General features: G+C 37.7%; 1 protein-coding gene across 2 annotated transcripts; it reads right to left on the bottom strand.

The window, feature by feature from the left end:
- Positions 1-1,003: 1,003 nt before the first annotated feature.
- Positions 1,004-100,024, bottom strand: VPS41 (VPS41 subunit of HOPS complex). 2 transcript variants are annotated; one of them, XM_015854992.3, is made up of 29 exons: positions 99,980-100,024; positions 96,204-96,242; positions 79,375-79,482; positions 76,473-76,550; positions 61,210-61,284; positions 55,252-55,314; positions 54,126-54,191; positions 44,304-44,423; positions 41,271-41,417; positions 40,020-40,086; positions 31,499-31,596; positions 29,170-29,299; positions 27,350-27,465; positions 26,029-26,085; positions 24,767-24,828; positions 23,973-24,054; positions 18,625-18,717; positions 18,013-18,140; positions 17,045-17,189; positions 15,736-15,777; positions 15,560-15,610; positions 13,760-13,897; positions 11,323-11,377; positions 9,920-10,060; positions 7,842-7,978; positions 4,045-4,144; positions 3,306-3,350; positions 1,883-1,962; positions 1,004-1,369 (listed from the first exon to the last, which is right to left on the bottom strand). In XM_015854992.3, the coding sequence occupies exons 1-29, from the start codon at positions 99,998-100,000 to the stop codon at positions 1,289-1,291; spliced, it is 2,565 nt and encodes an 854-aa protein (XP_015710478.2). In that variant the 5' UTR covers positions 100,001-100,024; the 3' UTR covers positions 1,004-1,288. The 2 variants fall into 2 exon arrangements, with proteins under 2 accessions (XP_015710478.2, XP_015710480.2); XM_015854994.2 differs by lacking the exon at positions 99,980-100,024 and adding an exon at positions 98,600-98,879.
- Between the last annotated feature and the right edge of the window lie 21,872 nt (positions 100,025-121,896).

Below are 121,896 nucleotides of genomic sequence, written 5' to 3'. Positions count from 1 at the left end.
TAGAATCATAGGATTGCTCAGGTTAGAAATGACCTTAAAGATCATCGAGTCCAACTCCAACCTAGTCGTACTACCCCAACTCTAACAACCCTCTGCTAAATCCTGTCTCTGAGCACCACATCCAAATGGTTTTTAAACACATCCAGGGATGGTGACTCAACCACCTCCCTGGGGAGCCTATTCCAGTACTTAACTACCCCTTCTGTAAAGAAGTTTCTCCTGATATTGAACCTAAGCTTCCCCTGGTGCAACTTGCCATTTCCCCTCGTCCTGTCACCTGTTGCCAGTAAGAAGAGACCAGCCCTTCTCTCACTGCAATCACCTTTCACATATTGGAAGAGAGAAATAAGGTCTCCCCTCAGCCGCCTCTTCCCCAGACTAAACAGTTCCTTCAGTTGCTCCTTGTAGGGCATATTCTTCAAGCCCTTCACAAGCCTTGTTGCCCTTCTTTGGGCAACAATTTCATCTACTGCATGTTCATAAATAGTCTGCACCATTTTTCCTCCACTAAGTCCAAAGATCATTGAGTCCAACCCCAACCTAACCATAGTACCCCAACTCTAACAAGCCTCTGCTAAATCATGTCCCTGAGCACCACGTCCAACAGAAGTACAACACAACTACACTTATAAGTGTTAATGTCTACTAGTGACCCTTAAAATTCTCTGTTTGGGTTCAATATGACAAAAACCTAGCTGCAAAAACAACTGCGCTGTGAAGACTGAGAAAGTAACCATTTTCTAACAAACTATGAATGCGTAGCCACACAAGCAATGTATGATCCAGAAGTACAGAATTAAAACTTAACAAGTTTGTTAATTTAATATCTAATTCAAAACACAAGCACCTTCAGGTCCTGAAGCAATTCTGTCTAAAGAAGTCGGATTCCTCATGGATCTCAAGTCAAACAGTTCACTAATAAGAATTCACAATAATTAATTTTTCTTTACACAGTGGTGACTCCAATCTATGAAACACTTATACTGATATCAAGCACAAAATCTTCAGACTGTTTTCCTCTCTTTTTATTATCCTTTTCAGTTCCAGAGTTAAGTAAAGAACAAAAGCTGGGCACAGGAACAGTGAAACACGGATTATGTAACAAAGAGTTACTAAGCAAAGATTTGCACATTTTCTGTTTGCAGAAAGCACTGGGTAATCAGGATAACTTACAGAAACCACTTTTCAGTCACATTCAGAATTATTTACAGAAATGATGACTAACAGAAACTACAGTGGCTCCTAACAGACTTGGTGTCACAAACTGATATGGACAACTAGGGGACTGCTATTTCTTCATCTCCAAGATTGCGCTCCCTGGTCCTCTGTGTTTGGCACTGCATATGTTGCAGAACTGGACAGAAGATACCTGGAAATTAATAAGAAAACAAGCGTCTAAGACAAATATATTCAAGTTAGAACATGAGAAGATAAATGAAAATTGCTAATGCTCATTCCAGTGTTACTATTCACATTCAGGCTGTTGCCTATAGACAAAGCCATGGATAGGTTTAGGAATGTGATGTTGCTGAACAGAATAATACAGGTTGTTCTGGAGTCAAAGGGCAGAATTAAGAAAATTCAAACAGGTCGTATCCCCCCTATTATTCAGAGTTGCTTCGTATACTGAAAATTTAGACTGAAAAAGGTAATAAAATACTTCTCAAACAGCAATTTCTTTCAAAACTGGATATATTTTGCTTGCAGCAGTCTGAAATATCCTTTCCCAAGTCATATACTATTACAAAGTACTATAAAAAATAATAACTTAATCACAAATTAATCCCTGATAGGACCACTCCCTTCCCCAAAGATGAGATAAAGAAATTATTTGTCTGTTTGTCTTTTGGCAGAAGTGGCAGAGATTAAGTTAGTTCCTTACTGTATTAGATACTGGGAGACATTCCTTGTGAAACATGTGTCTGCAGTGGAACACTACCACATTGAAGGACTTGGATGCATCTGGGAAAGAGAAAGGTAAATCCATTACAAAAGAATAATGGAACAAAGGATTCGGTGGCCACAGTAGTAGCCCTGTTTAATTATACACAAAGAAACATTAAGTCATGCGCTTATCATATTAAGTTTATAAGTTATTCCATCTTATTTATAGAAATCACACAGAATGAAGCTATCAAATAATGTGTCCTGGTGGTGAAGTAACAAGATAATTTTATCTTGAGCCCTAAATGATTTTCAGCTGAAATTTTTAGATCAGTATGTGCCACATGCTAAATCTAGGGAGGGCAGAGAATAACCTACCTCCAAATAATTCAGGCATTTTGAAGAAACATTAACAAAAACCACTCTTGCATTAGTGAAGGGGAAACCAAAATACTGAGACTAGAGTCTACACTCCTAGGACATAAGCTTTAAATGTGGCAATAAGCTGCATAAGTGCTTCTTGACTCATGAATATTTAGCCCAATTAGAAACTTCCATACAGTATTCACATAATCAAAGTACAATCACCTCACTCATCAGCATATACCCATCTCTCAGGGCATAGCATGTCCAGCTCTGCCAGGCTTTCTAGTGCCAAGTGTCTGTCCTGGTCTGTATGTTGGTGCATTCAATCACAGTACAGCTGTGTTTACTATTTTTTTCCTTTTTCTTTTTAAAGCAAAAGATGGTAGAAACAAGATTAAACAACTGGAAAATATTTTATTTGGCTATGCACAACTGGCAAAAAAAAACAGTTGTAACCAGATACTTTGCCTTACATGTTCTTGTTTGAGGATGCCACAACAGATACTCTCCTGGTCAAACTACTATTTCTCAAGATGCCTAGCATCTATATTGGTATTTCTTATCCTTAGCAGAATGTACATCTTCAAAAATGATATATTGAATTTCTAGTTTCAAGACTAACTTCAGAAATGTTCTTAAAGTGTTGTAAAAAGCATATCACATAGAAGCTTATAGCCTGAAAGTTCAGTCTAAATCGCAATACAAATTTAAACAAAATTTGATGGGATCTGCTTTGATTCATGATTCTGACAATCTTTGAGGATATGCATGTTGACTAATTAAAGTTGCTTTCCATTCCACATACCTCAATACAGGAAATAAAATAATCAAACATGAGTAAAGAAGAAGAAAGTAAGTCTGGGTTTACTACAATCAAAAGGTTCAGATTAGACTCCATTCCCAAATAAGAGTTCATAAGCAAGCTTTGCACAAGAGACTACAATTTATACAGCAATTATCAAGGGAGAGTATTACACGTTTCTATGAATAGCAGCAAACAGTGGATCCTCTAAAAATAAAAAATAGCCTCTTTTTCTTCCAGAAAAGCATCCTACCTGAGGGAAGTATTGGAGACAGGCATGATTCACAGATATTTTCCTCTGGAAAAAAAAAAAAGAGAGAGAAAAAAAAAAACTGAAGTAAAAACTAAAACAGGCATTTACACATTGCAATTACAGAAATGGATCCTACAGTATTTACTTGAGATACTCACCACAGACCATGGGAAATTAGAGAGAAACTCTAAAGCAGCATTTCTGTTAACAGCAGGAAAAATGTACAGATTCTCTGACTTTGGTGCAGGAAGAACTGCAGGAGCTAGACCAATATCAGAGCAGTAGACACATAAGGCAAACTCAAATAAAAAAGGAAGCATAAGATGGGTTCCTGACTTCTCTGCTGTATTTTTCCAGCAGAAGCTCTGATCTTCTGTCTTTCTATCAGCTCCTGGTATTAACTTGTGTAAATCACAGAACTCCTCATGCACGTCAGTAGAGCCTCACAAAATATTTTCAACCATTTTTAAAAACTATCTTGTTGCAGAATACTTGACTATCTGTTTTGGCACCAAAAAGCATTTTCCATCTTTACAGACAAATTGCAGGATGCAATATGTAATATATTGAGCAAACACAAAGCTACATGATGAATCTTGTCTCTACAAATAAGATCTACAGTCTACAAAAGAAAAAGTAATACTCAGGTTTTCCAGCAGCTTTCTAAATGGACTGTGACATGGCTTAGGTTTATAACCACAGAAAAGACTTCGAGTCACCACATTTCCCCTGTACCCACCATCTACCAGAACACCCTTCATTTGAGTTCGATGCATTTTCTTTAGCAAAGAAAGAGAGTCAGCAACAAGAATCTTCTTGCAGCCTTCCCGCAGCAAGATCTGTTATGCAAAGAACACAAAGTACAGAAAATGTTAAACAGGTAACACTTTCCTTGATTTTTTGGTTTGTTCTCACTCCTGCTACCTGAAATGTAAAGCAGAACAACATGCATTGGATAGGAAAAATGATAGGAGTTTACACATGATTGATGAAAGACAGGCTGGGCATCATAGGAGAAAACATTCCCACACAGTCAAACATTTTACTATTGCTGAAGAGTACTGGAACTTCCCCAGGTTCAGAACTGATTTTTTTCTTGTCCCTCCAGTGAAGAAGATGCTCTTGTACAGGAGCTCCAGTTAAATACCGTTCGCTTCCAGAAAAAAATTAAAAAAAGATTTTATTCCAACTGAATCCTAACTTTCAGCAGAAAAAAAACCATCTTGTAGCTTTCAGAATTTAAAAGGACTGTTGGACAAAATAAAGGCAATATAGCTGGTGGTTGCTCTTATCTATGTAAATACAAGATCAGTTTGTAAAGTCACATTGACAACAACTTTTCAGTTACAAAGAGCTATGTTTTGATTCTGTGTTTTTGGAAGCACTTTTAAATGCAAGCAGTAGAGCTGGAAATCACTAAGCTTTTCTCAGGATATCAATACGACTTAGGCCAATTTGGTTAGCTGGCCATAGTTTGAATGATAATTAGTTACACTGAAAATGCTGACTGGAGAAAGGTGATTTATTTGCTGTTAAATAGAAAATGCGCTAGAAACATGCCACATCAATAAACTACAGGTTCCTTTTTAAGACAGCCTATATTCAAGAGTTTACAAACCCAAACTAAGCAGCTTGTGGTCTATTTCATCTATAAATTTATGGCACTGAAGAATTAGATTTTGGGAGTTAGAAATAAAAAAAATAAGTTAGACTACACTTGATAAACACTGTTAAAATGCAAACAATTCTAACTTTATCTTTACTGTCCACGTAATCATAACTTTGTTGATGAACGTTACTATACATAAACACTAAAATTGCTATTACAGCTCTGTTATGGTATTAATATATTAACTTCAATAATGACTAGCAGAAAATTATCAAAATGTTTCTCAGGAAGGGAAGAAAAACAAAAAAAGGCAATAACCACTTGCAGTTTTAACCCAATTCAGAAAAGCACTTACATGAGAGCTCACATCTTATACCGTTTAGGAAAATTCTGAAGTCTGTATTCAGCTACAGGTCATGCAAAATTGCATTTCCAGAAATGGGAAAATAAGAACAACCTAAAAATGGATATTCTTATAAGAGTAATAAAGAAGCTGAATAGATTCCTAACTGTAAAGTATGGCTGTAAAACCATGCAGAAATAAATCAGTAATACTTATTTGAATGGACTGCCTAAGAGATAATTTTCACATTATCTGCATTTTCTTTCTACCCTATAGAATACCTAATACCTCTTTTAGTGTCATGTTTGTTTGGTGTTGGAGGCAAATCCCTTCACAAAGCTGTAGACTATTCACTTTAAACCTGTGGTGAACTTAGGGTAGCACGTACAATGATTGTAGCGTTCATCTAATGGATGGTAATTAGTCAAAATGAAGCAATCAACCTACCATGTCTCAGCTTTGATGAAAACCGATATTATTCAGGGAAGATTAAAAATTAAAACAAATTTTATTACTTTAATAGACTTATTTGCTGGATTCACTAACACACACTGCAAACTACATATGGTCACTAACACACACTGCAAACTACATATGGCATGCTTTGGCAGCCATTCTGTTTAATTCACTTGATTTTGTTGGGATGTAAAGTATTTTTTTCGAAGAGAAGAAGTCTAAGAAGACCTTCTTTTCACTTCTGGACATATGTAAAATCACACCTGAAGAAAAGTTTACTACAAAGGAAATTCAGGAATATAGTAAAAAAAATCTATACCTGTGTAAGTACTATCTTGCACAAAACAATCTTACCAAGGCTTGCAAATGAGGTCACAATCAAATAATATAAAGGCCCAGGTGTAATACCTTTTGAGGAGCTGATGTTATAAAAAGATCAGCGTGGTTTTCTTATTTGGCAGTGACTTGCAAGCAAAGCAATGGGTTGTAAGTTCATGTATGCTCAGCCTTTGTGGATATCAAAACAAGATTTACTTTTTTATCTTTGAAAATGGGAATAGCAAAACTTATGCACATACAGAGCTGGTGATCTGAAAAGATGAAATCACAAAGTCCAAGCCAAAGAAATCTGGATTGCCGTACGAGTTTGAAGTGTCTGGTACATTATGTGATACAAACCAGGAAGTTTTTAGCAAAACAAAAGTTGTCCCAGGCCAGAATAGAGAACATGGATTTCAAACCACAAAGGTACACAATGTGAAGAAAAGGCATGGCCAGGCATCATTCAAACAGACTGGAGAATAGCTTTTAAGAGGTTAATGATGAAGCTAAGACAGAACTGCCCTCAACTAGGAATGGCCTCTTAAAACATCTACTAGTCCTAGCTGAATCCTGAAGTATGTGCTGAGTACAGAAACAGTTCTGCTAACAAAACTGACCACGCCAAATTAAAGCTAAATTAGGTGAGTGTGTGCACAAGAGCCATGATCACATCTCAGAATTTCAGTGCAGAGACACCATCTGTTTATAATGGTGCAATTAACATTCCCTGTAAGACTTTAGGAGCAACCTTATTTTAAGCTATAGCTCATAATTCTCAAAGAAAAAAAAAAAACAAAAAAACCAAACCCACAAAAAAAGGTCCCTTAAGTAGTCCCCTTTATTTCTTTTTATTTTCTTTTCTTATGTTGTTGTGCTATAGTACCAGCAAGCCAAACACAAGTTACATTACATTTCCTAATTTATATTACTCCTCAGAGATATAAATTGTAGTCCTTTTGCTATCCAAATCTACTTCAAAATGAATTAACTTAAAATCCATGAAGCATTTCAATGATAAGCACAAAAAAAATTCAGATACCTGTCTAGAAACAAAGTACATCCTTTTAATACCAAAATAATTTTGTTAAAAGCTACCTGAGGACAAGATGATACTTATGTCCACAAAATGTGACCAAATGATTTTGTCAGCTTTTTCAGAATCCACCAACACACACCGCATATATGTGAACAGCACTTTATCACTCTCTGTGCAGACGTACAAAATGTTCCATTTTGATTTCAACAGAATGCAAGAACAGAGGGATCAGCAGTTCAAGCAGCAGGGAACTGACAGCAACAAGATCAACATGCAACTGTTAAAAAGATGCACGCTATTTCCACTAGCATTATTTTGGAAAGATAGTAACATCTAATGAAGTCAATTAAAAACTTGCAAGAAATGCTACAACGAAATGCAAATACAATGCAAACATGTACCAGTCTGTCAGGAGTAGTGCCTTGCACAAAATAGAGGTATGCAGGAACAAGACACCTATTCTCTTTGAAATCCTGAAAGTCATGATCTAAAAGAAATACGTAAATCATCCAAGTCTTTCAAAAATTCTACTTACTCACCAGACTTATGACAGTATGGGAGAGATTCAGAAGAGGCAGATGCTACTTAGAGAAAAGAGTATTCATCTGGACAAATTTCTACCCTTTCTGCCAAGTTTTTATCCCAAGTCACTGTGATAATTGTGTCCTAACAAGATGAGCAAGCCTACGTGACAGGCATTTCTTGTGCTACTCACTGAAATGGTCTTTGATGTCTTTCTGAAAATCTTCACCGGAAGAACACAACATTTACCTGCAAGTTGTAGTCCTGAAGAATTTTCACTAGCGAGTCTCTCAAATTAGGAATCTCCATGCCTTCCTTAATACGATGAATCAAAAGAATGGGGTCAACATGAGTTCCAATATTGTTCAACAAGCCAGTAATAAAAGCTGTGAAAAACAAGAAACAAGTCAATTAAGAAAAAAAAAAAATCATCCATGTTATTAAAGAATGCTTCAGTGGCAGACAGGCTTTGGCTGTTTCCATGACAGCTCTTAAAAGAGAGAACTAAACCACTTTACATAGCCTTCATATCTTTCTTACAAAGTTACATATGTTTGAAAATAGGCCTTTAGGGAAGATAAAGATACACTCTGCCTATTCACAGAACTCCAGGGGTATCTGGAAAATGGATACCAGAGTAGCAGACCAAGTCATAGAATATGGCCTGGGTTGAAAAGCACCACAAAGATCATCTAGTTTCAACCCCTCTGCTATATGCGGGGTTGCCAACTGCTAGACCAGACTGCCCAGAGACACATCCAGCTTGGCCTTGAATGCCTCCAGGGATGGGGCATCCACAATCTCCTTGGGCAACCTGCTCCAGTGCATCATCACCTGTGTGAAAAACTTCGTAACAATATCTAACCCAAACCTCCCCCGTCTCAGTTTAAAACCACTCCCCTTTGTCCTATCACTAACCACCCTTGTAAACAGCTATTCCCACTCCTGTTTATATGCTCTCTTCAATTACTGGAAGGTCATCAAAACCACAAGAACATAACACATTTCAATTCAATCGAAAGATACTTGTTCAAACAGAAGTAGAAAATTCACTTCATTATTTGAATATCCTATTCTAAATGGTAGGATTAAGAAGCGCATTTGCAAGCACTTAACTTCAAGGAAACATGTTTCTCAACAGTGACAAGATGGACACAAATGTCCAACTTCCTGAAATGTATGTAATTGGCTAAATGAAACAGAAGGATGAACTTCAAATAAGACTAAGAGCTGACCTCACAGTTCAATAACATGCTTTAACTTGGTCATCATTGAAGTTACCAGGAAGTTATCAGGAAGTTGGACTCGATGATCTTTGAAGGTCCCTTCCAACTGAACTATTCTGAATGCTTTTTTTCAGTGCCCAAAAATAAGGAACACCACCAGAGTCACTCTGCATAATGGCAGATGGAATGGAGATAACTGTATATGCTTTGAGATCCTTTTCCTCTAAAGTTGTCAATAACTGTAGCACTGCTTTTAGCTGTGAATAACATTTAGATATGGATTTCTGTTGGTAAGGTAACTTGATAACATCATAATTCCAAATTAATAACAGATTTTGGTTGCTGCTGCTTGTCAGAATTAGTGGATAAGTGATGAAAATACATTTATTCTGGCGTTAATTCTATGAGACATTCAATCCCTTGGAAAAAGAGATCTCTGCAGAGATTTTAGAGTCTTGATTTAAAGCACCAGAAGAGATTGCAAAACTAACAGAATTTGTAGTTAAAATAATTCTGTATTTTTCCAGTCATATGAAGTCCTCTGAGTTTGCTTCCAGAAAAAACAGATGCTGTTAAGGAGATTCTGACAGCTTTTGAGTCTGTCTGAACTTTAAACTTGAGCAGATGTTCATATCATGGATGAAAAGCAAAAATGGTCTTATTATTATAGATCTTGCATTGATGACATAGAAAAAAAATTGAAGGTCAGACAGGTGAAGACTTGCCATTTTCAAAACCTGCAGGGGAAGCAGCTGCAACAAACATCAGGGTTTACTTTGGGGGTACCTAAAAATAAAGCTTCACACACTTCCAAATTAAAATTACTGTTCTGTCCTTACTTTGTCATTAAGGACATAACTGCACAGAGCTTTCTCAAGCGTTAAATCTCTATGTACTCAACCTGTAGCATGCCCACATGTTGCCTTGTGTGAATCTTCTGTGCACTGCAGGAGGAGATATGGCATGTTCTACAAACCAGAACATCTCCCTGGTGATCCAAAAATGCCTTTGCTCCGCACGCATGTGGATAATTCAATCCTTTACCTTCAACAGCATTCCACAAAAAATACACAGGAAAGGCTAAGAAACTATCCTGCTTACGTGGTTTGTCAATAGAATATAAAATGAGGTCTTCCCAAAGTTCTCCATCATCTTGTTCCTTGGCAAATTCAATAGCTTTATCTACATCTTGCAATTCTTCCATTATCATCTTCAACGCACTGCGGCTGTTACCCATTCTGCCTGGAAGGATAAAATAAGTAAAGAGTTTATAAAACCTAAAGCACTGAGTACTGATAAGCATTTAAGAAGCTCTTGTTACTTTTTCCTTATGAATTTTCTAAGTGATGAGTTCCCCCATATGAAAGATCTAATCTAATCAACCTGATGAAAGGAAAGCTTATTCCAGAGCTATCAGTATCACCTGAACATGTGCTCATAGTTCTCTGCTGAACCGGAACCCAGACTCATACTTACAGATGTGGTGGGTCATACTGAAGCAACATCTGACACAAGTTGAAGTGCGTTCATGTGCGTGTATGTTTGCATGCATATAAACTTTAAGATGATTTATCCCTTGTTAAGAACCTGTACGAACATACTTAACTTGCTCTATGTACAGTGCAGCTTACACCCATGGAAAATAAGAGGAGGAAGGAGGAAGCAGTAGCTCTGAACTGTTCTTTAAGTAAATCCATGAGTAAATTCTACTCTGCTCTCAAATGGTCAACAAAATGTCCTTATTAAAAAAAAAAAAAAAAAATCAATTATGTCATAGAACCATAGAATCAACAGGGTTGGAAAAGACCCAGAGGATCACCCAGTCCAACCATCCACCTATCACCAACAGTCCAAATGTTCCTTGAACATCTCCTGGGTTGGTTATTCCACCACCTCCCTGGGCATCCTATTCCAGTGCCTAATATCAGCAATAAACATTTTCCATTCTGATTACAATTAATACATGAACACACATAAAAATCTTGGAGTCATACAACAGCACCCATTCACATGTGGGGAAGTTAATTTATGTTTGAATCAGTTAATTTTTTTCTTTTTAATAAGACAGAAACAGCATTAGCCAACCTTCCACATAAGCAAAATGTACTACTAAGCTCCTGAGATGCGCTCAGAGTAAAACTTCTGTTTTATTTCTCCCCTGTCCTCAGAGAGAATTACTTTTCTCTTGGAGGTACTCTCAAAAACAAACAATTTCCTCCATCCAAAATCTCTCCCTTTAACTTCTCAAAACAAAAACTTCAAAAAGCACCAGAAAAACACAAACCAAAAGGACAATATGATACTATATCAAGGCAAGACATCATATGAATAATTGATTCCTTTATTTTCCAAATCATGTTATTTGGTTTTACTGACTGCATACCAACTTTGTCTTTGGGAAGTGTATTAACAGACAGAAGACAATATATCATATATTTCTGCAGCGTAAAGTTCATGACAAGATTAAAAGCATGTTATAATTTATCACAGGGAGAGTTACTTACTTAGAAGATAAACTGTCTCTTCTACAAAGTTTCTCTGTTGGCAGATCTCTAGAGCCTTGAATTAAGACAAGAGAAAAAAGAAAGAGAATACAGGGAACCATGTAACAAGATATTTTATTGATCAGAAATGCTACGAGAAACTAAAGGATGCTCTTCCATGAAGTTGCATTACTCATTTTGACAGGAATACAGCTTCCTTAACATACACTGTCAGGTCCTCTGGCATTAATTAAAAGGAGAAATTCCATGGCATTTTTTGCTTTTTTCTCTAAGGTTAAATAATTTCAGTATCTGGGATGTTTTTCAACTATAAACAGATTCTTTAACTGCTCATGACATTAGCTCTCAGCAGTTAAAGAACCTGTGCGCTGCTGAAAAACACCCCAGTTACTAGAATTACCAAACTGATAACTAATAAGTTCTTAACAGTGCTAAACTGACAGGATTGGGTTATGTCATAAATGATGCCATGTCTGTTTACAACCTAGAAGCAGGAAGCAAACTCAACACTTATGGAATATTTTCATATTTTCATATTTGGAAATCAAAACTGTATCTTCATAAGATATAGCTACAACTGAAGATATAGGTAGGAATTAATTCTTCCTTCTATTCTCAGATTGTTTCAGATAGGTTACTATGAAGTCTAAAGATAAACACAATGAATTCCAGAGGCAGGGTAGTGATTTCGCAACCAGATACTTAGGGTGCCTGATGGTATAAATAATTAGTAATGAATATAAAAACAGAGCTGATGGCCTTTTTTCTCTCCATTTTGAAGTTAAAGTACAAACTACCACGTATTCAGTATTTCTGTAAGTTGCACATTTAGTGACTGCCATGCTCCCTCTAGAGGAAAAGAGGGAACAATCATATTTTTTTTTGTTTTATATAAGCTTTGCTAAACTGCACTTGAAAACTTAAACTGCTTACTTTTAGAGAAACAGAATGACTTCTTGCATTGTTTATCATTTATTTATGGCAATGGTAAGTATGAGCTTGTTCAAATTGATTTTTTTCTTTCAATTTTCACACAGCACTGGAATCAACTTAACAGAAACTGAAGACTTGGGAAATTATGATCCTTCTTTTTATCTCCTTGGAGCAAATATATGTATGTAGAAAAAATCATTATTATGTGGCATTCATGGTAAAAATTAAAAAGGCTGCTCTGAAGGTAATGCTCTCTATATTTTTATGTTGACCCATGACAACAGAGGCAGAGAATGGTGGTGGTACAGCAGTAGGGGTTGAAATTTCCCGCCAATATTCCATTACATTTTGTGGTTGTGCAACAGATGGAAGCAGAGGGGCAGTCTGACCAAACGGTGCCTGACATGGAAGTGCATATGAAGCAGAGAGGTGGAATGGGTCTCTCACATGTTCTTGTTCAGAGCTTAAAGTAGTGCCAACAGTGTGGTTGCACCATTTACGCACGTTTTTCTGCACAAGCAATCACTGAATATAGGGAGCTTGATCTGAAATAACTACAGTCATTTTGCATCAAAATTAAAAAAATATGCACGTAAGGTTTGACACATAAAACCCTGATAATGCAAATAATACATACGGCAAAATACAAGATTTTGAGAGATAATAAATAAAAATTAATAGATTTTAGGGAATCACAGTCAAAAAAGTAAACATTGTTGATTAAAGTCTCTGTATGGCAGCCCTATCAAGCTTACTTGCCTAAAAACACTACTGAAATAGTGTAGTTTTTGGAACAATTGGGACAATTTTAACAAAGACCAAGGCTGCAGTCCTAACATGGTTTTATTTTCCTGTGTTGCACCAAGAAGTTGACTGACAATTGAAAAAATCAAGCAAAATAAAAGACGTGCTATGAATGGTTCTGTTTAGAGTGTCAACCACATAAACTACAGTATTTGATATTACATTTAAACTATTCTACAAGTGCCATCACTACATCTGCATACGGAGAGGCAAATTTACTTCATAAAATTCTGGCTCTGTTAGTTTAGTGACTGTTAAATTGTGTAAGTTATTTGAAAACAACTCAGGACATTAGAATATAAAGCTAGGAAAAGTACAGTTAAAGTTATCTAGATTTCAAGATCCAGCACTGACTATGCTTAGATTTTTTCAAAGCAACTGTTTATTTCTTGCAACCACAACCCACTGCCTCAGTCAGGTCACACACTGATGAATAAAGATGCTTCAGGCATGCATCAAGTGTGAATTTTGGACTCCTGCCTTAAAAATCATCACAGATTCCTCCATTCTGAGCTACAAGAGAAAGGTCTTAGCTATCAGCCAAGAGAAGGCGCATCACTTCTGCGGGTAATGATCACAAAGCCAAAGGATTCCTCCTTTTGGCAGTAGAGGGCAGTACCAGACACGTTTAGAAATGTACAATTCTACAAGTATCAGATGTAAAAATCCATGAGTTGTGTTTATGCCTGCTGGGGCTTACCTTCTCCAGCGGACAGTGTGTGCTGTCTCTGAGAAATGGTAGTAAATTTGGACGATCATATTCAGCATAAAGACTGATTTGTTTTTCATGATACCGTTGTCCTTTATGGTGGTCTCTTTTGAAAAGCTTGTGCAAATACTAAGAATTGAAAAAAGAAATGGAATTCAGAAACTCTTTCGTAACATATTTGGACTGTATCAAAAACTCTTTGTAATTTCCTCAGGAATAAACCAACACATACTAAAAGGCACAAAGATTAAATCCTGATTCAAAAAACTGATTTTTTTTTTTTTCCTCCAAAGTACTCTCGTCACAGCATTTTCCATTATTAACTCTGTAAACAAAAAGGTTTTTAGGAACATTTGAGTAAATGTCCTTCAGTCTTCACGGATTTTGAATTTTATGGTAAACTTTGGAGAAATGAGTCAAACAAAACATTTATTTATCTAGATATGCTTGACCAATATGGATAAGTTCAGACTATGAACATTTTAACTGAAGTACTGGTACTATAAATAGAGGGATGAAAGCCATTCTTCCTCTATGAGCAAAAATAAATAAATAAAATAAAAGACTTAAGAATAATCTGGAGGGTTACTCATATCCAAAGGGAAGCAGGCTCCACGCTTTGAAACAAATGCATGCCCTCCATAAACTGAGGGCATCTTCTTCGAAAAGCTCTTGGGCTGCAGGCTGTGCACTTCATAGAGTTGTTTGCTATAATCAGATCTTGAACTCATAAACTCACTCTCTCCAGCAGATCGATCGATGCCTTGAGCCCCAACCAGCACACAGCAGCAAGTTAAAACTTCCCTCCCTAATACAGCCCAAGATCACAGTTACATGTTAAGCATTCTACCAACAGCACGCTCCAACTGAAGAGCTGCTCTCAGAATAGCAATTTGGAGCCACAGTTGTTCTGATGTATTGTAATTCTGCGCAAAGCAGAACAGTCCTGCAGAGTATGGAAGTTACTGCTCTAGAAAGATAAGCAGCTTGCTGCCTTTATGGAAGAGAAAAATGTGTTTCAGGGCTGCATCCAATATCCAACCCCACTTCTATGTATGGAAAGAGGAAGAGAGAAGCAAGCAAGAAGGAAATGACCAGAGAGAACAATCATCTGCAATGCAAACAAGGAATGCCTTAGAGGATGTTAACTGAAAAGCAGTACATTACCTAGTTCTCACAAGTATACACTCTTTAAGATTATTTAACTACTGTAAAAATGCTATCACTATGGAAGAAAGTGGATGAGCAGAAACTGCCACTTTGGTTGTGATGACTTATGAAATTTCATTACTGTGTGCACACTGACAGCATACACACAAAGGATCATAGAATCCTTAAGAGTTGTTAGGGACCTCTGAAGGTCGTCTAGTCCAAATCCCCTACACTGAACATGTGCATCACAGACAGATCAGGTTGCCCAGAGCCTTAACCAGCCTCACACTGAAAGTTTCCAGGGACAGGGCATCAACCACATCTCTGGGCAACCTGCTCCAGTGCCACACCACTCTCACTGTAAAATACTTTTTCCTTACATCTAACTTAAATCTTTGAGCTTGAAACCATCTCCCCTTGTTCTACCACCACAGACCCTGCTAAAGGGTCTGTCTCCTTCTCTCCCGCAACTCGCCTTTAGATACCAAAAGGCCACTATCAGGTCACCTCGTGGACTTCTCACTGAACAGCCCCAGCACTCTCAGGCTGTCCTCAAAGGAGAGGTAATCTACCAGAGATGTGTCCTGCAGATATCTTATTTGGCTTAAAGTGAAACTAGTAGGATACAGAAGTCTTTACCACATGCTGTAGTTCAGGTCTATTTTCTAGCTCTTCAACAACTCTGTCAATCTGCAAGAAAACACGTAAAAACCAAGAGATAAGCAAACCTCTGTGAACATCACATTCACAATATTAAAGGAGGATGAAAAATGCAAGCAGCACTGGATCACCTATCATGAACTTGTCATACTCACAGAAATTTTATCTTCATTATCCAAAAGCATGTCTACTGCTTTCTAAAGTAAAGAAAGAAAATCCAGGTAAGAAATAGGTATGCACATTTTGTCACTCTTGATTACAGCATTATGCTTGTTCACTGATGGGTATCAGATAGACACTGCAGACTTACTCTCTTCAGCAGCATTAATTCAGAAAGCAGCTTGCATAACAACAGCTTTCTCCAACAGCAGAGCATTATAGGTAAACAAACACATAATGTAGTCTTCCAGAATACCTCTCCAAAGTTTACACACTAGCAGTAATCAACACCATGCACTTACACTGCAGATAAATTATGCCCATTGAACCATGAGTCACAGAAGGCCATTGGCAAATGCTGAAGAAATACTATTTATCCCAATGCAAAAGTCAGTTGCAGGGTGATGGCTATATAGGGAACATGCATCTCAACCTGCCTTAAAATTTGATTCCTTCAGCCTATCTGCACGTTGCTACTGTAACAGGAGCAGCCAAGATCATTTAAGAAGAGTAAGCACCAGGGTGCCTGTTCTTCCACTTATAAGATCAAATTTTGGTTCAATAAAATAAAATAAACTCACAGATGCTTGATATAATTCATTATGTTTATTAAAAAAACCCACTATTTTTCATACACTTTTTAAAAGGGGCATACCAAAGATAGTGATTTTTGGTAAAGATGGCTCCATATTTTAGTTCCAGTGCTGAAACAATAGCTACACAGAAACAGATGATCTATTTGTTTTCTCCCAAGGATCATAGAGATTGTTTCCCCAAGGACCAAACAGATTCTTTTCCTAGCACTCATACCAAATCTCATTTGCTGAGGTTTTAGACAACTGGGAAGAAGACTGAATTCAGCACCACATGCACACTTCTTGATTTTAGAGATTTAAGTTAATAACTTCAGAAACTTCCAGAAACAGTAAAATTTACAACGAAAAAAAGTGTAAAATACATTCAAAATATGTCTCACAACAAATTAAATGCTTACTTTATTTGGCTCATTAGCAGTGCGAATTGATGAGAAATGCAGGAAAATATAATTGTGAAAGTCTACCTACAAAAATGACCTCAGAACTGGTACTCTTCTCACTGTGAGTGATACTCAAATGGAAATATGAAAGAAAAATTTCATCCTTGGATCAATTACTATGCAGTCTAGGTAAACATCTCCTTATCTCAGAATGTATCCAGACACAGTAAAAAACTCTATGCTCACTGCTATCTTCAAACTAATTTATTCCTAATTTGTTAAGATATCTCTACTGAAACTGAATATAAAAACATTAAAAGTCACCATACCTCCGAATCAAAATCCATGAGCAGAACAATTTTATCTTTGATGGAACTGAACAGATTGTGCTTGTGGATCAACTGGAAGACATCTTTGTGCCTCAAAGTTAGGTAAATTTCTAGGGCTCTGCCATAGCGCTGATCGTAAGTATACCTGCCAAAAAGCACTGTTATAATTTACTTGACCTAAGTGCAAGAAAATCACCTCTGAGAGGAACGAAAAAATCTATATATATGTAGATGTATATAATGTAACAGTATGTAAAACTTATTACGATGCTACTTGATTTTATGAATATTTGAATAGTTGTTGATTTTTCACAATGAGAAATACCACTGTGAAACTCCATTTAAATAACGGTCACAGTGTTCATGTTCTGTGATTCCTGCATTTTCACTACCCCCTGTTTTCAAATCACATGGAAAGTGACACAAAACATTAGCTTTTCTAACTTTGGAAGCTACCAGAAACTCACTTCAGAGCAAAATAAAATTAAACAACAACAACAAAAAAGCCATGCAAACAAAACCAGCCCATATTGTTCTCTTAAAACTTTATGACAGACAGTAACAGAGCAGCAGAGAGTAGCTCTGCCTTCTGTGAAGAGGGTTTATGAAGATAACTTAATACAGGTGGGCATCAGGCTGAGAAAACTGAACAACTGTGTCCATGTAAGAAGTACTTTAGAACCAGATCAGTTTTAACACATTTTCTAGTCACATATTTCCAGCCATGCAGTAAACTTAAATATACTATTTTTTAAATAGAGGAAGAAAAATAAGAGATTATTTTCCTGTTATTTTCCTCTGTTCTGGATAGAGAAGTAGCAAATCCAATACTAAACTCTTTGCCTTCATACACTGCAACACTGCAGCGCAGCAAGTATTTCTGTTAAGAGAGTTAGACAAATATTTATAACCTACTGTATCCTATCTCAAGCACACTTTCTGTAATAGGAGTTTTAAATTGTACTTACAGTTCTGCAAGTGTTCTTAGCAATGTCCTGTTTTGTGGATCTTTCTTCAGGTGATCTACTACAGCTTGAACTATGATTGTGTTGTTGTAGAGATCTCCAGGCCACTCTTTTATCAGGGTTGCAAACCCCTAAAAATATAAGAGATTGTAACAGAAACAGAAAGAAGTGCCTAAGGAACATTTCAAAACATCAAAGCCCCAGCTAAGCCTCTGAGATGATACATGCTGTGCTTCACCTCTAAGCCACTTTTACATGCCCACAAACATGCACAGTGTATAGATTTTCCTTCTCAGGGCAATGTTAGCAAGATTCATGAAGCTGGGTCTCTTGCAGGTGTTGCTTGCTTTGTGAAGCAGGTAGACTACTTTCTTTACATTAAACAACTAAAAATAATAGTATCCCTAATAAGTAAACAATCCTAAAAGATTAGAGCTCTCTGAAAAACATTTTATTTATTCTTCTGAAAACAAAGTGTGATGTTTTTTGCTATCATGGAATTGTTCATTGACAACCTGCTTGAACATGATGGAGAATTTGTTATTGGAATTCTACATTGCTCAGTGTCTTTTGCTTGCAACTGCTACCACATGTGGACATGTTTGGCTGCAGTACCTCATAGTCACTCTCCAAAAACTCGTGCAGGACCATCTCATATATAAGAGGTTTCAAAACTGGATCTCGTCTGGGCAAGTAACGACTAATTGCCTGTAGGAACAAATAGAACAAGGAGTAAGAAAGAGTATGACATATAACATCCCACTATTTTAATGACAGAAAAAAGAATTGCTTGGAAACAAACAGCAAAGTCATGCACAAAACGTGGCTGTTAGTAAACACTGGAAAAACTTTATGCTCTGATTTGTAAGCAGTATCCTAGTATTACTTGCTTTAAGATGGCACGTGTTGGAATCACATAACTTACCTGAAATGCATTTCATTAGACTGTGGTAAGATACTACTTGCAATGGGAAAATGAGCCACTGGACTTACCAAGATGTGACTACTAACTGGCAGTCATTAGAGAATAACACACACACACAAAAGACCCCTCAGAAGAAGAAAGTTCTCAATATTAATTTTGTCTAGTCTTTATGTTGTAAAAAAGTATGAGCATTCATTAGTTGAAAAATGCTTACTTTTAATTTGTGACTTACTATGAAGCCATTACAGTTTTGAAGAGTTCTGTTTCACAAACTATTTTCACATATCCAAATAAAAATTTGAGAACATACCTCTCCGATGAAATTCTGAATGAATGTGATCTGTTGCTTTATAGCAGGTGTTAAGAAACTGCATGCTGACAGTTAGGAGACAGGAGTCTGCCTGAATTAATCAGCTCATGCCATGGAATTTCAGCACAGCTTCTTATTTACCACTACTATTCTACACAAAAGGAGGCCAAGGTTATTACAGCCTTCTTAAACAAACCCTACCACTACTAGCACTACTAGCCATGCTGGGACTCTGGCGCTTATAGCTGAAAGCCCAGCACCAATGAAATTCCTCCAAGCACTCAGAGACACTGCCTGCTGCCCACTAACATAACATGTTGAGGAACATGTCAGTACTGAGGCTGCTTGAACAAAGCAGAAAAAGAACGTTACACATCAAGACAGGTTGGTGTGGTTTTACAAACAATGACTATTCAGAACCAACTCTCCCAGTATATGACTTTGAAGCGCAGGATGCTGCCAATGCCAGCTCTCATCATCTGTTACAGAATTTAACAGCTACCTTGGGACACAGCCCTGCCAGCTGCCCCAGGGAGCCAAACCACAAAGAAAGCAGGCTGGATGTCAGCTGGAGATTCAAAGAAGAAAAGATCCCCAAACTGCTTCTTCTCATATCCCCTTTCTACTTTACTGTCCCCTCCTAAGCAAACAGCTTCAGTGAAAAAGCTTTGCTTTGCTAGCACCACTCACTGAGGAGCAGAGGAGATGCCTCTTCATGTGGGCCCAGAGTAATGCAGAAAGGAAATCACTGTGGCCCCAAGTCCCACTGCTTCAGAGGGAAACTGCAACCACCTCCTGTAGCTTGGCTCTTGCACCCAGAGAAGACAGAATAGCATCCAAATAATTTTTGAGCCAAGGCACAAAGCTGAACTAAAACCTGTGCTGGAGGTTACAAACTCTCCCTATTTTATCTTTAAGCAGTAGCTAAAGAGTGAAGTCAGACAGACAAAAAAGCTACAGAATTGGGATGCCTTTATATCAATTCCTGAGCCACACAGGGAAACTGACTTTAAATGAGAAGAAGATACTACATACAGAAGCACTTTTGTTCTTCTTTTTTCTTCACACATGCTTTCAGACTTCTGATCAATAAAAGCTGGATATACACACATATCAAATATAGAAGGTGACATGAGATAGCCTAAAACATCTCACCAATAAGCCCAAACCACAGATACGTATTCCTCTGAGGATACTTCTGAGATGAAATAGGCTGTCTGGATAACGCTGCTCAGTGCTAAGCCCACCAAGTCAGGTGAAGACTTTGAAGTGTCCCCTAGCCAACATTTTGGTCATTAAAACACCCCTGCTGCCACCTGATCATCCCGCACCCCTGCTGAAAGTCACTGCTGCCACAGCAGAACTAACAGCATGGAGCATATCCCCCATGCCACAATCAACAGCACTCACAGTTTGACTTCCTCCATCAAATCCACCTTCCGCAGCTGCTCAAGTTGGAACCCTGGACCTAATGCTGCTGTGATTCATGCACAAGCTCAAGACTCCATCAGGGTTAACACCGCTAGAGGAGCAGATTTCCTCAAGGCTCTAAAATTCTGAAACTACTGTTTAAAATTCAGGTGCAGAATTGCAAATCACAAAGATACCAAAATGCAGCCTTGATAGCCAAGTAGGACTTTTTTATACAGTACATTCAAAAAACCCTAAACCCACAGATGATACTGCAACCATCAGGTTTCAGGCAATGGCTTGAAGATGAAGGGAAAAATCTTTACGAGAAGCTTCCTTTTGAAATGCACAAATAATTCCAGAGAATGACAAAGTAATACAACCATTCCAAAGCAAAGGACTGTACTTCAAAAGTTCATGTGATTTTATTTCTTGGTCCTAGAAAACACTTTGTCTTCTCATCAAGGCTAAAAGCCTTTAGAACCTGATTACATTACTGTGTTTCATAGCTGCTGGTTGGATAAATATGTAGAAATTTCAAATAACATAAGAAATGGCAAACATTACAAGAACTCAGACCCAGCTAAACTTACTTCAGGTAAGTAACCTTAGTAACCTGGGAAAACTTGTATGAAACTGCAATAGTAAAATAAGAAAGGCAACTTCTAGGTCTGCAACCTGGAGCTGAATGATCTAACATACTGTACCTTATGTTTTCCCAAGTCCATTTCCAATGGATCTGAAAACAACCAACCGTTTAGAAAGGTAATAATTTAGTAGAGATTTTTTTTTGCAGCAAACGTGTGAATATTTTTATATTTTACAGTCTGTTGGATGACATAAGTGGAATCAAGAAAAACATCCATTCCAGACGCTCGTATCTACAGATAAAATAAAACCAAGAGAACTGAGAAGCAGTGTATCAAAATTTCACTGCTACCTGCACTCAAGTCCTTTACTGGATTGAAATAAAAAGACAGAAGCATGTGATTTCGTCTTCCAATGTGGCAAAGAGTGCACCGAACCACTAAGAACTCATATAAAAGGCAAGGCTGTTCTTGCACTAGTGTGACTAACACAAAAGCCATGCATTTCTAAAAAGCATAACGCTGAAACACTTTCACTCTTTGAACAGAATTAAACAGTTTAAAACCAGCAAGGGACTGCACACTGTGACATCTTAATAATATGTCCTTTTTGGCTCATTGAGTTTGAATAGGAAGCCATCAAATTCAGAAATAAGCGTACGTTTGGCAGTGACAGCAGCATACAGCCTTATATCCCAAGGCAATTTATTAACTGAGAATCTCACATTAAGCGTATACCATCGTGGTAGCTGGCTTCCTACCAGGAAAAACACGAGACAGAGCAGACTGCTCCTCTTTTGTGACCACTTCTAGCAAAGAGGAAATTGAGATCATCTGGTACCATGTTAGAATAGTCACAGCAAGTCACCACCAGACACAGGAATGCAACTAACTTAAAACTTAGTTCAACAGTCTGTTGATTCTCTTGGTGCATGATTTATAATTTAGACACTTTACAGGAAACAAACACCTTCTTTTTCTCTTCACCTGATAGTAGGATCTGAATATTTCCACGCTGCTTGAGATACATGGGGGTCAACTGGTAAGGGACAGCCACCTGCACATCTGTATCTACCTGCACACCTGTATCCTGACCCTAAGCTTCCTAAGACCCAAAATCCAGAAACTGCAGAGACTGAATCTGTCCAAACTACATCTACAGGCATGACTGATAACCAGCTATCCTTTGTGCACTGTAATGGAGGGCCTAGCTTCACCTTCAATCACCCACTCAGTAGCCATGGAAAGCGCAGGCTGAGGACTGCAATCTCCTTCAATCCTGCAATCAGCCTTCTCATCCACAGGCCAATTCTCAGGCCAAGACCAGATCCGAGAGACCTCACAGGCCCTCAAGCAGACACCTCTTCTGTCTCAGTACAATTGCCCAGAGGATGCCAGACCCTCTTCTCCCCACCTCTCTCCTCTGGGATCAGGGCAGAAGAGGTGCCACCTTCTCATACTCCTGGGGTAGAGGAAAAGGACAGCTGATGCAACCCTTGAAACTTAACAGTTTTAAATGATTATGTCTCCCTTGGCTGCCTGTGGGTTACCAGTATGCTCTGCCTCCTCTCTGCTGCTGTCTATCACAGACAGATAGCTACAAGGTGCTCAAGAAGCCCTCAAAGGACCTTTATTGAGAAAAATCAGCTAGCAGCTGTGTAAGGAATCAAGGTTTTAATTCTGCAGCAGGATACATGTATCTTCCTTTAACTCACATATTCCTCCAGAATGAAACTGGTAACCTATTTCCTTCAGCTATTTTAGTTAAAACCTAAGCCAAAACACTAATACATAAAGGAATATATTTTAAATGGGAAACATTTTGCAAAGAAAAAGAGAAAGGGAAAGAGGAAAAAAGAGGAAAAGAGGAAATGAAAAGCCTGGAGAAGGAAACCTCATTGCTGATTTTCAGAACTTACAGGGAGTTTAAAGAGGAGGGAAATCAACTTTTTACAAGGGTAGATAGAGATAGGACAAGAAGGAATGATTTAAAATGAATGGAGGGGATATCAGATTAGATGTCAGGGGGAAACTGTTCACTGTGAGGTCGGTGAGGTGCTGGAAAAGGCTGCTCAGAGGAGCTGTGGATGTCCCATCCCTGGAGGCATTCCAGGCCAGACTGAATTGGGCCCCGGGTGACTTGATCTAGTGCCTGATTTAGTGGTTGGCAACCCTGCCCACAGCAGATGGCTGGAACTAGATGATCTCTGAGGTCCCTTCCAACTCAAGCCATTCTATGATTCTATAGTTTTTCCCAAAATTACTTTGCTATTTAACTATTTTTTGACAATTAAAGCTCTGCTGTAAGGGACCTGGATTTTCAGGAAAGACTGGCACAGAAGCTTTTCTGTGTAAAAGCTGAGGCAAGATTTTTGAGGGCATACTTGAAAGAAGTGAAAACTAAATGGGAATGATGTATTTAACTGTAAGCATCTGTGAAAGTAAAGGCCCTGGGGGTGGGTCTTCTACTTGTGGGCTGTCAACAAGTTAAAAATAAGTAGTTGAGTACCTGGGGTATGCTTTGCCTCCAACCCTGTTTGGAGGCTTGTTAACATATACCTATCAACCTGAGCGACAACTGTACTACTCAGGATCTGGTGCAGGAATTTCAAAGGCAGTGTCTTGTGCTACCACATTAGTCATTAAATGTCAATTCTTTAGATACTTGCACAAAGCATGAAGGAAATAGAGCATGCCAATTACTTCACCTGAGAGATAGAAATAAACTTACCTTAAGTTGACCTATTTCTTTAAACTTGTAAACTTCAAATTCCCAGAGTTCTGTGTTTTTGCCAAGAATTTTCTGGCACTTTCTGTGAAGAAAATGAAAGGGTATAGAACAAAAAATTCATACACAGAATAATACAAATGTGACAGCATTATTGCACGGATTCCTTTATTTTCTCTACCAGACTCATTCAAATTTAACTAATTTTGGCAAGAATTGCTTCAAGCAATTTCATCACATTCAAAAGAACATGACAGCTTACTATGCATTCATCCTTATCAATTAGGGTTGCATAACAAATTCAAAAATTTCACTCACAAAGTAAAATAGCACTTAAAAAGCACTTAAAGACATACATACACATACATACATATTAAAATACAAATCTTAGGCAATTCCTTATCTTTTAGGTAACCAAATCTGTCTTTTTGGTTCCACCCACGGAACCACAAACTATCTTCTGATAGTCTTACATGCAATTGAAACACTAATAAGATAATCAGCATCTAAAGGAAACCTCAATGTTGAAAATTTAGTGTAATTTTGAAAAAAAATCACAGATTACTTTCTAAAAAATACATCTCAATTTCAATTAAATTTATGAAAGATTCCACTAACTTTCTGGTCTCTATAGGCAAGAAAATAAAGGACACAATAATATGTGTCTATGTTTTGAAACTTCAGAGACTCCAGAACACATTGAAAATGATGGCACAAAACACTTCAGAATCAGTAATTGCTCTCACTATTTCTCACAGATACACTTCAGCCAGCAAAGAAAATCTTTAATATGTTACCGAGCAGCCAGGTCATGCTCTCCTTTCTCCACTAGGTGATTTATATAGGCTAAGCCTATGTCCTAAAGGGAATAAAAATAAGTAATTAGTTATAAAAGTTTGGAAGTCAAGTACTTTACTGCTACAGTAAGTACCATTTCAGCTGCAGTCACTCTCATTATGTCAAGCACCAGCACCTACATGGAAACTCAGTTCTACTTTAGATGCAGGGCCCACAGAACAGAACAGTCAATACAAAATATTTGCCTAAATACCCCAAGAAGTTAAACTGAGATGCTCTTTTACATTATTTTCATAATCTTGTTGACACTAGGAAGACTGTACCATCTCTATATGCTAAAGATGGTTGAAAACACACAGCTGATCATTCAGTGCTTGCATCAAAATAAGACTGCTTGCTAAGAACATAGCCACCATATGAAGAATCTTCTCTGTCAACATGAAGTTTGCAACAGACAAAAATCTTGGTTGAGAATATAAGCCCTAGGAATGCTTCATAAAGTAAAGGGATTACCGATAACTTTTCAAGAGTATGAAATATAATTGCACATTAATTTCAACTTCTCAATAGTTTATCAGACACTTCAGCAGGAAAATAATTTGGTAGGTACTTAATACTAGAATTCTGTCAAACAGCTTGCCTTCTGTTGTAACCCCAACTGTTACATTACTGCTGTTACATTATCTACCTCCCATTTTTGTTTTTAACATCAGTACACTTTGTCGCTCTTTGAAGAAACTTGAAATAACTATACTAGAGAAAAGGAACTTAACTATGTAAAATAATGAGAAATGCAAAGCAACATGAGAACTAGATGTGAAACAGCAACAGAATTTCAGCAGTATTTAAAAGGTCGTCCAATTGCACCTTTGATACTCCTGCCAAAACCCTGTCACACGAACAGGGTAGAAGTTAGAGAAATGTGTCACCTCATGCTCTATCTGTAATATTGTAATAATGTGTCTTTCTTGAACAGCAGTAAATCTAACACAAAAGTAAAAGCAAACAAAAATCCTATCAGCAGCCAGAGAAGTGAAATACTTTTTAATGTCAATAGCACCTTTATAAAATCCACATCCTTTCATGTTTCATGCACTAACATTCCTGTTCTGCAGCTGAAACCAGGAAATCGAATGCTAGTCAGAGAGTGCCTAACAGCTATTGTCCAGTGCGACACAGAACAGGGAATGCATTTGTAGCATCACATAGTGCTCTTAAAGAAATCAGATATTTTGTTTTGAATGGAAGTTTTCAGACTTACCAAAATCTTGTGCTTTTTTATGGTTTTCTGACTGATCTCAGCTGCCATCAAAGCCTCCTGTATTCAAAGAAAGGAGAGATACTAGCCATATACATAAACTTTCAATACAGAAAGCTCTAGAACTGCATAAATCAACTTTTTTTTTCTTTTTTTTTTTTTTTTTTCTCATAGTAGGGTGTTTGAAGCAGTAGAATTTTTAATGCCATGGTTGAATGAGCAGCTTTGAATTCATACTCAAACAAAAGCAGTCAACCAAAGAGAAAACTACTTTTGTTTCCATCTGGGTTCACTCCACATTACTGTATTAGGATCAGATCTCAAGATTACAACAAGAAAGACAATGCAATCCCATTGGATCATTTTCAAATGAGAACTCTTCCCTACCAAACATGAAAAAAATCATCAGTATGGCAGTGGGGGATGGGTATACTTCTCTCTACCACAAAAGCCTTCTCCAGTCTGTATGTTTTATATTTAAGTGTCATTTTTGGTTCCTTCCCCTACTTCAAATGCACAGAAACAAAGCTGGCACTTTTACAAACAAAACAAAACCTTTAACATGCATCCTAAAACACATGCTATCTACTACCTTGAATAACATTCATAAGGGCACATGCACAGCTATCACTTGCAAATTGCTGGAGTCTTCAGGGACTAGATGCTGTGATTTACATAAACAGCAAAACTGCATATGAGTGTGTTCTACAGACACAAAAGCATCTGCAAAGATTTAAACAACCCTGCATGAGGACTACCTTGACTGCATTAATGAAAAGAGTTACGTGTTGAATGGCACTTCTTTTTTCTTATAAAGGGCATCCAACAAACAGCATATAAACAAGCACCTGCAAGCCACTTCACATATGGGAACACGTGTTCTAAATCACTGACTGGAGGAAATCAGAGTCCAGAACAGTGGGTGCATGCTGAGATTGTGTTTAAGCATTTAGTATTGATATAGATGTTGAGATACACATACACAGATCAGTAGTTAACTCTTCTGCAGATTTAGAGCCAAGAAACAGCTATAATGACTTTTAGTGACAGCTAACACATTTTATATCTGATGCTGATGGCAGTATTCACAGCGTTTAATTCATCCATCTCATTTGAGTGCCATTCAGATGAGTTGCTCCAGTAAGAAGTCTAACTCTCAAGAGAGATGACGCAGAGATGCACGGTCAACACCTGCCCTCACAGTCATGTAGATAATGACTTAAGGAACAGAAACTATTCAGTTCAAATGATCTAGCTAAGTTCACTACACCACTACAACTTCAAAATCAGAAAAATCTGAAGGAAAGAATGTTGTAAAAATTACTTCATATTTCTTCTTTTCAAGAAGCCAGTCAATGTGGTCATCTTGGTCCCGTTCTTTAGCTACAACCACGTCTCTTGGGCTAATGATATAAAACAGCGATTCACCTTCCGAATACTCTGCAAATGCATACACAATTTTATTATTATTATATTTTCCTTAAGTAAAGCTTTTTAGTACACCCTAGAGGGGAATTTGCAGAGGAGATGCAAGGAAGGAAGCAAGGCTATTCCTGCAGAACATGCTTGTTCAGAAAGCTATATTCTCCAATGAATTAAAACTGGCTTAAATGGTAAAACAGCTTTCAAAATAAATAAATAAATAAATAAATAAAAAATCACTACAGCTTATTGCAAATTCTGATTCATTCACTATGTGTAAACTTTATGACGGTTTAGAACACATTATGGTACTTTTAGAGGACTATTACACTCCGTAGCCTGCAATAAACTTATCCTTCCCATCAAGGTCAAGGCCATCAAAAGCATAAATGATAGATGCCATAACCCCTGGGGACACAGCACATCATTACAGCAATGCATGTGCAACACTATAAGTTAAGGTTATATGTATAATGCATTTGCTTATACCATAAGCCTTTATTTTTGAGTAAGCTCAAAGTAAAAATGTACTTAAAGGTAAAATCAACCACAGAAGATGACTGCTCAGAATAAATATTATTTGCAGAGAACCCATGAAAAATCATTATCAATATTTAGTGGGTATTCCATCCCATATATGGAATATCTGGGGTATTACATATCACCTCTGAGCCTATAAGCAATCCATAAAATACTGCTTGCTTTAAAGCCATCCAAAAATTTTAGACTTGTCAGGTTAAGTAGAATATTTATTAAGCATAAAAGTACAACTGTGGGCATCAGTGTTCTGCTTAGGGACAGGTATAAAGCAATCCCAATTCTGCTGATAGCTGCAGAGATGTTCTGGAGATCAGGAAAAGATATAGTTTATTTCTTTCTAGTGGCTTAAGGGCATTGATGAACACAAAGTGGCCTGCCAAGCCTATGATTTGAAATGTGGTGCCAGGGAAGGTGTTTAAAAATCAGATTCATGGATTTTAAAAGCCAGAAGGAATGTTTCTGTTTAATGTTCCCTATATAATCTTCACCACAGAATTCTGCATCAGCTTTGCCATGTGTCTTCTTGAATTACAACACGTACATCAGAAAATCCCACCATCTTAATTAAAAGAAAGTATATACTATGCTAGAGTTTTCTTTTTCTCCCTGCCTGTTACATAATTAAATCCATCTTCAAGGCTGAAGTTGTCAAACTCCAGTTCCTACTCATTTTAACACTCTGAGGTCTGTTGCATGCTGACAGCTTTGTCAGTACAGGGAAGCTAAGTAGTAATGTGCCCCTTTTAATTTGATCCAGGGGCATCTTACTGTTGAAATTACATCTATTCCATCTTTGGCTCTAAACAACTTGTCCAGATGCTGTATCATTCATTCATCACTATTCTTGAAGCCCTTCTACCCAAAGATACATAGGAACTTCTACAGATCATGAACAGATCTCTATCAAAGATACTTTTCCCCAGGATACTGGGCATTATGCGAGATCTAGACTTATCTATCTCCCAGCAAATCCAACTTGTAAATGGCATTGCAAATCATAACATTTAATTATGCCCATCTTTGCAAGTAATGTACATTTGTGTTATTTCATCTGACTGGTTCTTACACTTCAGTGTCTTACGTAGTAACAGAGATTAGAGAAATTAAGAAGGCTCTGAGCATTTTCAAATTAAATAAATTTTAATCCATTTAGAAAAACAAAACAATATTAGGAAAACGTACCTAAATGGTAATCTCTACATTCATTCTCCTGAAATCCTCGTACTGTCAGTGCATCAGAAGAGATCTCCTCACAAGACTCAGGCAGGGGTTGTACGATGTCCAGTCTGGGCCTGGCACAACACTCCACCTCCTAGAAAAATGCAGACATCTTAGCTGCATCCCGCACAGCTTCCTCAGCAATGTCATCTGACAGTCATCTGCAGGTAAAGTCAATACCCAGCAACTATAGCACTGGATGCAGAACCAGAATTGACTTTGCAGTGGGTATTCAGCTATCAACCACACAGGGAAGGAGAAGCAGAGATGACACAAGCCTAACCTGCTTGGGAGTATGGTCATTATTTTTCTGCTCTTGGTCACAGTAGTTTTCAGAGCTGTAACAGATGATGATCAACCACTGCTACCAAAAAGTAATGCAACAATTTCAGACACATTCTCAGCTGAGCTCAGGCCCCAGAGGACTAAGTTCTACAAATCAATGTTATTCTGGTACTAAGATCAACTTCTTCTAAGCTAGTGTTTATGTTTGCACTTCTAAGCATCCAGCAGCATTAGAAATAAAATTAAACTAAGAGTAACCTAAAACATTTACTGTGCTGGTGCTCTTCAGGAAGGTGAACTCAGGCAGTGAAATGCAGATGTTTATTTTAAGATGACATCACGGAGAAAACATTGGCTCAACTAGCTTATTTTAATTAAGAAAAGGCTCAAGACAATGCATTATATTATACTTTAGACTGTCAATTTTAACAAAATACAGAATGAAAGAATATTGTGATGTAAGAAGTGGATTTTCACATCTCCAGCCTACCTAGTCAGTAGCAGAACCACTGAAGTCTTTTCCTGATCTAACTGTTTCAGCAGAAGTGAAAAATGAAGCACAGCCATGAGTTCAATTCCAATGCAATTTATAATAAGTAAGAAGTTGTCATCTGAAAGCTGTGAAATGAAGCGTAGGAAGAACAGCATTCCTCACTACCCAACAGCATCTGCAGCAAGCCATGAGCTCAGGGAGAGGGGCTCTGAGATGCTGGCACAGGCCTCCCACCAGGCCAGAGCACAGTCACAGCAACAGGATGGGAGTCCTTCTGTTTCCTTCCCAGAGATCCCAGGCACCCAGAGAACTATGAATATCTAGCTTGCAGAGATTTTATTGTCTGTTTACATAGAATGGTAATTAAAAGCAAATACAAGTGAAATCTCTTTCTTGTGTTTTATTAAAACTGTACTACCAGTGTTTTTTTTTTTCATCTTTCTTCCCTGCAGCAGACAGAATGAGTTTCACCTCAGTTTCTACTTGCTTTCCATAGCTTCCTTCTTCATTAACATCTGCTTCCTAATTTCCTTGCTCCCCTGAATTCCAGTTCACCTTTTCCTCCCCCTTCCCGTCCAATTTGTTTGCTGTCTTTTCTTTCATCTGCTCTCATGCACTGGAGGACTACCGCACTGGCTCTCTTGGGAACCGATGCTGTGACATTATTTTTTTCCTCCATATAAATAAAGAAATAATAATCTGACATCCTGCAGCAGAGCTGGAAGCTAACCCTATTGATTTCAGCCAGCTCGAGCATTCATTTGAACCTACAGTGTTGCATTGCCTAGCAACTTGTGCACCCAGTTGCTTAAGGTTTCTATGGTGATGCTTGGCTAATGCAGACCTACTATCAAAGAGATGATCAAGAGCATCTGCCACTCGCACACTGCAACTTCAAGGATTTCCTCCACTACCTAGCCTTTTATTTGGCAATATGAAATAAATGCTGGAGACAGACACCATACGTGCCTGCTTGCAGTAGAAGCAGCTGACACGAATTCTGATTTCTAGCAATCTACACACATATCTTGGTGCACACAACCAAGGCCTGGGGAACGGCAATGCCATGTACTTGCAACAATGCATCCCATCCCTGCTACAGTGACTGATCAACTTCACAGATCTCTTTTCTTCTAAGACATAGATTCAGCTAGAGAGATCCTCTAGCTAGAGAGATCCTTCACTTTTTCTGGTACAGAAATAGTCAAAATAATGAGAGAAAAGGAGAGAAACAGTAAGAGGGAGGGGTAAAAGGAAGAAATAAGAGAAAGACTACCTGGAGACCTTCTCTGCTTCCTGCAGGAAACAAAGGACAGAGCTTTTAAAAGGTAAATCCATTAGTCTTCAGCATTATCCTTGCTGCCCTTATTTGCTAGGTCAGAGAAGTCTCAGGCTCTGCTCACTACAAGCTGGTTGCACCTCTTTCACAGGTAATCAGATCTGCCTGACTAGTTTAAATTTGAACTCCCAGGACATTTTGGTGCTGTGGTGAGATTGTAACAGAAACATCATTACCGTCTTTTCTGAAATCTCCTTTACGTATGAAAGTATAACAAGCTGGTCACAGAGAGGTGCGAGCCCACTGATATAGAACTCTGTATCAAACTGGAAAACTGAAACACAGGGAAGGAAAGAGGTTATTAAGCAAATAAATATATGAACTACTTCCTAAGAAAAACATACAGCTTATTTTAAGGGGGCAACCAAAAACACAGAGTACCAGTTCAGAGAAAAGTAGGCTCAATACACATAGCAAACCTACAGACTTCCCAGTTGGATCAGCAAGATGATGAAAAATTACATTTAACAGATTCAATTCCATTAAGACTTGCAAGAAGAAATGTTTGTGCTCCAGGACATGCTAGAGATGAAACATTTGAAATGAATGGTCAGCTAGACTTCCAGTAATCAAACTGGAGAGGGGAGGAAAAAAAAAAAGGAAAAAAAAAAAAAAAAAAAAAAAAAGGAAAAAAGCCAAGCTCAGTAAAATAGGTGGTGTAGAAAAGAAAGATCTCTGTAGGTTTGCATATTTGCAGAAGTCTTGTAACCTTAAAAGAATCACACCTGATACATCTATTGGTATGGTATATGAAAACACAAAGGTCATTATTAATTTATTATCACAAGAAGATTTACAGATATACTCATCTCTAAGAAAAGATACAGCCAAATAGTGGCTCTTGACACTGAAAATGTAATTTCCTAATCAGTCTTGCTTTCAAGACCAATTTAAGTGTTGACTATTTTGAGAGAAAAACAAATCAAAATAAAAAGAGAACTGAACTGTAGTTATAGAAGGGCTCACTGTACCTGATTTCTTACACAGAAATAATTATTTAGTTTTTTACTCCTGGGTTTACAGCACAGGCATTAAACATCTACAAATCTTAGTGCTTGTATTAGCAAACTAATTTTTGTTAAATGAAGTATATTAGATCCATCATAATTTTCTCTCAAGACAGTTTCAGGAAAATACAAGTAGAAAATAAATGTTTCCTTGTTTCCAGTCAGCAAGCTACACTACTATTATCTTCTGTTTACTGAAATAGGTAATTATTTCAGTACAGCAAAAAGAAAATGCAGCACAAATATAATTTTCTTTAGCTAAGGCAGTAAGAAGAAACAGGATAAATAATTGTCCTCTTGATAAAGGAGGAAAAAAAATACTGCCAAATAAAATATGTATTTGACATCTGTCTCTCACTGAATAAGCAAATGCTGTTTTTCTCTTAATGACGGCTGACACTTTGACATCACTGGGAGGCCAAAGCACGGCACAAGGGTAAAACAATCTATTCTAGGAGACAACAGGTTCACACTGGTAATCCTGTATGTCATTATTTTGTTGTATACTGCAAGACTGATGAGATTACTTGGATTGTGTCATATATTGCTCTGAATGATGACTTTAAAACCAACCATGTTAATAACGTCTACATAACAAATCTTATTACTAATTTACAATTTAGTATTTGGCATTTTAAGAGAATGTGAAAGACGGGAGCAAGTACATGGAAAAGAAAAAAATCAAATATGGAGCACAGGGTAGAAGGACAGCAAAGAAACTTCTGTTGACAGCTTAAAAAGTGACAAGCGAAGGCTCTTGGAGGCATATAAAATACTGTCATAAGAATTTGGAAAGGAAAACGGAGTGATGAATGGTATCTTTATAAAGATTATGGGGACAGTTTTGAAAAATCACGTGTTTGGCCTACACTAGAACTTCATTTCCTTAGTCAGTGAGGCAGTCCTAAAGTTGTTTGTAACACCCACAGAATGTATTTTGGATAAGGCAGTACTGCTGCTTAGAAAGATATAAAAGGAAATCACTTTGAGCTTTGTTTCTAAATAGAGTTCAGCTTCCTTGGTTTCATTTCCAGCTTTCTCTCAGCTCTTCTTCCTCAAGAGACCTTGTGGAAACACAATGCACTGCTGTGACAGCCTTGAACAAAGGCTGCCTGGCACAGGCCACGCTCTGTGACCTGACAGAAACCTCTGATACAGTCCATCAGCAAAAGTTTTACAGAAGAACTGCAACACTTATTAGAGCTCAGAGCACTAAGAGGTTAATCTGACTTACTCTGGGTAGTATGTTGTAATTAAGGGGGAAAAACCTACAAGGAGGTATTCCAGAAATGCTGTTAATTTGAAAAGGATTCAAAACAATGAAACCAAACACAGCACCGAAGTAAATGGGAATGATCATGGTGTGACCGTGTGTCATACATGTTCATGCCTATCATACAAGAGGGCTGTCAGTCAAATTACCAATGAAGCAGAGATTAAACCTGTAAATCATCTTGTTCATGAAGTGAAATGTATGAAATATACTACATAAATAAAACAACATATGTTACATTATTTACCCAAACTCTATAAAAACAACTTTCCCACAGGCAGTGCACTGATTTTTATTTTTTTTAAAGCCTGTTTTGTTGAATAAAATCTCAAAAACCAGTTAACTGCAAATTTAAAGTGCGAAACTGCGTTTACAGTGATAACACTGTGTTGACACACATTTCAACAAGGTCAAGATTTTGACATCACTTTTGGGTAAGTGAGCAGAGAACAGATCTGAAACTTAATATCTAGATGAAGAGAAGAATTTTGTTGATACTTTTTGGATTTTAATTCCATACGGTGTACAAAAGAAACAGAGTCACTCTGGCTAGTTTGTAGTTAGCTCATTCCTATTACAACAGCAGGACAGCCACAAAGGTGAGCCTGCCCAGCCCAGTGAATTCTGGTAGCTGATGGGGTGATGTAGCTACCTTTTCACTATCTACTTAAGGAACACCTACAAAATCTGCAGTTATTGTAAGCTGTAGGATAGCATCCCTGAGGTGTTCTCAAGATCTTTATATATGAACGCCTGCCTCAGCATTTAAATATTTTCATACTTACAAATTATTTCTATCTCCCGTTAAACTCCACAACTCGGATTTCCAGGGCAGACCTGCTTCTGACTAGAAATCTGAGCAGGAAGCTCAAGATGTGCTCACTTAAAGAAATGACAACTGCAACACAAAAGGAACTGGAAATTTCTGAGGAGGACACTGAAGTAATCCACTTGAGCATAACTTATTGGTGCTTGAGTATCCTTGCAATTCTCCTCTTAATATAGTACATAAAATTAAGCAACTATTTACTTAGTCATGTCCATGCTGTGATAGCATTTTTACGGACTATCTGTTTCCTTCAATTTCAATAGGAAGAGCAACAAGGTAAGACTCAAATAGGTCCCCATATAATAGTGATTAGGAAAACAGAATTTATTTCATGCTTCTGAAAATCAGAATTCATAACCTCCATGTTTATTTACAAAGCAAATGATTGGAAAAGTCATCTTCAAATTTATTTTTGTTTGAATGCTGAAAGTTTAGAAAGGCTTTAAGAAAACACTTAACAATGATTGGTCAATCACTCTTAATATAACCTCAAATGCCACATAGCAGATGACAAGCATTTTCAATGAAATAAAGCAGAGGAATGTTAATACTGTTGATTTAATATCACAGAAAATAAATAAATAAAAGCTTGAAATCAGTCAAAGCTCTGTAAAGCTTCTATACTCTGAAGTTGTTGTCATGCTTGCTACCAGCACAAAATGGAAATAAAAATTTTGCTACTAAAAATGATTTCTCTCAATTATAAAAATACACTCATCAGAAACATCAGGAAAAGGCAACAACTGCTTAGTCATGCCAGCAAGCATCTTCCTGGTGCACTCTAAAATTAGGACATGCTTTGTGTACCATAAACATTGTCACAACCTACTGCCTTATTCACAGTCATGCTTTACAAATGAAGTGTACAGTAACACTAAAATCTTCTTCCTCTCATTCTCTCCCATACAGCAAGAAAATAATCTTTAAGAATAAGACAATTATCTGTACAGTCTTCCGGATACAGACAAATCAAATCGTCAGAAGTTTAAGTTTTGAAGCTTACAAGCTAATTTTCTGAAAATTTCTCTAAAATATGATCAACCAACAGGGCAAATACTCAGTAGTTTGTCAGTCTGGGTTAATTTTTATTGTGGAATTTATGAATGATTCATTAATTTGTCTTGTGACAGACACGATGAGCAGTAGTCTGAGGGGATTTCTCTTTCTTTTGGAAATTTCCTTTTCCTGAAGTAGACAGACTTGCTGCAATTAAATAGTTGCATAAATTAGCATAAAATTGATGACATTTATTCGCTTCTAATTTACTGTTCACTGTACTTGTTAGGAAGCTTTAAGCTCTCTTTATATAAGGAATAATATGCTGCTACAGTAGATCACATTATCTTGCTTTACAAAGCAAAAAATAAATAGTCCTACATTTTCTTTCAGCCAAAAATGTGGTGTTCTCAGTATTTGGTGATAACTTTCTATGTGGTGATACAGCTATTCCTCCTCAAAACACAAGGATGTGTTGTTACAGTCATATCCACATGCAATTCTGATATCAGAAGTCTGCTTTGTGGGGAAAGAGGGGGAATGCCCAGGGGAAACACATGCTTGAGGCATTGCTGGCAGGCTGGCACCTGGAATTAAGCTGAGATTCCTCAAATAAAGTCCGGGCTAAAATGAATTGAATGAGAAACCTCTAATCAACTTACAGTCTTTTACTGACTTTCAAGTAAAATACTTCATGAGCTACTTGACTAGGGCACTCAAAGATTATTTCCCGCTATTACCCAGTTTCACTTTGAAAAGGCACTGCATTATCTGCAAAGTGCTAATTAGTTCCTTAGTAAGCAACCTACTAGCAGACCACAGCTGAGGAAGGGCTTCCTGTTCAGAAGCTGTCTAGCATTACAGCTTTTGTACATGCATCAGAAGTGAGCACAGGGGTCAAGCACTCTTTAAGAAGAATCACAATGGCATTTAGTCCATGTTAAGCCTGTAATTCAATACCAATACTTTCTAATCAATACACTACTTCACCGTGGTAGCTGACAGCTATAAACTGATAGGATCTGCTCAGCTAACATACATTTAAACCTAAATAGAAACATTTTGCTAGACTTTATCTTTGACAGTGACTGAAGTCTCACGTACGCAATGAAGCAGGACACAGTAACCACAAACAACAGGAAAGATTAAGGAGGAAAAGCACCATTAATATACTGAGAAATGTAAATAAAATCAGTGATGCCATGCAGACCTTACTGAATGGGAACAATATATTTTGTGTTATTTCTCCTGCATGTAGCCACAGTATTATCTTCATTGAAACAGAATATCCAAAACAGTTCAGTGGACCTGAGCAAGGCCTTTGACATGGTCCCCCATCACATCCTCATCTCCAAATTGGAGGGAGGTGGATTTGATGGGTGGACAACTAGATGGATAAGCAATTGGTTGAAAGGCTGCAGACAGAGGGTGGTGGTCAATGGCTCTATGTCCAGGTGGAGGCCGGTAACGAGCGGTGTCCCTCAAGGGTCTGTCTTGGGACCGGTGCTCTTTAACATCTTTATTAATGACATCGATGAGGGAATGGAGTGCACCCTCAGCAAGTTTGCTGATGACACCAAGCTGAGTGGTGCAGTCGATACGGTGGAGGGAAGGGATGCCATTCAGAGGGACCTTGACAGGCTGGAAAGCTGGGCTCGGGTGAACCTAATGAGGTTCAACACGGCAAAGTGCAAGGTTTTGCACTTGGGCCGGAAGAACCCCAGGCACCTGTACAGGCTGGGAGGAGTTGTCCTTGAGAGCAGCTCGGCAGAAAAAGACCTGGGGGTCCTGATAGATGAGAAACTTAACATGAGCCAGCAGTGCGCTCTGGCAGCCTGGAAAGCAAATGGGATCCTGGGCTCCATCAGGAGAGGGGTGGTCAGCAGGGATAGGGAGGTGATCGTCCCTCTCTACTCTGCTCTTGTGAGGCCCCATCTGGAGTACTGTGTCCAGGTGTGGAGCCCTCAGTACAAAAAAGATATAGAGATTTTGGAAAGGGTCCAGAGGAGGGCCACAAAGATGATCAGGGGGCTGGAGCACCTCCCCTATGAGGACAGGCTGAGGGAGTTGGGTTTGTTCAGCCTGGAGAAGAGAAGGTTGCGGGGTGACCTCATTGCAGCCTTTCAATACCTGAAGGGAACTTACTCCCAGGAAGGGAGTAAACTCTTCGAAAGGGCTGATAATAGCAGGACTAGGGGAAATGGTTTTAAGTTGAAGGAGGGAAGATTTAGGTTGGATGTTAGGGGAAAGTTCTTTACTAGAAGAGTGGTTAGGTCCTGGAACAGGCTGCCCAGTGAGGTTGTGGATGCCCCGTCCTTGGAGGTGTTCAAGGCCAGGTTGGACGGGGCCCTGGGCAACCTGATCTAGTAAAGGTGTATGTTTGGTGGCCCTGCTAGGCAGGGGGGTTGGAACTGCATGATCCTTGAGGTCCCTTCCAACCCGGGTAATTCTGTGATTCTGTGATTACCTTACTACTACAACACAGGCCACCTGATTTAGAATCAGGTTAGATACCATATTCATTCCCTTCCATACATCAAGCATGTCTGTGCATCAAGGTAAAATCCTTGTTGTGCAGGATCCTATGTACCTAACTTACTAGGCAGGAAATTCTGTTTCCTGGGCTGCAAGCCACCAAAAAAAACATTTACTCTCTACTGATGACACCATGGTATGCTATGATGTTGTGGAACTTTAAGGCCTTCTGAACGGCTCTAAAAAGCATAGATCTGAAACTGCTGAGATATAGAGCCTATGACAATACAGTGTTTTCTTACATGTATTATCCCAATGAGACAATGCCATAAAAGCTATAAGCCAAAAGAATATCTCAAGGTTATTAAGCTATCACTGAACTATATTCTTGTCTTGTATAAATTCTTTACATTAGAGGAGTATATCAACCTACGCATCCATTTAGAATATGGATTCTCTTGCCAAAAACGTATTGGTTGCTGGTCAGTCTGTCCATTAATAACATCAATTTTCCAGCTATGCACCTGAAAAGTGAAGTTTAAACTACAATTAAATTGAAATAGATGCTGTGGCAGGACACACAACTCTCAAAGACCTTCCATGTGATTAAATCAAAAGCTACTGTAATTTTTGTTCAGACTTGAACAAATAACATCACCTTCTTTTCCCTCTCAGTCTAATACCCACATTCCAATGAGTGCTGCTGACAGCCTGTGGCAGAGGTGTTTCAGTGCTTTGACGTGAAACCACTAAAAAAAAAAACGTCAAGCACATCATTAACAGGTTAAGTGAGACAAAATAGCAGCCCTCATGAATACAGAGAAGATTTTAAGCTCAAGTTTGAAATACAAGCAAGTTACTTCCTCAAAACTCTCTAACCCTCAGATTTGCAGCTAAACAGTTTTATGACAGCTTTTTGTTATTTTTAAATGAAATTCCAATACCCAGGTTAGCTCCCACAACAAAGACATACTATAACTGAAGTTGCAGAGTATGCTTTTGTTCGCCTGCTACTATGAAAAATCACCCTGCTTAATTATTTCCTAAAAGGTACTTAGAAAAGAAACTTACAGGTATAGAATATAAAAAAATATAAATCTTATATAAGAGATTGGAAGGCAAAATTCAAGACAATTTTGTCTTGGTATAATTCTCTCAAAAATCCTAGAATCTCATGTGTACTTATTCTTTTGAGAATATACAATATCAACCAACAAATGGTATTCAAATCTCAATTAAGAGTCAAGCATGATTTCTCTTAGTATCTAGAATTCCTACAATGTTTAACATCCATTTCTTAGTTGATTTTGAGAAGCTATTTTAAAATTGTGTTTTCTCACATCTATGACATGTATCTCCCTGGTCAGTATACTGACATGAGTCGGGATTTTGTTTAAACAGTCTTGTTTACAATCTCATCTCATCACAGGCAAGACAAAGAAGCATAAAACTCCATAGTTGTCCACTCTGAACTAATGAGTCACTGTTTATCTTATCAGAAGCTTCTTCTGAGAACAGCTGAGCTTTTGTTTACCACTCTCCATCAACCACTGTCAAATTTCATTTGAATTCCCCTTTGTGCTGTACTTCATACACGTTGTCAACACCATTTCCATTAATCAGCAATAATGAAATTATTCACATTACATACAGAAATATTAAAGCAAAGAGAAAAAAAAAAGGGGGGGGGGGGGATGATGATCAAAAAGAAATTCCAATCAATTTTCTAAAGCTATTCCAAACTCAGAATAAGCAGTGTAGTTAAACAATAATAATTAATTAAGCTAGAGTCTGTTTATTCCTTATTAGTATGCTGATCATCATTTAAGAAAGACAAAAAGCCAAAATCTCTGTAAAAATCTGCACAAAAGGCAAGTTAAGACATACATTTTTCTCTCACACAATACTCTGATTTTAGAAAAGCGCAGAATTTAAGACTGAGATTGCAAAAAACTATGCAGGACATCATAACAACCTCATCAGGTAAGAGTGAGGAGACATTTATGTTAAGACTAAAAGTTGCCTCTAAACTGTATCAATTCATCCAGGCTCAATATAAAAACGGACCTCTCAAAGCTTATCTAATTCCAAGAAGGCACACATTTTTATGATCATACCTATTTCAACATAGCGGTTTGGAAGGTCACGCATTTCACTGGCATGCCGCTCCTTCACTGAGCAAATCTAGGAAAAAAGATATATTTAGATCATTATGATGAACAAACTGTGATTCTTAAAACAATGCTAACTTTTCCCAGAAATTCTTCTTCTCACTGAGGTGTTCTTGAAAATGCACTTCTGGACTTTGAAAAATACAGGCAGTGAAACAGTGATGATGCATCGTTGAGGAAGAAAATCCAAAAGGAAAGTTCTGACTGCAGTCCTCAGCCTTATAAATATAGTGAAAGAGGAGAAGGCAGATGGACCACCAGAAACATCTGAAAGCATCTTCTCACTATGATTTCTTCATAGTAGCATATGGGAGCTTGATTTTGGTATATTCTTATGCTTAATTTCTCTTTACCTCATTATTTCATTACGCATATGCTACTGCAACTCCAAATAACCGGAAAGTACATACATATAAAGAAATGACAATACCCAAATGTCAGGAAGCGCACACAACACAATGGGAACATCAAGTGCCAAACTTAAGACAAACATCTTCAACTGTAAAATTCTAAGCTTAATGCTCCAAAAGCTTTTTGTGCTTCACCTACATTACTGTACTTTCCCTCACTAACTACTCCCACAAAGTGCTTTTAATTTCCCACTGCACAATGATGTAGCAAGCTCTTGTAAGAAAACATCTAGCAGGCTCTAACAACTCCTTTCAGGTACCGGTCTGCACAAATCACAGTACATGAGTTCAAAATGCCAATTCCCTAGTGAAAGGAAAGCAAAAGTCTAAATAGCCAGCCCTCCATCCCACCTCTTTTGTTTCTTTTCTTCACCCCATGGCTCATAATACATGTCTGCCTTAGCAGTCAAAGTCCTCAGACCCCAGAATAAGTCTCTCCAAAAATAAGTCATGGTAAGTTATTCTTCCTTAATGCTAATAAAAATAAATTAATTCAAAAGTCCCTCTGAAAGCTTTCAAAAGATGAAATCTCTCGAAGGCACAGAGAAGTGTCCCTGAGGATTACACTCGCTGCATGCTCACACACAGAAATCTGTCTGACTGCTGGGTGTCTATCAATCCTCCTCCTCATGAGGGTCAGTCCAATGACATTTCTATGGCAGCGGGAGTTCTGCAGACTGTAGTCAAGCCAAACTCTATTTTTTTCGATTCTCTTTGCTTTTCAGAAATAATCCTCTGTTTGTCTGTGATAACAGCAAGCATTTATTACAAAGACAGGTAATTGCACCTTTACTGAATTTCCCCAGCCAATAATCAGTGTTAAATTATCCTTCCAGCAAAGGCTACAGGGATACATGTCTGGGCGAAGGCTTATGTCATCTCGAGGCACATTGGTAATTCTTTGCTTGGAGATCATGTCAAGTATCTTCACACCCTGAAAGTTTAAACAGAAGAGGACTTTATTCAGTACGACAAACTCCTAACCACCAGAGCCCACACTGTTTTGCACAGTTTGACAGTCGTAGCAGTTCATGGCATAAGTTGCAGCGTACAGATGAAAATGCTGGCAGGAAAACTGTTGATACAAAGACCAATCCAACCCAGGAAGTAACAGGAGGAATGGTATAATCAGAATAAACTAAAGGCTTAAACTTCACACGTCAAATAAAAAGTCATAAGGAATGAATGAGGAGCAGATTAGTAGCTCAATCCAGGAACAATTCCCGATTGTTTGGGCTGGTGCTATTGAAGAAACAAAACCATCCCATGCACTTCCATAACACTCCTTATAGAGAAACAAAAATTTTTATCTCAGAAAAAAGGAAAAGATGTGAAACAACAACTCATTAATATAAACAATGTCAATCTGTACTTCTCTAAAAATGCATTTATACTCTTACACTGAAAGGGAAAAATAAGCATATTTAAATGTTGTTTGGTTTTATACAGTGTGATTTTTCACTGCCTCCTCAGGAAAAATCCCAAACTAGCAGAACAAAAAGTTTAAAGAAAGGAAGATTAAAGTCATTTTAGAGGGAGAAAGAGCACTGAAGAGCTATTAATCAGATTTTTCCATACCATTTAGAAAAGGCTAGCTATAACCTTTCCAGTAGCAAAATAGAGATTAATTCACATTAAGTAATAACTTGCTTCTTTGTGATTTAATAGCAAACGTTGCCAAAAAAAAAACCACAAAGCATTTTAGCAGATATTTCCCTTAAGCTCAGTTATCAGAAAAACAAGTCTTATGATCACAGAAAAGGGGATGGAAGAGACCTTGGAAGATCATCATCCAGGATGCCAATCCGTGTTAGGATTCTTCTAGTGACAAAACTGATTTAAAAGATTCCCCTGCCAGTTTCTGTTCCCCCTTACTGCGAGCTTCTGAGTTCCTGGCTGTACCAGTTCAAGTGTTTGTAAGTCAAAGAATCTCAATATGAGGGTCATGGCCCAAACGAAGTTTAGTCTCCCTAACCCTCACCTCCCCTTTTTGTTTTTTCAAACTCAAAATTCAAGAAGCAATAAGTGGTATAGAAGGGAACAGAAACACTCCTGTTGGCATCTCTTAGGCTAAAAAAAACTCAACCCAACAAAACAACAACAAAAACCAACCAACAAACAAGAAACACTTAAACAGAACAGAAACTACATAATTTCTACGCTGCATTTACAGAGACATACAGAAGAATCTCATTCTTTATGTTTTCTAAGCTCATTTTATAAAGTCTGTAATCTTGCTTGAACTGTTTTTTAATAAATGTGTCTTTTATTAATCTCAGCACTTTGTCTTCCAGGATTATTTTCAAACAAGTGACCCAGATCACAACTGTGTTTCTACAAGGAAAGTAAATCCTACACCGGGTAGACTAGCCTACATTTAAAGTGGCTCTCAAACCAGCAGGATAGAATCCTCTGTAGTTAAAGTATGTCACTTGCACTGTAACTGTGAAAGGACTTCCTGAGTCAATTTCCTATTGTGATGGAGACTAAGACCCGTTTCTGTGAGAGTGAGGCATGCTAATGCCTCTAATGATTGATTTTGTCCTCAGATGCCTGTCTGTAAAACTTACTACACTCTTGGTCATGGAGGAAGAAGAGGGCACAGTGGCAAGCATGTTATGTGAACACCTGAAAACAGAATTAGTCCTTGCTAAAATAACCTGAAGCCCATCTCAAAATACCCAGTGTCTCACAAGGTCACACTCACTGCATAACTAAATAATAATAAAAAAACCAAAAAGAACAAGAAAATAATAGCTAGAGAGAAAGTAAGCAGCAAGGCTATAAAAGATTTTACCTAACTTAGTTTGGAAAGGAAAAAAAGGAACAAAAACCTTGCTACAGGATGGAGAAATTTTTAAAAAGGTAAAGGGAGAAGGGAAAAAGCCAATAACCAAATATATTAATCTTTCGGAGGGCAAGTGTCATTTCATTTTTCATTGAAAGATAGGCCCTGACCATGGCTTTTTGTCTCTGACAGATGGCTCTCAACATTTTATTAGTATTCCGTGTTCTGATGTGGCACATCATCTCTAGGGATAGCTCTCCTCAACTGTCCTATCTATTCCCTGCGGATTCACCCAGAGTATATATTTTAATTGTATGGCTCTGAAAAGAACAAAACCTTTCAGTTGTAACCTATAGTTATAACGATCAAGCACTTGCTTAAGTTGAAGGAATTAAAGGGAAGCAACTAAACAAAAAGTCTACCTTTAACAACTTCATATCAAATTGCTTTTTAAAAAGAATAAAACAACAGCATTAAAATATTTTAATAAATGCTTCCTTCAGTAGGGGAAAAAGAAGAAGAAATAAAAAGAACGTTTTTACAAGTACCCTCATCACATTTCAAAACAAAAACCTGGAATTTAGACACAATACATTACTTAAAAACCTATCTCTCATTGTTGAGCTTTAAAACACAGACCTTGACCCATCAATTACACATACAGAGTTAGGTGAAATGCAACACTCAGCATGAAAGGAATGTTTCCCTTTAAAATATGAATTACACTGTGAGCAAAAAGGGCCCGTTTTCTCTTAAGCCTACCCTTTTGAGTAGTCTAACAAAATGAAGAAATATTACTATCCTTTTTTTACACCTGCATCATTAGCAATACTTATTATGTTGTCAGCTCAGTACAAATTTCAAAACTTAGACTTTTGGAGGGGGGAGGATGAGAAGGAGAAAATATACTTTTTATAAGGAAGAGTTCACACTGGTATTATTTCTTCAATAATTTGCTTCACTGGAACATTTCAAATAACAGTGTAACGCAGAGGTGTTTTTGCTCTTTTAAGAGAGGTAGCAAACACTTACCATGTTATTGGCCCAAGCAATTAAGTGTCCTCTCCATTTTACACTTCTTATGTTTCCTTCCCCTTCATGTAAAACGGAAGGCTTCCATCTATTCATCCAGCCTCTCTCATATAGCAGTAACTACAAAGAAGCACAACAAGAAATATTTCTGTGACACAGTGCCGTATGTAAATAAAACAAGTGTGTTTTTGTTTCCTTAGCTCTTATTCCGATTGAATTTAATGATAGGGAGAAATACATACCTACCATAAAAGAAAACACAATCAAATGTTTTCATGAAGTACATTAACATCGAGAATCTTACATACTACAAAAATCAAGTTACTTTCATAGCAATATTAATCAGCAGCCCTCCTAACAAGCTTTTTCCAAAGAATGGTAAGTATGATTATTTCTGTTTTAAAGATAAAGCAACAAAGACATGTGAGAACCTGAGCACTTGTGGTAGCACTGAAGAAAGCTGGAAAGAAACCAGGCTCTCTCACACCTATTCACTGATGAGGTGATAGGCTCTTTCTTCCCTCCAAAAAGCAGAAGATAGTTAAAAAAACCCATCCCTTGTACTTATGAGGTAGTCAAGATGATCAAAGACCTCCAAGCCTGCAGCCTTGTGCTTGGCTCTGTGTGGGACCACACAGCCTTCAACAGGACTCAAGAGATGCTGCACAGTCCCAAACATGCAAACCACACTGTACAACCAGCACTGCTGAAGGTGTGTTTGGGCATAGCAAGGTCTGCAAATAAAGAAGGAATTTATCATGTCTAGAAGCACAGAGTATATATATATTTTTTTAATACTTTGTAGAGCAAAGAAAAACTACATTCCCATAGTCTGCCTGACAGTTTAACTACTTCCTAGCTTCTGTGTGATTTCAGGAAGTTATTCAATAAAAACATAACATGGAATCACTTAAAGCAATGCAAAGTGCAGTGCTTGGAGAGACAAATAAGGGAGATACCAATATGTCCAACATTTGCCTCAGTACAAACACAGGCAAAACCTGAACACTGTCTGAGAAAGTGCAGGAGGACCATTAAGAAGTATAAAACTGCAACCTCATGGATCTAAATCAAATGACTAAGATATTACTGCTCATATTTAAGATCCAGTTGTAAATGCTTTTTATGCAAGGCTTCTCTCTGCCGCCCCTATTTGCATAAATAAGTCAAACGATAAGACAGTAATTGCTTAAAATAACATATTTTTAAAACTTTTTTTTTTTTTTTTTTAAAAAGGTAATTACACAAACTGCTTATCTCTCCTAATGCCACAAGATGGCACCAGAATACAAATATTTTCTCCAAAAGTTTGACATAGTCACAATGCAGGATGTTCCTCAAACTTTTACACAAATACACTGCTGACATCAAGCTTCTCACCTGAGCACAACAGCCCACTTTGAGCCCTCCTGAAATGACCCACTTCAAATGCCTGTCCCACAGCTCATGTGAAGTACTCTGCATCAGAAAGCCTCAGGGATTTTTCCATCCACAAAAAGGCCAGGCAACAAAACTCTCACAGAATATGCTATTTTATGGAAACCACAGTAAAAGCACTGAAATCAGGATAACATCTATGTTCACAGCAAAGCTGTGGCATGCAGAGAAGTGTGCCTGAGCAATCTGGTAGGTAGACATGAAGCAGGAGCACTACTCAGTGAAATGAAATAGTTGCTATAAGAAGCTGAGGACGTTATTTACATTTATAGGTGTCCTGCTGATCTAGACTTGGAAACTTCTTTTTTTTTTCTAGTTCACAAGCTCCCAAAGAAAAAGAACAACTGCCCAGATGCTGCTTTCAATTCAGTTCAATTAAGAGGTTAGCAAATATATGGCATTTCCATTCGGACTTACTGGACATGGCTGCAAAAACTGATGCAGATGATGTGAGGTAAAACTGGTTGATACTGGTTATATTGCCTGAAGTTTCTTGTGATAATGACTGACCTGTGATTTAAGTTAACCCACTGAACACAGAATCCAGCTGTTTCATGGAATGATGCTTAGAATGATCTTTTCTAGCTATTTTGTTACTTTTCATGGCTTGTGAACACCATGTTTTTTCATGCCTCTCTACCTGAGTAAAAGCTGTAAGAGAACTATTCACCTGATAAAGAAGTCGTAAGGAGAAAAGAAAAACAAAATCCTGCTTCAGCTTGTGCTTAACACTATGCCTACTTAATTAAATTCCCAAAAGAAGGGCTGTAGAAGACATCAACTTGATACCACTTGTAATAAACAGAAAGTGAAACCGAACCACTGCAGCACTCCAAACTCCCCATTTCACATCAGGAAGTGCAATAGCTATTGGACACTCAATAGAATGACTTCAAAACAAACATATTTTCATCTCAAAATGTGCTTTACTACTGTATCCGCAGTGGAATTACCTCCACTTCACTGAAACTTAATGTGTTTTATTTATTATTATTTACAACAATTACACCCAAATACTGAGATACTGAACACACAACTTGGTGTTCTTGAACTGAATACAGCTCTCTCAAAATAAGCAGCCTAATTTATTTCTTGGTCCTCCTTTCTGTCTTTGTAATGAAATATTTATTACACCAGAAAGCCATTTAAAGCTTCAATAGCAGCTAGACACATAACAAAAACCCGCCATTCCTGGAGGGGTTCCTTTTCTTTTTTTGTAGGGGAAAAATATTTTAGGGCTTTATTTCTCATAAATCCCATATTTTGGCAGTCAGCATTCACAGTACTTATATTTCAACAGCAGACACAAAATCACTTTCTTGCATTCTCCACAATAGAGTCTATACTTTCCTTTTTTTTTTTTTTTTTTATTTGCCCTGGTAAATCTTGCTAGCTCTTTGTTACAATACAGTAGTGCTTAGAATGCATTTCCAGCACCTCTCACGTGTACTGCAACATGGTAACACTGCTACCACAAAAGAAAACAAACTTTGACTGTAAGGGTCCCCCATCCACATTCCTTCACAGTACAATGTAATTTCCTTATAGCTCACCACTAATTATTCTGCAGGCCTTCTTAACTGCTTACGCTTGTCTACCAGATCACTGGGAAAAAAGATCCATTGAAATGTATGAGACAAGAAGGGTGCAAGACACTTTTTGCTTTTAAGTTAAAATAATTCTCTTGGATTAGTGAATACATCTCTCCGTATCTTTCACTACCAGGAGATTAAACTCCTCTGAGAGCATAACATTCTATTTGCGGAGTGCATCCACTAAAGAGAATAGTGCTTGAATTTAATGGAGCTTATCATGCAATTAGCATTAACACTAATTGCATGTAATCCCAGCCTTTAAACTGTGTATAGGAATTCTCAGTTCTCTGAATAAAGAGACCAATGACCGCAACTTCAGTAGCATCAATACACAGACACAATTCAATTTAATTTCACCTCTCTTCTCCACACAATTACTTTGTTTCAAAACAGTGTCTTTGCTGTAAAGATCTGGAGGACTTTCACTGACGCCAAGGGCTGAGATTTCAATTTGTAACTGAAGAGCCACCCTTCCTTTCCCTATGGCAGCACTGTTAGATTAGTTTTCACATTCAGTAATGTAATAATAGGAGAAATATTTTCTTTATCTTGTTCTTTGTTTGCCCAGGTGTGAAGATGTACCTACCTGTGGCAATTTTCTGTATTTCGGCACCTGTACTCACATCTCAGCCAGGCCAGATCACAAAAATGCTACTACCATATTTACAACTGATCACAATAGATTTTTATTGTTCTAAGCATAAAAGCAACATTTACAGGCATAGCCAAAATTAACAGATATTTGAGAATAACACAGAACAGCATGCCACATGAAGACGTACTGTTTAATCATGCATCACTTTTATGAGGCTATACCTTTAATAACTCAGCTTAGGTTCCAGCTGTCACCTATTCACAAACAGCTACAGAATTAACACCTTCAAAAGCAAGTTCTGCAGACTTGCAGACAGAAGCACAAGCCCTCACACATTCCATGTGTTTAGATCATCTTTGCTTGCCACCTCAGGCAATGAAACAAGTTTTCTACACAGACTCCAGCAAAAGACACAACATGTATGCAGGCCTACAATCCATTTTCTCTTCACACAAACCACATTTGTGCATTACAGCACAAGATGAATGCATTTTTTCCTTCTTTACTGTGAAAATCAAGCCTCATTTAAACACAGCCAAGTAAGCTCCTTATTAAGGAAATAAGAGATATTAACCTCCCTATTGATGTCGTCGGTTGAATAATACAGGATACACCTGGGTATCATACATTACTGCACACAAATGTCAGACCTGCACTGTTGTGGCTAGCTTCCTTGCTGCTACAGCTTGCTTCATGTTTATGGTATATTATCCAATGCATGGACAGAAATTGCCATAGTATTTACTCCTTCACTTACACCAGACCTTTGACTATTTACTGACTGACATTTTATAGCTTACAAAGCAATCTGCCTTTCTTGTCTGCCGCTCTTCTACCCAACATAATGCCAAACAGCTGACTATCTGCTTTCTAAAAATGGACTGTGCTGCAAACAGCATCCTGACAATTTAATAATTTGTCAAAGCAGTCCAACCAGTTATTATGAAGTACATATCATAGGGTTCAGAGGTAAAGGTCACTTACTTACTCATGAAGCAAAGTGCATCTGCTGACACTAAAAAGCAGACAATTAAACAAAAAATCATAGACATTCCCTGCCAGACTTGACTTTTAACATACAAAATCCACCACCCTCAATAGCAGTTGCACAAGAATGCTATTTCTCTTACTGTTTGTGCACCGTGTGCAACTGCTACCCTTTTTCTGCGTACCATGTTGCTCTACTCAGAGTGGAGAAGAATTCAGACTGACTTGTTTTGTGTCTCAGACAGGAGATGCAGTGGGTCCTGCCCAAGCTTCTAATAGTGAAATTATATTTTTATTTTTTTTTAAATGAGAAATTTGCTTCAGGCAACACTAAGTTCCCTCTGCTTTTATAACAGACAAAGAAAAGTCTGGCGTTCAACCGTGGACATCCATATGCTCAGATGCTAATTCTGAGAGGATGAATGGGACAAAACCATTTTTAGATTAATGAGTATTTGAAAAGCAGCTCTTATAATTCATCTTTTCTAGTAACAGAAATACAGACTGTTATAAAGATTTGCTTTTAAATATTTCCATCACATATATTTTGTATACACATATGATGTAGCTACAGGTAAATATGGAACTGCGGTCACAGGGTAAATTTTCACTTTTATCTTGGCTTTCTAGCTTAAATTGTTTCGGTTTGGATAATCAAATTAATAGTTATCATGAAAAATGCATGCCATGGGCATGCATCCTTTAAGATTCTGAATACCTTCCTCCCATATTAGGTCAGTAGTCATTTGGTGGATTGTGCTGAGTCCCCACTACTATGCCAGGTTGAAATCCTTACCAAGAAAGCTTAATTAGCACAAATTCAGTAGAGTGACTCAATCATTCCAGGTGATTCATCCTTGTAGGAACTTTACTATAAAAACCTTTTTCTCTGGTTACTGAAGTTAATCAAAACATGAAATAGGGATTTTCTCCAATGCCCCTGCCAAGAAGGAAATCTCCAGTTGCCCTGTGCTCCAAAGTTCTCTCTACATAAGAAGCAGTAGCTGATACCCTGACTTTGGAACTGAAATATCCTTCAGTCTTCTATCTTTGTTGGTTCTGCCTCTTTAACTCTCTGGAAATAATGGATATTCAGACTCTGCAATAACCTTCATTTAGGTGATGTACTGGGAAAGATCAGCACTCAAATAGTTAAATAAAGAACACCTTGTTTTCAGCTTTACCACCCTCATTTAGTTGGCTTTTACCCTGTTATTTGTTAAGATTAGACCCTTTTTTAAAAGGTAGAAGGTTATGGCCTTCAATAGCACAGTATTTGTCTTTGCCCTTGCTTTGAAGCTCTACTGTCTGCTCTGGACAAGAATGCTCTGTTATTTACAATATACAGTATTATTATTTCAGGGTTACCATCATCTGCTAAGCCATCACAACGGTGATGCAGTTAATTGCAAAGATAAAGGGGTAGGGAGCAAGGAAGGTGTTTTTTTTAGTATGGTACCTATTGCTTCTCACTGAGATCACGTTGACATTTCTATATAATAGAAATATAATACCTTTTTTTTTTTCCTCCTACTTTTTATGCACAGATAACAGATAACAATCATTCATAGGAAAATAATAAAAAAAGGGTGAAAAAGCTTTTCCAGCCCCCAAGGAAGGCAATGATAGTATCCCAAGCTTAAAGAAAGTTCTTTTCTTTTAGAACAAAGAGCTTTAACAAGCAATTGAAATTAGATAATTGGTTTGCAACGTAATTTAGAACAAAAAGAAGCTCTTACATGACTCCAGCAAAAACCTAGCTAAGCAACCATGTATGGTCATATGCAAACTGGACTTAAAGTTCCAGCAATCTGCTAAAATTTAAGCAGTTAGCCCAGGGAGCACTGCTCTCAAGTCAGCTTTAAGTCAGGCTGCACTTCTAAGACACTGCAAATCTCAGCACCAAGCAGCAGATCACATCAATTCCAACCATTCACTTCTCCAACATCTCTGGAACAGAGCGGCTGCAACACAGGTCCCCAAAGCAAACTGCTTCTCTCCTGTTCTCTGTTTATTTTGTTAGAGACATTGTAGCTTACCTTGGACGTTTGCAAAATGCCCTGCAGTAGGTCTTTCAGCTAAAAGCATGCTTTTTATATGTATTACATTGTTATGAAGAACAGTGTATTTCTCAAAAGAGAGAAAATTAAGGGCATGATAACTTACAGCCCCTCACATTCCACTCACAAAAGCACTAAAATTAAGGATCCCATTGAGGCAGATGCTTGGCTATAAAATTAATAAATTTAAGCAAATCTTAAAGTGCTTTCTTGACATGGGACAAAAAAAAATACTGAACTCGTGTTCATGTGCGTTTTGGCTTCTATGTTTTGTAAACTGTAAACCAAAATCAGCACGAAATTTACGTTAGAACGTCAAGAGGATCTTTCTCGTACTCTTTGACATCAATGTACATAATAAAACTAGTTTGAGTAAATGATGAAATCCCTTTCTGGCTTCTTTTATCTGCTCTAACAATCTTAGCAAACAATGAAAAAAAATATGCTCACATAAATAATATCACCATCTCCAAAAGTGAGAAAAAGTAATGACAGACCCCACAGTATTTGGACAAAGAGTTTACATACTTTACACTATTTTAATGAATGCAACTCAGGCAAGGAGCATAGTGTAAGAGCCTTAAGCAAACTTCTTCCTCTTAAGACTGATATAAGCAAGGATAGCTGTATTTCCACAGCAGCATCACAAGCTCAAAGAACAGTCTTTTCACAGCTCCACCCTCCATGCAGACAGAGCAGGACAGGCAGTGTGCCTCTTACCAAATCCAGTTATAAAATAGCTGAAGCCACAGAATCATAGAATGGCCTGGGTTGAAAAGGACCACAAAGATCATCTAGTTTTAACCCCCCTGCTATGTGAAGGGTTGAGAACCACTAGACCAGGCTGCCCAGAGCCACATTCAGCCTGGCCTTGAATGCCTCCAGGTATGGGGCACCCACAGCCTCCTTGGGCAACCTGTTCCAGAGTATCACCACCCTTGTGTGAAGAACTTCCTCCTAATATCTAACTTAAACCTCACCTGTCTTAGTTTAAAACCATTCCCCTTGTCCTATCACTACCTAACCTCATAAGGAGCTGTTCTCCCTCCTGCTTATAAGCTCCTTTCAAATATTGGAAGGCTATAATGAGGTCTCCCTGGAGCCTTCTCTTCCCCAAGCTCAACAAGCCTAGTTATCTCAACCTTTCTTCACAGGATCCAGCCCTCTGATCATATTAGTGGTCCTCCTCTGTGCCCATTCCAAGAGCTCTGCATCTTTCTTGTGCTGAGGCCCCCAGACCTGGATGCAGTACTCCAGATTGGGCCTCACAAGAGCTGAGTAGAGGACAATCACATTCCTCTCCCTACTGGACATCCCTTTTTTAATGCAGCCCAGAACACAGTCAGCTTTCTGGGCTGCAAGCACACACTGCTGGCTCATCAGCAAAATGAGCTTCTCATCCCCCAGGACACCCAGGTCCTTCTCCACAGGGCTGCTCTCAAGGAGATATTCCCCCAGTCTGTATAAATGCCTGGGACTGCCTTGTCCCAAGCGCAGCACCATGCACTTGGCCCTTTAGAACCTGATTAGGTTCTCAGAGGCCCACATCTCCAGCCTGTCCAGGTCCCTCTGGATGGCTTCCCTTCCCCCTACTGTATCAACTGCACTGACTCAGCTTAGTCATGGTATCCTTGGAAAGCCTAAAAAGTACAGAGATCTTAGGAGGTAGGAATCTCTTGCCTGTGATAACCAGACAACCTACCCACTGCCTGCCTGCTGACCCTAAGCAGCTCTTCAGCTTTGTACTTCAAGAGAGGTATAAAAAGTAAAGATGTTTAACTAGACTTTCTGCTTTTCAGAAAAAAAAAAAAAAAAAAAAAAATCTTTGACAAATAGGTAGGTGGGATTTAACCTTCTGAATCTTCATAGAAAATTTTGTTGCTGCCATCCATTATATAAGATAATAAGCTCCTTTTGGAGGGAAGGAGAAAAGAAGAATGGCTTCTATCACAAGGATAAAAGGTTTTATTTGTTGGTTTTATGTATCAATAAAATCAAATTACAGGTGTCAAGAGACATCTATTTCAATGCTAAATACCTTATGTTAAGATGTCAATTAAAGTTTTCCTGAAGAGGAAAGTTCCTCAGCAAAAAATGAATGCATTAAAAACAAGTATACTGTTCCCCAGAGGACAGAATATAAAACAACCTGTCAAGTAATCAAAGATAACCAAAGAGAATGTGTTAACTTCCTGATGTTTTTTTCTGTTCGGCATCAGGTGATTGCAAGCTCTTTTACCACCTGATGGAGTCCTGTTCTATTAATTCCCTGCCTCTCTCTTTCCATACCACTTTTATCATGACTAAAAAGCTTCAAAAACTGGTGGCTGACAAAGACATACACTGACTATGCATTATTTTAAGGGCAACACTAGCTCTTACCAGCCTGCAAAAACTGTCAAACATACACACTACTTCCAAAAGAGAAAGAAAAAACACAACAGCTATTCACTGAAGAATACTGAGCTGCTAATGAAAATTAAGCTGTATGAAGCATGAGGAGTCTGAATTTCTTACATGCTGGTTAGGCTGAGCCAGGGCATTCAGTTTGATGCATCTAAAAGTGAGGATTGGTCATCCTTAATTCATAAGAGAAGGCAAAAGGAAAATTTTCACGAATTTAAGAAACTGTTCCAAATCAAACTTCTCATATTTTAACTGAAAATAAGCAACACGACAAAACATACTTGCAGAACCTGGAAATATCTGTACTCTGAAGGTCAAAATTGCAGCCTGGACCAATAGAATACCATAATGAACACATAAAAACAGCAAACTGTCCAGATAGGAGACTTTAATTACACAGATATAAATAGTTAAAAAAATACAACAAGAATAGAGCTATACTCTATCCAGAGATTTCCTGAGCAACTTAAAAACAAACAAAAAAACCCACAAAGCAAACAAATTAAAACAAAACAAAACAACAAAAAAAAAACCCACAAAAATTCTCAAACACCAATGTCAACAAATACTGTAAAAAAACAGTATTAAGGTTTAACTCCCAAACCATGTTAACATGAAAACATCTACCCTAGGAAAAGCAAATGGTTGGTCTTTGCAGGCCAGAAGTAGTTTTATATTGACCCTATACTCTTTGTAACATGACTTTAACATAACATAAGTTAATTTCAATGAGACTGCTTACCTTTTTTCCTCCTGTTACAAACTGCTTGAAGTGGGATCTTACAAAATGAGGATGAACAGCAACAATCTGAGTATAAACAGAGAAGAGAACGTGTATTATGGCTGAGAGCGCTGTATCCATAAAAGAAAATCCTCCATATTGTAGGGCATGTGCCTTGCCCCATGCCTGACACTGAGGGTCACAGGCAGAACAATTACTTTTTTGCCCAGCAGGTAGCAGAATGAGGACCATGTGGCATCAGACCACCAAAAGCATTCCTCCAAGTGAGATTTCTCTGTGACCTTCCTGGAGGACACAACTTGGTGTTGTCACATGGCTTAAACAGCCTTCTTACTATACCACACTAAGCACCAGCCTCACACTCTGACTGATCAGCTGCATCTGGTGTATTGAATCAGCCAAAAAAGTGCTTTGTCTTACATATAAAGTATGGGAGTGACAGCTGCCAGGGCACAAGGACAACAGGAGCCAAGCAAATTGTATCCAATGTGCGTAAAAACTTAGTATGCTCATTTTTCCACCCTCAAAAAGCGGATGCAAACACAGAAGACCCTAAGCAGCAAAATGCAATAATTTGCACACACCACCATTTCTCCTGCAATAAATCTATGCTGCTAAAAAAGCTTGAACCTTCTTATACATCTTTTGGAGGCATATTTTAAACACCCAGCCAGCACCATTTATTTTAACCTTATTTCAGAAACTGTGTTCTTTCTTTTAGAGAGTATATCCACATCACTACTCATTGGTCTGTCCCAGGATAGGTTTAACGGATATGAATTAGTTGCAAAATATTGACCTCACAGTTAGTAGAACCCTCAGAATTTATATCTCAGATCTACAAAGAGAGAAATATGTTGAGACAGGTAACAGCTGAAACAGGACAATTTCTCTTTCACTTTGCCTTTTGTATTTGAAAAATCCAATAATACTTCTTACAAAACCTAGATCAGCTTTCTTCCTACCTAACCAGATCAAAAGCTTTTATATTGAGATAGATAACTATTTTCTTGTGACTTGAATAACATTACAAGGAAGCAGTACTCCTCTCTCATTTAGATTCAGTGTGACCTTACTGTTATTAAAGACAACAACACAATTTCTAAAGATTAAAACAAGCACTTACTTTAATAGGACAGTCAAATGTTTCATGAAATTCTTCCGCTGAATACAATCCAAACACTTGCACCTAATTTATAAACAAAAAAATATAACAAATAAATGTATGTAATAACCACTTGACAGTTAAAGGTGAATGTAAAATGCTAATAAGTAGAAGATTAATGTGAATGTCAACAGCTGTATTATCTTTCTGAAGAAAAAAAAGAGTCATATTTAATAATTTGGAGTTAATTGAGACATCTTCAGCTTCCATTACAGCTTATCTCTAAATACTTTCAGTAGTGCAAAAGTAGTTATTTTAAGTTTTTTTTGTTTCCTAAACACAAATGCAGAAAAAAGAACTTCCTTTTGCTTTAGGCTGATCAAATCTGTTTAAGAGATACTGATCTAGGTAAGGTATGAGCAAAATAATAACATTCAGGGGAAGATAAATTAAAAACTCTTCCTTTCTGAGAAGGAACTGGAAGATTTCTTCTTACCTCCAAGCAATACAGACTTTACATAAAAAAAATAAAAAAAATAAAAAAAATTATGACAACAAAGCAAAACGAGCATGAAAACCATATCCCATGTTTCTCGGCATCCTCTCCTCCTCCCAGGTGCATTCAGTGATACTTTGTTTATTTCCATGACCACTGGGAATGTCACTCTCTGAAGATTCCTCTCTTCTCATCTATGCTGATGTTTCAGTACATTTAATAGTCAGCGGCGGAGTTGTAACCATAGGCCATAAGACAGCTATCCAAATTAATTTATCTGAAGAAGGCTCAGCACTTATAAAAAAGAAGAATGTTTTTACTGTCTAGAGAATTAACAGTTTTTTACATGGTTTCTTCTCTTTATTTGCATGATCAGTACAGAGGTACGAAGTATAAGAAATACCATTAGACTTCTTAGATGCTACGACCTCAGAGTGGGGTTTCCTCTACTCTCTCGGTCTCATGTCCCTTCGTGCAATACCCCTTTCTCCTTCCCTGATTCCCACATGAGCCTAGGAGTAAAACAGGGCTGAAGACTGACGGCCATGAATTAGTAATTGATTTATGAATTAGGATTTTCTCAAAGAATAGTAAATGGTTTAATTTTACATTACTATTTTAAGAGGTATGTCAGAAACTGTTGGAACAAGATCACCTCAGCAGGGAGGGAAACGAGCACACCAGGGAGTGGATGCAAAGGAAGCTGAATTTGACAGCACATCTATCTCAGGAGGCTCCCAGACAGGCCTAGTCACTCATCCTTACCATGTGGGAAAGATAATCTCCTCAGTCATTCTGCTCTACACGCTCAACTACAAGCTGGACTAACTCAGAGATCTAAATAATCTCTTAACTGTACTTCTGTCTCTCAACCACGACTCCTTGTGTTGGGAGTGGTGGGGGGACAGTTACAAAAGAAAAAAAAGCAAAAATACAAATGAAAAACACTGGAGGAAGACCTGCAGAACAAAGCCAGTAAATCCCAGTAATAGGCCACAGAAATAAAGCTTAATGGCTCTATGAAAAGATCAATTCAGCTATCAGAGGACAAAAACCCAGACAGCCAAGGAGACAGAGTGAAAAATTAAAGTTTAGCTAAACTACAAGAGGAACTAAGCTGTAGGCAAGGAACTAAGCTGTCCTCACATTGGCTCAGTTTGGCAGCCTCAGAAAAGAAAAAATACCTCACAACCCCTCATCTCCCTTTCAAGCCTGTCTCTGGAACATTTTCTAAGCAGCATTATGAGCTCTGCCCATTGCTCATTAGTGAATACACAGACTCTAAGCACTTCTATGCACTGAGAAGGGCTGAGCTACCATTCCAAAGGATTCGAAAATCAATATCTGGAGATAGATAGATGCGTCGCAAAGCTGTGATTATGTAAGCCAACCAAAGGGTTATGTTTGAGTTGGGTCAGACTGCGAGCCTGGAAAACCTTGTGGCTGATGTATGGAGGATTTTGTTTTCTGGGTTTTAGTTTTCAACATTTGGCACAGTATATCCAATGCAACAGACTAAACAAAATATGGTACAGAGGAAAGAGAAAATAGGAGAAAAGAAAGCAGGAAGAAAAACAATAAAAATGGTCAAAACAAGTCTAAAAATTCAATGAAAGCAACATCCTCAAGAACAAGAAGAAAAACAACTCTCAAATTAAAACCAATTAAACAAAATTAACAAACATTGGCAATGGTGCCTTCAGCATTTTGATGATACTGCACCAAATGTGTCAGTAAGATGCTTCTTTAAGAGTCTGAAAACAAAATGGAGCCAGTTAACTAAAGAGGAAAAAACAACTCAGCATAAAATACATGTTATCATGTTTACTCTAGGGACACCATATAACAGTTTATTACTTCTTAATGTCTTTTATTCTTCAGAGAGAAAGTGATTCTTTTGATATTACAAAGCTATATTGGATTTATCTATTTCTACTTTCCATCATCTACTTTTCCCTCATCTTATGTTTTTAGGTAGCTGGAAAAAGTATTTCATGAGCACACTATATTTTGCCAGCCCATTCCATTTTAAATATCCAGTATCTACTATTCCAGCACACCTAGATGCAGCAGTTTTTTGCTTCCGAATATGAAAGCAACAGCTAATCTTGAGATAGTCAAAATGGAAGAATGGTCTACCTGAGCCACTTCTTTTTTTTAAAATGTGGAATATCGTACTTCATGAATATTTTTAACATAGTTATTGTTACAGGCAGTAAATGTGACACTAACACACGTAAATTTTCAATATACTCTTTGCTGTCTTTGATGAAAAGCCAGTAAAACACAAATTATAAATTTCCATTCTGCAAGATACAAGAGCTGCTCCAAAAATAACGTCTCCTATTTTATTACGCTGGCCAAAGACATTAGAGGCAGACGCTGGTGTTACAGCAGTAGGGGTTACAACTTCCCACCAATATTCTATCACATTTTGTTGATACGCAACAGATGGCAGCAGAGGGGCAGTCTGACAAAATGGTGTCTGATATCGAAGTGCATCTGAAGCAAATATGTGGAAGTGAATTCCCCTCTGTGAAAAACAAGACATCCACTAACATTTCACCAGTGCTTGCCGAAAGTTTATGGAGACATATATAACCACACTAAGATGGTGGGTGGTGTGTTTTAGCAGGGGGAACAATGATGTGAAAGACAAGCCACAATCCAGGCAGCCATGCAGATTTTTATGAATGTAGCCTCCTGTTCATTGCTAGCAAAAATGCATAACTAATGGTGGTGACTGTTGAAAACCAGCATTTTGTAGCTGAGAATTTGCTTTATCAAACAGTGTTACTGTGTTCACTATATCTGCTGTAGTTTCATAATGTGATCCAACCTAGATGTCAATGTTCCTGCAGGGTGACTGGGCTAGTGATCTTTTAAGGTCCATTCCAATCTCTGACATTCTGTGATTTCATGGAAATAAATAGGAGGTATTACTTTCAGAGCAATGTACATATAAGAGAGCTTTAGACTCAGGTTATTCAAGCAGACAAAATTCTAACATTAAAAAAACAAACAAAACATTTCTGCAGATGCAAATGTATTTCCCCTTCTGTTTTTTCCAACAACATAATTTTCCTGTTGTATTTCAACATCTGATCATTATTCCCACACAGTGGACACACCAAAGTACAGGGTGGTGGCTTTGACTTCTGTTCCTTTCCACGAAGGTGATGATCAGCTGCACAGAGTCCATTGGCAAGGAACACTTTCAAATTACAAAACTTTCAGTGCTGAAAACCTGCAAGTGGCTCATTCCCAGTGCAGCTGTTGCATATGCATAAAATGCAGGTGCCAGGTTTTGACATTAAGTTTGGATTCTGCCTGACAAGAAGGTTAGAGAATTGCACTCTACTGTTATGTTCCCACTCAGTAAACATAGCTAGCCCAGATCTAGTTCGAAAGTGAAAAGAAAAAGATAGTGAAAGAAAATGTGTAACACAGCAGAATGAGTATAAGGAAGTTCTCATCATAGAGCCTTCCTTCAAGAAGACAGTCAGTTTCCAACTCCCTCATGTTCGATACATTCTGATATGGGAAAATGTTCTCCCTAAATGTTCAAGAATCTTTTGTAGTGGTCCAGAGGAAATACCATCACTGATTTGTAGAAGATAAATGTATTAGCCTATCTAGTACAAATGTTTTTTATTTTTTATTTTTAACTGATTAAAAACAACAACAAAAAAAACCCACAACTGAAATTACACTTTTCTTCCACCCAAGAACCTTCAAGTACTACAGTATCTGGCCAGAAATTTCTGCCATTTTCTTATACAGCAGCACAACATATTTGATATGTTTTCACCTGCTCTTTGGGTGGATTCTCTCATACAGACACACCTTTATGGATCACTCTGACAGCTGTAAAACACTCAGATCTTTCAAGCCTCCACTGTACAATATGTTGAGATAGCAATGCCCCTGGACTTTGAGAATACAAGTGTAATTCATATTGCACTTGTATTCCTCCAGTCCTTTGTAAAAACATTACCAGAGTTAGCTCTAGCATGGGAAACAAAGTTTAGATTCCTCCGTATAGCATATAACTTACTAGATCTATACCAGTCATTGCATTAAATGAAGACAGATTCATCATTTAATATAATGAAGATTTTCCTTTTCAAATAGCCATGTCACAAAAGGAATAATGAATTTCTGAACAGCTCTGCCTCAAATGTTTATTTCTAACATTACTGCACTAATTAAATAAAAAAAAAAAACTCAACATTTTCTACTATTGTTAACAATTGCTGACCCTTCCCTTATCTTGCAGTCTTGAAGACAATTAGGATACTCTTGCTGTGCTTCTCACAAGTTGCAAAATTCTACAAACTACTTTGAGAGGCACTAGTATCCCAATTACTCTGTCAAGATACTGACACCGACATCAAGATATCTCTGAGAAACAATAAGCTTGTATACGTAAACTGGCTCTCTGCCTGTTGCGGAAAAAAAAAAACAACATTTACTTGCAAGGGGAAAAAAAAAAAACAACCTCAAGCACATGCAGTCTAAAGAGGTTGTTTCCCCATTTTGCCTACTGCAAGATCCAATTTTAGTTTGAATTCATCCAACTTATACTAAATGGGATAGATCCATTAGGATCATCAACACTCCTCCAGATCAACTATGTAAGAAATGTTCAACTCTGGAACTCAAGTGGATATTGAGAAATGATTTAAATGATTTTTAATGCACTCCATTTGTATATGAGCATTATATTAAAAAAAAAAAAGCTTAAAAAACACCCTGCGCCTAAGAATTTTATCATTGCAAACCAACATTACAAAAGACTGCCATCGACTTGAAAACAAAAAAGACATTCTTATAAGTGGAAAATCAATCACCAAAACCACTAAATGTCACAGCTCTACATTCCAGAGAAGCACTGATAATTGTTAGTTATACACTGCACAAATGAAATATGTCCTCAGTCAAGGAAGTAGGTGCCAGTTTTTTAGGAAACTGTACATATATTGATTTTACATTTATTTAATGTGGCTGTTGTAAGACACTTTATTCTTCTGATAAACTATGATTGCTTATCAAAAGATTCTATAATTCAAGAGAAACATTCATAATGTGTGTGAAAATGAAAACCACCAGCCCACAGAATCCAATTTTGTGGATTTATAGCAGAAAGGCATTAAACTACTGTCTTGCAGGAACAGCAGACTAGTCACTGAAGTATAACTGGCACAGCAGTAATGATTAAGGTGACATGTCCTCCTGCCACAGCTGTTAATCAGCTTAATACCAGTTACATTATTGACATTCTTGTAATTACTTTTCCTATGGCACATTCGTGCAAAATATATTTGACTTTAATTTTGAGTACTCAAAGGTAAGCCCACTTCTCAAAATGGATGGTCAAAGCAGTGCTTTGTACCTGATTTCACAGGTATCACAATTATCTCTTGGTTTAATACCAAGGACTGCCTTTCACCTCGTGAGATACTTAAATAGGTTAGTTGTACCTTCCCATCTTCTGAACAAACACCCATGTGTTCTCCACTTTCATCCAGACTGATCTGATTTATCTTCACGGGGCTCTAGAAAATAAAAGAAAAAGAAACAACACAGACTTTTAAAATTACTTGTAAAGTTACATCAGTAGTCATATGCTTTTATGTCCTCTACATTTTCTGAGATTTATGTATGAAAGGTTGTACAATATTTAATTGTATCAATTCAAAAAACATGGAAGAAGTCTTTCTCCAAAAATGCCCAAATGCGGCCTTCTTTCAAGCCTTACACCTAGCCCAAAGATCTGACAATTCTAGCCTCAGTTGCCTAGAGCCCTCATGAAGGGACAAGGTACCAGATCTGGAGTTTCTGAGTCTGCTCACCACAGCTACTCATTAAGAACCTCTCCCACTAACAAAACTCAGTGTAAGGCACGCCGACAGAACAGGCATCAGTGCAACTGAAAATTCTGGTTTGGACCTCCTGCAAATCTTTTCCCTGGCTTTCATTTTTGCTCCTAATACTGTTTTCAAAAGCTAGTATATAGAAAGTATTAGAGATGTAACATGGGTGTACTCAGACAAATATTGAGAAAAGCCTCAAGACTGCACCAATCTAATAAATTGCCACTTTCCCTATCCACTTAAGACATTCTTCTAAATTTGTCCTGCAGGGTTACACAGCAAACTACTACTTACTTTAAAGATCTCTCCTTAAGTACTGAGGACTGACCTCACATTTGGGTAATACTATGCATATCCCCTCGTGTATAAAACTCCACATACAAGTACCAAGAACTTTCTTATATACCATGAACCTGATTTCACCCTCTAACAAATACCATTTCAAGCATCATTGGAAGATCTTTACCCAAGTCCAACCTGAACAATTCTGTAAGTCAGTTACAGATATTTAAGAAAAACTTTCCAAGCTGTTAGAAAGTTTTGAACAGATTGCATCACAAAACAAATCACTTCTGGGATCCTGAGAATAATAAAGGAGAAGTCCATCACACTTTTGTACTGGAGCAGTACTGGGGTCATGGGATCACATTAAATGCTACAATGTGTGCCTAAAATATAACAAGTCTTACGTATGCAATGACAGTTGGAACTACAACGCTATAAAAGTGTATGTAAAAACTCACTGTCCCAATGAACAACCAAGATCATGTCACAGACTTTGGAAGGCTTTTTGTATCCTCCACACGCATACACAAAATGTAAGTCAGGGAAACTAAGATTTTTCTCACCTCCAACTTGTAAAAAAAAGAAAAGAAAAGGAAAAAAAAAAAAAAAGAAAGAAAAAAGAAAGAAAGAAAAAAAAAGAAATCGCAAGAAAAAACAAAAAACAACAACCAGCATTTACCCAAATTACATTTTCAATTTCCTTCTTTCTAACCAAGGTCGAACAACTGTGCCCTGCTCTGCAGCAGATGGCCTGATGAAATGGGAAACAGATGCCATCAGTCCTGTAGCTTTCCTGCTTCTTCACATGCAGAAGACATCACTCAGCCTCACATCGTGTCACAAAGAGCTGCAACTCTGCAACTAATTACTGCAACTGCTGCCTATTACAACATGGTCTCTTCACCATGAGCTCTCTTCCAAAAAGCTCGCTGCCAAGGAAGTCATCATAGCAACCTTCCTTGATTTATGCCCTTCAGCTGTATTTTCACCCACCACAGGGCATATGTGCTGACTTACTGCATTTCAAAACTACAAGAGAGCAAAGCCATAGCTGTACAAGCAGCTTGCACACATTCCTCTAGACACATCTGAGGTGTCAGCTGAGGTGAATGGCTCAAGCACATCAGTCTGCTGGTGTGGTCAACATCCCTGTGATGGCTCTGATTCTCAGGCGCTACATGCACACCTGGCTAACTCTAGAGTTCGAGGATGCTGAATAAGACAGGAAATGTCTGTAATCAGGCTTGCTTTCTAGAAGCTTCATAAAAATGACCAGCTCACACTTTCATTCCTGCTTTCCCTTGAAAATGCTTTTCCAAATTCCTGGTTTGCTCATCAAGGTGCAAGAGGAAATTTTAGCCTCTTTTGGAGAGAACTAAAAAGTAAAACCCACCCATTAAACACCAGCACATCTCTGCTATCTGCCCTACAATGATAAACATCTCTGTCCCTCTGTAAGGAAGAGTGCAGAAAGTTCAACAGAGCCCATCAAGTGGCACAGGCTTTGTTCTGAGAAGTATCTGAGTTGCTATTGCCACAACTTTCTCAAAAGTTTTTTTTTTTTACCTCTGCAGTTGGAGAGGCAAAAAGTCCATCCTGAATAACATCACCCTGACATAGGGTTATAGGCTAAGTTAGTGTAAAGTCAGCCCCATTCTTCTCATCTCTCCACCACCTAAAGCCTGCTATCAGGGCTTGCATGACAGCAGCAGCAGGTCTATTAGCACTCCTACATAATGGCAAGAAAGCCCAAGACATAAAGGAAACAAAACAGACACACTAGAAGAGCAGAGGGCTCAGCTGTAACGTCCACACCATTCCCACTGTGCTGGTGAACGGCTTTGATAAAGTTTGATGCTCAAAAAATGAAATGCAGGAAGTAGGCAAGGTAGACTACATAAGTTATCTTGGCATAAAAGGTGAAGAAGCAGAGCAAGATGACAGACCCTATCTATCACGTTGCTGTTTGGAAGCCACATAGCACACTCTGGAGATGAAATGTGTGGCTGTGCTCAGGTAACTGAGTGGTGCCAGGCAGGGCAAAACTGCTCCACATACACTGTGGTATATTGTGGGTAGGGGAAAAAAACACCTGTTTTTCCTCACACTGCAAACTGCATGCATTACTTCAGAATTGATTAGTAAGAATTTGTTAAGTAGAAATTCAGCATGCATGGTATTTCATGACCCTACATATAACTGGCAACTTCTTACAATGTGCAATACTTTCATTAGTTGTTTCTAACTGCCCCTTTCTCTGCTTCCCCCGCTGTCTGCACTGGGCACAAAAGATGTTCAGAAAAGACAAATGCAACTAAAAGTAAAGCTGCTACTTACACACATCCCCAGCTAATTCGCATCAGAATATGCCATCCTAGATAACAAACACAAGGTAAAGCAACCTTGAAGTAATTTTTTTTTCAGATAACAAGATAAATTGGCATTATTGGCCATGAGCTTGTTAACTGATTTCATCAGTCAGAACTTTTGACAGAACTCATAAAACCGACCACAAGCTCAAATACCAGCAAGTCTAAATATTAAAAGAATTTTATAATAAAATTCTAGCAAGGAGAACGTATGGGAACTGCTAAATCATGGCCTGAACCTTTGATTAACCACCTGAGGTGAGCAATAAGTCAGCCCTGAGACCACAGGTAAACGCAATTCTCCTGTGGTACTGGAAGGGGTGGAGCCTGGCTCCACCTGTCCTAGACCTCATTTAAGAGCTGATTAACATCAGGGAATGGTCTCTTTCAGAGATTGCTTCTTGTGGAGAATTTCAGCAAGCTTAGGATAAGGATAACCACCCATTCTTCTCTAACATAACAACTTATTTAGCCTAACTTAGCTAAATTTATAGGCATCATTTTTAAGAAATAGTAATTTAAGAATAACAACAGTAATCTGAGGTCAGTGTCACTTCAAATCTTACAAACATTTTAGACATCTAAGCATCATTCCGTGAAAAAGTATGATATAATCTCAAATCCTACGCCACAAAAACATATGCATCTGCTTATAAAATGTTAAGTAAATTTCTAACAACTGTTTAATTAGTACCACATTGCATAATATTCTTTAACCTAATCAGGATCTCTTGCTTTAGGCCAATTAAGGAAAAAAAAAGACAAATTATTTTTAGTCATGTTGATACTTACAGGAGTTCACAAGTAGCAGTAACATACACGTATTTACAAAGTAATATGATTCAAGTCTGGCAATGAGAAAGACTCCATTAGTTAGGAGGGGAGATACACTGAAATGATTAACTTGAGAACAGCTGCTGAATTTCATAAAGTGTGGAACTTCTGGCAAAAGAAGAAAAGCCTTCAGCTGAATTTCCATTAGCTGCAGTTTTCTTTCCGATGGAGACATGTTTGGAATTCTGGACAACATAAGTAAGTTTGACTGTTCAAAATCAATAATGTCAAGCTGATGCTATAGAACAAAAAAATGTTACCTTAATGGAAGAAAGAAAAGTTTAGGGAGAGATAAAAAGAACTAGCAGGGATCTTGCTCGAGTAGATCTAAATATAGACTTGGGCAAAACCTTAAATTTACAGTGAAGGAAAAACGAGCATCTATCAGTGTAGGTACTTCATGTGCTAATCAATTATCTAATTAATGTAAAAATGCTTAAAATAAACACACTTACTATGGATTATGTCAGTTCTTAAAGTAGGACTAAATTCATGGCCACTCGGAAAGCTTCTTTTAATTGTGTTCTCTGAGGCAGCTCCTTTTCCCCTGGCACTCATCATCAACCCTCCTTATACTATCGGTCCCCCAATGGTGAACCTGAGAAATCAATCTGCTAATGTATAATTTGTAAAGCTCCTCTGACTAACAAATGGATAATTGATTCTTTCACAAATGCTGCATCCCAATGGATATGAACTGGATGAACAAAAAATGTAAGACTAGATTTCACTCCAATTCTGTGAGAAATGCAATATTTACAAGCTAGGAATCTAAACATTCTAATAGTTGCCTGTGACTTCGTGCCTTTTAGCCATGGTTAGCAGGCTGCTAACACATGCATTAAGAGTGTGAAAAGCAAAGCAATGTTTGATCATACTTGCAGCAAAGCTCATTTTACTTCGAGAGGTTCTGAACACTAATACAACCCACTTAATGCAACAGTGTGATCCATTATTTGAGGGAGGGAAAAAGAATGCAGGAACTTTTCCTAAATTAATTCAAAGATTAAGTATCAGTCTATGCACAAGCACATGTATAAACATATCAAAAGAAGAAAATCATCTCTAAGTCTTTTCATCTATGTTATGTTCATGTAACTCTGGATCTACCTAGCCACTCTGTAGCTGATCTCCATACCATAGGAAAATTTTATGTGTATGGAGTTTAAAATAAAAATGTAAATAAAAATAAAACAAATCAAACTTTAAAGTGTCCATTTTTTATTAACTCATGGCTTTTCATCTGCATTATATTCACATAAACAAACACATAAAACTCCAGTCAGTGTTCAGCAATATGAACTCATGTTTTTGTTAATCCACCAGAATGTAGACTACTGTTTTTATGTTTGCATTGCTTCCACTGTGAAAATGGTGGAAATACTTATTTTCAACAGAAAAAAATGACTTCCATCAAAAAGTCTCTAGGCATCAGTGCTATTTGGAAACAAACTCAGTTACTGCCATAACTAAGCCAAGATACTCTTAAAATATAGGACTTACACTACTAGGCTGAGGAATTTGCTCTGAATAAAACTGTTCAGCTTTTACATTTATAAATTAAATGATCTGTACTCCATTGAATTTGGAGAAGCAGCGTTGTTAAGACTACTGAAATACAGTAAGTACTATATATTCTCTTTCTCCAAGTTCATCTGCCCAACTTGAAATGATATCCTTAGCTCACCTAGAAGAATGCTTTATTTAAGTAACTTGCCAAAAAGGAAGCTGAAATTTTCAGGGTCTTTTCTTTTTGGGAAGCAAGAAAAGCACACAGAAGACTCTCAGTATTAAAAAAAAAAAAAAAAAAAAAAAAAAATACTGTCCTGTATTGACTTATGCATAGTTTACACATTCATAGAGTTTTACTGACACAACAGAGGGAAGAGCAACCCTAAAAACAATACTATATCATGGTTTATATATAACATGATAAAAGAATGTATATATCTATGTGTATATGCGCAACTAAGAAACACAATGTAGCAAAACAAAGGTTTACAACAAAAAGGCAGTTTTAAATTTTACAGAATAAGCTGTATTCCCGTCTGCAATAGAAATTATATATTCTGAATTTACAACACCAATTTTCATTTGATGATAATTTACTAATAACCAAAGCGAGAAGGTTTTGTTCAACAAATACTGCTAGTATTCCAACAAGTGAGGATTCTGGCTCCCTTGCTTTAACTGCAGCATTCATGAATTTATCATTCTCCAAATGAAAAATGGGAGATTATATTGGTTAGATGAAAATGGAAGGGGGAAGTCTGGGGAGAGTGACAAAGTCCGGGACACAGAATTATAACATTAACTTACTTATATTTTGTCTGTGGGACGGCATACCTTACGTACAAAAAGAAAAATCTCAAAAGCTTGTCTAATTCTAAGGGAATATGAGGACAAGGAATCTCTCATATATCACCTGAGAAACTGAGAAAGACCAGAAAGCCTACAGTGATTTCAATACTTTCCACATCAGTGAATCCCTTAATCTTATTTGTCAACTACAGGAACTAAGCAAAAGTACATTCAATGAGAAAAATTAACGAGGGATCTCCTTAAAACTGTTGCATTTGCTACACAATCAGAGTGCTTGTTTAGGAATGACAGAACTACAACTGAAAAAAGATCTATATTGGAAGCCTACACCTCTTCCCAGCATTGCTCAACTGTTAGCTAATTCCTGACAGATCCTAAACAGGATCTCTTTTCTCTTAAAACAGCGGCATTTGAAGCTACGTCCTTACAGGAGTTTTGTGGCAATTTACTCCCTATTCCCTATTCCTCCTCTTCCCAGTTCCCTTTGACATCCACTGTGTAACTGCAGAGCCTCAAAGATGAAATGCTCTAAGCCTGCCTCTGCTTTGTTGTCACTAGCTGCAGATCACGGTCATCTGAGAATATGCTGCAATATTCCCCACTGCACACTTAAGGGAGGGATAAAGTAAAGGATGCAGGTGAAGACTTCATACACATGCCTCAGAAATCCCAGTACATGGTGGAAGAGGACTGTTCTAGTAAGATGCACCTCACTGATTTCTCAATCAGCTTTCTTTTCTCTACCGGATCCCCAAGCACAGAAAATTTTGAGAATTCATCATGGAATATTCCGTTTCTACACAGGCAACTGTATTATAAATTGGGCCTTGTAGAGCAATCTAAAATCTAACGTATTTAATAGGAAGTGGGCAATATGAGGTTTTCTTCCATTTATTGACAAAACACAACTTGAATTGACTGATGAGAAAAGAAAACCAGGTCATAAAACAGCACATGTTCTTTGCTTTAGAGATTATTCTATAGGTGCTTTGATCAAACAACTTTCAAAAAAGCAATGAGGCTCTTGACTATTCTTCCAATGGGTCATCTATCGCTTTGCATTAGGACAGCCCGGATGATCATCTCTTCCCCTCTCCCTGACTTAACACTGAACAGAGGACACAAGTAGTTTTCTTCTTTCTATCACCTCTTGCAATGAAGAACTGCACTAGAATTTTATTATTTTTTTTTTCAATTATGTTAGCCTGTCAACCATTCTACTATAGATGATGATTCCAGTCTAGTGGCTACTGAAACCAGTGAAAAGATCTCCTACTGACTAAATCACACAGAACACAGATCCAATAAAGGAAGAAGAACTCCCTTGGCTGAAAAAGACATACTAGTCATATTCCGGTATAGGCTCCCCACGAAGGTCGTTGAGTCACCATCCTCAGATATGCTTAAAAACCATCTGGATGTGGAGTTCAGGGATATGATTTAGCAGTGGGTTATTAGAGTTATGGTAATATGGTTTGGTTGTGGTTCGACTTCATGATCTTTAAGGTCCTTTCCAACCTGAGCAATTCTACGATCGTTGGTGTAGTTGAATAACGGGGTGGTTAATGTTGAGGTTCAGCCAATAGCTAAAATATACAGACATCCAACCATCAACATTTGTACAAACAGGTAAAAGTCAGATCTGCATGACAGAATAAATACATTTCCTGATTACAGAAAGCATTCAACTGTCTTCAGACACCAACTTCTGAAACTTCCTTTATTTGTGATTATATCATCTGAGATAGTATTCACAAACCTGGCAAAGAGATCCTCAACAACAATCAACTTTGCATTTTGGAATCCCAAAAGGATCCAAAAAAACATCTGCAAATCAAGACAGTGAGGTGGGAGGGAGGAGAGTACTCGCACAAGTAAACTGTATGCAGCATTCTCACTGTGGCTGTAAGATAAGGAAAGCTAAGTAAAGATGAATTGATCCTGTGCAACGTCCTCAGTACATTTGCATATAAAGAGGCTTTATTTCAACAGCAGCAAGTGTAGACGTTCTTGTTCATAATAAACTTTATTTAATGCAGATCAAAAAAGCAAGAGGATTCATTCATTTTTCCATTATTATACTGCTCACATGTCAAAGTTCCTGTCTCCAAGAACTGTTATGGCCTGCAGCAGCTACACACTTTTATTGTGAGCCAGGGCTACAAAAAAATACCAGACTTACATCATTTCTTATACTTGTATTTATTTGCACCACAGAACAACTAGAGGAACTAGCTTCCTCAGCAGCACCACAGAGAAGATGATCGGCTTTAAAGAAACTACTTCGGTCAACAACAAATACGAGGGTTTTAACACCCAAGATCAGTCAAATCTGGTCTGACCGCATTCAGCATTCCAACAGGAGTGCAATAAACAACTGATATACACTGTCATGTCTTTTCAAGCAAAGAAGTCTCATTATTCAGATAGAAATTTTTATTAAACTTATGAAGTTCGTCATCAACAATATCTTACCCCTACGGGAAAAAAGATTTCTCCTTACCTCCATGCTTTCTTCATTGTATTATGCCCCTGTTATGTCATTCTATGTTTTTAATAGTGCTGCATTTTTACTGTTAATGGAAACAAAGGGCTGCAGCTCTATCATTAATGTCAACTTATATAAAAAACACTGTCCTCCAGAACTCAGTTGCTCTGGACTTTCTAACTATGAAAACATTTTATAATGTAAATAATATTTTATTAATGCCAGGACTCTGAATAATTCTGACAAGTAAACTGCTATTATTTTTATATGTGAACGCAAGTGCCTGCCTTCAGTATGCAAGAAAATGTCATTCAGGTATAATATGCCATTTAACAAAGGGAAAACAGCTCTAGAATCAGCAGTATACTAACTTCTTACAGGATTCTTAAAATGAATCTGTGCTATCAAGAACTAACTGTTTCACTGCTTCTAATAAAAGCTCTTGAGGAACTTGGCCCAATAAACCAGCTGTATAACAGAAAAACACACTTAGGGTGGGTACAAGACAGATGTGGCACAATATGCTCATGAGATGACTTAAAAAAGGAATAAGTAAATAATGGAATATATGTCTTGTGCCATTAAGTATCATCAGGTCAAATGTGCCAAAATTCCAGGAGGGGAAGGATATCTGCAACAGCTAAGAGCCTAAGGCTCCTTACAAGTGGAAAGAGGGAGAACATTCTAGTTTTGCCAGAGATTAAGCCTCTGTAAGGCATAGAAAATATAAATGCCCAGTATTTAATGTTTGAAATTCATTGGGACTCTTTCAAGAGTTTCCCTTAAGAGTGGATAATTTAAAATAAATAAAATAAATAAATAAAAGTGGATTTTTATTTTTAATTTTTTTGTCAATGAAAATGACTGTCCTACTCTGTGCTGGTGCAGCCTCACCTCAAGCATTGTGTGCATTTTGGGCATAGTAAAAGAAGGATTTGAAACTGTAAGGGACCAACCAAAGGAGAACTCCAAAGAAAGAAGAAAGGGTCTGAAGAGCAAGACATATAAGAAGTGGCTTTGGTTTGCTCAACACAGAGCAGAGGAGCTGAGGGGAGACCTCATGGTGTCTGCAGCTCCTCACAGGGAGTGGAGGGGCAGCGCTGAGCTCTGCTGCATCAGGGGAGGGGCAGGTTGGGGTTTAGGGTCAGGTTCTTCATTGATAAACTGGTGGGCATTGAACAGGCTCACCAGAGCTGTGGGCATGACCCCAAGCTGCTGGAGATCAAGCAGTGTTGGAAAACACCCTCAGACACAGACTTTGAATTGCGGCTGGTCCTGTGAGGAGCCAGGAGCTGGACTCCATGATCCTTGTGCATTCCTTCCCACATGGGATATCCCATTATATACAAGAAACTTTAATTGACCTATGTAATAATGGCTCTGACATCACAACTTTACTCAGTCTTGGCAATATACCTCACTTCTCATTGAATGACAGAACATACACCCAGGGCACATCACAATTCCTGCTAAGGAAGGTTCCAAATATTTAGTAGTACCATAGCTCCATGGAAACTCTACGCTACAAGCAACTTAACAAGTGCAATACCAGAACAAATAACATAATACACTTTCCATCTTTTGTAATATCCAAAACACCAGACGCAAGGACCATGTGAGTTACTCCTGCAACTACTATAAAAAGCCACAGACTTCCAAATAATCTGCAGCTAAAATAAGAAGACAGGTAGACAGAAATGAAGAGCTATTAAATTGGGTGTAGACATTGAAGTCCCAAGAGCAGAATCCCAAAAGATGTAACTTCTCTCTAGTTTTTCCAGTGGGCTGAGCCAGGGATTAAACTTTGAGCATGAAACCATAGGACTCTGCCACCAACTCTGAGTGGGATGTCCCACAGAGAAGAATAACTCTTTGCTGCACAGACATCTGCCCCTGTGAGAACCTGAATTTTTACTTTTTTTTTTTTTTTTGGAGCCCACACTTAGTTACAACAGTATGTTTTGTTCTACACGAACATGAGGATTTCAACTTCAAATCTAAAAGGCACACTGATGTTCAGATACCCAGATCTTTACTCTAAATTCTGTTGCTTCATTTCATTTCCCGACTAAGACTTCTTTCTCAGTCTGACAGTGACAACTAAAATGATGTTGTTAAAGTAATAAACACAGAATTTTAAGCAGCCTGTCAAAATAAGTGACATTTATATCATCTTAGTCTTAAACTCTCACATAAAGTTTCATTCAAACTAACTTCTTCATTATACAATCAAATTCTGAAAGTTACATTCCCTATTGAAAGATGCTTCATTATCTATCTCAATAGTTAGTATGTTCTGCATCATTTCCAGCAACAGCATTCAGTGCTCAGCAATAGCTTCTTCTTCATTAGGAAATATGGCGTTCTTGGTAGCAATTAAATTATTTCAAAAGTCTGATAAGTCAAAAGAAACCTCTGACACTTGTCTGTGACTAGTTATCAGAAACACCAAAAGGCCATTGATTTATCTTTAAATAAAAAACACTCTTGCTCCAGAAGCTGGATAGTGCTTCAACTTTCATAGGTCCAAGGACAATAATATCACAACTGAAGGAATTCCCCTTTGAATTTTCAAGGAAGCAGAGACGGCCTAGTGACTCTGGATTTCTGCCACTCTGATTAAATTGACATAAAGAAATGTTTAGTACAACATAACAAGACACATCTAGAAGAAAAATGTTGAGGTTGGGGAAAAAAAAATTATGTAGTGGAAAGAAATTCTACAAATACAGGCCTCTACTTAAATGCTTCATTCTCATTCTGAAATTCCAGCAGTCTTGAATAGCTCACAAGTGTTGCATGCAAAGACAACTTTGACTTCTTTGCACTAATAGAAATCTTAAAATACTATTTACATTTGTTTTCTCGGCTCATGCATCACCTCTGAAGCACCCGAGAGGCATTAAATATTTAAATCCTCTATTACTAGTAAAATAGGCGCTGTTTTTCCTTCTCACAGAATATCACTGGCACCAGCCAAGACTTACTCCCATTTTTGCTTTAAGCTTGATGTTTATTAGAAGACCAGAATGAGTACAGATTTTCTTGCTTTTTGGAAGGTTTTTGATTTGTTACTTAACTAAACATGTTTGTACAGATTTCTTCATATCTACAAGTCCTTAATCCACAAGATGACAGTTGAAGCAATAATTACATTAATAAATTGCAGACAGTCCAAGAGGAAAAGAAAGACAGACAGGCATTTGGAATTAACATGCTGTGAATCAGTCCTGCATCATCCTTTGTCAGTGGCATTAGCAGGCTTTCCCCCCCTTTCTTGTTGCCTTTTAGTAATAATTTTCAGTGCATTTGACACATTTCATCTCACTCAATGCACTGAACCCTACTACAACAGAACACCAGTTTGTCAAACATACATTATTTGAGGATGCATATCAGTTAATCTTAGGCGACTGACATTGTCAAAGACAGGCAACAACAAACAGGCTAGGCATGTAGGAGGGGAGATCGTAAGAGAGCATAAGTGTGGAGACTGAGACACCAGCACCCCCAAATTTCTGTCTTACAATTCTCACCAAACTGAAAATCTCCCACACTGGTTTCAAAGCATGCGTTTTCACTTTTATTGCAAAGAGGAGTTGCAAACCTGAAAAGACTACTAGTTGATCTGGCAGAGAACAGAAGAAGACTGACCTGGAAAGACTTCTAAGCCATTTAGGCTAGTTTCACAAAAGCCTCCGAGAATTTTTATGGAGTACATGAGTATAAGCTTTTGCAGCACTAGAAACAATATTTGCGATTCAGAAATAAAATAACATAAATATTCTACCAGTATCACTGGATGGTGTTCTAACAGGTTTCTTTAAAAAACTAACCGAAACAGATCTTTGTTGTTGTTGTTGTTTAGATATTTGAATTAATTAAAAAACTTGAACAAAGGAATCTCTGTACAAATATGTGAAAGAACGTCTTTACGGTACGGGTGACAAAACAGTGGAACAGGTTGTCCAGAGAGGTTGTGGAGTCTCTGTCTATGGGGATATTCAAGACCTGTCTGGACACCTACCTGTGTAACCTATTGTAGGGCATGTGCTTTAGCATCTCTTGAGGTCTCTTCCAACCTCTGCAATTCTGTGATTCTGTGTAATTCAGACTTCAAGATCATGATTCAGAAACTGGCTATCTTGGAGATTCTGCAACACACCTGTCAGTTCTCTCTCAATGTTCACATGAATTAGAGATGATAATCATGCTATGATATGATGAAGTAAGTAAATCCTCCAAGGTCAGTCTTTATACCTGCCTCAAAACTGGGATCAAAATCAAATGAAAGCCATTATCAAGTGGAATCTGACTTTTCATAAAAACAAGATCTGTATTTATTTGTTCAACAGAAATAGAGATAAATGGAAATCAAGAGCACTAAGAGAAGTAATGATCTTTTTAACATATATTTAATACGAACTTTTGTCCAAGATATCAATGCTTGAGATAGCATCATCTTTCTTTGATAAGACACTATTTTATTAGCTTGGAACAATTTTTAAGCACTACAAATTTCTATAAATCAGTAACAACAGATATTTCTCCTTACTATTGTAAAGTAGTAAACACTATCTTGTGTTTACATTCACAAATGGAAAGACATCTCAGATGAAATTTTCTCATTCAGGACCCAATGAAAATCCAGAGAAGACAAAATTTTCATCTGATCTTTGATGTAATCTACCCTTTGTGCAGGAGATTAATATATTTCCAAAAAACAAACAAACAAACAAATAAAATAAACAAGAAACCAACAACAGAGTAACAAAGAATACACTGCAAGAAACACTTTTTTTCCTACTCTACATCTGAAAAAGTTAAAAAAGAAACGCCTCCTGTCTCTTTAACAAGACATGGCACAAAAGTATTTATCTGAAGCCATTAAAGGTATGGAAAAGAGGTAGTAACACAAAAGCTGTAGAACAATAGTTTGTATGGCTCAATCCTAAATTTATCCTAAGAAACAAGTCTTCCAGCAGCTCCTCTTAGGGCTTCGATAATAAAGAAAAGAAGAAGAGCAGTTTGAGTGAGTGGGTAAAAAGAGAATGCAGGGATTTTGTTTTAAAATCTTCAGAAGACAACACCTCCCATGACTTGCTGTACACTACATCTTTACAGAAAGATACAGACTTGATCTTTAGGAAGGAGTGCGGAGGAAGATGGCCTTGGCCATGCAACTACAAAAAAAAAACTCTTTCAGGTACCTGACACAGACTGGAATGAATACGTCTAAGGCATTTAATGCTTGCCTCAAGAGAAAATGTCAACTTCACTTGAGCAAGTTCTTGATTTAAATCTTTTACTGCAATGATGGAAGAGAAGAATTCAGGTACATTTTAATCTGGTCTTTATCCCCAGATAAACTATTTGAAGAGAATTCTAACAAGTAACATACATGTAAACTAATTGGAACCAGTCAGCATCACTTCTATGGGGCCAAGAAAAGTAAAAAGTTACAAGAAATAGAGAACATCATTAGGTTGACTTTTAATTAATGCCCAGTAAGATCATTATTAATCTGACTGTTTCTGTTAATAAAATGTTCTACAAAGGCTGTGCCTAGGAGGACACATTTTGGCTGAGACTTTTTTCCTCTGGCATAACAATTGTGTAATTAGATTTTTCAGAAATATAAACAAAACTTTTCACCCTTCCCATGCAGCTAGCTATGTCAGCTTTAGAACATACGTTCTTTCAGCAAACATGCCAACACCTTGCAATGGATACTCTGACAAGTGCTGACACTGCTAAGAAAAGTTGACGCTTGGCTACCAGACTTTGAGACAATACCAGGAGGAAAAAAAAATAATTGCCAGTTACCTTCCTCCAACTCCCATGGAAAAAGAGGACACTGAAAAAGATGCATGTGTGCATATGTATAAACTAAAAATCATAAAATAAAAATTAAAAAAAAACACAACTAAACTAAACAAAACAACAACTGTGCACAATTAAATAATAATAATAATAATATTTTGGAACACAATTTTAAACTGACTACTTCATTCATCCCCTAATATCAGGAACCAAAATAAGAAAAAAAAAGAAGTCTGCCTCTTCTTTCAATCAATACAATCCCTTAAGAGTCCAAGCTTCAAAACATTCACATAAAATATTAGCGTTATATATTTGCAGTAGATAAACTGAACCAGCAAGACAATCAATCAATTTTCAATTACATGTGGCAACTAGATAAGACGATAGCGCACAGACTAACAACTGACAACAGTCACCTAATGAGCGGGCTCATACCTTATGGAAGTCACGAGCTTCTGGGTTACATAATTAATAATAGCCATTTACAATCATAAATATGTATTTTCTCTTCTGTTTTCAGAAAGAGAGTTTATTATATGGAAACTGAGACATGCTCATCACAAAACCATCCAGTTCAACTTCTTTTTTCCAAGGACTATAAATTGCCTCTTGTCTTATGGTGGGGGTAGGGAGTCATGAAATGCAATAGTAACATTTCAGGTGTAGCACAAACATTAATTTATCTATTATTTAGTACATCGCAGCATTTTACAATGCTGTAGATGTGTTGTAAATAATGCCATACTTACAACATCAAACTTCTGTGTGATGTTCCCCTGGACATCAAGTAAATAAACTTTGCCATAATGTGTTCCCAGTGCCAAAAACTGTAAAAGAAAGAGATTGATTATACAAACACAAGACACCACAACCAGAACTACAGCAACACTAAATGAACTCCAGGATGTTTAACAGATTAATGATTAGCAACACTCAGATGGAAAAAAAAAACAACAAAAAAAAAAAACCACCTGCTTTAGACAAAGCTTATTCTAACTGCAGCTAAAAAATAAAACAGGGCTTCAAGCCCATATTACTGTGATAGTGCAAGTTAGCTGTCAGAATGAGTCATGAGGATCCTCATCTACTGACAACTAATGGTGTGTCTGCAGTCTGTATGCACTGCCTGATGGACTGTGGCAGCAAATTAAAAATGCAGTGTGAAAGCAAGTACTTAAACACAGACCAGAAATAGTTCTGGGATCCTTTCCACATCTTTGTTTCAATTGTAATGGTTTCATTTGGGCATTAATTCTCCCCCATTACAAACGTAAAAGCAAAACATTCAAACGGAGAAAAAGGTTATTGGTAAAACACTGCTGGTCTATGGAATGTCTCTGCTTGCATTTAAGTACACAGATAACTATAGGGTTTGCTTTCTTTCACTGAATAACACTCCTATGTGGCAGACTCAATACAAATAGCACATCTCCTTGGGCATTTCAGAGTTTCATTCTAAAAATACGTAACAAAATAAAGAGACCTCCACATAAATGCATGCTATCTCAAAATTATTTTGATTTAAACAAGATTGCAATTGATTCTAGGAAATCTACTGTTAATCGAACCATGCAAACTACACCTAAGCAGGAAAGGAAGAACTTTGGTATTACTTGATTTATGACAGAGGTTTCTTTTATTCCCCCCCACCTCCTTTCAGCATTACTCAAATAGTCTAGGCTCCTCAATTCTCTGTATTTCACTGCATGTGAGCATGCTTCATTGCAACCTATAATGAAATGCTCAAATTTACAGGCACTGCTAAGCGTGTCAGTCAGGCAGCACAATCTTTAAAAAATAACCTTACAGAAAGTCAAGGTTTAAAAGGATTTATCAAAATGGAATTGCTTAAAATGAAATTTCAGTTCAGGCACTTAAAATATGAAGGTACATTAAAAGGAGTCAAAAAAGGGAAAGAAGGGGTTCATTAGAAATTCATTCCCTGCAATGCCTTTCACTCCTGCAAGGTTGCCTTTTTTCAGGAAGAAAAAAGTCCCCCGGGTAAAAAAATCAATACTGGTTAATAAAACATCAGGTGTGCAGACATAACTAGGTATGACTATTCCACTGCACAGGCCTGCTTGAATGCACCAGGTGCCATGACGATTAGTCATCCAGTGCAGACAGCAAGCCTGGTGAAAATATGATGCTTTAGCAGTGAAAAGAAAAAAAATAATTCTGAGGGGAAATTAGTCTGAATACAGAAGCCAGATTTTCAGGATTCCCAGCAAAGTTCAACTGCTTTAATCAGAGATACATTTTACACAGCACAATGTAATTTTGTTAATGATGAGTCTTTAGCAGGGCTTTTCTTGTTTCAGTAAGAAAGCAAACATAACCAAACCAAAGAACACCCTAACATTACCTATTACCCACCTTCTGTTTTAAGTTGTCTATTGTAGCAGACATATGCAGACATGTAACAGACTCCAGTACCTAGCTTCTAACCATATTGATCCTTCTCATAAATAGTGTATATAGTTTGCTGGGAAACTAAAAGTGTTGGGATACTTAAACAGCTTTCTTGTATTGCCACTCTTTGTGCTGCTGTAGTTAAAGCTGTATCTGTGCATGTCCTTAAAGAAGAATTTTGCTTATCTCTTGCTTTTCAAAATTCACCTGAAGCTTAGAAAGGTAGTACATACTGGGAAGAAATGCTTGCCAATTTTCAAAATATCTGCTTAATTCTAAGTTGTCAAAAAAAATTTTTTTACAAGACTTATTGTTTTCATTCCCACAGTTAAAACACATGCCTCATCTTAAGAGCTTCTTGAGCTGTGGCAGCAGCCCTTTGAGTAAAAATGAGTCAGTCTAAAAATGCAGCCAAATAACAGAGACAGGTCCCTCAACAATCAATGTTCATGAGTTATTAGTGGCTGTGAACAATTATGACTTCAGAAAGCAACAATTATGTTTTACACAGTAATAGTTACTTGACAAATCATGAACTCTCATACTTTCAGATGTTCTTCATCATTCATCATATTTTAAAATGCTTCCCAATATGGATAAAAGATGGGAAAATAATGCAATTATTGAAGTCAAAGATACAACTTAAGTTCCTTTATGGTAAGAACAAAGAAACAGCTCTTAATAAAATTTCTTCTTTGCACTGTTTATCCCTTCCTCTCTTTCATTCTCTTGTACATCTGAAACAGTATTAGAGCATTAAAAAAACCCACTGTAATTACTTTCTTCACATCATATAAACAGAAACTCAGACATCTTCCACAGTTGAATTTATGCTGAGCTATCTGTTTGCAGGAACCTATTGTCAGGCATTCAGGCTGTAGAAATAAGCATATTACATGGCAGTTTATCTTCTGGATGAAGGAAAGTTGGGATTGTATCCCAGCTGTAGTACATAATACTGCCCATAATTAAAATCTAGTAAGCATTTCCCAGTAGCTTATGTAAACATAGCATCTAACAAATTACTCCATCTTAAATTCTGACCGCATTCTCTCACCATGAAAGGAAGGACTGTTCAACACCAGCTAACCATAGATTTTATTCACATTATTGTTGGCTTCCACTGCACCTCTAAATCTGGCAGTACTTCTACACATAAATATATTGGTGTATTGTAAGCACAGATAAATACATAAACCCAAGCAGAAGTACCACCTCTGCCCTAAAATCGTGTGATACCTTTTCATGCACTGTCATGCAACTGGCTGCATCTTTCTGCAGAATTTCTGTTACTCCGTTAGAAAGTCGTTCGTACTTCAGCTTGGGTTCCTCTTCACTCTCATCTTCCTATGTTTATAACAGTATAAATAGAAGGGAGGAAAAAAGAAAAACAAACATTCAGAAGTTAATTTTAAATAATAAAAAATGTAGATATATCCCAGAATTGTTATACAGCAACAGGCACAGATGGATCACCATCACATCTTAACAGCCATTACAATCCAAAGCCAAACTTTCACATTTTTACAATTCCAGAGTTTGTGTTGTGCTTTTTTGTTACTGATCTTTTCTTTTTTTCACTCCAAAGTTCTGTGTAAAAAGACTGTATTAATAGCATACGAGTTCAGCTGTATACTAAGAGGGATTTAGTTGATTTCTAAAAAAACATGAAAAAAATGTACATGTGTATTTTGCTACATAAAATCAGTCACTCTCAATTCTAAAGAAAAATATAAGAGATGGATATCGAAAAATGGATGGCGATAAAAAAAAAAATATTCTACCATCAGCATATTTAATTCTAAGCTGCAACATGCAGGTTACAAGAAACTTCATGACCTTCACAACATGCAGTATTTCTGTAGGAAGAATAGGGGCAAATGCTGTAAACAAAAATAAGAAGAATCCACTAGGAGTAAGACAACTGCGTAAGACATACCAATGATTTTTTAGTTAAGAAAAAGTATCTTTTTGCAGTAGTATCTGGGAAGACGATCCAGATTTGATATGTTCTTTTGGGTCACTTCTATAATCTGCAGTAAATACCTTTCCTTTCTTTTTCTTTTCCAGTGTGTTAGGTATTATCATCAATCACTACCTAGATGCAAAGGAAGTGGCACACTGTGAGCAAAGAGACTGAGGTAAAAAGCTAAAAGAGCAAACTCACTGATCACCCAACACACTACCTCCTGAGGAAAGGAAATTCAAGGTGCAAAGTAGTGCTCTGGTCACAGGCATCTATCTGTAACCGATGGTTTACTGAAGTATAATGCCAAGGAGATATTTCAAAAGCTTCAATAAGCCATACTTACTACTGTACATGCCCAGACATACACAGAGTCATACATATTCCTTGTTTTGCACTGGGAAGCAGTAGGCCTTTCATAATAATCTCCTACACTTTTAGTTCTAATTAATGCATCGGCATTGAATGTATTTCCCACACAAAACATATTATTTCCTAAGTCATCAAAGCACACTAGTGAGAGCCCTGGTAATGCAGATCTTTTACTTCCCACAAACCATTAGTTTCTAATTCCTAGGACTGAGGATAAGAATGAACAGTGTCAGTCTATGGCAGAAAAACTGTGTAGTGTCTTTTTTGTAGCTAATGATCTGAAAATGAATGTGGGAAAAGAGACATTAATATTTTGTTTAAGTTGCCTTTGCCACATGTGCTATCACCACACACGTTAAATTCCACAAACTCTCATACAAAACATAAGAAAAGCCATGTGGACTGATGGAAACATTCCGTATTTAGCACAAGGCTTATAGAAATACACTGCAAAGAAAGGATCTTTTGAAATGTTATTTCAGAGTTTTGTGACAGAATACAAATGAGATTAATATAGGGATGTCAGCAGCCCGTGACGTAGCAGTCTGAAGTGAGGTGTCAAAATGTCCACCAAGAAACAATTTTATTCAGTAAGCCCAACAGTGAACAAAGTTGTTACCAGACAGAATGACAATGTCAAATTACAGGGCTGTATATAAATCAGCCAAATTACTTGTGCCCACAGATCCTTAATAAATGACTACAGTGGTGCGGGAGAAGGTAAAGTCAAAGCAAAAAGCGTGTAAGTGGTGGAAGGAGGAAGGAAGCGTGCATCCATTCCACAGCAATTAATACACTGATGCATTTTATACATTGCTTGTAAAGATTACACTCTAAATGTGTGGGTAATCTCTGAATAAATTTGTAAAAGTCAAAATTGAACTCGAGCCATCTAGTTTTTCTAAGATTCCACATGTTGCTGAAGCCTGGACATCAAATGTGCAACCAATGTGAAAAGTTAATTCTAGCCTCTTCAGTAGTTTGCATAAAAGCATTCATCCATGGACCATTAGATAAAGTCACTCTAAATAAGTTTTGCCTGTCTTATTTATGAGTGAAAACTAAGTAATTTTTCCGGCACATGCATATACAAAAAAATATATATATACTTTCAGAAGTCAGTGCACTGAAGCATTCTGCCAAGCTTCAAGAAAAAGTAAATAAAATGAAACTTCAAATAGAAGGCACAAGGATGCACCCATTTCACGCTTTCTTGACAGGTATCTTTTATGTTAAGTAAAAGTCAAGCTAAAAGGTGAATTGAAGCATGGGGGGGAGGACTGGGGAGAGGGGAAGGCAATGACTTGGCTGTAAACAAAGTGATATGAAAAGGTGATTTGCAAAAAATGCAAGATTTCTCCATTGCTGCAGACCCCAGCCCATAAATTAAATGCATTTTGATGATCCCTTCTTGAGAGTATCAGAGTTTAATCATTTTTATGGTATTTTTTTTTTTCTTTCAGGAAAAGCTTCTATGCAGTCTGAACTTCTAAAGCAAACACAAGCCGTTGTTAATAAAAAGCAAATCAATAATTTTTGTTAAATTTTAATAATCCTGAAAACCAACAAATAAAACCATCAGCAGCCTGAGCTGAGCTGACAGTTAGCTGCGTTTCTATGACAACCCAGAGGAACAGTACAAGTCCTGACTTGCAGCAAAGCCACGATAGAAGCGGAGTGACATTTACCCCAGACAAGGAAACTCAAGCTTCCCTTTAAAAAAGCAAAAGAAAAACAACAACAACAACAAAAAAAATCAATTTCTCAACTAACATGGATTTTTTGCTAAGTGTATGGCGCTTTTAATTAAAGAGAAGTCCTTTGAACCATCTTGGAGGAATCTAAACAATTTTATAGCACCGCTTCTTGTTCTGCTGCCAAACGCATCCTTCCATACGGGGTGCCTAAGAAAACACAACAGCCCAGGATTTTGAAATTCCTGTCAAATGTATGGAGAGGAGAAGAAATATATACTACACAAGATGTTGAAAGTGCTCCACACACGGCAGATTTAAATTCAGAAAGTGAAGGAATCCCACGGAGCTGACAAGAGGAAACTACCTTCGGGGTGCTTTAAAGTAAATAATAACCATTTTTCAACCACAGGAATGTTAATTTGAAACTCATTTTCCTTTTATTTTTCTCTTTATCCTGTTACTGTTAAGCCAAGAGTAAAATTGCTAGGAAGAACCTGTTCCATTCCTGTGGGAAGCGTGTTTCCAGTTCAAAGAAATATTCTAATTAGCTGGTCAGACCAATCTAAATCCTACTCCTGTAAAGAGCCCTTCTTGCTTCTGCATTCCTGCAATTAAAAGAACTGCTCTTCCCATGCCCACCATTCAGTAGGTAGGGAGCTTCCTCCAAACTCTTCACCTTGAGCAGACGTACACAACTGAAGGGTGCTGTAAGAGTGCACCAAGTCCTTCGAGTGCCAGTATCATCGTGAGGGAAGAGATCTGCCTTTCCACATTTTACAGCCTTCTTCAAATATTCTGGCCCTGCCCGCTCCAGCTTTGCTTACAGGAACAACTGCAGTGAAATACCGAGCAGAGAAAATAATCCAAGAACTGGTCCTGGCAAAGAATATATCCAGAAGGAAACTGTGGGCAGCTCCTGGAGTTATTCCATTAGCCCATACTTGCTCCTGCAGCGGCGGATCTACCCACAGGTCAGTCTGTCACATGAACTGCATGCTCTGCTGATTGTGGATACTCTAATTATGTTACGGGCATTGACAGCAAAGTGTCATCCTTCCTGCACAATTTGTCCTCTAAGTTTCCCAATGCCTTTATGGAAATAAACGGTGCATACATTATAAGGCAAGTGCCCTTGATCTTTGTTTGCGCATCACCCATCCAGTTCCAGCCAGAACTCCAATTACTGGAGGTGGTCACTCCAGCACTTTACACCTTCAAGTTGTGACCCTGCAAAGCATTTAAATTCAAAGAGAAAAGCACCTAAGTTAATCACTCCGGTAATTTCAGAGGAGCTACGCTCACATCTTACTGAAACAAAACCCTGGTGTCACAGGTTTAGGAGACTGAGTCTTGAGGAAAGAAAAAGGAAAAAAAAGAACCCAGCTCATTTTCATACTTTCAAAATCATCTCAATTTGAGAAATTTCAAGAAAAAAATGTTAAAATGGCTCATTTCCTTCTAGCTCAGGGGATATTACAAATGCTCTGCTGTCCAATTACAAAGACAACATTTCTTGACACTCAGTGTAGGCCAGATCTGTGGAAGCCCATGCAGAATCTAGTAAGAAATTATTTTCCTTCCAAAACCACTCAAAACAAGAAATTAAACTAATTTGTTACAGTTCCAGAATTATTCGTTCACTAACTTGTGAAAATCTTGAGTCAAGCCAAAGAAATATATTCCATTTATTTTGGGGTTGATGTAAAGGTTCAGAGAGCACCCTCCATTATGCAAAATTAAACAATCACATCCTTTGTGTTTTGCCGAGGGTAGGTTCACTTACTACAGAAATTCAACAATAAATAAAATATATAAAAAGGCTTCTAGCCCCAGAATGCAGTCTCCATGGAAAACTACTGAATTCTCTTATATACATACAGAAGCACAAAGTACGGGAAAATATCTAGTAGAACTCAGCTATTAAGATAACTTTTTTCTTTTCTGATCAAATCTAGGCTTTCTCAACAGTTTCTTGACTTGACCAAATGGATAAAAATCTCCAAGTGTTAGCTTCCAATAGAAGCGGGGTCTTTATTGGACTGCAGCATTGGTTTTATACACTTTATTTTTGAGGATCTTTTCTCTACAAATCCCCTAACTGACATGGGAGTAATGAGTACTCATTGGATTGGGTAGTACCCTGTTGAGAAAAGGGAAACAGAGGAACTTCTAGCACCTTCCACCACCTCTGAGAGCTGCGTTATCAGAAGGCATTTGCACAATGTGCCTGAGCCACAGGCCATGGGCCAGCCCTTCCTTTCACTGTACCTATGCTAAATAGGACAGAAATGTACTGAGAAGGCTGCACACTGCTCAGTGGGGTCTGAGAAGCAAGGCTATTGCAAGACGTATGAGGAAGATCACACTGCCCAACGACACAATAGATAAAACAAAACTACTGATTCCACCTCATTACTACACCTAGATATTTCTTACATTGGCCACAATATCTACTTTGGACCAGTAACAAAATGTTATGATTAGTTTCAGTCTTTTGTCTTCTGCAGCTCAGATCCCAAACCTTTCTTTTGGCCTTATCATCCTTCATTCAGATTCAAGATATCAAAGCACTGACTCATAAACAAATCTGATTTCAGGTTTGCTAAGCCCCATTCCTACAGATTTCTAGAGAAAACAGTCTCCTTGTAGTGAGCAGCTCAGGAAAGGAGATTCACTGCTCCATTACTCAGTCATCTCAAGTCCTCATTCCCCAGATCATATTTAGCCTATGCTCAGCCTAGACAAACCAGTAATCCAGATCACCAAACACAAATTTCTGTGTCTCCATTACCATCCCAAGAATGTCTATATGCATTATTTCTTAATTCCTGCTTTAATGTATTTCACAAAGAGTTACAAAAAGATAACATGTGCAAGAGAACAATATCGCCCATTTGTAGGACATGGGAATACAATGAGAGCATTAGAGTTAAGCCAAGGAACAGTATGGGACATAATACACAGCGGATTTAAAATTCTTAAAGCAGTTCTTAAAGATACAAAGAGAAGGCTTTTAACAAATTGCTAATTTCTCTTGATGATTTAAGTAACATCCTAATGTGACAACAGAGTTTGGAGATCCCTTCAATCTCCAGATCAAAGTCCTGAGTTCAGTAATAATATTGAATATTTTGATAGTTGTTATGGGGGTTTTGTTCATTTAGCTTTTGTTTATTTGAAAACATGATAATGAAGAAAATATCCTAATCTCAGTCTACTAAGTGTCTTATCATAATCATAAGTATGTTAGAACTGTCATCATGATAGGCTGAAGGGCTTTCTCCCCCTTCCTCTTATATTCCTACTTATCAGGCACAGAACAGCATCCATAAACGCTACACTTGCTTTATTCCTGCTGGAATCACTTTATTATTTGGACTTTAAAGAAAAGAGATAAAAGCTTTGAACTTCATTTATGTAGGATGCTCTGAAAGTAATGCCTCCTATTTACTTCCATGGAAACTACAATAGATACGAAGAGCACAATAACACTGTTTGCTAGAGAAAATTCTCAGCTATAAATCACTTCTTTTCAGCATAGTCATCAGCACCTAGCTGATTCATGCAAAATGAATGTTCTGATTAAGACACTCTTCATTCATTTTGTGGTGTGCAGCTGTGCACAGCCATCCAGAATATGGTTTGTCTTTCATGTCGCTGCCGCCATTGCTGAAATGCACAACCCACCACCTCACTGTGCTAACATCTACTGTTTGGTTTCCATAAAAGATCTGTAAGCGTCAACGAACATCAATGGGTGCAATTTTTTTTTTATAGATGGAGGAATTCAATCACAAATCTTTGCTTCATTAGCATTTCCATGTCATATGCCATTTGTCAGACTGCTCCTCTGCTGCCATCTGTAACACAGCAACAAAATATAAGGAAATAAGGTTCAAACTATACATCCATACCACCAACATTTGCAGTTGACATTGTGGGCCAACAAAATAAAAAAGGAGGCACTACTTTCAAAGCAGTCATATTAAACTAGAATCATTTCATAATCTAAGAAGGAATCAAAGAATATTTCTGGACAGTTCTCCCCAACTCTTTACCATAAAAGCCAGTGTGTTTTTTTGTTTGTTTGTTTGTTGTTTTGTTTCATTGCAGTAGATGCAAGTAAACTTACCTGATATTAATATATGCTGCATGGAGCATATATGCCACAGAAGTTCTGATCTTATTTGAAAAGATCACTTTATTAGAAAATGGTGAGTAGTTCTGGTCAGAAATGGTGGGAAGGGACAACTTGCCTCTGGATGGTTTTAGAAATCAAATTTCTTGCACTGGAACCCTCAACTTCTTCAATACTTATCTCTGTCAGTGTAATACTAAAAAGAAACAATGTACTCCCACCACTTCATTCACAGGAGTCACAAACTTAAACTCTGGCTCCTCCTCAAAACCAGCATTTAGGTTCCAATTATTGTTAAAAATCATGTAAGTAAAATCTTTACTACTGATGAAAACAGCAATTATTTGTGTTGTGCTTTTCCAGATAATATTTATGTTCCATTACTGTAAAAACTGTATTGGGTCACTATTTTGTTAAATCAAGAAACACAGATTGCCATTCAGAATCCCAACCTTCCATATCTTCCCAGATGCTCATTTCTTCATCTTACCTTCTTTTAAAAGAAAAGAAAAACAAGTCCCAAAGCAAAACAAGAAGAAAATATGCTGCTATTCACTGCAGAGGGAGAGATATCCACTTGGGTTGATGAGTCAAGTGACACAGAGCCAGCAAGGAGAACTATAGTACAATATCTAAATACAGCAAAGTGCAACTTCATCATAACTGCTTTTCCACCTAATAATACAATTCCCAGATTTCTGATTTCTGTTCCTGTCTCAATGGTAAAGAGACTACCTGTGTCATTTTCAGGATTAGGACCCTGACTCAATTTCTCTCAGGGCAATCTCTAACACTAGAAAAATGCTAATAAAATAAAATAAAATAAAATAAAATAAAATAAAATAAAATAAAATAAAATAAAATAAAATAAAATACCACAACCCAAACCTCAAAGGACTTTAACCTTCAAAAGCCCATTTTGCTAGATAGTAAAGGATCTAAAACAAAGTATTATTGCAAGTTGTTATCTTATTTACTATGTTGAATTTAAATACTGTGTGCTTTATTGGATTCCCTTGAGGCTAGAAGTAACTGAGAGAACATAAACCTCTTTCCCTCTAGAACTCCCACATTGAAGTTTAGTCCCACATGGAAATCTAAACAAAATAATAAAAATATGTTAGTTAATTTAAGAAATGAGAAGTGCATCTTAAAGGCCCCTGCTTGGCAATTCAGTCACGCCCTCCCAGGATCTCCCCTGCCTCTCCGGAACAGGTACAGTGCTTTTTAGGGACAACTGGACACTGGAGGAGATGATGGTTCTTCCCTCTTAGTGGTGTTACCAAAGTCTAACCAGATGTCACTTAGCAGCAAAACCTCATCTGCAAAATAAAAACGATCTGCCACTATCATTGGTGACTCTGCTGAAGGGGGAAGAAGGGTCAATATATAGACCAGGCCCACTACACAGAGAGGTCTGTTGCCTACTGAGAACCTGGGAAAAAGACGTAAGGCAGAAACTTCCTACCCTAGATCGGCCCTCAGATTACTATCCCCTATTGTTGTTTCAGGTGAGCAGTGATGATATAGGAAGAACTTCCATAAAGACTTTGAAAAAGGACGTCAGAGCCTTGGGGTGACAAGGTCACGGGTTCAGGAGCACAAGTTGTGTTCTCCTCTATCCCTCGAGTTATAGGGAATGATGAAGGACTTAATATGATGAGCCAACAGCCTAATACCTGGCTCTGAGCCAGGTGTGCCCAGTAGGGGTTTCGGTTTTTTGACCTCTGATCTGTTTGCATGAGACCAGGCCTGCTGGCAACCAACAGGAGTAGCTTCTCCCACTGTTGGAAAGGGGTCTATAAATAGGTAATAAATCAGTAATAAATAGGAGGAGCTGGAGGCCACTGTGTAGACAGAAAGTTATGATATAGTCATATAGTCACCATCATGGAAAAATGGTGGAATGACTTGCACGGCTGGAGCGCTGTGATGGATGGCTACTGACTTTTCAAAAGAGGTAAGCAAGGCAGGAAGGGTGGTGGTATAGCCTTCTATGATAAGAAAGAATGTGAATGCATGGAAATTAATGACAGTGATGATAGGGTTGAGAGCTTATGGGTCAGAATGAAAGTGAAGTCCAATAAGACTGGGAGGGAGGAGTTTACTGTGGAAGACTGCTACAAGCCACCCAACCAGGATGAAGAGGTGGACAAGACACTGTACAGACAGTTGATTGAGGTCTCAGGTCTCTCCTCCTTGTTCCTGTGGGGGACTTCAACTTCCCAGACATCTGCTGGATTTATAATACAGCAGATAGGGAACAGTCCCAGTGGTTCCTAGTGCGCGTGGGAGATAACTTCCTGATGCAGCTGCTGAAGGAGACAATAAGGGGAAGCAAAATTCTGGACCAACAAGTTATTTTAAAGGTGCAGGAGTTGACCATCCCCACAGAAGATGAGACGATGGGCAAGGAGGCCAGTCTTGCTGAACAGAGACCTTTGGCTGGAGCTCAAGGGCAAAAGCAAAGATTACGGACTTTGGAAGAGCAGGCAAGCAACTAATGATAATTATAAGTACATAGTGAAGCTGTGCAGGGAGAAAATTAGAAAAGCTAAAGCCCAGCTAGAACTGGTCTTTTGCCTTAGTGGCCAAGTCAACAATAAATATTTCTATAAATACATCAAGAGCAAGAGGAGGGCTAGGGAGAATCTCCATTTCTTGCTGGGCACTGAGGGCAACATGGTGACCAAGGATCAGAATAAGGCTGAGATACATAATGCCTTCTTTGCCTCAGTTTTTAATAGTAAGACTTGTTACTCCCTGGGAACACAGCCCCCTGCACTAGTAGGTAGGGACAGTGAACAGAATAGGTCTTGCATAATCGACGACGAGATGGTTTTGGACCTGCTCTAAAAGCTGGAATCTCACAAGTCCATGGGGCTGGATGGATTGCATCCTAGAGTGCTGAGGAAGTTGTTGGATGTGGTGGCCAAGCCACCCTCCAACATCCTTGGAAAGTCCTGGCTAACTGGGGTTGTCTCAGTGAGCTGGGGACTGGGAAATGTGATGCCCATCTTCAAAAAGGGCCTGAAAGATGATCCTGGTAGCTACAGACCTATCAGCCTAACAGGTTTACGAATGGGAGATCCTGTTTGACAAACCTGATTTCATTCTATGACAAGGTGACCTGCTTAGTGGATTATGGTAAGGCTGTCGATGTGGTCTACCTGGACTTCAAAAAGGCCTTTGACACTGTCCCTAACATCCTCGTGGAGAAGCTGGCTGACCACAGTTTGAATGGGCATACACTGTCCTGGGTAAAACACTGGCTGGATGGCAGGGCTCAAAGGGCTGTGGTCAATAGAATTAAATCCAGCTGGCAGCCAGTCGTGAGTGCCCCGAGGCTTGGTACTGGGGCTGCTTATATTAAATATCTTTATTAATGATCTTGATGAGGGGACTGAGCACACCCTCTGTAAGATTGGAAAAAACACAGAGTTGGGAGGGAACATTGCTACGCCAGAAGCAATAAAGGCACCACAGAAGGACCTGGATAGAGTGGATTGACAGGCCGAGGTAAATAGTATGAGTTTCAATAAGGCCAACTGTCAGGTCCAGCAGTTTGGTCACAACAATCCCATTCAAGTTCTAATTCATTAGCCTGCCTCACCAAAAACTTTTCAGTTTGTCTTTTCAGACAATTTCCTTCAAAGCAAAGCCATATTATGAAATTATTGATTTCAAGTTACAACCTTGGTAACAATATTAACAAAGATGCAAATTATTCAGGTGGGCAAGGGAGACAGTTATCTTTGTAAAAGACCTGATTACATGGACTGATGCATTTTAATACCACGTTACCACGGGCTCTGCAAGAATTAAAACAGTTTAGAATAAATGTCACAATCATTCAGAATAAATACCAAAAAAGACTGAGCTACCTACCTGTACAATTAGTTTCTGTTCCATAACTACTGCTAAACTAAACAACAAAAAGATGGAAGATGGAAATTTCTAAACCATGATGTTCGGGATTTAGGGAGCTAAAAACCATTTTCCTCTAGTTCTATGGTGAAAATTCAGGGATGTTAGCTCAGTGAAGGAAGTGAAGTGCATAACCTGCCATCCAGCTTTTTTATGATTCCTCTAGGGCAAATCACCAATACCTTTCCAGCATCTGGTTGTAAAATTGGCAAATCTGGATTACAATGTTAAATTTCACACTGCAGTTTTGTGTTCTCCCATGCATTTTCTTCAGGGATTTATTTAATCCCTCAGCCTCTTTGGGAAAATGCAGATATACACCAGGAGCAAGGAATTATGATGATATGGCTGCCTGTGAATATGTATTAAAAAAAGGGCTGCATTCAGAGTATGAAATAACACACAGAAGAAAGGCAAAGCAGTGAGCATTTCATTTCTTCTCAAAACTGTTATGGTATGCAGAATGTCACACTAAATTTCCAGAACACCAATTGAAGATTCACTTGCACAGGTTTGAAGAAACTGGTCATCAGCCAAGTTATGAAGCAGAAATAACACAGACAACATACTGCACATGAGCAATCATCATAAATGGCATGTAATAGAAAAAGTAGTAAAGTCCCTATAGTAAGACTTGGTTCCAATTCAACTCCCACCAATTTCTGTTCTTTCACTGATAGTTTCGTGCAGGGCAAAAAATATCCGAAAACTTTTACACGATTCCGCTTCAGGAATTTAAAAAAAAAAAAAAAAAGAAAAAAAACAACCAACACAGGATCATTCCATCCACTTCAACTGTACCACACTCAGAGGCAGCACAGGACAGGCTGTTTGATCTTCCACGTCCAGATCCAATTCCATGAGTGAAAAATCCAAACAGTTCAACTCTCAACAAAACTACACATTTCTACTTCTATTTTCCCTTTGCTGAGTAAGGAACTTGGGCAAGCATTTGTTTCCTTCACAAACCCAACTTGAGCAGTTGCCACCTTGTGATGTACTGCATACAAAAGCACTACAGTGCGGTTTTGGAAACAGTAATTTTTAAAGTTCCTTTCACCCACTCACCACAATGAAAGAGCTAGAAGGCTAACAGCTGAATGTTCCCACTGCTTTCCATTTTCTACCCCTCGGTGTTATTCTACCCAGATGAATGCATTTAGTCTTTTGGAAAGGCCACATCTGCATACTCAGTTAACACACCAGCTTTGCAATTGCATTTCATTTCTGTAACCTGAGCAGTATTTTTACGTATTCTGCAACACACAGGCAGAACAGACACTTTGGTTAATATTAATAGCTCATTAAATGAAGTATGTAATCTTTACCCAAAACCAAAAGATATTAAAAGAATTTAGCAGCAATCCATTTCTCCTGCAAGTCAATCCTCTAACGATGTATATTATGTTAGTTACTAGTCACTGTAAACTTGTTTTTCTAATTAATATATGAAAAAATTCCATTTAAAATCCAATAAATAATTTACCACGCTCATCCTACTGACTCAAATTGATAAATAATTTGCATGATACATTTTCTCATTAATAAGGAGGATAACTTTCTATTTGGAATTTATATGTATTTTTCTTCTCTTCTCCCTCTTTAAAAGGCCAGTGTCACTTAGAGCCATGCAAGGAGAAGCAATGACTCTCCAGACTGCTCAGATATGTGGAACAGAATATGTTTCCTAAATATTTTTCTCCTGGCTTATGTTTTTAAAACTGGAAATTAAAAAAAAAAAAAAAAAAAAAAGCAACCTAGTATAGAGTTATTCAATAATAAAGACAGAAGCATGATGACATGAAATGATTCACAAAAGGTCATACAGAAAACAAAAAAGCTGCAAGTTGGATTGAATTACAGTAGCCAAGTCTACTTCTCATTAATTTTTTGTTGCATTGGTGATGCTCCTTCAAAAGCTACTAGCCACAGAAGAGCTCACCTCTTCCAGCCCAGTGCTCAGCACTCCATGTTAAGAGGACATTTTGATGGAAACTGAGTATGACAAGGAGCTTTTTTTACCAGATGCTTTATTTACTTGAAACGATTTAATTGCTTTGACCTAATCCGGACCTAGCACACAAGACTTAAGATCTGGAGAGCACTGAAAAGGAAAAGAAAACATCAAGGCTTTTTTTGTTGTCCTCCTTTTAATGCTTACACATTTCATAACTGTGTTCAAGTTCAGATCTGTTTTCAAAACCTTGAAGAATAAAAACACTATCAGTTTCACTGGAAGAAGTGTATGGCCGTGAGATATCCTTATGACAACATAAGCGGTCTGAACACTGGGTTAAAAAAGGATTTCTACAATACCTTCCCCTCTGTAAATTTTCCTATGATTTAGTAATGTGGTGTTTAAATAGCTAAAAGAGAAAATTAAATGCACGTATCCTTTACACAAGGGATCAGCAATCAAAGATCAGGAAACAGGCAAAAAAGTTAAGACTGGGAGACATAAAAATGGAAGGGCTCGAATGGAAACATACAACGCTATACAGCAGAGAGATATGATCACTAACAAACACAGGTACCTAATGAAAAAGAGCAAGGCACATATTAACGCAGCATTTTAACCTTAAGAATATAAATTATCATTATTCAAAACTTTTTGCACAAAATGAGCATCTGCCTTCCTTGTTTTATTTAGCAGGCCAAAAATACAGAACAAAAACTTAAGTCTGAAATGCAAGGCACACAAAAATCAGTGAAATTCCTCACATAATCACTGAGTTGTTTTACAGGCCAAAGCACTAGTTTTATGATTCCACTGACACTTCTTTTGAAAAAAGTCCTTGCGATAGAAATAAGTACTGGAACAAGACTATCTGCTTGTATGCCAAGTAGTAAATTAGAAAGGAAAAAACATTAATAAATAACTAGCCAGATTTCGGGATGATAACTTTGCTCTGATTCTCTTATCAAGAAAGAAGGCTCCATTTCCATTTCATGAATTTTATTTAATCAGTTGAAAGTAAAATATTTTCCTTAGGACACTTCACAATGGCCCATTATGTAATATAACAGAATTCTCATACTAAAAGCAAAACTTTCAAAGCAGCAACAACTTTAATGCCAGAAAAATACTCTTATGCATCCCACTTTACCACCATGTTGCACTGCTACAGAAGAAAGCTTGAGTACTGTCTTACAGATTCATTAGCTTCATCTTTTGCTAATTCACTAACAAAAGCTAAGACGGATCTGCCAGAAAGAAAACAACTCAGTTAAGAGTCGGATATTACTGAAATAGACACACTGCAAAAACAGATAAATAATTTGAAATCAGAAAGTCAGACTTAGACCATACCTAATTTTTAAGACTTTTTTTTATTCCACAGTTTATGAACAGCTCAAAGTTAGATTACTTCCTTGTCTGTTTTTAAGGTCTCATCACACGTGACAGTCCCAACAGCCCCAGGTGCTTCACAATAAAATCAAACAAGCTGTTGAAACTACATTGTACTAGGACTTTTCTGATAAACCTGAGCAGGCTCAACCTCAAATGCATCCTGCTTGATAAAGAAGTTGTGAGAAGTAAAGCAAGTATACCTCATAAGCACAATTTGCAACAAACCACACAGAAGAACCAAACCAAACCAACAAATGAACAAAATGAAACACACACCAAAGATAATGACTGAGCAGAAATAAATTACCAAGCCAAGTACATTTTTCTTTTGAGAACTAAAATATGGCATTAGATAGACCGTTTCCTCATCATAACAGAATAATCACAAAATCACCAAGGTTGGAAAAGACCTACGAGATCATCCAGTCCAACCATCCACTGATCATCAACAGTTCTCACTAAACCATGTCCTTCAACACAACACCAAAACATTCCTTCAACACCTCCAGGGTTGCTGACTCCACCGCCTCCCTGGGCAGTCCATTCCACTGCCTGACCACTCTTTCAGGGAAGTAATATTTCCTAATGTCCAGCCTGAACCTCCCCTGGCGCAGCTTGAAGTCATTCCCTCTAGTCCTATCACCAATTGCATGAGAGAAGAGGCCGACCCCCAGATCACAACAACCTCCCTTCAGGTAGTTATAGACAGCCTGTCATATATTAGCCTGTTAAGACGAAAATTAAGTTTACAAAACACCATATGTAAAGATATGAAATAAAAGTCTAAGTTGTACTGTAGTTATCAGGAAAGGTTCACTGCATTTCTACAAGTGCTGACACACTGAAATGCCTGCTTAACATATGAACAGATGCATCACCTCTGCTAATTAATACCTCTTGATTTTACACATTCTGACTTATCAGATGGGAAGTATTAAACACATTTAAGCAGCTTTAAGAACTGAATTTACTAGGAAGAGAGAATTTGTAAGCAAACTTACAGTGAGGAGCTCTTTGATGACACATATTCAAAATGGTCACATTTGTGGACTCCCATATTTGAGGTTTATTATAAAGCTTTGCCACTGAGCCTATGCAAACATTCTGGCATTTGATAAAGAACATGCCATTCAAAAGAAATCAAGCAGGTAGCAAATTAGGATTAACTGCTAATAAAGGAATGACATTAAAGGAGTTGCTGCATAAAAGAGAATCACTGTGCATTTGATTCTTTAATAAGGCAATGAAACAACAATGTAAGAGGTACAGAAAAAAACAACACACATTCTGTATTTTGTTTATACATCCAGTCCAGACAGGGACATCATTTACTCAAAAACAGTTATTTAAAATTATCTTCCTCCATAATAAAATAGATTGCTGTAATATAACCTGTATACATCATATGATCTCTGAAACCAATAGTAATAACTTCCAATTTTATGGAAACAATTTAAATGAAATTAAGTGCAACCAGTTGTATATGTAAAAACCTTTATTATTGTGATGGCAAGACCTCTACAAAATCCATGCCTTAAATATTGTTTTTAAGGGTTCAAAGAGGACACTGGCTGCAAGGATTATAAACCTAGCTTATAGAACTGCCCCCATAAGATCCATCCCAAAGTATGCGCCACCCAAAAGAAATCACATAGATTTATAATAACAAGAAGTAAGCAGAGCTATCAGTTTGACCTGATTAGTGGCTAACCTTCAAATAGTACTAACAAACATTAACAACATCTAGATAGACGTGGTTATTCTAGCACTATTTTTTATACCACCTTTGATTAGACAAAAGCAGTATCATACTTAATGAAGAATAAACAAAAGTACAATAACCTAGCAATACTATTCTAAAAAATGCTGAGTATTTGGCCTGGTCACAGTTTACAAGCACTTCACATTAAGGTCCCTCCACACCACTCAGTGTGGTTCTAGACTGAACATATTTCATCCTAGGCAAAAAGCCATAGGTCATAGAACGGTCTGGGTTGAAAAGGACCACAATGATTATCTAGTTCCAACGCCAAAAAGACTCCGTCCTCAGCAGCTGCCCCATACAGTAACACACAGGGGCCAAAGAAATCTCTGCTTCTTCCTAGGACCACCCTACAGTGCCAGCACAGCCACACCCAGAAAGCAGAGGAAGAAGCTATTCCATGGTAAAACAAGCTACACCTTTGCTGAAAGATTCTTTCCAAAACCACTACTGTGGCCTCTGCAGAATCCACAACTCTGCAGATTAGCATTTGCGCCTGTTTTGTACCTATGCCTGAAGGGTGAGGATTTGGCACTAGATGAAGAAAATATCTTACTTTAACGTACTATCAGTGCATATATAATTATACCGTCGATTAAATTTTCATTTCTTTCATATGTAAATAGAAGTGCATACACTTGAATTTTTCTCTTAAGTTTCCTACAATTTGGTGACTGTGGATTTTTAAATATAGAGAAGCACTTAATAGCAAATCACAGCTCCTCTTAAATAACTGAATTGCAGCTTAACATTCCTCACCATACTGTACCAGCAGAACTTCTAAATAAGCAGCTACCAAAACAAACCAGTGATGGCTGTATTTTTCTAAACCGACAGAGGACAAACAGGCTTACCTCAGATTCATCTGTTGATTCCTCATTAGACCTGGTTTCCTGAAAACAGGGCAAAGAAAAAAAAGAGAAAATTAGCTAAGTCCATACATAACCCTAAATGAGTGAGCAATAGTTCCCCTTTTAAAGTATTTTTAAACCTTTATTAAGAGACAAAAATGAAAGCAACTTAAAGTTCAGTGATTCTCAACATTCCAGAAGTTGTTATCCTTCCCATTCACACCTACATCACGCGCATCTAATCTAGTGCCACACTGACACTCAGTGGCACCAGGTGACTATGAGACTACTGTACCCTGCCCAAAAAGGAAGGGTGAAGCATGTCCTCTTTGAAAGCTTTCCTTCCCTCCAGAAGCATTAAGTTTTACAAAGCAATGCCTCATGCCTTGACTTATGAGGCAGAATGGCATTTTCTTATTAAGCTCCTGTATTCAACTTAGTACAGTTATTTTAAAACTAAACACCTTCAAGCCATTTTCCACAGAAGTCAGAATGTAGTGACTTTTTCCTTCCTTCATATATCAATGCAATCCGAGTGGCTTTCTCTTGCCTTTGAAGCAACTGTAACTTTAAAGCATCTCTCTCTGGCAAGACAATGAATCTTACTGTTCTACCAAAAAAAAAAATAAAAAATCTACGTTGACTCCTGCTAATCTCTCACCTGTCCACTGGTAAAATCTGCTGATGCAACGCCTCCTCAAAGAAGTCAGCAAAATGAAGATTTACTTAACGCATTTATTGCTATCAATTGCAATAAAAGGTTGCAACTAACACGCTGACAATGAATGTAAGCATTTTAACAACAAAATATGATACAAGCAAAGAACGAGCAAGTGAGAAGGCAGCATTTCAAACCTTATAAAGTAATATTTGGATACTATGATAAATAGGTAGGGAATTTCATCTGAGAAGGGGAAAAAAAAAAAGAAAAAAAAAAAAGAAAAAGAAGAAAAGGACAGTTACCAACAGTCTAAGGATAAAGGGAAAGGGAAATAAGTTAATGCACTGATGACCAGTGTCATCTTTAGTTTGCCATGTTTATTTATTTTCCCCATTTATAAAAGCCACTGACTGTCACCTTTAGGCAAAAAGCAAATGCCTGGTCTGCATTACTTGCTGGAAGTTCATTGCTAGTGACCATCACAACTGATTACAGATACCGGATATGGGAGAGAAGTAAAGCTATGTTTTTCTACTTGAAACTCACTGCAAGATGTAACCACGATTGCTGCCACCTTACTACATACAGCCAGGTCCATCTCTAAACCACGTACTCCAGGGGATGGTTATCTAGATAGTCTGTATTTAGGAGTAAAAATAGGAAAACGCAAGTAGAAGGAATATGGAAGTCAAGAAGAGATGAGGAGGGATTAAAACTCAGGTATCCTTTAAGGTTAGGCTTAACTTTCATCACTGTGGCTCAGTCTCCCCACCTGTCCTGAATAGTTACCTTTCAGAAAATAGTAATTTTGTTACATATGAGCACAATCTCTCTGCATTTTAAGTTCTGTAATAACCAAATGATGAGAGAACTAAAATATCAGGATGCAAAACTGGCAGCCTATTGGACAAGCTATAGCACACACAGTCCACTGCAAAATATCACTAGATTAACATAAAATTTGCCTGTTTTCTGAACACTAAGATTTGCATATTCAGCTCCTTTGTACAGAAATACATCAGATACATCATTTTGAAATTATCGTACAGTTCACATAGTTTTCATCTGAAGGATAATGTGCTTGGGAAAAAAAAAAAAAAAAGAAAAAAAGAATCTGCCTGTTTTCTCTAAATAAGCATTTAGAACAAGTGACATTTTTGCTTCTACACAGGATATTTTAGTGCAGTTACACCACTTACATTTTTCCCCTTGCTTTTTGTTTTGGTTACTGAGAAAAACAAGAGGTAGTGAAACAAAAGCGACAAGAATTCTCAGAGGGAGCTCACTAAGTAACACCACACAGAATGGCTCACACAGGTGCACAGCAAAGTTACGGCTTACTTGCTGTTGATCCTTACATCCATTTTGTCACTCAAAACAATAAAGATTGCACTAAATTGCAAGTTGTTATGTGAAAGGCCATCCTTGGAAAATAATGCCCTACAGAACCATGATGCACCATAAGTTGATTCAAATAAACTATGTGAACCATGAGAATACCAACCTATGCTGCTAACGCTGCTGTATTAGCAATCCACTGCAATTGCTGCTGCAAAATTTCATAAACAGGACAGAAATTCAGACAAGTGTTTTATATTCTTTATGATTAACTAAAGAAAATATCACTGAATAATTCAAAAGGAGTCTTGGCTTGGGAAACAAATGCAGAAACTGTATTTGTTCCCTGACAACAGTTATGCTGAAGGTATTTAAAATCAACTTGTACCAACTAACTCACTTGCTAGAAACTTGCTGAGAGAAGCCTTTTTCCACAGAAATCTCCTACCAGCACAGGCAAACTGGGGTTCTGTCAGGTTGCTTCTCCCTTTCACTGACTCACAAAACAAGAGGATTGTACCCCACTTCTACTTCTAACTGTGGAAATTCCTCAGCAGGGAATCAGAAGATGATCAGAGTCTCAAATCATGTAGAAATGACTGCCATTAGTAGGTCTCAGACTCTAGGGTAAAATCGGAAGTACGCTTCAGACAGATAGCAAATGCTGTTGCTCAAACAGCCTAAGAATAGAGAAAGAGAAAATAGATGAGGAAGTCACAGAAATGCAAAGTAATCTCTGATCATTACAGTCTCACATTCTGTAGATCCAATATGAATTTTCAATAGATTTTTAACTTGGCTTTCTAATACAGTGGATACAAGGTTTACAAAACCAGATGTTTAATCGTATTACTTAAACCTGCTGGGAAAGGAAAATTGTGAAACCTGGATTTCAAAGGAACTGCATGACTCCATTCACAACATACACATTCCTTTCAGTCAAGCTGTACAAACACTGTACAGAAAATAAACAGAAGAGAGTGTGGTACCTTTAATTATGTCACGATTATGAAAACCACAAACTGTTTTAATCTCTTACTTTATTAAAAAAGGTAAGAAAATTTATCAGGATTGGTTTTAACCTAAGGGCTTTCTGAAGAGTTATTACAGTTAAAAGTTTACCAAATTAGACAAATAAGCCTCCCAGCAAAAGAATCCACCCTCTCATAACAAAATCTCTGGAAGCTTCATTTCCAGCTTTAATTTTATTGTTTTCTTGGGAGTGAGTTTGAAAAGGGAGTGCTTTACAGAAGACAGTCCCACCAGAGAACCTCAGGTCACAAGCACTAAAAGGCTGCACCAATCCTCAGGAGACTCCACTACTGAGATGAATTCACATCCCCTGCACCACTCACCACAGGTGAGCTTCTCATCCATCCCAGAGAGGCCCTTCCCTTCCTTCAGCCCTTTAATCTCTCCCCTACAAGGGTGCCAGCTGCATTTCAATCACCCGACCTCAGCTGCTATGGGTTCCATATCAGATGTCACCTAAACCCAGCACCCCCCGCTACCGGCTGTCTACTTTCAGACACACGCAGCTAACGAGGCGGGGGTAACTGGAAGTTCCTTTTACTTCCTCTATCTCCTTTCCTCCAGCTCAGCGAGGCTCCAAGCGCTGTTGCCGACACGCCGCCGGCCCGCGCAGCCCCGCCGCCAGGGCTGCCTCCCCCCCCGCCTTTCACGCTCGCCGTGCCCTGCGCTTCCAGTGGCCTCCCCGCTCCCCGTCCAACTCCTCGCCCATCGGCGGGACAGTGCCCTTACGGCCCATCTCGGCCTCTACCTTCTCCGCAGCTTCCGCCATGGCGCGGCCAGCTAGCCGTCATGTGAGGGCAAGGAGGCGGAGGGCGGAGGCAGCTGGGAAATGTAGTTTGTGTGGTGGCTGGCTCGTCTGTCCTTTGTAACTCGCTCTTCCTAATTGGATCTGCCTGTCTGTGAGGATGAGGCCCATTAACGAGCGCTCACCGGAACAGCATTTGGGCTGCTGTGACAGGAAGACCTTACAAAGCCTACATTTCTTTCTACAGTTCTACGTGCTTACCCTCACTAACTATCAGTGCCCATAATATATAAATAATAATATAAATAATGCTTAGCAACTTGGGCTGTTAGGCTGAAAACAGATGATTGTAAGGTCATAGAGTAGAAGTTAAATGCAGATAGTATTAATGTGACAACAACCTGTTCCAGTACCTCACCACCCTCTGAATAAAAAAAATAAATAAATAAAATAAAAAATTATTCCTAACATTTCATAATGGCAGGCTGCGATTAGATCTCTCCAAAGCCTTATTTTATCCAAGCTGAACAAGCCCAACTCCCTCAATATTTATTTCTCCATAGTAGAGGTACTTCAGCACTTTGATCATCTTCCTGGCTCTCCTCCGGGCCCATTCCAACAGTTCCACTTCTTTCCTGTACTGACGATCCCCAGGCTTAGACACAGAACTCCAGATGGGGCCTCACAAGGGCAGAGTGGAAGGAGACAATCACCTCTCTCTCCCTGCTGGCCATCTCTCTTCTGATGCAGCCCGGCATACTATTAGCATTTTGCTCATGTCCAACTTTTCATCCATCGGGACTCTGTGTGGCTGCTCTCAATTGAATTCTTCTGCCAGTCTGTGCTTCTATCTGGGATTGCCTTGACTCAGGTGCAACACCTTGCACTTGGCCTTGTTAAGCTTTATTAGGCTCTTGTGTGCACACTTTTTGAGCCTGTTCAGGTCCCTCCAGATGGCATCCCTTCCTTCTGTTGCATCAACTTCAAGCTTGGTGTCATCAGCAAACTTGCTGAGAGTAAGATGTTAAGCTGCTGTTGTACAAGATATTGTTAAGACCTCAGCTGGGATAAAGTGTAAATTTCAAACCGCCTTTGTTCAGAAAAAGATGAATCCAAATCTAGTGAGTGTCAGCTCTGTCTATGGCAGGTGGTTTGAGTTTGACGATCAAGAATGTCCCTTCCAGTCTAAACCATTCAGTAATTCTATGAAAGGGAGCAAAAGACAACTGGAAGGTTCACAGAAGTTTCAGGGTCTGTTCTGCTGGCTTTTTCAGTCTAGAAATAAAAAGGAGCTGAAGAGGGAAAAGTGCTACTAAAGTGAAAGGTATGAGAGGAAATAGGTTCCACCATTCTCAGTGCATTTAGGCTAGAAATGAGAAGTAGGTTCTTGTGTATTGGTCCTCTGAAGAATCTCGCTGGCAAGAAATGTAACTGATTACAAGAGTCATAATAAACTTCTGTAAGAGACTGCAAGAGCTGTTTGTTGATAGCTCTGTAGCTTACTCAAAAAAATTGTTCCGGTCTTGTTCTGAGCTCCTTCAGTCTTAGTCCTGATGAAACAAAGAAAAAAATACCATTGCTGTCAATGGAGTCAGGATGTGTCCTGTATATCATCTGGTACTTGAAGACTGTATATGTAGTGAAAGGAAAGTTTGCCTGCTATCTTGTTTGGTTCTTTTTCTTGTGCTCCACATTTAGGAAAAGAAATGATTAGGAGTTTGGAACTTTGGTTCTGGTTTTTTTTTTCCTTTTTGTTTTCTTAAACAGAGATATTTTGTGATGTATTTTAAACTGGAATGAGCTTTAATAACTGACTTTATAAATGCCAAGAAAAAATAAAGTGTAAAGGAAAGGATGGCAGATCTTGTAAACTTGGCTATTATAACATATAACAAGGCACATTTGTTACAAACGGAGCAGTTGAAGAACAGCTGTTCCTGTTTTCACTGCAATAGAGTAAGTGGTATAAACAATGTGATTTACGTACAGCATATTACTTATGCCTGACAGAAATGTGCAAATGTGTTGGTTTGGTGTTTTGTTTTGTTTTTTTTGTTCTTCCTTAGTCTTAAGGTATGAATTCAATCCACCATGATTATGGGGTTTTATTGTGTCAGGGAAATTTAACATGTGAGAATTTGATTCTGCCACCTCTCCCACACCCCATCTTCCAAAAGTGCTGACAGCCATCACATTGCAGTGACAACAGTGGGTCTGAACGTTTTTCAGCACCTTATATGTAGCATTCAGCATCTTTTGTCCTAAGAACATCCAAGTCAACCTTTGGAGAGAAGTTGAGGTGTAGTTTAGCATGGGTGGACTTCATAAGTTCACTTCCTGCCTAAGGGAAATAAATGTTCAACCCTAACCATAAAAGGTGCTCTATCTGCCAGCATGTGGATCTGGAGTTTTGGTGGAGTTACTTGTACACGTGAGAGATGTTTGAGATCCCGGCTTAGCACCTAACTTTAAAGATTAGGAAGAGCATCTTTGCTCAGATTCTTCTCAAGTGATAGTCTAGCTTTAACTTGATTCACCTAAAGTAGTACTTTCCCTAAGTCTTTGTAGGTGAAGATTTCAGACGTACCATGATGATTTTCATGTTTGTAGCACCTAGTTTAATTCCAAGTTGACAGGAATTCCTCAGAACAATTACAAAAGGGTACTGAAATTCCCATCAGCTTTCTAAAATTCGAGTCTGTCAGTATATTTTTATTTACCTTTTGCCAAAGAAATTGGAATTATCATTGAAACGTGGACCTTGACCATCATTCAGATTCTAAATACTGGCTAGAATTTTTCTCTCTTGCTTTTAACACACTTTCGACCTGACTACTGTGAAACCTAGCAAGTAACAAGTATCCATGCCATTTGGTAGAGATTATTGTATTTCAGGCTCCAAGAGCTCTCAGTTGCTCTCAAGTAGGACTGATTCATTCAACAAAATATTCAGCTGGGTTATCTCTCTCCACTTTCACCACTTCTTATTCAGTTAAAAAAAAAGGAAAAAAAAAAAAAAAAAAAAAAAAGACGGTTTTGTCTGTAATTTAATAGCATTTAAAAACACTCTGCTGGATAAAACATAGCTAATATTGTTGTCAGAACAATAGAAGTTCAAAGGTTTTCCTCTTACAGTTTGTTTGTAGACAGAAAATTGCAAAGGCTTTTCTTTTTTTCACTTGCTATCAAAGAATTATTTCTTTGAAGCTACTTTCAATTTGTACCATAGCTTCCCCTTGTACTTTAAAAAATGATACTATTTCACCTTCTAGCATTATAAGGTTTTGCAAATGTTTGCTTTCTTCTTTTTTTTGTCCCCTTCTAAAAACTTTTATGAAATTTCCTCCTGAGATAAGTAACAGATGCTGACTATAAACGCTCTTTTAATTATAAATCAAAGAATCATGTGAATATATTTTAGTGTCTTGAAAGTAGGCAAATTGTGCTCATAAAATCGTGCTCTTATGCAGCTCTTCATAGCATTAGTCATTAACAAAGATAAATAAGTACTTTTTGTTAAAAATAGGAGCACAATACGAACATCATAGTGACTGTCTTCTTTAATTGGATCTAAAGGTTACCTCATGTGGTTAACTATATCATCAAAAAGGCAAAGAGAGAAAAGAAAGCACACAGTATTGCTATGTCCCACCACTGTGGCAAATTAACTAAATATAAATAGTTTTCTGTTTTTTGTTTGTTTGTTTGTTTTTTAAGAAAGAGTGATAAGGATATCACAAACTTTGCTACAAATTCCTTTAAAAAGTTGATCCCTGTTCCCAAACACTTGACACTTTTCAAAATTACAGTGAATTATTTTCAAATCTTTTAGAAATAGCATTTTACTTGATCTTTTCTTCCTTCCTCCAATCCTCTCTCCCTGTTGTGTTTCTTTTGCTTCCTTTTTCCCTCTCGACTCTCAGGCAGTGTTTATTGAGTGATACCTTCTTGTGCCGGGTAGGGCACACAAAGAAGATGAAAAAGTATGAAGAACAGTGAACAAGGAAAAAGCCAGTACAATTACCCATTTGTTAAAGATGAACAAGAGGTATATGTTAAGAGAGAGGTAGTAAGGGACCCTCTTAAAAATCATATAGTTAAAAATTGTAAGGGTCCAGTAAAGAAGGAGCATGTCTGAAATTGAAAAATGATTATATTATAAGAAAATTTCATAGATCTGTGGATTATGAAGCCAGAGAAAAATAGCACTGTGATTTAATCTGAACTCTTCTCTAACATGGGCCATGAAATTTACCTGAATTAATTCCTCTCTTTGTGCCAGTTTTTTAAAAGGAAAGCATATCCTTGACATAATGTTTCCAATTATATAGATCTTACTGCACTTCTGATAAGTAATTTCAAGGACAGCTATACTCACTGCTAGAAAAATAAAGAATGTGAAATTATGTCTTCCCAGGTCACAGCCGTGGTCCACCTGGCCTAGCACTTAGTCTTTTATAGTGGCACTCAGAGATGCAGTTTTCAGGAGCACACTTAAGCCTAACTGCTGAGCTACACACCCCGTGTTTTTCCCCAGCATGCCACTAGGGATACTAGATTGTCCATCCTTTAATACTCCTGCTAATGAACCCACCACTCATCAATTTGTCTCTTGTGGATGTGCTGATATTGCTTGCCACTCCTGAGGCAAAGATGCCCAGAAATTCTCTGCTTACTGTTAAAGAAGTTGGTGGGCTTTTGGTGTTTTTTTTCTTTCCATTTTTAATTGCTCTACTACAGATCTCCTGTCAATTTTGGTCAGTGCCCCTTTGTTCTAATTCTGCAGGACATAATGATTTTCTATTTTCACTATTTACATTTAAATTTGTCTAATATCAACTTTGACCCACTCCATTATGACCACTACTGCATCACTCACCAGCAACTTTCAAAAGTTCACTGTTATCAGCCTTCCATTCCCCACATAAGTACTCAAACCCTAATTCAAAATAGCTGGAATGGAATGGAGTGGAATGGAAAGTCCACCGAGTCTTTCATAGAAGACATTTTACATCCTGCAAATCATTTTTGTGACTGTTGTCTGCTCTGTTGCCATCTTTCTTGCTTTGTCCTGACTTGAATATAATTGTATTAATGTTAAACTAATGCAAGAAATTCACCTTTTTTGCAATTATTTTATTATTATGAATACCATTCATTCTCATCAGAATCATACCATAACTATCTGTCATTCAGTCTTTTAAATTCATTCTCCTTCCCAATCGAATTGAAGCACTACTTGTATTTAATTCCGATAGTGCTGACTTTTTTTTTTCTCCTTCCCATAATATGTATTTTATGATTCCAAACTTTTAATTTACAGTTATGGCCATTACTTTCTTCTTTTCGAAACAAAGCATAGAAATGAAACTATAGTATAAAATTATAATGGATGCTTTTATGCTTCCTCAAGAAGAGTTTTTTGGGATTCTTTTATGTCTTGATTTGGAGTCCTGTGTGTTCTTTTTCACATTTCTGATTTATATGTTCCTTCTAGCTGCTTATTCACTGGTTTCATCTTTTAATAGCAGCATTTGTGTTTGTTTCCAATCAGGGCCAAACACAAATATAGTATGAGTCATGAGCATTTTCATCAAAGAAAACACTCAGACTAGTCAAATTTGAAAATCATGTGTAACACTTGTAAGAATTTTAATAGCAAATAGTATTATTTGGTACAAGAATCTTAAGAAGTAGCTTAAAATTTAATCCCAATGTTCATATCTAGGTTATGTTCATTTTAAGAAATTGGACTACTTTCCAGTTTGCAAGAACTGCTGTCCATCTTTACAAGTGAGACCAATCTGTAAAAGAAAATCCAGGATCCCAATTCCAAAAACTTCTGTCTGGGTTACAATAATGTTAACAATGCATTTGTGACTTTAACGGAACTATTAATCACATTTAGTATGATCAACCATTTGTCATCTATTTTATGTGCCATATGGAAATCCTTAGTATTACTGAATTAATGAGACATTTTTTGTTTATATTCCTGTTTCAGGTTTCACTAGCAAGAGAATCCTGGTTCCCAAGGTGACTGGTGTAGATTAGCTTGAGTTAATTGCTTTTTCATGAGTTTTTGTGAATTTTAAGTACCTATTTAAGTTCTATTAAATAAGTATAATTTATAATAATAAATAATTAAGTACCTATTAAGTTTAAAGTTTTTGAGTTCTTTTATAGGTCTTCCTATAGGTCTTTCCACCTGAAACAAAAGTGGTATCTTTTTTGATCTTCTTGTGGATTTTTGATTTCAAGATGTAAAAACCACTTATTGTATACGCTTTCAAAATAACTCTCTCCCTCTACACACGCACACGCAATTGCCCCTATAAAGTAATATCTTCAGAAGCAGATTCTTATCTCCATTACCTGCGAAACTGATATAATTTTATTTGTTGATTTCAATACAAAAATATTTAGACCAACTTTTTCTGCTTTTGTAAATCTCACTATTGTTCTTCTGAAAATTAATGTGTAATAAATAAATACTTTAAATGTTGGCATCTAAAGTTTTGATACAGAAAATTCCACTTCCCTTGTAGCTGTGTTTTATCTTAACTTGGAATCCGAGGGGTCAAATCACCCAAGCCTGGTAAGATTCTCTCCTATTCCGTTTCTTCACAAGTGTTATTTCTGATAATTATTTTTCCTTACTTCTTCTGATATGCAGTGTTATTGAAGGTTTTAATGGAGTCAGTGTTAAATAGATCACTGGAAAATCTATTCTGTATTTACAGGGAAAAACACTTTTCTTCTTCTTCTTCTTGACATGTACTTAACCTCAAGGAAAAATACTTAGCTTTCCACTTATTTAAATAGTGTATATAATGTACAGGAAATGATTGATGAGGTTATCAGAGTTCCTACCCCAGGAATACTATATGCTTTCTGTACATAATATTCTGGTTATAGCCATTACACTAACATTCCAAACTGAATTTTTGACTTTGCTATCTTTGCATATGTATTTTGTAATACTGTTTAACTGAGATCGAGAAAGCAGAAGGAAGAAAAAATAAGAACTTGAAATTGGAGAAGAATCAACTGAATACTTACATTAAGCCACAATTATACTCCTGCCAAGCAGATAACTGCTGTAACTTTCATTTGACAGCTGTGACATAAAACTCTGGTTCCACTAAATTCAATGAGAGTTGTTTTGTTCATCAGAAAGGGGTTAAGGCTTCACTCAAATATTCTATATTGCCTATTAAACGGAGGACTGAAGCTTTCAATAGGTATAAAAAATCAAATGCATATGGCTGATTCACATATTCTAATCATATAAGGCTGCCTTCATCCTCAGTTATGGTAACACAACTTCATAGTCAAATGACATTACTTTGTGGGTAGATTCTGCAGTTTCATTCATGAGAGTTTGATTAACTTTCCTGTGGTGCAAAATGTAAAACTGAATGTTTCCCCTGCCTGAGCATCCCCATGAGCTCCAAGAAGCATCTGCTGCACCTCTGACTGGAACTCCCACCACACCAAGGTACTGCCTGCAGAGATGAATAACGTATCCACACTGACAGAGTAAGCCCTAGGTTGTCTCAGTGACCTCCTCTTTCCAGCTGTGTACAGCATTTACACAAGTCATAATCTACATTTCAGGCCCTTTTTATGCTGATAGGAAACTAAATTAAAAAAAAAAAAAAAAAAAAAAAAAAAAAGCATTAGCATAACTGAGGATTAGGCCATCAGTTTATTGCTGTTGGGCCTTTTAGTCACACATTCCTACACCCTTGAGACAACACCTCCATTTACTGTAAATACAATCTTTACTATAGATTCTGTTTTCTGGTGCTCTAATCATAACCTAGTTGAAAAAAAATCTCTCTTTAAAACAGCTTTTTCTTTCATTACATCTTTAGTTGCTTGTATCAACCTGCTCCTTATGTGCAGCATTTTCCATGAATCCTCTAACATCCCCTAAGGATGAGACCCCACCCCAGAGCTGAATTCACCCTGGGGAAGTCCTTGATTATAAAACAATGTCAGAATCAAAATCCAGGTCCATAAGGTGCAGGGTAGTGCCCGTGAGTGGTGCCTTAGGTAAAATAAGGCTATTTAAGGACCTCATCTTACCTCCTTCTGCTCTGTAATGGAGCAACTTTTTAGTTAAATACACTGTCAGTGAGCTTTCTCTTCATGGAGGAAATGTTGCTAGCTCTGATAATGTATCAGCAGGCTTAAGCTAATACAAATGTAAGCCTGTTCGCTATCCAAAGGCTGTGAATTATAAAAATCTGTCAACAGCACACCAACTCCTGCCATGGAAACAGAAGTAAGAAAATATTAACAGTCCTGCTGAAGTCAATGGTCCTACAAAGGAAGTGATTCACCTTCAAAGGGTTTAAAAAATATGAGCATTCCGTAGAAGAAAAGGCCACACAGCTTTTGGAAGAATGCACAGCATTCCTTCAGCATGTGGTTGTGGTATAAAAATGTTAATGAGTCCTCTCGACGATGGATGGAGATAAATACAGCTGCCACTGCAATAAGAGGATGATATCCTCCCAAAAAGCAGTTTTTTGAATTGGAAATAAATTGTTTTCATTCTCTTCATTCCTTAGCCTCCAAGAGGGCATTTTGTGGATAATAATGCTTTTATGACCTGTTGGGTCAGATGCCAAGGGTCTATGCCCACTGCATGCTAAGTGGGCAGAACAGCAGCAGAGCACCTCAGCTTCCTGCTTTGTTTAAGCAGATTTTTAGGACAATGCCAAGAAGCAAACTCTGTTTTATCGGTGCTTGGCTTGCTGTCAGCATGAATAGTGACAAGCCACCAACAACAATTTTTGCCACAATATTAGCAGCCAGGCCTACAAATACCTATAGTACTTGAGAACTGTTAAAATCACTTTGCTTCCTGCTGCTTCTACATGGAATAACTTCCCATTCCTTAGGGTGGAAAGTGAGTCAAAGAGCAATGCTAACTCATTTTAAACAATTCAAAAGGAAAATCACTGTCTCCTGATTGCCATCCCTATGCATAGGTGACTGGACAGCTCTTCCTCTCTTGATGGCTTGCCTCAAGTATTGCCTTTTTCCATTAAACAAATATTGATTTTGTTCTGTTGCTTGAAACCAGGGTAGAAATTAACATGGCTCTTTTTGGTTACTTCATTGTATGTGAGTCACTTGGGAATAGTATTTATTAGTTAACTGCTGTTGCTTATCCAATGAGCAGTAGCAGTCATTTCTGCTCCCCCACCCCCCAGTATGTGTTAAACAGCAACTATTAAGAATGCTCCTCTGTGACAAAGTAACAGGCTTCTCCTTTAACTATTTAACGTCCTGCAGATACACCAGTCTCCAACAAATACAACAGATGCAACAGATGATAGGATTTAGAAGAAACAGAACTGGGGCAATCAAAGATCTTGTTGTTTACTTTATGAGCATCTAGTTCCTTCTTATAATCAGCCATTTACATAGTGCTGATGACTATAGCAAGTCACTAATTTTTGAACAAAGGTAGTAGGATGCAGTTTCTGTCTGAAAGAACAGACTTCTAAATCAACACTGGATTTCATATGAATGTCCCTTGATGTAGCAGAGGTTAGTAAGAGATGGTGAAGATCAAAGGGTGATAGGGAAAGATGCAAAGGAGCTGCTGTGGAGAGAGTCAGTAGCAGCAGGCGCAGCATAATGGGTGCTGGAAGTTTCCTAACACGTCTAACAGCAGTCCTGTAGGACTGATATATAGATCTCTATCACATGCTACATAACATGGTACTATGGAGTTTATTCAGATGAAGGTAAACATTACTTGAGCAATAAGGCTATCTATTATTTCCTAGGGCAATAATTGTGAGAAGATGTAATTGAGACAGCAGCAAGGGACAGTCATGGGAACTTCCTGCCCTCCAGTGATTTGTGAATCACTAAAAGATAGAGGAAGAATAATTTCCCGTCATTCTTCTATGCCTCAGTTTCCCCACCAGTAAAATAGAAGTAATGAAATGTACTGATTGTTGTGAAGTATTTTGATATCTAGAGATGAAAAGTCCTAAGAACTTGAGGCTCGATCCAAAGCCCTTTGAAGTCCTCCAAAGGCCCTTGATTCAGCTCTCTTAATTTGCATTTGCCTTACTCTGCAAGTCACCCACCAGTCTCCTGAAATTTAGAAATGTTCCACCCATTGCATTTCTCAAAGATGGAAAAATAATCTCAAGTAATCATTATCATTATCTTTGACTATTTGACTATTCAGTTTGAATTTACAAAACAGCAGCACAATAGATGCATTTGGATTATTTGTAATATTTTACAAGATCAAGGTGAAAACTTAGAAGATAGAGAAGGAAAAACCCAGCATGTTTCCTTGACACCAAAGAACGAACTCTGACAGAAACAAGCATATTTTTTTTTTTTATCTTTCTTCTCTGAAGATAGATGAAAAAGATCAGGAGAAACTATGTCTCATTAGAAGTAAAAGCAGTCTGTGGCAATCCATACTAAATTTTCAGGTTGTCTCTTCTGAGAAGTTATTAGGCACCAAAGGGCAGGTAGTTAGATTGGAAAAAAATAAAATAAAATAAAAATCTAAGAAGTATTTAGAAGTTGGTGTTTAGTTTTTCCAAGATAATAAATGAAGTAGCACAGACTTTCCAGAAGAATTTTAAATCTTTCATTGCGATGGATAAGGTGAGAGAAGGTTGTAAGAAGAATGACAGTTCTGCTCATTATTCAACAAAGCTAGCAACAAATGAAATGGGTACTTTCAGAACATACTTTGTTTTCGTTTTCTGGAGAGTAAGCATCTTCTTTTTGCTAAAAGAGAAATATTATCTTTATGAAGAAAATATTTTTCCTAATCAATATTTTTTTAACCTCTGGGTTATTACTTCCTCAAATCTCTTTTTAATTTTTTTCCTCAAAATTGGTCTATGTACTTTAATGAAAAATCTGCAGAACAGACTCATGCTATTGTTCACATTAAAGATTTCAAAGATTATTAACTGTGATGGGGCAATACTTGTCTTCGGCAGATTTTTCTGTAATGTATCACGTTCTTGGGATGTATGTGTGTGTATATATATAATTGGGAGCAGAAAGAATTAGCTGTTGGCAAAGCAGAAATATCTGCACGCTGGTTAAAGTCAAAGATCCAGGAAATACACGCTGTATTCTTGCTGTGCCATCTATTCCCTGCATCACCTTGTATGTGTCATTTAACTTCTTTCTGCTTTAGCTCAGGTATCTTTTAAAAGGAATTAGTATTGTACATATAAGCATATATGTATTTTTCTCAACCACTTCAGAAGCTTGGAGATTAATGGATGCTTTAAAATCTATTTTTATAAATATTCTTGTGATAACAAATCATTTAGCACTTCAATTTTCTTATTCTTCACTTTGAAAATAGAAAATATGCAAAGTATAAGAAACAATTTATGTCTAAAAACATGCTAAGCTACCTGGTCATTTTCCAGAAGGAATTCTTTCTTCCACTCCTGCCAGGTAATTAGATTGCATCTCAAAGCAGCCTAAATTCTTAGGAGTAAAAAACTATAGCTTAATTCCACTGGGACCTCACCTCTTCAAGAACTGTTGTAATTAGCCCAGTGTTAATACTTCTGGAGCCCTCCTTCCAGATCTAAGACTAGTCAATGGGTTTGAATGTATACCCTCTGAACAGACTTAGACCGTACATCAAAACAGAGCCTTCAATGTTTTATTATCTCTTATGCTCAGGTCAGAACACTATGATGAACATTGTGTTTGAAACTGCTGATGCTATTGAAAAACCCTACAATAAAATCTCTCTTGCTATCTTTTGCACTTGATTACTAAGCTGGAAGCAAGATTTTATAATAAATGGTAAATCTCAATCAATTTCTTTTCGATGCCTGTCACCTATTTTGTTTGGAGAATTTTGGACAACTTCTTGACTGATTGTTTGGCATAAATTCAGTAAGCTTGTAAAATTTCAGCTTTGTCTCTCATCCCACTCCCAACCTATAAAAGTTCTTTGTGCACTCTTCCTCTACCTCTCAAAGATCCTATAAGCTACACTCTGTCCCATGTTTGTGTTTCAATGCACTATTTTATTAAGCCTGTGTCACAAAATTGATCAACCATATAAAAACAGTCATATCCTTAAATGCACTGGACCCACCTTTACTTTAGAGCCTGCTAAGACCAGAAATATGACTGCAGTATAATAAAGTAGAAAAAAGTATAGTAAGGATGAATATATAAATGGAATTACATGATGTAGCAGTATGATATAATGAAACAGAGCTACATCTTTGAGGTTCTTTTCTACTGAGAATTCTATGTAAACATAAATGGTTTCCTTTTTTCTTGTTTTCTTTATGTTTAATTTTTATAAAAACTTTCAATTTGGGGAAATTTCCCAAAGTGAACGATGTTGTTTTAAAATGTACACAATTTCAATATTTCATTTGTTTAATAAATGATAAAAGAACTGCATTTGACCCTGTCCTACATGACATCCTGCTAGGCAAGTTGGAGAAAAATGGATTTGATGGATGTACCACTCACTGGATAAGACTGACTGGGTGATCACACTCAGAGGGTTGCAGTCAATGGCTCAGTGTCCAAATGAAGACTGGTGACAAGTGGCAATCCATAGGAATTGGTGTTGGGACCAGTGTTATTTAACATCTTTGTAGGCAACATGGACAATGGGATCAAATGAACCCTCCACAAGTTTGCAGACAACACCAACCTGGTGCAGTTGACACTAGAGGGAAGGGCTGCTATCTAGAGGTACCAGCACAGGCTTGAGGCCAACTACATGAAGTTCATCAAGTAGAAGTGCAGGGTCATGCACCTGGGTCAGGGCAATCTCAAGCAAAGGTAGAAGATAGGTGAAGAATGACTTGAGAGCAGACCTAAGGAAAAGGATCTGGGAGTGTCTATTGATTAAAGTTTCAATATGAACTGTCAGTGTGCTCTTGAACACATGCTAACAGTATCCTGGACTGCATCAAGAGAATCATGACCAGCAGGCTGAGAAAGATGATTCTGCTCCCCTACCCTGATTTCATTAGACCCCACCTAGAGTACCACATCCAGTTCTGCAGCCCCCAACACAAGAATGACAAGGAGCTCTTTGGAGAAGGTCCAAAGAGGGTCACAAAGATGCTCAGAGGGCTGCAACACCTCCCCTGAGAGGACAGGCTGAGAGAACTGGGGCTGTTCAGCCTGGAGGAGAGAAGGATCTGGGAAGACCTTATATATAGCAGCCTTCCAATACCTGGAAGGTATTCCCCAGGAAAGCTGGGGAGGGACTTTTTATGAGGCCGTTTATTGATAGGATGAGTGGAAATAGTTTCAAACTGGAAGGGGGTGGATTTAGAATAAATATTAGGAAGAAATTCTTTGCTCTGAGGTTGGTGAGACACTGAAATAGGTTGCCCAGCAGGGTTGTGAATGCCCCCTCCCTGGAAGCATTCAAGGCCAGGCTGAATGGGGCTTTAAGCAACCTGGTCCTAGAGGGAGGTGTCCCTGCCTACAGCAGAGGGGTTGGAATTAGATGATCTGAAAGGTCTCTTCCAACCCAAACCACTCTATGATTCTATGAATCTATAATACTGTGATTTCTCATTGTGAGCTCTTAGCTGACTAAAGTATGAGAGAACAACTCTGGAACAGTGGGGAAGGATGTGTCATTTCACCTTTTTAGCCATAGTCTTCTATGGACAGAGGCTGTTCAGACTCAGGAATGGTCCTCTCAACTTCAAATTTTTGTTTCAGAATTGTTTGTATGTAAGATTTTGGCACTTTGATCTATGCTTAGGACCATGATGCAATGCCATTAAAAAGTATTAGAATTCTTCTGATCAATTTCAATTGACATTACATCAGAATGAAAGTTAATAAAATATTCAGTGGATTCATTTTTCATCCCACGGGTCCTTAAGTTTACTTACATTTTAGAGCTTGAATGAACCATCAGAGAGGAAGAAAGCATCTCTAATGTTAATGTCAGCAGTAGAATAGCCTGTTAGCAAAGTATACAGTACCATTCTTTTTCACAATGGGGTGAATGCATCACTAGATTGAGCAAAGGAAAACTGGTAATGACAATCCTTGTATCCTAAATATATAATTAAATCTGATGTGGAATACGATCTCTGAGGCAAATAAATAAATGAGAAATCATCTTATGCTTTTGATATATATATATATATTTTTGTTGTGTGCTGTCGCTCTCGCATTTGCATTGAGCCTGCTTCAAACATGTGGTTATATCAGCTAGGTGGTTATAGATTCCATTACAGTAACACTAATAACGATTAACAGAAATAAACCAATGCTTATCCTTTTCTTCTTTGTCCTGCTTGCTTTATTTCTTCTCATGTCAACAGTACTACTTGCAATATCAAACCGATCATGGCAATGCATAAAAAGCATCACTATTTTCCTTTGACTAGAAGTTTCCTTCCAAAGCACAAAAATCATTTCTGCTAGTGAGTGAATATCTAAAATACAAGTTTACAGAGATTAGCACCTATGTATTCCTCTAAAACCTTTCTTCCAAGCAAAACAGTGTACAAAGTGCCTTCCAAGGTCAAGTTCAATAGCAGGAAATCTCCAGCCGACAGAGGTATATACGATAACTGATATGAGCACATGCTGGAGAATGAGAATCTGCAATGAGTGAACGTCCACCTGCAGGTTTTTCCTCTGAAGCATTAATACAGGACCACAGGAAGCTTCTGTTTTTTCAGCGTCTCAGGAATTATAGGCTGTTTCTGTGCCTCAGAGGTACATTAAACAGAGACTGAGCAATGTAGATGCATATGAAGAGCCTCCTTCTGACATGCTGAGCAGTTAAGGGACATTGGCACCTCACAGGGCTGGGCCTCAGAGAATGACATCCCTATGGCTTTTCTAAACTTGGATCTTTTCTGAAATAGATGTTATGAAATAGCTACTCTAAAAAACTGTATCAATATCTTCTTGTCTCACAACAAAATTGTATATGCATAGGAAGTTGAAGAGGGGGCGTTGGAGAGTTCAGTAGCCCAAGAAAAAAATTGTGCTGTCACCAAATGTACTTCAATATTTATTTTCTGGTTTAAAAATATGAAGAAATGTAGACAAATCCACAGATAAGTGCAGATTACAAGGGTATTTCTCATGGCCTTGCTGGTGGATAAAATTTCCCCACTTCATGACCTTCTGGAGGATCCAACCTGCCTCCTTCCATCTCTGGACCCCTTTCTTCTACCAGCTTCTACCCAAACTCTGGTAAGTCAGAGGAATGCTAAGCTCAGAGTAACATATTCTAGCTGTGTATTCTTCAGCATGGAAACAGTCAGACATGAAAGTCTGAGATTTGTGCTTTTGCTGATGAGAGTCTGAAATCTCTGCCCTACTTCTATATCACATAGTTACATTCTTTTTTCCAATCATTAGCCAAGTAAGACCAGTAGGTCTTTTTTCTTGGGTCCGATCTAACATCAATCGAAATAAATACAAACAGCTCACATCCAGTTTCACTACAATTAGTTTTTACTTGTCAGGTTTCCAACCAAAGTAAACCAAATGTGAAACAATTCAAATATTTATTAATTACCCACCCTTTTGTGTCTCCCTTCTTTTCTCCTACTCAGAATTTCCCAGTTCAACAGGATAAGGTAGATTTTGATAAAAGGGTAAGGTAGATTTTGAGAAATAATTTTTAAGATGCTTTATTTTGTCCACCATTGCAGAATGTAATTTTATCAATTGCATTCAATGTGTAGAAATATTACAATATATATAAATGTTGCAATTTATAGAATGCTATAATTACTGAGTTTCAATTAAAGATGCCTCTAAAGTGAAGGCATCCTTTGTTAATTTATTTTAGTTTCTTTTTCCAATGCTGTATTACTTTGGCCCTTTGCTATTTCAGATTGGACAGAATGAAGCTCTGCAGCAGTACCAACTAGCAGAGTCTCAGTAGGTTAGCACTGCAGTGCAGATGGATTATGAAAACAGGTGGTGGCTAATGGCAGCTGAATTAAAAATAACACCATTATTAATCTAGAGGCATTTCTGTGGAATTCTTTACCCATAGATCTCTGATATTTTTATAGACGGATTTTTAAGCTCAAGACTCTATTTTGCCTTTTAGTTGCAACAAAACTGGAGCACAGACCTGGCACCTGCAGGCAACAGTCTGTTCTCCATCTGTTGTGCTCTCAATATCAAGCCAGCTCTGCTGACTCTTGTCAGCAGGTGACATGATGGTATCATATGTTGAGTAACGTATGGCATACAGGAACATAAGCCTTTTCCACACTGTTCAAGAAGCAGAAGGACTTTGGGGAAAGTGTTTCCAGAAGTCAGAGAATTTCTTTCCTTTCTTTTTGGAGAGTGGGAGATCTGTATTCTTCCCCTGATCATTACAAAGCAAGCTTCATGAAGCACAGCAGAGATTATACTAGATGATACTTGTGGGTACCTTCCAAGATGGGGTGTTCTGTGAGACCATGTCTGAATAAAAGGACTATGCTGATGAGTTGGGTAGCTACCTGAGTGCATCAATCTGAAAAGCCCATCAGGTGCTGGACCTCCCAGCAACTCCATCTTTAGGATATATCCACCCAGACACTTATGAGACACGCTCATTATCAGGGAAAAATACTGAAAAATTAGATTGAGCATCCCAGCGTTATGTAAGAGATCTTTGAAACTTCACTGCTGTGCTAAACCATGAGGATAGTCTCCTCTCTATAACCATAAACACTGTGTTGTGGCAGGATGGCACTGATTATGCCATAGTCTGTGCATTCTATTCAAATGAGATGCAGAAAAGTCAAAATTCAGATTCTGAAAATGATGAGTGAAATAATGAAATAATGAAATAGACTAATACAAGGGCTGCTCTGGAAGTAATGCCCCCTGTTTTATTATGCTGACACATGACATCAAACAGGGATGTTGGTGGTATGGCAATAGAGGCCGAACCTTCCTACCAGCATTCCATTACATTTTGTTATTGTGTGACAGATGGCAGCCAAGCAATGTCTGACCAAGTGACCTCTCACATAAAAGTGCTTGTAAAGCAAAGGTGTGGAACTGATTTCCTCCACATGGAAAAAATGGCACCCATTGACATTCACCAACATTTACTGAATGTTTATGAAAACCAAAGAGTGGATGTGAGCACAGCGAGGCAGTGGGCGGTGTGTTTCATTGGTGATGTCAGCAACAGTAGGTCACTTCTGCTGGTACAGATTTTTGTGAGTGTGACATGAAGGATTTTGTTCACAGCTGCCGAGAAATGCATTGCTAATGGTGGTGGCAGTGTTCAAAAATTTGTTGAGAATGTGCTCAAGGCTTGCGGGACCACAGTAAACTTGAAAGGTGGGTCCTTACAAACCTAATGAGATTCAACAAAGCAAAGTACAAGTTTCTGCGCTTGTGCTAAGGCAATCCTAGATATGCATAAAAGCTGGGAGAAGAAATCCCTGAGAGTAGCCCTGCTGAGAATGACACAGGGGTTGTGGCTGATGAAGATTGGAACATGAACCAGCAGTGTGCGTATGCAGCCTGGAAGGTTAATGGCATCCTGGGTTTAATCAGAAGAAGGATGGCCAGCAGGCTGAGGGAGGTCTATTCTGGCCTCTTGAGGCCTCAGTTGTAGTATTGCATAAGAGTCATGGGCACCCAACACAGGAAGGATGTGGAACTTTTGGAGAGGGTCCAGAGAAAGACCATGAGGATGATCCTAGGGCTGGAGTGCCTCTTCTATAAAGGTAGGCTGAAGGAACTGGTCTTGTTTAGCCTGGAAAAGAGAAGGCTGCAGTCAAATCTAATTGCATCCTTCCAGTATTTAAAGGGAGTTTATAAACATGAGGGAATTTATTTTTTTTTTTTAACATGGGTATGTAGGGATCGGATAAGGGGGGATGTTTTTAAACTAAAGGATTTAGATTAGTTGTCAAGGGACGATTTTTTACAGAGAGTGGTGCAGTGCTGGAGGTTGTGGATGTCCCGTTCCTTGATGTGTTTAAGGCCAGGTTGAGTGGTGCCCTGGCAAGCAGATCGAGTATTTGATCTAGTGGCTGGCAACCCTGCCTGTGGCTGGGGGAGTTGGAATGTGATGATCCTTGAGGTCCCTTCCAGCCCAAAAATTCTGTGATTCTATCAAGTAGCGGTACTATGTTCTTTGTATCTGTTGTTCCTGTGGAAATAAATAGGATGCTTTACTTTTAAAGTGACCTGTGTATGCTATGGAAGCAGAGTGCTTAGTCACTAAAGCTCTTTCAGAGCTAAACAAGTATTGTCCAGAGGTTAGGGAAGGTCGTGATTATCTTTCTGAGCTGCCAATAGAAACTTTCTCTCCATTTGCAATTTGTCTTCAGACATCCATTTTATAACCTGCTTTTCCCTTGCTATACTCTGTACTAATTACAGAACTAGTATAGTGCAGATAACAGAGTTTTCTGCTACCTATAAACAAATTGTAGAATGTGAAAAAAACAACAACACACTAAATAATTCTGATTATTGCTGTTAAACTGGTAGAGAGATAAGAGACAATTATATTAGGTAGTTGTTTCAACTTTAGAAGGAGAATATTTAAAGTTTTACTCTTCAAATTGCCTCTTTCTTTGATAAGAACAATTACCTTGCAAGCTTAGAAACATGCTTTTAAAGATCATGAATGAAACAAAAATAATGAAACAAATAAACACTAAAAAAATTCTACACTCTACAAGGTTAGAATTCTGCAATTCAGAGTGAATATATTTAATTAATTCTGATGAGAACCAGAAAACAAAAGTCCCGATGTTTCTACTCTAAGATTTCTGAAATGCTTTTGGGTTTTGAATTGTTGCTTTAGCTGACTTTCTGCTTATACTGAAGCACTTTAGTCAAGCCAGCAGTATAAAGACAGGGGACGTACTATTTTCCTGTACTTGTTGTGTTGTATTTTCTGTGTTAGTGAAATCTTTCCCAGGCTGCTGGTGTGATTATATTCAAAGATTTTAACTGGTTCAGAACTGACTGTGATCACAAATACAACATTTCAGTTCAGGTGTCTCAGACAGTAACCAGACTGCATAGCTGCAGTTTCTTTTAACCCTTCACCGAGGACAGTAGTAGAACAGAAATATTACAAAACAGCATCTGTGCAGTCTACTTGTTAATTTCTGCTACACCAGAAGTTTGGATATTTTCTTAAAATCACGTGTAAAAATGTCAGAAGATAGACCATGACATGATGTTCCTTTAATGATGCCATGCCTGTTTTCTTCAACCTTGTTGTCTTGCAAAACTTTAAATTATGCAGAGAAATTTTAAAAATGCCATCTCCCTTTCAAAGTTTTTTCTGAACCATGGCAGAGTTTGTTTCTACTCCAGGAGAGCTACAAAGCTGCTGTGTTTGAAATTCATTCATTAGCAGTCCGTCTTTCAGACAGCAAATATTAGCAGCACTGTCAACACAGGTTACAGGTCCTGCTAAGGAAACAAGGACTGAGCTCCTCTCCCTGCCCCTCCACCTGCCTGCAAGTCCACTAGACCATTGCAAGTTCTAAATGAGCAGTTCTGTGCCCCTGCTCAAACCGAATATCTATGTGTTTCTTGGCCTGTTGTAAGATTGTTGGTATTCAAGGTACACAGTAGAACTGAGGATAGTTATTCACAAGGCTTTTCATCAAGGCATTCTAGACCAGACTTTGATAGAAGTTGTGGGTGCTCACTGAATTCAACAAAACTTCTCAAAGTTCTGAAAGATAATACAGTATTTTATGTAGCCAGTTGATGGAAAGATGTTTCATGTGTGTTTTGTTTTTTTTGTTTGTTTGTTTGTTTTTTTTTTTTTTTTTTTTTCTGAAGTTCTGCATGTAGAATATACCTAGTGTACTAACAGGTCTGATACAGGAACAAAATTATGAGTCCCCTTAGTGTTCAGAAATCGTAAGCCACAATTATAAGACTAGCTTAAATTACAGAAATGAAATGTGCATAGACTTACTTTCTCTCCATATTTTTTAGGCTATGTAGCACAGTGATTTTACATATATATATTTTATCTTTCTTAACACATACCATCATTAGAAGTTTAAGATTTTAGCTGAAATTTGAGATTCTCATGCAATAAAGATTCCCAGAACTGGAACTGTAAGATAAAAAAAAAAAAAAAGAAATAAAAAAGACTGTGGGACTCAGCAGTCACATATTTCTAGTCCTGTGGCAGTTTTGCCTTAATGAAAAACATGACAACTACTGTGCTGTGGTTTCTTCTCAGTGTTTAGCAAAACAGTGTAAAAATGAGGTGTAAGTAAGGAGATCTTCCTGACTTCCTATGATCTTGTACCCTTGGTTAAAAGTGGAAAAAAATCCCCAAAACAACCAATCTAAAAATCCAGTTGTAGTGAGTTCCATAACTGAATTATACAGTCTTTTTGAAAGTCTACCTGTGCTTGAAAAATTATTCCATCATGCCACTTGCTTTTCTTGAGCATGGGTATTGTAAGCAGTTATGGCCAACCACTCATTTTGGACTTTCCAAACGATGTGTAGTTTTTGTCTATTCCATCTCAGCTGTGGATAGTTTAGCTCCTGCTTTATCTTGTATTCGTGGAGTCTTATGTTTAAGAGACCTTACTCCACATAAACATTACTGTTTCATGGTACTCAAATGTATTCATCGTAATTCCTAAAAATTATACATCCTAAAGGCACAGGCTCTTCAACTTTAGTTCCTTGAGAAGAATGTGATGAGCTGTGATAGTCTGCAAACTTCATTTTATGTCCCATAGTAATTTTTGGGGGGCAGAAAAGTGGCGACAATTGACTGCAGTTAGATTCTGAATTGATGCTATTTGTTTATTTTTACACTGCCTCTTTTCCTCCTTCTCCAAAAATAGTTGGAATTAGTGTCAGCTACCCAGGCAGTAGAAGATATCAATAACTACTTTACCTATCTTGTTGTTTCAGTGACTTGTGATAGAGGACTTGGGAACCACTTAGTCAATACCCTAATAGAGATGCCTGTTAAAAATACAGTGTTATCTGGTTGTGGTAGATAAAGAAGATAAGAGGGGAACGTACAATGAAAAATGTTACAACAAATAAAAGTGGTGGCATTCTACAGTACCTCAGAGTGAATGAATACATGTGAATTGCAAAAGTGAGGGATAAAGCACAAAATATTTAGCAAGTTTTGATTTACTAGAGACTTGTGTGGTTGCACTGGTAATGCATCTGTTTTTCCATTTTTCTCAGTTCACATTCACTGTACAAGTGAACTTCTGATGGTGTTCTTTCCTCATTTATCTCCTTTGTTAGTCTGGAAAAATCATATCAAAATAGAAGGAAAAAGTAGGTAATTCTGCTAGATTTTAGCATGCCACTTCTATAGACAAATACCTTATGGAAGCAGAAATAGCAGTGAAGTTATAGCATGTTTCTGTTGTGGTCACCAAGGTGTAAACCACTGCTTTCTCCTGACTGGGCCCCAAAAACTTGGAGTAAATCACTTGGTGAAAATAATAATAATAATAATAATAATAATAATAATAATAATAATAATAATAATAATAATAATAATAATAAAGGAAAGTAGCTTAATTATTGTCCTAAGGGCACACCATTTAGCATGCAAGAGTCATGCATTTTGGTTCCTCATTAGATCTTTTGCGCAAGGTGGACCTCCACAGGCATAAGACCTAGCACACTCATTTCCCTCTCTACCCAGAAGCTCTGGAAGAAACTGGAGGGTCTTGTTTCTGAAAATTATACTCTATATCTCTCTCAGCCTCCTGCCCCTTTTCTTCATATTCAATACCCATTCCCTCAATATCCATTCCCATTCAGATGCCCACGTCCCATTTCCTTGCCTTCACGGTCCCTGCTCTTCATCATAAAAAAATTTCTATTTTAATTTTTTCCCCCCCTTTCAGTTTCCTGTTACTTCCTTTACACTC

Source organism: Coturnix japonica, chromosome 2 (genome assembly GCF_054131305.1).
Source record: "Coturnix japonica strain WE chromosome 2, WE-NBRP24, whole genome shotgun sequence".
Classification (NCBI taxonomy): Eukaryota; Metazoa; Chordata; class Aves; order Galliformes; family Phasianidae; genus Coturnix; species Coturnix japonica.
The sequence above is the reverse complement of the archived record's forward strand: the minus strand, read 5'-3'. Positions and strand labels throughout refer to the sequence as shown.

Bases quoted from the DNA above. Each gene is read 5' to 3' on its own strand.
- VPS41 (XM_015854992.3), bottom strand. From the start codon at position 100,000: ATGGCGGAAGCTGCGGAGAAG. The intron at 61,285-76,472 runs GTAAGTATGGCA...TTTATTTTCTAG, and splicing joins TCACACAGAAGTTTGATGTT to AGCCCCGTGAAGATAAATCA. The intron at 1,370-1,882 runs GTAAGGAACTAA...ATTAATTTCCAG, and splicing joins GTCTCCCAGTATCTAATACA to GTATCTTCTGTCCAGTTCTG.